The sequence below is a fragment of the Gorilla gorilla genome, chromosome 20 (genome assembly GCF_029281585.2).
Source record: "Gorilla gorilla gorilla isolate KB3781 chromosome 20, NHGRI_mGorGor1-v2.1_pri, whole genome shotgun sequence".
NCBI classification, from domain to species: Eukaryota; Metazoa; Chordata; class Mammalia; order Primates; family Hominidae; genus Gorilla; species Gorilla gorilla.
This window is the reverse complement of record NC_073244.2, coordinates 6002102-6138798: the sequence shown is the minus strand read 5'-3', so window position 1 is coordinate 6138798 and position 136697 is coordinate 6002102. Positions and strand designations below refer to the sequence as shown.

The 136697-nt window shown below is 52.2% G+C and overlaps 3 protein-coding genes and 1 long non-coding RNA gene across 14 annotated transcripts; all 4 read left to right on the top strand.

Moving 5' to 3' along the window:
• Positions 1–17431: 17431 nt before the first annotated feature.
• MIER2 (MIER family member 2) lies at positions 17432–56953 on the top strand. 8 transcript variants are annotated; one of them, XM_019016518.3, is made up of 14 exons: positions 17432–17509; positions 26162–26252; positions 27796–27938; positions 35986–36111; positions 36718–36841; positions 37376–37467; positions 38630–38699; positions 50157–50308; positions 50768–50849; positions 50930–51024; positions 53600–53703; positions 53860–53948; positions 54989–55406; positions 55814–56953. In XM_019016518.3, the coding sequence occupies exons 1-14, from the start codon at positions 17441–17443 to the stop codon at positions 55833–55835; spliced, it is 1677 nt and encodes a 558-aa protein (XP_018872063.2). In that variant the 5' UTR covers positions 17432–17440; the 3' UTR covers positions 55836–56953. The 8 variants fall into 8 exon arrangements, with proteins under 8 accessions (XP_018872063.2, XP_004059637.2, XP_063557965.1 ...); XM_004059589.4 differs by having other exon boundaries at positions 53600–53724; XM_063701895.1 differs by lacking the exon at positions 17432–17509 and adding an exon at positions 17791–18481.
• A 951-nt stretch (positions 56954–57904) lies between these two features.
• Positions 57905–63294, top strand: LOC129528777 (uncharacterized). The gene is given in 3 exon segments (XM_055370916.2): positions 57905–57954; positions 58144–58498; positions 58500–63294. Coding segments are annotated over 3 exon segments (1005 nt in total). The 3' UTR covers positions 59100–63294.
• A 4154-nt stretch (positions 63295–67448) lies between these two features.
• Positions 67449–78224, top strand: PLPP2 (phospholipid phosphatase 2). 4 transcript variants are annotated; one of them, XM_063701896.1, is made up of 7 exons: positions 67811–67883; positions 70098–70170; positions 71092–71243; positions 71511–71788; positions 76429–76486; positions 77022–77198; positions 77730–78224. In XM_063701896.1, the coding sequence occupies exons 2-7, from the start codon at positions 70098–70100 to the stop codon at positions 77877–77879; spliced, it is 888 nt and encodes a 295-aa protein (XP_063557966.1). In that variant the 5' UTR covers positions 67811–67883; the 3' UTR covers positions 77880–78224. The 4 variants fall into 4 exon arrangements, with proteins under 4 accessions (XP_030862229.1, XP_030862230.1, XP_063557966.1 ...); XM_055370975.2 differs by having other exon boundaries at positions 67829–67924; XM_031006369.2 differs by lacking the exon at positions 70098–70170 and having other exon boundaries at positions 67449–67924.
• Positions 78225–88681: 10457 nt separating this feature from the next.
• Positions 88682–102388, top strand: LOC129528486 (uncharacterized). The gene is made up of 2 exons (XR_008673704.2): positions 88682–91735; positions 100419–102388. It is a non-coding gene; the product is annotated as an uncharacterized lncRNA (long non-coding RNA).
• Positions 102389–136697: the final 34309 nt, after the last annotated feature.

Genomic DNA, 136697 nt, shown 5'->3' with positions numbered 1-136697 from the left:
AGGACACTGAGAAGCAGGTGGTGTGCAACCAGGGGGACCCCCGTCACCAGCACCTGATCATGCTGGCACCCTGATCTCAGACTTGCAGCCTCCAGGACTGTGGGAAATAACCTTCTATTGTTTCTAACACACCCGTCTATGGTACTTTGTTACAGCAGGGCAAATGGACAGAGACAGTTCCCATATTAGCATCTGGCCACTGCTGTAACAAACGCCCACAAACGGGGTGACTTAAAACACTACACATTTGGGCCGGGCGCGGTGGCTCACGCCTGTAATCCCAGCACTTTGGGAGGCTGAGGCGGGCGGATCACTGGAGGTCAGGAGTTCGAGACCTGGCCAACATGGCAAAACCCCATCTCTACTAAAAATGCAAAAATTAATTGGGTGTGGTGGCGCATGCATGTAATCCCAGCTACTCAGGAGGCTGAGACAGGAGACGCTCCTGAACCCGGGAGGTTGAGGCTGCAGTGAGCCGAGATCACGCCACTACACTCTAGCCTGGGCGACAGAGAGAGACTGTAAGACTCTGTCTCAAAAACAACAACAACAACAAAAAGCACATTTATTCTCTTATCCTTCCGGAGGCTGGAGTCCAAAGTCAATCTCACTTGGGCTAAAGTCCAAGTATCAGCAGGGCTGCTTCTTCCAGAGGCCCCAGGGGAGAGTCCCTTTCCCGCCTTTTCTGGCATCTGGAGGTGCTTGCATCCCTGGTGTGGGGTTGGGGGCTGAGGTCTTTCATCTTCAAATCCAGCAGCACAGCCTCTTCTCTCTGACTCTCACCCTCCTGCCTCCTCTCTTGAGGACACTGTAATGACCTTGGGCCACCTGGGTCATCAGGATAATCTCTCATCTCAGCATCCTTAATCCCATCCGCAAATCTCTTGTTATTTAAGGTGACCCATTCACAGGCCTGGGAACGTCCTTGGTCATTTAAGGTGACCCATTCACAGGCCTGGGAACGTCCTTGATCATTTAAGGTGACCCATTCACAGGACTGGGGACGGGGCTGGGAACGTTCCTGAGGTGCTATTCTGCCAACCACAGACAGTGGCGGCTTCCTTGGCACTCTCAGTTTCTCTGTAGCCTGGAAGTGGGTGACATGGCTGGATAGGAGAGATCTTCAGGAAGTACAGTGTCAGAACTGGGTGAAATAAAATGATCAGGGCTGACCGCGGTGGCTCACGCCTGTAGCCTCAGCATTTTGGGAGGCCAAGGTGTGGGAATCACCAGAGGTCAGGAGTACCAGACCAGCCTGGCCAACATGGCAAAACCCCATCTCTACTAAAAATATAAAAATTAGCCAGGCGTGGTGGTGGACACCTGTAGTCCCAGCTACTCGGGAGGCTGAGGCAGGATAATCACTTGAACCCGGGAGGCGGAGGTTGCAGTGAGCCAAGATCACACCACTGCACACCAGCCTAGGTGGCAGACCGAGACTTTGTCTCAAAATAAATAAATAAATAAATAGACTGTGGCGTTTCTGAAAGAAGCAGAGAGTACCCTGTTTCTCATGGGGTGGCATCACCATTTACCAATATAGGGAACATTGGAAGAGGAGCTTTCTTTTAAACATGAGAGTGGGTAATGAATTCTGGGATTGAAACTGTAGAGTTTCAAGGTGCTTGGATTTTTTTTGTTTTTTGAGACAGGGTCTCGCTTTGTTACCCAGGCTAGAGTGCAGTGGTGTGGTCTCAGCTCACTGCAGCCTCCGACTTCCAGTTCCAGTGATTATCCTGCTTCAGCCACCAGGGTAGCTGGGATTAGAGGCACGCACCACCATGTCTGGCTAATTTTTGTATTTTTAGTAGAGACGGGGTTTCACCATGTTGGCCAGGCTGGTCTCGAACTCCTGACCTCAGGTGATCTGGCCACCTCGGCCTCTCAAAGTGCTAGGATTACAGGCATGAGCCACCATGCCTGGCCGGTGCTTTGCTATTTCCAAGAGAAAATATACACGTACATCTGTACCTGCAACTACATCTGTGCCTGCACATACACCTCTGCCTATACTTACACCTGTGATTACACCTGCACCCAGTCCTACAATGCACCTACACCTGTGCCTGCACCTACACCTGTGCCTGCACCTACACTGTGCTACACCTACACCTGTGCCTGCACCTACACCTGTGCCTGCACCTACACCTGTGCTACACCTACACTGTGCTGCACCTACACTGTGCTACACCTACACCTGTGCCTGCACCTACACCTGTGCCTGCACCTACACCTGTGCTACACCTACACTGTGCTACACCTACACTGTGCTGCACCTACACTGTGCTGCACCTACACCAGTGCCTGCACCTACCCTGTGCCTGCACCTACCCTGTGCCTGCACCTACACCTGTGCCTACACCTACACCAGTGCCTGCACCTACACCTGTGCCTGCACCTACACCTGTGCCTGCACGTACACCTGTGCCTGCACGTACACCTGTGCCTGCACCTACACCTGTGCTACACCTACACTGTGCTACACCTACACCTGTGCCTGCACCTACACTGTGCCTGCACCTACACCTGTGCCTGCACCTACACTGTGCTACACCTACACTGTGCTACACCTACACCTGTGCCTGCACCTACACTGTGCTACACCTACACTGTGCTACACCTACACCTGTGCCTGCACCTACACTGTGCCTGCACCTACACCTGTGCCTGCACCTACACCTGTGCCTGCACCTACACTGTGCTACACCTACACTGTGCCTGCACCTGCCCTGTGCCTGCACCTACACCTGTGCTACACCTACACCTGTGCCTGCACTTACCCTGTGCCTGCACCTACACCTGTGCCTGCAACTACACTGTGCTACACCTACACCTGTGCCTGCACCTACACTGTGCCTGCACCTACACCTGTGCTACGCCTACACCTGTGCTACGCCTACACCTGTGCCTGCACCTACACCTGTGCCTGCACCTACACTGTGCCTGCACCTACACCTGTGCCTGCACCTACACTGTGCCTGCACCTACACCTGTGCTACGCCTACACCTGTGCTACGCCTACACCTGTGCCTGCACCTACACCTGTGCCTGCACCTACACTGTGCCTGCACCTACACCTGTGCCTGCACCTACACTGTGCCTGCACCTACACATGTGCCTGCACCTACACTGTGCTACACCTACACCTGTGCCTGCACCTACACCTGTGCCTGCACCTACACTGTGCTACACCTACACTGTGCTACACCTACACCTGTGCCTGCACCTACACTGTGCCTGCACCTACACCTGTGCCTGCACCTACACCTGTGCCTGCACCTACACTGTGCTACACCTACACTGTGCTACACCTACACCTGTGCCTGCACCTACACTGTGCTACAGCTACACTGTGCTACAGCTACACTGTGCTACACCTACACCTGTGCCTGCACCTACACTGTGCTACACCTACACCTGTGCCTGCACCTACACCTGTGCCTGCACCTACACTGTGCTACACCTACACTGTGCCTGCACCTGCCCTGTGCCTGCACCTACACCTGTGCTACACCTACACCTGTGCCTGCACCTACCCTGTGCCTGCACCTACACCTGTGCCTGCAACTACACTGTGCTACACCTACACCTGTGCCTGCACCTACACTGTGCCTGCACCTACACTTGTGCTACACCTACACCTGTGCTACACCTACACCTGTGCCTGCAGCTACACCTGTGCCTGCACCTACACTGTGCCTGCACCTACACCTGTGCCTGCACCTACACTGTGCCTGCACCTACACCTGTGCCTGCACCTACACTGTGCTACACCTACACCTGTGCCTGCACCTACACCTGTGCCTGCACCTACACCTGTGCCTGCACCTACACTGTGCTACACCTACACTGTGCTACACCTACACCTGTGCCTGCACCTACACTGTGCTACAGCTACACTGTGCTACACCTACACCTGTGCCTGCACCTACACTGTGCTACACCTACACCTGTGCCTGCACCTACACCTGTGCCTGCACCTACACTGTGCTACACCTACACTGTGCCTGCACCTGCCCTGTGCCTGCACCTACACCTGTGCTACACCTACACCTGTGCCTGCACCTACCCTGTGCCTGCACCTACACCTGTGCCTGCACCTACACTGTGCTACACCTACACCTGTGCCTGCACCTACACCTGTGCCTGCACCTACACCTGTGCTACACCTACACCTGTGCTACACCTACACCTGTGCCTGCACCTACACCTGTGCCTGCACCTACACTGTGCCTGCACCTACAGCTGTGCCTGCACCTACACCTGTGCCTGCACCTACACCTGTGCCTGCACCTACACTGTGCTACACCTACACCTGTGCCTGCACCTACACTGTGCCTGCACCTACACCTACACCTGTGCCTGCACCTACACTGTGCTACACCTACACCTGTGCCTGCACCTACACCTGTGCCTGCACCTACACTGTGCCTGCACCTACACCTGTGCCTGCACCTACACCTGTGCTACACCTACCTGTGCCTACATCTACACCTGTGCCTGCACCTACACCTACACCTGTGCCTGCACCTACACCTGTGCCTGCACCTACACTGTGCCTGCACCTACACCTGTGCCTGCACCTACACTGTGCTACACCTACACCTGTGCCTGCACCTACACCTGTGCCTGCACCTACACCTGTGCTACACCTACACCTGTGCCTGCACCTACACTGTGCCTGCACCTACACCTGTGCCTGCACCTACACCTGTAGCCTGCACCTACACCTGTGCCTGCACCTACACTGTGCCTGCACCTACACCTGTGCTACACCTACACTGTGCCTGCACCTACACTGTGCCTGCACCTACACCTGTGCCTGCACCTACCCTGTGCCTGCACCTACCCTGTGCCTGCACCTACACCTGTGCCTGCACCTACACCTGTGCCTGCACCTACACTGTGCCTGCACCTACACCTGTGCCTGCACCTACACCTGTACCTACACCTACACTGTGCCTACACCTACACTGTGCTACACCTACACCTGTGCCTGCACCTACACTGTGCCTGCACCTATACTGTGCCTGCACGTACACCTGTGCCTGCACCTACACTGTGCCTGCACCTACACCTACACTGTGCCTGCACCTACACCTGTGCTACACCTACACTGTGCTACACCTACACCTGCGCCTGCACCTACACTGTGCTACACCTACACCTGTGCCTGCACCTACCCTGTGCCTGCACCTACACCTGTGCCTGCACCTACACTGTGCCTACACCTACACTGTGCCTGCACCTACACCTGTGCCTGCACCTACCCTGTGCCTGCACCTACACCTGTGCCTGCACCTACACTGTGCTACACCTACAGTGTGCCTGCACCTACACCTGTGCCTGCACCTACCCTGTGCCTGCACCTACACCTGTGCCGGCACCTACACTGTGCCTGCATCTACACCTGTGCCTACACCTACACTGTGCTACACCTACACTGTGCTACACCTACAACTGTGCCTGCACCTACAACTGTGCCTGCACCTACACTGTGCTGCACCTACACCTGTGCCTACACCTACACTGTGCTACACCTACCTGTGCCTACACCTACACTGTGCTACACCTACACCTGTGCCTACACCTACACTGTGCTACACCTACACTGTGCTACACCTACACCTGTGCTACACCTACACCTGTGCCTACACCTACACTGTGCTACACCTACACCTGTGCCTGCACCTACACCTACACTGTGCTACACCTACACCTGTGCCTGCACCTACACGTGTGCCTACACCTACACCTGTGCCTGCACCTAAACCTGCACCTACACGATTTCTGCAACATTCTCTATTAGAGCCAAGGATAGGTGATGCCCACCAAAACCAGCGTGGTGCGGTGACTCACGCCTGTAATCCCAGCATGTTGGGAGGCCGAGTTGGGTGGATCATGAGGTCAGGAGTTCAAGACCAGCCTGGCCAACAAGGTGAAAACCCGTCTCTGCTAAAAATACAAAAAATTCACCAGGCATGGTGGCAGATGCCTGTAGTCCCAGCTACTCGGGAGGCTGAGGCAGGAGAATCACTTGAACCCGGGAGGCGGAGCTTGCGGCGAGCGGAGATTGCGCCACTGCACTCCAGCCTGGTGACAGAGCGAGACTCCGTCTCAAAAAAAATAATAAAAAATAAAATAAAAACAAAATAACCTGTATATTCTTTAAAACTCATCATTGCTGGGCTGGGCGTGGTGGCCCATACCTGTAATCCCAGCACATTGGGAGGCTGAGGTGGGCAGATTACTTGAGGTTAGGAGTTCAAGAACAGCCTGGGCAACATGGTGAAACCCCGTCTCTACTAAAAATACAAAACAAATTAGCTGAGCGTGGTGGCGGGCGCCTATAACCCCAACTACTCAGGAGGCTGAGGCACGAGAATCGCTTGAGCCTGGGAGGCAGAGGTTGCAGTGAGCCGAGATAGCACCCCTGCACTCCAACCTGGGTGATGGAGTGAGATTCTGTCTCAAAAATAAATAAATAAAAATAAAAATTAAAAATAAATCAAATTAAATTAAAGGGCTAGGCATAGTAGCTCACGCCTGTAATCCCAGCACTTTTGGGAGGCTGAGGTGGATGGATCACCTGAGGCCAGGAGTTCAAGACCAGCCTGGGCAACATGATAAAACCCCGTCTCTACTAAAAATACAAGAATTAGCCGGGCATGGTGGTGGGTGCCTGTAATCCCAGCTACTCGGGAGGCTGAGGCAGGAGAATCGCTTGAGCCCAGGAGGCAGAGGTTGCAGTGAGCCAAGATTGAGCCGTTGCACTCCAGCCTGGGTGACAGAGCGAGACTCCGTTTCAAAGAAAGAAAGAAAGAACTTTGTGTTGAATTTCATGGCTTTTTTTCAATAGACCAACTTGCTCCTGTTTTTTCACTATGGGCACTGCAGCTTCAAACGATGCTTCTATACTTTTGGCCTCTTTTTGACTTTTGGCAACAAAATTAGTCAGCTTTGTACTGGAAAACATTGCTTTGCTCCTGTTTAGGAAAAAAAACAAATAAATTAACCGAAGAATTAAATGTGTGCTCTCTCTCAATGGACAGATAGATAGATAGAGATATACAGAGACAGTGACAGCTGCTATGAAAAATGAGGCAGCCGGAATGTCCACCAATAGGGGAGCAAGTAAACACAGCGATGTAGTCCTGCAGGGGCATCACGATCCAAAAGAAGTTACGGGAATGAGAAATGGAGATGCCCACACCTACCTCTGAAGAAACGTGATGACATCTGTGACCTTGAACTGATAAGAAAACAAATTAATGATAAAGGGAAGGTTACTAAGGGTGTCAGAAATGCTGGGAAAGGGTGTCTATGGGCTCAGATCTCAGACAAAGCTGGTAGGGCAGTTTTCCAAAATACATCCATAGTCTGGGGGCAACACCAATAATTCTTTCTCAGAATATTAGGAGCAGGTGGCCAGGTGCAGTGTCTCACACGTGTAATCCCAGCACTTTGGGAAGCCGAGGCGGGCGGATCACCTGACGTCGGAGTTCGAGACCAGCCTGACCAACATGGAGAAACCCCATCTCTACTAAAAATACAAAATTAGCCGGGCGTGGTGGCGGGTGCCTGTAATCCCAGCTACTCGGGAGGCTGAGGCAGGAGAATCGCTTGAACCTGGGAGGCAGAGGTTGTGGTGAGCCGAGATCTTATTGCCCAATAAGAGTGAAACTCTGTCTCAAAATAATAATAATAATATTAGGAATAGGCTGGCAGTAGGAGTTTCTATAGATTCGGTTTGGCATGAAACTTCAGGAAGAAGGGAATGCAGGCCGAATGAGTAACTGCCATGTGAAATCATATTTGCAGGAGGAAGGAATCTTCCTGTAAACTGGGTGCTGGCGTGGGGTTGCCTTCTGAACAACCCTGCTGTGCCAGTCGTGCTGAGTCAGAGAACAACAAAGGCTAAAATAACTCACTGTCACCAGAAGGATTCCTACTAACAGGAGCAGAGTCCTGGCTTGATCATCATATAACCTCCTAATAAAGGCTGCTTTAGGGAGATCACCCTTATTCAAAGATGAGAAAGTAAAGGATGGGATTAAGGCCAGGCACGGTGGCTCATGCTTGTAATCTGAGCACTTTGGAAGGCCGAGGCGGGCAGATCACCTGAGGTCGGGAGTTCGAGATCAGCCTGACCAACATGGAGAAACCCCCATCTCTACAAAAATACAAAACATAGCCAGGCGTGGTGGCGCATGCCTGTAATCCCAGCTACTTGGGAGGCTAAGGCAGGAGAATTGCTTGAACCTGGGAGGCAGAGGTTGTGGTGAGCCGAGATCACATCATTGCACTCCAACCTGGGCAACAAGAGTGAAACTCCATCTCTCAAAAAAAGAAAGAAAAAAAAGAAAAGGATAGGATTGAAATAAAGATGTCACAGAGAAAATAAGTATTGTTTAAAAATCACCAAATACAGGCCAGGCACGGTGGCTCATGCCTGTAATCCCAGCAATTTGGGAGGCCGAGGTGGGCAGATCACTTGAAGTTAGGAATTCAAGACCAGCCTGGCCAACATGGTGAAACCCCATCTCTACTAAAAATACAGAAATTAGCCTGGCGAGTTGGCGGGTGCCTGTAATCCCAGCTACTTGGGAGGCTGAGGCAGGAGAATCGCTTGAACCTGAGAGGTGGAGGTTGCAGTGAGCCAAGATTGCGCCATTGCACTCCAGCCTGGGCGACAGAGTGAAACCCTCTCTCAAAAAAAAAAAAAAAAAATCACCAAATATTTAAATAAATTATCACAAAGCAGGAATACAGTTCATAGAAGATACAGAAAGGAAACAGAAGGAGATTAACATGAGGTTGCAGAATTTAGGAAAGAAATGGAAGAAAAAATGAAATTCTAAATTAGTTAAAATGAAGTCTAAATTGCCTTAAGAAGAACTGACATTGCAGAAGACATAATAGTAAAAGGACATGGAAAACAGGACTGACAAAAGCTAACACAATACATGAAAATAACAGATCATCATGAAGGGTCAGAGAGAAGATAATAGATTTGGAAGCTAGAAAAAGGCCATACTACATATATAAAAATGATATTCACGAAGAAGAGATACAAAATAACGGAATGCAGCAAATATTTAAATTTATAATTTAAGAAAACTTCCCAGAATTACAAGATTTTCATCTATACATTGGAATAACTCACCATGTCCCAAGAAAAATGATACTAAATGGCTTACACCTGAGTGCATCAAGATAATAAGACCAAGACACTTAAAAGGGAAAAGCCTCTCTCCAGACTTTATTTCAGCAACATTCATTGCTAGGAGTCAATAGAAAAATGTCTACAAAGTTCTGGAGGACTTAATTTTGAAGTAAGATGGTCTGGAGAAATAATTTTATACCCAGCCAAACTGTCATTAAAAAATAAAGACATTGGCCAGGTGTGGCGACTCATGCCTGTAATCCCAGCACTTTGGGAGGCCGAGGCGGGTGGATCACCTGAGGTCAGGAGTTTGAGACCAGCCTGGCCAAGATGGTGAAACCCCGTTTCTGCTAAAAATACAAAAATTATCCGGGCGTGGTGGCAGGCGCCTGTAATCCCAGCTACTCGGGAGGCTGAGGCAGGAGAATTGCTTGAACCCAGGAGGCGGATGTTGCAGTGAGCCAAGATTGCACCACTGCACTCCAGCCTGGGTGACAGAGTGAGACTCCATCTCAAAAAATAAATAAAATAAAGACATCAGACAAATGTCTTAGAGCATGCAAGAATTGAAGGAACTTCCTGAAGAAACTATTTCAGAATGACTTTCAGCCAACTGAGAGAAAATGGAGAAGCCACAGCAAGAGAACTGATGCTGAGAGCTGAGTCCATTCACCTTGAGGACTGGCATTAAATCAAATCTAAGAAGAGTGGCTACAAATGTAGATGTTATAAATCTTGAAACTAGAAAGGGTATGGTTAACAAAAAGTGAGGGGAGCAGAGATAATAGGAAGTGGTACAGTTATACACATTCCCCATCAAAAAAATTATTTTAAATGGATTATTCCAATAATAGAAATGTAAGTATATTTAAGAGCATAATGTTAAACAGGAAGAAAATCAATGTAATTAACTAGGATTCTGTTATTTAGGAGAGGGGGAATAGGGCAAAGCAGAAGTATCCTAATGTCATTTTTTTAAACACTAGAGTCAATAGATAGAAACAGTGTCAGCATCTAAAGCTGTGCTGTGCAGTCTTGTAGCCACTTGTGGTTCTTGGGCAAGTAAAATGTGGCTAATTTGAATTGTGATGTCCTATAAGTGTGAAACACACACCAGAGATTGAAAGCAGTATGGAAAACAGAGTGTAAATATCTCAATAATTTTATATTGATTACACATGGGAAAGATAATACTTTACAAATATTTGTATTAAATAACATATTACAATTAATTTTACTTGTGTCTTTTTACCTTTTTAATGTGGTTACTAGAAAATGTTACATTCTATCACATTTGTGTTAGACAGTGTTGGTCTGAAGGAATGGAATTAAGTAGATTATATGAATTTGTAATTATAAAGGTGATCACTAGAAGAAAAATACAAGCCATTTAAATTCTCAGAACAGGATGTAGTGGAGCTGTGGCACACCAGCCAGAAGATCCCCCCCAGAACTCAGCACTCGTCCTCCAGCCTCTGGAAGACAATACCTCTGGGAACTGTCCTTGCCTGAAGACAACTGGTCCCCGTGGTCACCTTCTCTCCCTCCCCAATGACTGGTCAATGCATGGGTACAAAGCCTTTGTCCCATGCCCCCGTAGGATACAGCTCTGAGGGGCCAGCCCAGCTCCACAGCCGAAGCCTCCACGGTAACTGTGCTGCAGATCCTTCTCTCTCTGCCCTGCTGCCTTCACTTCCCCACAGGTGCCGATCCCGTGGGCCCTCGCGTTAGAATTTCCTGCATACAAATCTCTACCTCAGCATTCACTTCCTGGAGAATCTGACCTGCAAAAGGAGTTTGAGAAAGTAGATTCTAAAGTTGGATTTCGGAGCCAGATCACCCACCAGCATGCTGGTGGTGAGGCACCCGTGCCTCGTGGACGGGAACGCCGTGTGACTCACTGTGTCTTAGGTTTACTCCTACGTTCGCGCATAAGGTTGAGATTTGTCCTGTGATCCTTTCTGAGTTTAGCCTATTTAAGTCTCTCGATAGGATAAATGCTTCATCTTTGTTTTTCATCATATTTGTTACACTTTCTATTTTGTTTTGCTTTCTTTTGTTTTATATTTATTTTTCCTTTTTAATATTATATATGTGTGTATATATGTGTGTGTATATACACGTTTGTGTGTGTATATATGTGTGTATATACATTTGTGTGTATATATGTGTGTGTATATATGTGTGTGTATATATGTGTGTATATATATTTGTGTGTATATATATTTGTGTGTGTATGTGTTTGTATGTCTATATTTGTGTATGTATATATATTTGTGTGTATATATATTTGTGTGTGTATATATGTGTGTGTATATATATTTGTGTGTTTATATGTGTGTGTATTTGTATGTCTGTATTTGTGTATGTATATATTTTTTGTGTGTATATATTTGTGTGTATGTGTTTATATATTTGTGTGTGTATATATGTGTGGGTATATATATTTATGTGTATGTTTATATATTTGTGTGTATATATGTGTGTATATATATTTGTGTGTGTATATATTTGTGTGTATTTATAATAATTTGTGTGTGTATATATATATTTGTGTGTATATATATTTGTGTGTGTATATGTGTGTGTATATATATTTATGTGTGTGTATATATGTGTGTGTATATATATTTGTGTATATATATTTCTGTGTGTATGTGTTTGTGTGTATGTCTATATTTGTGTATGTATATTTAGTTGTGTATGTGTATATGTGTGTATATATACTTGCGTGTATATATAGTTATATATGTGTATATGTGTGTATATATACTTGTGTGTATATATATTTGTGTGTGTATGTCTATATTTGTGTATGTATATATGTGTGTATATATTTGTGTGTGTATATATATTTGTGTGTATGTGTTTATATATTTGTGTGTGTATATATATTTGTGTGTGTGTATATATGTGTGTGTATATATATTTGTGTGTGTATATATTTGTGTGTATGTGTTTATATATTTGTGTGTTTGTATATATATTTGTGTGTGTGTATATATGTGTGTGTGTGTATATATATGTGTCTGTGTGTGTGTGTGTATATTTGTTATTCTTGTTGTTGTTGTTGTTTTTCGGTAGAGATGGGGTCTCATTATGTTGCCCACGCTGGTCTTGATCTCCTAGGCTCAAGCAATCCTCCCGCCTCAGTCTCCCAAAGTGCTGGGATTACATGTGTGAGCCGCCACACCCGGGCCTATTTTTTTTTCTATTCATTCTCTTTTATGGCCTCTTCTCTCTCATTATGTTACACTTTCAATTTGTATTGCTTCTTGCTATGGTTTGAATGACGGTGTCCCTCCAAAATTCATGTTGAAACTTAATCCCAAGTGCAATTGTATTAAAAGGCGGGACCTTTGGCAGGTGATTAAGACATCAGGGCTCTGCCCTCAGGAGTAGATTAGCACCCTTACAAAAGGGCTTAAGGTCGGCCGGGCGCGGTGGCTCACGCCTGTAATCCCAGCACTTTGGGAGGCTGAGGGAGGGGGGTGGATCACCTGAGGTCAGGAGGTCGAGATCAGCCTGGTTAACGTGGTGAAACCCCATCTCTACTAAAAATATAAAAACTAGCTTGGTGTCGTGGTGCATGTCTGTAAACCCAGCTACTTGGGAGGCTTAGGCAGGAGAATTGCTTGAACCTGGGAGGTGGAGGTTGCAGTGAGCCGAGATGACGCCATTGCACAACCTGGGTGACAAAGGCAAAACTCCATCTCAAAAAAAAAAAAAAAAAGGGCTCGAGGTCAAAGGGAGCACTCTCTGCCCATCCCCTCTGCCATGTGAGGGTTCAGTGTTCCTCCCTTTGGAGGATGCTGTACCAAGGCACCATCTTGGGAGCAGAGACCAGGCTCTCACCAGACACCAAAACTGCCGGCCCCTTGATCAAGGCTTTCCAGCCTCCAGAACTGTGATAAATAAATGTGTTTTTAAAATATATATATATAAACTACCTCATCCGTGGTGCTTTATTATAGCAGCACGAATAGACTAAGTTTTTTTTTTTTTTTTGAGACGGAGTCTCGCTCTGTCGCCCAGGCTGGAGTGCAGTGGCGCGATCTCGGCTCACTGCAAGCTCCGCTTCCCAGGTTCACGCCATTCTCCGGCCTCAGCCTCCCGAGTAGCTGGAACTACAGGCGTCCGCTACCACGCCCGGCTAATTTTTTGTATTTTTAGTAGAGATGGGGTTTCACCGGGTTGGCCAGGCTGGTCTTGATCTCTTGACCCTGTGATCCGCCTGCCTCGGCCTCCCAAAGTGCTGGGATTACAGGCGTGAGCCACCACGCCGGGCCTTGTTTGTTTTTTTAAACCTTTCAAAATGTGACTCATGTTTTGTGGCACGGGTTAGGTCTCCAGAAAATAGACTTCGAGACAAAGATTATGTGCAGGAATATTGTGGGGGTTACCCTTGGGGTCAACACCTGTCAGAGAGTGAAGGAAGCGGGGCTGGAGGGAGGGAGGAGCGAGCTGAGATGACCAAGCCTCCTCCAATCCTACAGGAGCTCTGCAGCCTCACGGTTGACCCCAGTTGGTCACAGGTGCCTGGGTCTTTATGGATCTGTACCAACCAGTCCCTGATGTGGGCCGCCCCTCAGAGGGATACTTGACCCTGAGCAGAGGGGGAAGTTAGTGCTTGTGTAGGGGAGGGTTTGATGATGCACCCAGCATCCACCACAGGCCACCCCATGCACTACTCACAGCTCCTCCGGTATCTTGTGAGGCCTCTTTTTCTAGGGAAAATTTGCAAGAACGACACTGCCTGGGTGAACTACAGCGCCCCCTGCCTCCCCACCTCGGGGCTGCAATGGATTCATCACCCCCAGCTCCACCACGCAGTCTCCACCTGCTCCAAGAGGTGTAGCGGTGCGGTGACCTGGACCCTCATCCCGGGACACCATGCCTCTGTCAAACTTGGGAGCTGCCCGGTGACCATGAAAACCAGGCAGAGAAGAAACAGGGAGCCTGGAGTGGAGGCACACGCAGGCGTATCTCCTCCAACGTGAGGTGTCCACTCAAACCACTGTGCCACGGCCAGGGCACCCTCTCCAGCCTCTCCCCTTAAGCTCCCTGCTCAAGATTCGCTGCTCTTTATTTTCTGAGTTTTACTTCATTTTATGCTCATGGAATAATTGCAAGAATGAGTATAGTAGAAACCCTCCGTACCGGCCGGGTGCTATGGCTCACGCCTGTAATCCCAGCACTTTGGGAGGCTGAGGTGGGTGGATTACGAGGTCAACAGATCGAGACCATCCTGGCCAACATGGTGAAACCCCATCTCTACTAAAAATACAAAAATTAGCCAGGTGCGGCACATGCCTGCAGTCCCAGCTACTCCGGAGGCTGAGCCAGGAGAATGGCGTGAACCCGGGAGGTGGAGCTTGCAGTGAGCCAAGATTGTGCCACTGCACTCCAGCCTGGGCAACAGAGCGAGACTCCATCTCAAAAAAAAAAAAAAAAAAAGATTTACACAGGTTTATCTTTTCTGGCATTAACTTTTTTGTTGTTGTCGCTGTGGTTTTTTTTTTTTTTTTTTGAGACGGAGTCTTGCTCTGTCGCCCAGGCTGGAATGCAATGGTGCCATCTCGGCTCACTGCAACCTCCACCTCCCGGGTTCAAGCGATTCTCTTGCCTCAGCCTCCCGAGTAGTTGGGACTACAGGTGTGCACCACCACGCCCGGCTAATTTTTTGTATTATTTTAATAGAGATCAGGTTTCACCATGCTAGCCAGGCTGATCTTGAGCTCCTGACCTTGTGATCTTCCTGCTTCGGCCTCCCAAAGTGCTGGGATTACAGGTGTGAGCCACAGCGCCTGGCCTGTTTTGTTTTGAGATGGAGTTTTGCTCTTGTCGCCCAGGCTGGAGTGTAGTGGCGCAATCTCAGCTCATTGCAACCTCCGCCTCCCGGGTTCAAGTGATCCTCCTGCCTCAGCCTCCTGAGCAGCTGGGATTACAGGCACCCGCCACCATGCCCCACTGTGGCATTAACATTTCTGAAGAATACAGTCCCTCTTTTGTTTAACAGAATATTCCTTATTTGGGTTTGTCTGAAATTTCCTCATATGTAGATATGGGTTGTGCATTGCTGGCTAGATTCAGTGATGCCGTGTCCTGCTTTGGGCACCACATCCAGGTGCACATGGTGTGCACCTGCCTTTTACCAGGGATGCTGTAAACCACCCAACAAGTGGCTTCATTTCTCCACTGCGACTAACAGTCTACGGAGACAGACTTTCAGACCTTAAAATATCCTTCAATCTTTTTTTTTTTTGAGACAGGTCTCACTCTGTTGCCCAGGCTGGGGTGCAGTGGCACAATCACTGCTCACCGCAGCCTCGACCTCCTGGGCTCAAGAGATCCTCCCACTTCGGCCTCCAGAGTAGCTGGGACTACAGGCACATTATCGTCATGCCCTCTAATGTTTAAAGTTTTGTTTTTTTTTTTTTTTTTGAAACAGTGTCTCACTCTGTTTCCCAGGCTGGAGTGCAGTGATCTTAGCTCACTGCAACCTCTGCCTTCCCAGGTTCAAGTGATTCTCTTGCCTTAGCCTCCACAGAATAGCTGGGATTATGGACACTCGCCACCACGCCCGGATAATTTTTGTATTTTTAGTAGAGACACGGTTTCACCATGTTGCCCAGGCTGGTCTCAAACTCCTGACCTCAAGTGATCCTCCTGCCTCTGCCTCCCCAAGTATTAGGATTACAGGTGTGAGTCACCGTTCCAGGCCACAATACCCTTCTCTTCACCCAAGTCCTCATTTGACATCTATGTGATGATTCTTGCCAAGCCCTCTCCTAAGAGTCTTCCCTGGTTGTGCCAGGCGGACTCAAGCCCTTGTCTTCGGGCCCCTCCACCTGTTACAGCACAGCACCTCACTCTCTTATCTGTTCATGCTTCTCCCTGCTTCACAGGACCTCTGGCTACCCAGCACCCAGTTGAGGACTGCATAAGATATGTGTTTAGTTCACTGAATGACTGAATGAATAATAACAAATGAATAATAAAGGAAGGAACCAACTGTTGCACAAATCAGTGAGGTCTCTTCAACACGAGGGCCAGAACCCTCAATCTCAATGATGTAAACCAAAAAAGGAGTGAGGGTAGACCCCTCCAGAGTGGTTCTTCTATCTCTTGGTTGGTGAATTCTCAGAGGACTGAGTAATGATTTTGCATCAGGAATCAAGGCTGATGCATGTCAAGTTCTCACTATTCATTGGCTGATCACTGGGAAACAGGAATGAGACTCATTCTCTTCTTCCTGGTCCCCAATTCCCTTCCTCCTGGTCCCCAATTCCCTTCTTCCTGGTCTCCAATTCCCTTCTTCCTGGTCTCAGTAGGAACCGCCCTCCACTCATTTGCGCAAGCCACACATCTGGAGGCCATCCTTCACTCTGTCCAGCTTCCCTCCATCAGCGAGTCTCGTGGTGTCCACCTTCTCAAGTCTCTCTGCACTCTGGTCCAGGCCCCACAGCTCCCACCTGGCCCCTGCCTCTTCACGCCCCACCCCTGCTTCCTATCCTCTTTCTGCATCGTGCGCCGCGAAGATTCACGGCACCTATCCGTCTCAAATTTAAGGTGTGGCGAGTCCTTGCCTTCCCATCCTCCACTCTAAACGCCCTGAAGACAGGCGTTAGGGCTGTCTCCTTCAAACCCTCAGGATCAGAACGTGCACGTGTTCCAGAAATGTTCAATCTGCGAAACGACGGACTGCAGAACCAAACGGCCCTGGGGTCAAGCCCACCTCCCTGCCTCCCGCCTTGGGCTCTCCGGCGCGGGGCCGCCGTTTCTAAAACCTCTCCGACTGGTGCGCGTTCGCAAGCTCCCCGATTGGTTCCTCCGCGCGCTAGTTTGCTCATCACGGGTGCGAAAGTGCAGAAAGTTCCAGAACCACGCAGCCCGGACACCAATTCTGGCTCTATCACTGACACTCTGGGTGGCCCGTCGCCCTGGGCCTCAGTTTCCTAGTCTGCAACGCGGGGTATTAACAGCGAGCAGCCGAGGGATTGGAGAGGTCACACGGGACCACGTGGTCCCCACGCAGGTGTGATTATCAGGAATTCGTATTTTTATGGAATGCAGTCTCCTCCGCCAAGGCCAAGGCCAAGGCCAGGGTCCAGCAGAGACGGCCGGGAAGACACCGCAAGCTCGCCAAAAGCCGCCGGCCACGCTCGGCTGCGCGCCCGCGCCCGCGCCCGCGCACCTACTACGCGCCCGGCCCGCTCTCCGCCCCCTCCAGGCTCCGCCCCTACCCCGCCCTCCAGGCTCCACAGCCAATGAATGCACGGCCCCTCATCCGGGGATCCCGGCGCGGCCACCGCCTCCCGCGCACACACGGCCATGGCGGAGGTGAGTGAGCGGGCCGGGGGAGCCGGCCCCCCGCCCCCGCGCGTCCGCGCCCCCCGCCGCCGTGGCTCGGCCTCGCCGTGGGCCCCAGGGACGGAGAGCCCCGCTCTGGAGCTCTGAGGCCGGCCGGGGCGCCTGGCCCGTCCGGGGCCGGAGGGGCGCGGGGCTCCGTCGGCGGCCGCCCCCGGCCCGGCCCGGCCCGGCCCCCCCCCAACTCCCCCGGCTGCCACATCGCGGGCTGCAGTGCGCATGCGCGGCGGCGCGGGGTGGGCGGGGGCCGGGGTGGGGGAGGGGAGGGACGCGGGGCGGGGCTGGTGTCCGGGGTCCGGTGGGCGCGCGGCTCCTTTCCAGGGTCCGGCTCCGGTTCCCGGCCCCGGCCCGGGCCCCGCGGCGCGCAGGCCTCCCCTCCCGCGCCTTTGCCAACTTTGCCGAGTGCTGGGGCCGCCAGGCGCCCCGCTCTCCCCATCGGGATCTCGGTGGACCCACCGCGCCTCCGCCGCCGGCGAGCCCCCCGGCGGGGCTGGGTCAGACCCCGGGCGGGATTTGAACTCCCGACGCGGACCCGCCTGGCGCAAACTGGGCGCAGGGTGGGTGGGTCTGCCGGGGCCTAGAGAGCGTCGGGGCTGATCTCAGCAGAGTTGGACCAGCCTCTCCCCGGCACGAAGTTACTTCTGAAGCCTCCTCCCTCGTCCAGGAAACAAGCCCGGGACCCTTTATCTGAAATGTTTGGGGCCAGCTATATTTTGGAATCCAGAATTTTTCCAATTTGAGGATCTGTGGGATTTTGGACTGTGATGTTTGATCAAACCCACCTAGGACTGTCTAGGATAAGACGGCAGATAGCTTCGTGTCAGGTCAAACCAGGAAGGAAGAAACTTTCGCTTTTGAAGTTTTTTTTGATTTTGGAGTGGTGGATGAGCCTGTGTGGACTTGCTTTCACCTTAGAGGGCCCTGGTGAAGATGGAAAGAGATAATGTAGGTGAAGGTGCGGCGGCTGCGAGGTGCTCAGTCAATGGGACTCAGTGCATGACTTCTGTGCGCAGAAGTTACGACAGGCGGGCAGACTCAAGAGCTGATCCTATCTCTGGGATAGAGCCCAAAGGAAAAGGTGCCCACCCAGCCAGGCACAGCCGCCTCGTGGGAAGCCGGGATTGGAACTGCGGCCTGGCCGTGGTGCCGCGTTGCGTGTTTATGTCTTGGGCGTTGTGGAAGGCAGGACTGGCCATTCTCTCCCCCTGGTGACGACCTCAGGGGCAATAACAGGCCCTGTGTTTATGCCAAAGACGGTGTAGGTGTCTCGATACTAGGCCAGACCACCGGCCAGTTCCTTCATCGAGAATTAGTTCTTCTTGAGACGTTTAGGGAGACTGAGTCCCCATGCAGATGGTGGCTGTCCTCCAGGGTCGGAGGCAGAAGCCGCGTCTCCCAGTGGCCCTGCAGCGACGTGGTGGTCGAATGAGTTGTGCTCCTGGAATCTGGGCAACACACGTGGCCTGACAGGTAGCTCTGTGTCTGGGATGGCACAAGTCAGACTCCCAAGCCAGCCTCCCCCAGAGCTGCCATGTGGCTGTTCTGCCCTGCCCTAGGCTGAGCTCCGTAAATGTGCACAGCAGCTTGTGGTCCGGCTGCTCCTGGTAACCCTGTTTTACACTTTGGGGTGGTGCCCTGTTGAGTGAATTTGATTTGATTTTCTAAGGAGGTCCCTCTCTGTCCTTGGCCTGAGGATCTGGGAGTGAATGGAGCAGACAGGGCCTCTCCTACAGGGATGCAGAGTCTGGTCAGAGAGAGACGTGGGTGGGTTAGGACCAACAAGTATGAGGTGCTGAGCGTGAGGAGCCATGGCAAGCTGTCTGACCACCGGACTTGTTCTGTGTGGTCTTGGGCAGGTTGCCCAGTGACTCAGAACTTCCTTTTCCTCATCTCTGAAATGGGAAGTTTAATGGTCACCTTTCAGAGCTGGGAGGTCTGATGAGGTCCTGCCACAACGGCTTGTACGTAGAAGTTGAATCTTGTGAAGTTGACGATATTCCACAGTTTTTAACCCGTAAAAGTGGCAATTTGTAACTTTATAGCACGTGATCAGTACTAGCTACTTTTATTCTGTATCAGTATCCCAGAATAATCATAAGCACCACAGTGGCAGACGGGAATGCTTCATACTTTTCTCAAGCATACTAGATTAATCTTTTAAAAACCTAAGAGCACCATCTTTTGCTCCTGCCTAAAACCCTCCATGGCTTTTCATGGTCCCTGGGATAAAATGCTCCTCCTTGCTGAGTCCCACAGCCCTGTGAGGTGGTCCCCACGGATCTGCCCCCTACTCTAGGGCCCTGGGCTCCTGTTTGCTGGTGCACTCTACCCATTTGGGGGCTGCCAACGATGGTTCCACCTCGACTCAGGCCCCCCAGGCCTTCCCTGACCCGCAGTTGCAGAGCCTGTGCGCCCTGTTTTCTCCTCTCGGTACCATACATGTCCACTTGTTTGTTATCTTTGTCCAAAACTAGCAACTCCATGTGGGTGGAGGCAGGTGGAACTTGTTTCTCAGGTTAACCACCACGCCACTGCCTTGCTGAGCCCAGAGTGGGCGCCCAGGGAACATTGGTCAGACGGAGGAGTGGGGTGCTGGGTAGTCCAGCAAGCGCCTGGCACTTGAGTTGGTGTGGGTGGGAGGAGGGTCAAGCATGGCTCTTAGGAGGAGGTTGTTTCAGTCACACTGGGGAGAGGGCTTGGGGCATGGGAGAGGTAGGTGCAGCCATCTTGGCGAATGGAACCTGCCACCCTGTCATTTTGGGTTAAGCTTTGAAGGGTGGCCCCTTGTGTTTTCTGGTGCACTCTATACCTGTGGGGGCTGCCCTGGGAGAAGGGCTGGTCTGTGCTTTGCACCCAGGCCTCTGGTGCAGTCTTTATGTTGAGTAGCTGGCTGCCGCTTCTACTGCCTGAAGACCCTGGTGGACGCCTGGGTCTGTGGCCTGTTGTCCTCTGGACCTTGTTTCTAGAATGCTGTTTACGCTTCCTTTGCTTTTTTTGTTGCCTGGAATACCGTTGGCCTGCTCCCCCTCTTTTTCCTGCTTCCACTTTGACAAAACAGAGGACTTTGTCTTTCCTGGGAGTGAACTCAGAGGGAAACATGCAGAGTGTTCTCAGTGAGTGAAGTAGAGTCCCTGGGAACCTGCTTTGAGAGTAGACTTGCACCTGGACACCAGGCAGGGGCAGCGGGAGGAAGAAGATCCATAAAGTCTGTATTCTGTGGTAAGTTCCAGGAACTCAGAGTCGCCTGGAAATGAACTTGGGGATCCCAGGCTGCTCAGGGCCTCCCTGTTGGCGGCCCTTTCTGCCGTTCCCAGCCGCTTCCCTCTTTGCCCCCCTCTGCCTTAGCTCTCCTGTTAAATGGCACGTCAAATAAGGGCCAGATCCTCCTCAGACCCTGCAGACCAGCTCTCCTGGGGCCATATGTTACTCCCTGTTACTCGGTGTAGATCTCAAGCCTGCGGGACTGTTGTCAACTTGCCGTCCAGACTGGGGCCTCATTTGATGTGGTCGCCTGCCATCCCCTTGTTAGTCAGGCTCCTGATTGCGGGAGTAGAAAGCCAGCCGCTGACTGAGGCAGGAACCGTTGCCCAGAGAGCCTGTCCTCGACCCCTACCCAGAGGGTCCTAGAGGGGGCTGAGGGTGATTTCAGAGGTCACTTAGGATGCTTTCCCTGTGGCTTCACACCGCGTGTGGCTGTGCAGAGTGGTTGTGGGCTGGTGGCCACCTGCTGTGTCCTGGAAAGAGGTGAGGCCATCTCTGTCGGACCCAGGCCAACCCCAGGGCAGGAGGCGTGAGATGCCCCTGCAGCTGCCATGCGCTCTGTGCTGCTTGCTTCCAGTCCCCGTGGCCCCTTCCCACTGGGGGCCCTGCTGGCTCTTCCTTCCCTCTGTCTTCTGTTTGCCCTCTGCCACCACGGAGCTAAACTTTCTGAAGCTGTATGGGTCCTGTCAGTCTCCACTTAGAGCTTGAGGTGCTCCTTGGTCCTTGGCAGCCTTGTTGCCAGGGTCACTCCAGGGCCAGTGGCTGCCCCAGCTCCCTTCCATGGCTTTGCTGTGCATTGCTGTACAGTTGGCCCTTGAACCTCACGGGTTTGAACTGCATGGGTCACTTATACATGGATTTCCTTCCATGTCTGCCACCCCGAGACGGGAAGACCAACCCCTCCTCCTCCTCCTCAGCCTACTCAACGTGAAGATGATGGGGACGGAGACCTTTAGGATGATCCACTTCTACTTAATGAATAGTAAATACACTTTCTCTTTCTTACAGTTTTCTTAATAACTTTTTCTGTAGTTTACTTTTTTTGTGAGAATACAGTACATAATACAATATATAAAATATGCGTTTATCAACTGTTGATGTTATCGGCAGTGCTCCCGACCAGCAGGAGGCTATTAATCAAGTTTCGGGGAGTCAGAAGTCATGCATGGGTTTTCACCTGTGTGGAGGGTTGGCACCCATAACCCCTGCGTTGTTCAAGGGTCAACTGTACTAGCCGTTGTGCTCCCCAGTAGTGTGATGGGCTGGAAAGGGTTTGCAAGCCGCTGGCCTGAGCTCCACTTTGTAACTGCACCACTTAACCTGCTGTGTGAGCTTGGGTAACTGACTCTATCTCTTTGAGCTTGTTTCCTTGTTTTTTTGTGAGGGGAATGATTATACCACCTGTGAGGTTTTTTCTTGAGGACCCGTGAAGAAGTATTGAAATTCTTACTGCACAAGTTTTTAAACTTCATTAAATATTTTAATCTCTTTTTGGCAGCAGCTTTACCGAGGTATAATTCATTTACCATGCAGTTCACCATTTTAATGTGTCCAGTTCAGTGGTTGTTAGTGTATTCACCCAGTTGTGCAGCCACCATCACAGTCAATTTTAAAACATTTTCATCACCCCAAAAGGAACCCCACACCCCTTAGTGGTCACTCCCCAAACCCCAGATCAACCCCCAGCCCCTTTCCACCAGGAATCCATTTTCTGTCTCTACGAATTTGCCTGCTCTAGACATTTGAGATTAAATGAGTCATACAACGCGTGGCCTTTTGTGTCTAGCTGTTTCAGGAGCATGAGTCTTTTGAGGTACATCCATGTGGTAGTGTGTCAGTGCGTCCTTCTTTGTCCCATTGCTAGTGCTTTGTTTTGTTTTTGTCAGCTGATGGGTATTAGGACCCTGACCTGGGTCACATGGTTAAATACTATTTAACTTTTGGAGGAATTGCTGGACTATTTTCCATAGTGGCTGCACTATTTTAACATTCCCACCAGCAGGGCACAGGAGAGTTCCAGTTTGTCCACGTTCTTGCCAACACTTGTTACTGTCTTTTTGAGCACAGTTTTTATTCTCTGATTAGGAAGTGGTATCGTAGTGTGGACTTTGCTTGCTTTTCCCTGATATTACATTGAGCATCTTTTCCTGTGCTTATTGGCCATTTGTCTGTCCTCTTTGGAGAAATGTCTGTTCAGATCCTTTGCCCATTTTTCAATGGGATTCTCTCTTCCTTATTGAGTTTTAAAAGTTCTTTATACTGAGAACAAGTTCCTTATCAGATAGATTATTTTTCAGATATTTTCTCCTATTCTCTCAGTTGTCCTTTCACTTTCTTGGTGGCGTCCTTTGAAGCACAAAAGTTTTTAATTTTGGTGAAGTTGTTTATCCATTTGGTTTTTTTTTTTTTTTTTGGTCACTTGTGATTTTGGTGTCTTATCTAAGAAACCATTGCCAAATCCAAGATCACAAACTTTTTTCCCACCACACTTTTAGATTCAATCAAAAGGTTACAAATATTTATCCATATATTTTCTCCAAAAAGTTGTATGGTTTTGGCTCTTATATTTAAGGCCTTTGATCCATTTTGAGGTAATTTTTGCATATGGTATGAGATAGGAGTCCAACTTCATTCTTTCGCACATGGATATTCAACTGTCCCAGTACCATTTGTTAAAGACTGTTCATTCCTTCATGGAACTGTTTTGATACCTTTGTTGAAATCCAATTGACTATGAATGTGTGAGTGTATTTCTGGATTCTCAGTTCTAGTTCGTTGATCTTTGTGCTGTCCTTATGGCAGTACCACACTGTTTTGATTGCTGTGGCTCTGTGGTGAATTTTGAAATCAGGAAGTATTGTTTCAAGATTGTTTGGGCTGTTCGGGGTACCTTGAGCTTCCATATGCTTTTTGAAATCGGCTCGTGGGTTTCTACAAAGAAGCCAACTGGGGTTCTGATAGAGATGGTGTTGAATTTGTCAATCAGTGGGAGGTGTTGCCGTCTTAATGTTGTCTTCTCAGCCATGAACGTGGGATGCCTTTTCATTCCCTTGGATCTTCCTTTCAACACTGCTTTGTTCACTCAGAGTACTGTACACATTTCACACTTCCCTTGATGCTATTGTAAATGGAATTGTTCTTTTTGTATTTGTTGCTTTTATATAGAAATAAAATTGATTTTTATGTATTGATTTTGTGTACTGCAACCTTGCTGAACTCACTGTAGTTTGAATAGTTTTTTAGATCATGTCACCAGCACAGAGATAGTTTTACTTCTTCCTTACCAATCTTTTTTTTTTTTTTTTTTTTTTTTTTGAGATGGAGTCTTGCTGTATCGCCAGGCTGGAGTGCAGTGGCACGATCTCGGCTCACTGCAACCTCTGCCTCCTGGGTTCAAGTGATCCTCCTGTCTCAGCCTCCCGAGTAACTGGGACTACAGGTGCCCGCCACCACACCCAGCTAATTTTTACATTTTTAGTAGAGACAGGGTTTCACCTTGTTGGCCAGGATGATCTCCATCTGTTGACCTCGTGATCTGCCCACCTCGGCCTCCCAAAGTGCTGGGATTACAGGCGTGAGCCACCGTGCCCAGCCTTTTTTTTTTTTTTTTTTGGTGAGATGGAGTCTTGCTCTGTTGCCCAGGCTGGAGTGCAGTGGCATGATCTCGGCTCACTGCAACCTCCACCCCCCTGGTTCAAGCAATTCTCCTGCCTCAGCCTCCTGAGTAGCTGGGATTACAGGCACATGCCACAATGCCTGGCTAATTTTTTTTGTATTTTTGGTAGAGACAGGGTTTCACCATGTTGGCCAGGCTAGTCTTGAACTCCTAACCTCAAGTGATCCGCCTGCCTGAGCCTCCCACAGTGCTGGGATTACAGGCGTGAGCCACCGTGCCCGGCTTCCTTACCGATCTTGATTCTTTTTATTTGATGCGTTTACGCTGACTACACCATCCGGCACTCCATTTAGCCTGAGAGGTGAGAGTACACGTTGTGGTGCTCATGGTGTGAAGGAGAAAGCAGCCTTTCCCCATTGAGGGCAATGATAAGTATGGGTTTTTCCAAGAAGGAAGCTCCCTTCTGTTCTGAGTTTGTTGGGTATTTTTCATTATGAAAGTATGTTGGATTTTGTTGGATTTGGTATGTTGAGATGATCCTGTGTTTTGTTTTTTTATTTTATTGATGTGATGTATTATATTAATTGACTTTTGGATATTAAATCGACCTTGCATCCCTGTGGTAAATCTTACTTGGTCATGGCTTATAATCATCTTTATGTGTTGCTGGATTCAGTTTGCTAGTATTTTGTTGAGGGTTTTGTGTTTATGTACACGAGAGATATCGTGACTTGCGGTAGCTCACACCCGTAATCACAGCACTTTGGGAGGCCGAGGCGGGTGGATCACTTGAGGTCGAGAGTTTGAGACCAGCCTGGGCAACATGGTGAAACCCTCATCTCTAGTAAAAATATAGAAATTAGCTGGGCATGGTGGTGTGCACCTGTAGTCCTACCTACTTGGGAGGCTAAGGCAGGAGAATCACTTGAACCTGCGCGGCAGAGGTTGCAGTGAGCCGAGATTGCGCCACTGCACTCCAGCCTGGGCGACAGAGCAAGGCTCTGTCTCAAAAAAAAAAAAAAAAAAAAAAAGAGATATTGAACATTGTGATAATGGTAACTTATAATGGTTTTGTTTGCCTTTTTATAAAAAAAAATTGAGGTAATTGACAAACCATAAAATATGCCCATTTTAAAGTTTATAATTCATTGATTTTTAGTGTATTCACGACCATGCAACCATCACCTCTATCTGATTCTAAAACATTCTGTCATCCCCGAAAGAAGCCCTGTCCCCGTTAGCAGTCACTCTCCCACTGTCTCTCTCCCTGGCTCCTGGCCCCCACGAGCACCCATTCTGTCTGTGGATTGGCCTGTTCTGGACGAACCCCCATTCTGTCTGTGGACTGGCCTGTTCTGGACGTTTGGTATCAATGGACCCTATGCTGTGGCCGTTGGTGTCTGGCTTCCCTCCCAGCGCATGCTGTTGTTGAGCTTCATCCAGGTTGCAGCATGGGTCAGGACTGTAGGCCTGTGTGTGGGCAGTTTTCAGTGTCACATGATGCATGTCCTGCCCTGGGCGAGAACGCCTCCACCCTGTGAGCGGTCCTTGGTGGGAGGCGGGGCGAGTGGCGGCCACACGCGTGTGCTGCTCCTAGTGCCCCCCAGCCCTCAGAGGCGGAGACAAAGCCCCTTCCCCGGTCACTGGGGACTGGGCTCTGACCAGCGCTTGCTCTTGGCTGCCACACTGTGATGTCCAGCAGCAGGTTTGGGGCCGGCCGAGCTAACCCTCCCTCTCTTCCTTCGCAGGCCTCCTCGCTGGGGAGGCAGAGTCCTCGCGTGGTCTCCTGCCTCGAGCACAGCCTGTGCCCAGGGGAGCCGGGCTTGCAGACAACAGCAGGTACCTTCCTCCCTCCTTCCCCTGCTCAGGTCCGCCAAGGCCTTTGTGGCTGTGAGAGACAGAATGCCTGCTGGGCCTGGCTGAGCTGTGGACCGGCACACTGGCCTCCAGAGTCCAGGGTGTCCCAGCTCCCACCCGTTCAGATGGAGCTGTGGGGCAGAGTGGTCAGGACTCCGTCTTCCTGTTCTTTAGCAGGGGCAGGGAGCCCAGGCGACCCAAGACCATCCTCAGAGCCCAGCACCCCCAGCAGAGGACCCGGGCACACGCCTGCACTGAGCTGAGGGCTGCCTCATCTTGCCAGGGTGTTGGGAAGGGGTGGCTTGCTGAGGGAGCCGGGGCTGAGAAGGTGGAGGGCGGCGAGACAGGCAGCACCCCGGGTTCCCTGCACCTCCCTGCGCTGCTGCTTGCCCAGTGGGCATCAAGGTCCCATGCCCGCCTGCCAGCCACCTGCGCTGGGCCCACGGGGAGGAGCTGACGCTGTAGGGCAGGGGTCTCTATGACTGTTCTTTCTTCCCCTGGCCGGGCTCCTTCTGCCAGGTGTAGGGCTGCGTCTCTTTCCGTATCAAACTAGTCACCACCTGAGTCCCCAGAGAAGGCGGTGCCATCCCTGTTTTCCCTCACGTGGCTCCTCCAAGGGTGCGGTGGTCACTGAGGGTCCGGGCGCACCCATTCAGCTCCAGGTCATTCCCTCACTCTAACGAGGTGCCTGCCACTGGAGATCCTCTGTGCCCTGCAGCTGCATGTTCTGTGCATGGGCTGTGTGTGGTGCACACCTGTGTGCCCAGCCATACAGGCTGTGTGGCTGCCCTAGAGGCCTCCTGCCCTGGACTCCCAGGCCCTCAGGCCCCCAGCCTTGGCCTACACTGCTCTCTGTCTGGATTGATTGAGCCCTAGCTATTTCCTTTGTTTGTTTAAAAATTTGACCAATTGGAGAGTAAACATGCAGAGGAATGGTGACACATCCCAGTTCTTTTGGGGAAACCCTGGATCTGATGACAGCCGCCAACTCTTGGGCCATGTACATCGCATGGCTTCTTTATGTGGCCCTGCAGACGGAGCTTAAGGGACTGGTGTTGTCGAGCCCCCGTTGGTTTGTCCCTGCATGCTCCTTGATGCTGTACTGACCTGTGCAGGTGAGGGTTCAGCGTCACCCCCGTTTCAGGAGTCATGGAGTCCGGCGTGAACCCAGCTCCACTGAGTCCTGCTGCTCCTTCTACCTTAACAAGATGGGTGTTGGTCTCCTTCTAGTCCACTTGCTCCCCAAATCCTCGCAGGCTTCTCTGTGTTCAGGAAGACAAGCAGTCTCTCAGAAAGAGACACACCCACCCCCCAAAAAAATCCTTGGAATTTGTATGTGCAGCTCACCAGCCGTGCTCCTGTGTGCATTAGTCGTGCGGTGTCCTGCTGGGTTCCCTCACGAGGCTGATCCTGGCAGCATGCAGAGGGCCTCATCCTTAGGGCTTCTCCAGGCGTCAGTAGTCTCGGCAGGATGGTTGGGACAGGCGAGGCAAGGTGCTCACCTGGGCTGCTGTCTTCTCCCCAGTGGTGTCCATGGGCTCTGGAGACCATCAGTTCAACCTCGCAGAGATCCTGTCACAGAACTACAGTGTTCGGGGGGAGTGCGAGGAGGCCTCGAGGTGCCCAGACAAGCCCAAGGAGGAGCTGGAGAAGGACTTCATCTCCCAGGTACTTGGCCGAGGCGATCCTGCCCCTGTGTTGGGTGGAGCCCTCCGGGGTAAGCCTCATGATTTTTGTGCAGCTCAGATTCCACATTGGTAAGTGCTAAATTGTACATCTTTTTGCAAAGTGCCAGATGCTGTCCTAGTAGCTGAAATTCAGTGGAGACCAGGTCTTTCATGGGGCTCTCTGAGCAGCACGGTGGTCAAGGATTAAGCCAGCTGCTCTCAGATCTTCTGGTCTCAGAACCTGCTTTGTACTCTTAAAAATTATTGAGAGTTTCGGGCTGGGTGCAGTGGCTCACGCTTGTAATCCCAGCACTTTGGGAGGCTGAGGCGGGTGGATCACTTGAGATCAGGAGTTCGAGACCAGCTTGGCCAACATGGTGAAACCCCATCTCTACTAAGAATACAAAATTGTTGGGCGTGGTGGCTCACGCCTGTAATCCCAGCACTTTGGGAGGCCGAGGCAGGCAGATCACGAGGTCAGGAGATCGAGACCATCCTGGCTAACACGGTGAAACCCTGTCTCTACTAAAAATACAAAAACAAAATTAGCCGGGCATAGTGGCGGGTGCCTGTAGTCCCAGCTACTCGAGAGGCTGAGGCGGGAGAATGACGTGAACCCGGGAGACGGAGCTTGCAGTGAGCTGAGATCGTGCCACTGCACTCCAGCCTGGGTGACACAGCGAGACTCCGTCTCCAAAAAAGAAGAAAAAGAATACAAAATTAGCCAGGCGTGGTGGTGCACGTCTATAGTCCCAGCTACTCGGGAGGCTGAGGCAGGAGAATCCCTTGAACCTGGGAGGTGGAGGTTGCGGTGAGCCGAGATCACGCCATTGCACTCCAGTCTGGGCGACAGAGCGAGACCCTGTCTCAAAAAAAAAAAAAAAAAAAAAATTACTGAGAGTTTCAAGGAGCTTTGTTAATGTGCTTTATCTATTGCTTTTTTATTACATGAAAAGTTAAAACTGACATGTAAATTGGCCAGATGCAGTGGCTCATGCCTATAATCCCAGCACTTTGGGAGACCGAGGTAGGCGGATCATGAGGTCAGGAGTTTGAGCCTAGCCTGGCCAACGTAGTGAAACCCTGTCTGTACTAAAAATACAAAAATTGTTGGGTGCAGTGGCTCACGCTTGTAATCCCAGCACTTTGGGAGGCTGAGGAAGGTGGATCACCTGAGGTCAGGAGTTCTAGATCAGGCTGGCCAACATGGTGAAACCCCGTCACTACTAAAAATACAAAAATTAGCTGGGCGTGGTGGCAGGCGCCTGTAATCCCAGCACTCAAAGGGCTGAGGCAGGAGAATCGCTTGAACCCAGGAGGCGGAGGTTGCAGTGAGCCGAGATCAGGCCATCGCACTCTAGCCTGGGGGACAGAGCAAGACTGTGTCTCAAAAAAACAAAAAAAATTGACATGTAAAAATACTTATTCGCTAACTCATTTTAAAATGAGCTGAGATCGTGCCACTGCAGTCCAGCCTGAGTGACACAGTGAGACTCCATCTCAAAAAAAAAAAAGAATACGAAAATTGCCAGGCGTGGTGGTGCACGTCTGTAGTCCCAGCTACTCGGGAGGCTGAATAAATCAGTTACATGTTAATATAAATATTTTTATGAAAATGAAAAAAAACTGTCCCAAAAGAAAAAAAATTAGAAGAATGAATTTTTAGTTTTCCATATCTCTTTGAATGTAGAAGCAAATATGAAAATCCAGCTTCTGTCTTTTTATTTTTTTGAGATGGAGTCTTGCTCTGTTTCCCAGGCTGGAGTGCAGTGGTGTGATCTTGGCTCACTGTATCCTCTGCCTCCTGGGCTCAAGCGATTCTCCTACCTCAGCCTCCCGAGTAGCTGGGACCACAGGTGCGTGCCACCACGCCCGGCAAATTTTTGTATTTTTAGCAGAGACGGGGTTTCATCATGTTGGACAGGCTGGTCTCAAACTCTTGACCTTGTGATCTGCCCACCTCGGCCTCCCAAAGTGCTGGATTACAGGCGTGAGCCACCACGCCTGGCCAAGCTTCTGTCTTTAAAACACTTATTTATTTTTTTGAGACTGGATCTCACTTTTGCCTAGGCTGGAGTGCAGTGGTGCAATCATAGTTTACTGCAGCCTCGAACTCCTGGGCTCAAGGGATGCTCCTGCCTCAGCCTCCTGAGTAACTGGGACTATAGTCGCACGCCACCACGCCTCACCAACTTTTTAATTTTATTTCTTTGTAGAGTTCTTGCTATGTTGCTAGGGTTGGTCTCAAACTGTTGGCCTCAAGCAATTTTTCTACCTAGGTCTCCCAAAGTGCTGGGAGTATAGGTGTGAGCCACTGTACCTGACCCAGTTTCTGTCTTTTTTTTTTCTTTTCTGGGGACAGAGTCTCGCTCTGTTGCCCAGACTGGAGTTCAGTGGTGCAATCTGGGCTCACTGGAACCTCTACCTCTTGGGTTCAAGTGATTCTCGTGCCTTAGCCTCCTGAGTAGCTGGGACTACAGGTGCCCACCACCATGCCTGGCTAACTTGTATTTTTAGTAGAGACGAGGTTTTACCATGTTGGCCAGGCTGGTCTCGAACTCCTGACCTCAAGTTGATCCTGCCACCTCGGCCTTCCAAAATGCTTGGATTACAGGCATGAGCCACGCCTGGCCAGTTTCTGTCTTTTAAGGGAGACATTAATCTGTTGTGATAGGCTCTTATGGTTGAAGTAAAAATACAGCCTCAGCCAGATCTGTGGTTGAAAAAGGTAGGAGTACTTCACAGCTTTTCAGATAACTGTGGGTATTCTTCTTTGATGCTACAGCGAAACCCGTCAAGTGATAGTTTTGTAGAGAGTAGTTGTGGAGTGGAATCTGAGACCGTATCAGTGAACCTCACAGGTCAAGAGGCAGAAAGGTCCATGATCAAGGTCCAGCAGAGTGGGTTCTGGTGCCGGCTCTCTTCTTGGCTTGCTGTGTCCTCACATGGTGGATAGAGAACAAGAGGGAGCCTTCTGGTGTTTTTCTTGAAAGGACACTAATCCTGTTGGATCAGGGCCCCACCCTCACGGCCTCCTTGAACCTTAATTACCTCTGTAAACGCCCCATCTCCAAATATAGTCATGTTGGGGGTTAGGGTTGACTCTAACAGTTAATATCACCACCAGCCTTATCATAAGTTTTTTTTTTTTTTTCTTTTTTTTGAGACAGAGTCTCGCTGTCGCCCAGGCTGGAGTGCAGTGGCTCGATCTTGGCTCACTGCAAGCTCCGCCTCCCAGGTTCATGCCATTCTCCTCCCTCAGCCTCCCGAGTAACTGTGACTACAGGCACCTGCCACCTCGCCTGGCTAGTTTTTTGTATTTTTTTAGTAGAGATGGGGTTTCATCATGTTCGCCAGGATGGTCTCGATCTCCTGACCTCGTGATCCGCCCGCCTCGGCCTTCCAAAGTGCTGGGATTACAGGCGTGAGCCACCGTGCCTGGCCTATAAGTTTTTTTTTTTTTTTTTTATTGATCATTCTTGGGTGTTTCTCGCAGAGGGGGATTTGGCAGGGTTACAGGACAATAGTGGAGGGAAGGTCAGCAGATAAACAAGTGAACAAAGTTCTCTGGTTTTCCTAGGCAGAGGACCCTGCGGCCTTCCGCAGTGTTTGTGTCCCTGGGTACTTGAGATTAGGGAGTGGTGATGGCTCTTAACGAGCATGCTGCCTTCAAGCATCTGTTTAACAAAGCACATCTTGCACCGCCCTTAATCCATTCAACCCTGAGTGGATGCAGCACATGTTTCAGAGAGCACAGGGTTGGGGGTAAGGTCACAGATCAACAGGATCCCAAGGCAGAAGAATTTTTCTTAGTACAGAACAAAATGAAAAGTCTCCCATGTCTACCTCTTTCTACACAGACACGGCAACCATCCGATTTCTCAATCTTTTCCCCACCTTTCCCCCCTTTCTATTCCACAAAACCGCCATTGTCATCATGGCCCGTTGTCAATGAGCTGTTGGGTACACCTCCCAGACGGGGTGGTGGCCGGGCAGAGGGGCTCCTCACTTCCCAGTAGGGGCGGCCGGGCAGAGGCGCCCCTCACCTCCCGGACAGGGCGGCTGGCCGGGCAGGGGGCTGACCCCCCCCACCTCCCTCCTGGACGGGGCGGCTGGCCAGGCAGAGGGGCTCCTCACTTCCCAGTAGGGGCGGCCGGGCAGAGGCGCCCCTCACCTCCCGGATGGGGCGGCTGGCCAGGCGGGGGGCTGACCCCCCCACCTCCCTCCCAGACGGGGCGGCTGGCCGGGCGGGGGGCTGACCCCCCACCTCCCTCCCAGATGGGGCGGCTGGCTGGGCGGTGGGCTGACCCCCCCACCTCCCTCCCGGACGGGGCGGCCGGCCGGGCAGAGGGGCTCCTCACTTCCCAGTAGGGGCGGCCGGGAAGAGGCGCCCCTCACCTCCCGGACGGGGCGGCTGGCCAGGCGGGGGGCTGACCCCCCCACCTCCCTCCCGGACGGGGGGCTGACCCCCCCACCTCCCGGACGGGGCGGCTGGCTGGGCGGGGGGCTGACCACCCCACCTCCCTCCCGGACGGGGCGGCTGGCCAGGCAGAGGGGCTCCTCACTTCCCAGTAGAGGCGGCCGGGCAGAGGCGCCCCTCACCTCCTGGACGGGGCGGCTGGCCGGGCGGGGGGCTAACCCCCCCACCTCCCTCCCGGACGGGGCGGCTGGCCGGGCAGAGGGGCTCCTCACTTCCCAGTAGGGGCGGCGGGGCAGAGGCGCCCCTCACCTCCCGGACGGGGCGGCTGGCCAGGCGGGGGGCTGACCCCCCCACCTCCCTCCCGGATGGGGCGGCTGGCCGGGCGGGGGGCTGACCCCCCCACCTCCCTCCCGGACGGGGCGGCTGGCCGGGTGGGGGGCTGACCCCCCCACCTCCCTCCCAGACGAGGTGGCTGCCGGGCGGAGACGCTCCTCACTTCCCAGACGGGGTGGCTGCTGGGCGGAGGGGCTCCTCACTTCTCGGACGGGGCGGCTGCCAGGCGGAGGGGCTCCTCACTTCTCAGAGGGGACGGTTGCCAGGCAGAGGGTCTCCTCACTTCTCAGACGGGGCGGCCAGGCAGAGACGCTCCTCACATCCCGGACGGGGCGGCAGGGCAGAGGTGCTCCCCACATCTCAGACGATGGGCGGCTGGGCAGAGACGCTCCTCACTTCCCAGATGTGATGGCAGCCGGGAAGAGGCGCTCCTGGCTTCCTAGATGGGATGGCGGCCGGGGAGAGACGCTCCTCACTTTCCAGACTGGGCAGCCAGGCAGAGGGGCTCCTCACATCCCAGACGATGGGCGGCCAGGCGGAGACGCTCCTCACTTCCCAGACGGGGGGGCGGCCGGGCAGAGGCTGCAATCTCGGCACTTTGGGAGGCCAAGGCAGGCGGCTGGGAGGTGGAGGTTGTAGCAAGCCGAGATCACGCCACTGCACTCCAGCATGGGCGCCATTGAGCACTGAGTGAACGAGACTCCGTCTGCAATCCCGGCACCTCGGGAGGCCGAGGCTGGCAGATCACTCGTGGTTAGGAGCTGGAGACCAGCCCGGCCAACACAGCGAAACCTCGTCTCCACCAAAAAAATATGAAAACCAGTCAGGCGTGGCGGCGCGCACCTGCAATCGCAGGACTCGGCAGGCTGAGGCAGGAGAATCAGGCAGGGAGGTTGCAGTGAGCTGAGATGGCAGCAGTACTGTCCAGCTTCGGCTCGGCATCAGAGGGAGAGGGAGACTGTGGGGAGGGGGAGAGGGAGAGGGAGAGGGAGAGGGAGAGCGAGAGCAAGTTTTTTAAATATTAGAAATTGGGCAAGTTCATTTTGTCAAATCCAAGTTTTTCAGAATCTTGAGTTTTACCATTGCAGCAGTTATGGTCAGCTGTTTCCTTTGATGTAACAGCCCCCCTGGCTTGCATACAAGGCAGCGCCTGCCAGGTGCCTGTCTGAGTGGCTATAGTTGGCCAGCATTCTTTCAGGTGAAACGACCAGGAACAGCCTCTTTGTCTCACCACTCGTTCCATGCATGTGGTTCCTTGAAGGAGCCACCTCACTTTGGTATGCAGCAGGTGCATTCTGCATGCTTCCCACGCCCTCACAGCACGTGGAAACATCTGCTCAGGGTGAGACTTAACAAAATGCTCACTTTGTCCAGCATCTTTTTTTTTTTTTTTTTTTTTTGAGACGGAGTATTGCTCTCATCACCCAGGCTGGAGTGCAGTAGCACGATCTTGGCTCACTGCAACCTCTGCCTCCTAGGTTCAAGCGATTCTCCCCGGGATTACAGGAACCCACCACCATCCCCAGCTAATTTTTGTATTTTAGTAGAGACAGGGTTTCTTCATGTTAGTTAGGCTGGTCTCAAACTCCTGATCTCGTGATCCGCCTGCCTCAGCCTCCCAAAGTGCTGGGATTACAGGCGTGAGCCGTCATGCCCGGCTGTCCAGCATCTTCTGAAGTGAAGCTGGGGTGTTTGCTTTTGGTCTGTGAGGAATGTGACAGCAGTGACTTGTGGGCAGGGATGCACTGGCTGCAGCTTCCACGGGCACTGGGCTCTTGCCAGCTGCCAATGCTGCACCTTCAGTGCAAGCCTCAATGAAGCCAAAAACGGAAATCACGGCTGAGTGCTCTTAGGAAAGGGTCTTCACCTTGGGCTACTCTGGAGAGGTTCAGGCAACCCAAGGGCCTCTGGACCACTGTGTCAACCTTCCCGCCTGCATAATCCTGAAGGTAATGGACATACAGAATCTGTTCTTTCCACGGGGTCCTGTGAGAGAACAAAAGGGGGACTCAGTGTAGATGTTCCACCTGGAGAAGGGCTGGGACTAGGCCGGGAGGTTTCTATGTGGACTTGAAGCCCCCAGGATGAGTCTGGGCAGGAGCTGGGGTGGAGGGGAGGCCAGTGCTAACATCTTGAGAGAATGAGAGGGAGTGTTCTGGAAGGTGGAAGCTGAAAGTGACCTACAGGGGTCAGGGTGGAGTCTGAGCAGACAGGACTAGCCTCTGTGGAATAGAGGCTCACACAAGGGAGGGCAGAAGGATTTGAAAGCAGCACTGGAGAGCATGACGTTGATAGTTCGCATCTCTTCCTTCCCAGGAATTACCTGCCTTATTTATACTTCTTGTCATATTACATTGGCTCAGAGCATCAAAACAGTGTTCGTTAATCACAGTGCTCTTGTTCCAGATCGTGATGGGGGCTGCTCTGGTTACTCATTTTTGACCGAGTGTGAATTGACAGCTTCTCCATTATATTGGTGAAACATCCATCTGTTTACATAGTTTTCTTCTTCTTTTTTATTTTTTATTTTGAGACAGATTCTCACTCTGCCACCCTGGCTGGAGTGCAGTGGTGTGATCTTGGCTCACTGCAACCTCCACCTCCCGAGTACAAGTGATTCTCGTGCTTCAGCCTCTCGAGTAGCTGAGACTACAGGCGGGTGCCACCAAGCACAGCTAATTTTTGTATTTTTAGTGGAGACGGGATTTCGCCATGTTGCCCAGGCTGGTCTCGAACTCCTGGCCTCAAGTGATCTGCCTGCTGTAGCCTTCCAAAATGCTGGGATTACAGGTGTGAACTACTGTGTCTGGCCTGTTTATGTAGTTTTCTGAGGGTTCTTTTTTTTTTTTTTTTTTTCAAATCAGGAATAGATGTCGGATTTTACCAAATGCCTTTTTCAGATAACTTTTTTCCCCTTTAATATATTGATGTTGAGTTACAATAGTAAATTGCCAGGTGTCACACCATCCTTGTATTCCTGTAATTCACCCTGTGTCACACCATCCTTGTATTCCTGTAATTTCACCCTGTGCAAGGAGGCATTGTGGGCAGGGTGGTGCCCTCTTCCCTGGCCGGTGACCCCTAGGCTCTGGTGCCTCTCTGAGGGATTGTGAAGGAGCTCTTGGATGAAGGACTGGGCCTGAGGTCTGGCTGGGGAGTGCTGCCATGTGGGGAGTTGCTATGGGTGTGACAGAGTGGCCCTGGTTGTGGCCAATGAGGCTTAGGCAAGAGGACAGGGACAGGAACCCCCAGAGCAGTCCCTCCTGATGGGGCCTTTTTCCCTTCCCCAACTCAGAGCAACGACATGCCCTTTGATGAGCTGCTTGCGCTCTATGGCTACGAGGCGTCAGACCCCATTTCAGACCGGGAGAGTGAGGGTGGTGACGTGGCCCCGAACCTCCCAGACATGACCCTGGACAAAGTAAGTGAGGGCCCTTCCTGGAACTGGCTCACAGCTGAAGGTGGGGGGGCCTGGCGCTGCCTCTCTGCAGAGGGGAGTGTTCAGTGAGAGGAGGCACAAAGGCCCCCAGAATAAGTAGAATGTACCTGTGACCACTACCCTGGGGTTGGAATGGCCATGGGCTTGGGGCTGGACCCTAGCCTTAACCCTGGGCCACATGTCATTCTGGCTTTGGTGGGTGGAGGGGCACATCGGGGCCTCCCCAGGACTGGTCTCTCTGCCATTCCGTACCCAGAGGTCATAGGTCAAGGCTTGGGTGTTGGGAGCAGGGGAGGGCTGCATTGTAGAAGGTTAAAACCAAATGGACAGTCAGAGAAAGAGCCATGCATTCTGGGCGTGTGCCCAGTGGCAGCTCTAACTGTCTCCAGCTCTGGTGGCTGGGTGTGGGCTCCCACGTGTCTCCGTCCCATCCCTGCTCGCCCCACACTGTGCACCCTCTGCAGAATGGGAATAGCAGCCCCATGTGAGCCTCAGGGCACTCCCAGTGTCTTTACTGTTGTTATCATTAGTGGTATTGCAAGATTGTTAAACTGTAAAATGTTCTTTACTTTTTTTTTTTTTTAAAAGGAACAAATAGCGAAGGATTTGCTTTCAGGGGAAGAAGAGGAAGAGACGCAGTCGTCTGCTGACGACCTCACCCCGTCCGTGACCTCCCACGAGGCCCCCGACCTCTTCCCTGACCGGAGTGGATGTAGGTGACTCTGTCCCCATACTCCACCGCAGCCAGGCCGCCTGCCAGGCAGTCGTGATGCTTGATGAAGGGTCCTTGGGCTGATGCAGGCCAAGAACTCATCACAGATGAGGGCGTCTGCCTGGCGGGAAGCGTCAGTAGCCCTGGGGGTGCTTTGTTCTCCCCCACGCTGGCCAGTGAGCCTGGACTCTCAGAGCGATTTGGTTTAAACAAGTAGGGAACATGTTGGTTCCCCTAGCAGATCCAGGGACAGCATCCCCAGAACCGGCCTCCTTCACAAGCCTCTGTGCTGGCTTTCCTGGGAACTGAGGGCTCGGGGCCCAGAGGTGCAGCAGCTGCATAGAAGGGAAGGCCTCTTTCTTCAAAGGTGCATCCCTGGTCCTGGGTCCTGTGCCCATCTGTGTACCCAATGTCTGGCCAGAGAGAGGGTTATGGCCTGGGGATCAGGTGGATGGAGAGTGGGAGTGGAGAGAAGGGGTTGTATAGGCTGCAGGCAGTGGAGACCCTGGGGGACCTGCCTCTGTTTTCCCAAAGCTCGTTTCCTGGCTGATGAAGACAGAGAGCCTGGCTCTTCTGCCTCCTCCGACACCGAGGAGGACTCTGTTCCTGCCAACAAATGTAAGAAGGTGCGTGGTTCTGCCATCTCCCCAACCTGGCATCGCGGCCGTGGTTCTGCTGTCTCCCCAACCTGGCATCCCGGCCGTGGTTCTGCCGTGTCCCCAACCTGGCATCCCAGCCGTGGCTCTGCTGTGTCCCCAACCTGGCATCCCGACCGTGGCTCTGCTGTCTCCCCAACCTGGCATCCCGGCCGTGGTTCTGCCATGTCCCCAACCTGGCATCCCAGCCATGGCTCTGCCGTGTCCCCAACCTGGCATCCCGGCCGTGGTTCTACCATCTCCCCAACCTGGCATCCCGACCGTGGCTCTACCATCTCCCCAACCTGGCATCCCAGCCGTGGCTCTACCATGTCCCCAACCTGGCATCTGGACTGTGGTTCTGCCGTCTCCCCAACCTGGCATTCCGGCCATGGCTCTGCTGTGTCCCCAACCTGGCATCCCGACCGTGGCTCTGCTGTCTCCCCAACCTGGCATCCCGGCCGTGGTTCTACCATCTCCCCAACCTGGCATCCCGACCGTGGCTCTACCATCTCCCCAACCTGGCATCCCAGCCGTGGCTCTACCATGTCCCCAACCTGGCATCTGGACTGTGGTTCTGCCGTCTCCCCAACCTGGCATTCCGGCCATGGCTCTGCTGTGTCCCCAACCTGGCATCTGGACTGTGGTTCTGCTGTGTCCCCAACCTGGCATCCCGGCCGTGGTTCTGCCGTGTCCCCAACCTGGCATCCCGCCCATGGCTCTGCGCTCTCCCTAACCTGGTATCTCGGCCTCAGTAACCGCAGCCGGGTCCTGCTGAGCCCTCTCCCTGGGTTTGTGCCCTTTCTCAGAGGAGGGACGTGCTGCTCAACCCCAGGGTGGGCTGGGACCGGCCACAGGTGCTTTGGACCGGAGCCTGGGCCCGTGCTGCTGACCCAGAGTGTTTGTCCTCTGACATCCTGTCTGGGCCTCTGCCAGGCCGGGCGTCAGGACACAGCCTCACCCCTCACACACCCAGGCCTCTGCCTCCCACCCTCAGACCCCAGAACTGGGCATCAGCAGGTAGACGGCACAGATGGGTCTGGGGTCTGGACAGTGGCCTCTCCACGTAAGCCTGCCACAGCACGCTGCAGCCAGCCTCCCACCCGGCCTAGATGCTCCTCAGTGTCCTGATTCCCAGGCCCTTGCTTTGCAGGAGATCATGGTGGGACCTCAGTTCCAAGCTGACCTCAGCAACCTACACTTGAACCGGCACTGTGAGAAGAGTAAGTAGGGCCTGGGGAGAGGAGGCGAAACCCACTTCTGCAGGGGAGTGGCCTGGCTGGACGTCAGATCCTTGGACAGTCTGGTCAGGTCCCCGCCCCGTGTCGCTCACTGGGGCAGCTGAGCCTGTGGCTGGAGGAGGTGGGAGGCTCTCATGGCTGTAGTGGGCCTGTTGCTACCTGCCCCTGCCCAGCTCTGTCCCTCCCTTGGGGTCTGCTCCGGTCAGCCTGTGCAGCCAGACCCTCAGCAGCCCGTCCTGCCCCTGACCCAGCCCTGCCCTGCCCTTGACTCCAGCCGCCTCCCCACAGCCTGGGCCGCTGCATTCGATGGCTCTGTGCCGGGTTAGACGGTTCTCCAGAGACCTGCCGGGTGCTGCGCTGCACCCCCGGCCTTGCTCCGCTCCTCTTCAGGGTGCTCCCTTTCCTGGGCTTGACCTTTGTCTCTTTCCCACTAGAGTTCAAAATCGACCCTCTCTTGCACCTTCGAGGCGTGGAGTCACGTGCCCATTGACTTGGGTCTCATTTGTCTTGCCCTGGAGCCCTCGCAGGCCCTGGGCCAGTGCTTCTAGCTCAGGAGCCTTCTCCAAGGTGATTCAGTGGCTGAGATGGGTGGTGGGAAGGGACAGGTGCAGCAGAAGTACTGAGTCCAGGGAGACAGGGACCCTCCATGAAGAGAAGTCGTCCTCCTGGGGCTGGTCGGAGGTGCCCCGTGTGAGAAGAGGACGGAGCCAGGAAGGTGCAGCCAAGCTGCTGGGACATCCAGAAGGCAGGGTCAGAGGGGACACATGGGACCCTCACCCAGAAACCCTGGCTTTGGAGTCTGTCATCAGGGCCCTTTCCCCAGCCTGACTCACCCCCCATGAGGGTGCCCTGTCTGGAGCAGCCAGGACTTCTTCGTCCCATGGGGTGCCAGCTGGCCCCTCCCACTCGGTATGACACCTGTGTCATTCGAGTCATCTGTGTGGTGTGTGTCCTGTGTATTGCATTGTGATGACGTCTGTGTCATTCGAGTCGTCTGTGTGGTTGTGTGTGTCTTTATTGCATTGTGATGACGTCTGTGTCCTTCGAGTCGTCTGCGTGGTTGTGTGTGTCTTGTGTATTGCATTGTGATGACGTCTGTGTCCTTCGAGTCGTCTGCGTGGTTGTGTGTGTCTTGTGTATTGCATTGTGATGATGTCTGTGTCATTCGAGTTGTCTGCGTGGTTGTGTGTGTCTTGTGTATTGCATTGTGATGACGCCTGTGTCATTCGAGTTGTCTGCGTGGTTGTGTGTGTCTTGTGTATTGCATTGTGATGACGCCTGTGTCATTCGAGTTGTCTGCGTGGTTGTGTGTGTCTTGTGTATTGCATTGTGATGACGTCTGTGTCATTTGAGTTGTCTGCGTGGTTGTGTGTGTCCTGTGTATTGCATTGTGATGACGTCTGTGTCATTTGAGTTGTCTGTGTGGTTGCTTGTGTCTTGTGTATTGCATTGTGGTCCTTGGTTTGGATGCCGTGGTTTTTGAGTCTTGGGTGTTCCATTGTGGTCCTTGGTTTGGATGCCATGGTTGTGTGTGTCTTGTGTATTGCATGGTGATGACGTCTGTCATTTGAGTCGTCTGCATGGTTGTGTGTGTCTTTATTGCATTGTGATGACGTCTGTGTCATTTGAGTCATCTGTGTGGTTGTGTGTGTCTATTGCATTGTGATGACGTCTGTGTCATGCGAGTCGTCTGCATGGTTGTGTGTGTCCTGTGTATTGCATTGTGATGATGTCTGTCCTTTGAGTCATCTGTGTGGTTGTGTGTATCTTACTGCATTGTGATGATGTCTGTGTCATTCGAGTCGTCTGCGTGGTTGTGTGTGTCTTGTGTATTGCATTGTGGTCCTTGGTTTGGATGCCGTGGTTGTGTGTGTCTTGTGTGTTGCATCGTGGTCCTTGGTTTGGATGCCACATTTACCCACCCTTTCTGCCATGGGCTGCGGTCATGGTTGGTTCAGCTGTGGGCTGTGAATGCCCTCGTGTGCGTCGTTAGTGGACATAGGCACTCGGCACTTGATGGACAGCGGGGAGTCGTGTGGGAGGTGTGTGCTTAGGGTGACGCATACTGCTTGAGTTTCTCACTTATGATTTGTGGGAGTTGCTCCACGTTCTCGGTGTTTGCCACTGAGGGTGAATTTGCCTGAATTTTAGCCCTCCTGGTGGATATGGACTCCTGTCCCATTGTGGTTTTAATTGGCATTTCCCTGGTGAGCACCTTTCGCAGGTGTACTGGCCATTTGGATATTCTCTCTCTGCGTGCTCCAAGCTTTCTCCCATTTTGTTGTCTTTCCCTTTCTGATTTGTAGTCATTCACATTTTGTGGAAACAAGTCTTTCTGGGCTTTGTGCACTGCTGCTGTTTTCTCCAGTTTGTGGTTTGCCCATTGACTCTCTCAGTGATGTCTTGAATTTTAATAAAGTCCAACTTATCAATCATTATTTGAATAATAATGTGTGTGTGTGTGTTCTACTTAAGGAGTGTTTGCTTACCTCAGGCTCTTGGAGATATTCTTCCATGTTTCTTTCTAGAAGATTTATTGTTTTTCCTTTCACATTTAAGGCTGTGATCCAACTTAGTTTACATTTTGGTGTATGGTGGCTGGGCGCGGTGGCTCACGCCTATAATCCCAGCACTTTGGGAGGCCGAGGCGGGCAGATCACGAGGTCAGGAGATCGAGACCATCCTGGCGAACATGGTGAAACTCCGTCTCTACTAAAAATACAAAAAATTAGCCCGGCGTGGTGTCGGGCGCCTGTAGTCCCAGCTACGCGGGAGGCCGAGGCAGGAGAATGGCGTGAACCCGGGAAGCGGAGCTTGCAGTGAGCCGAGATGGCGCCACTGCACTCCAGCCTGGGCGACAGAGCGAGACTCCGTCTCAAAAATAAAAAATAAAAATAAAAATAAAAACAACAAAAGTCCGTTGTCTCCCCCACCGAGCTGCAGTGATACCTTTGTGGTAAATCAGGCGCCTGTAAGGTGTGTCTTGTCTCACCCGGAGCCATTGCCACTGTCTCAGTTATTACAGGTTGCAAGGAAGTCTGAGGTGGTGCAAGTCTTCTAACTTTGTAAGTTTTCATTGCATATCTATGTAAGTTTTAAGATTAAAACTTACTTTTTTCAGCAACTGACAAGTTTTAATCTTTTTTTTTTTGAGATGGAGTCTTGCTCTGTTGCCCAGGCTGGAGTGCAGTGGCATAATCTCAGCTCACCGCAACCTCCGCCTCCTGGGTTCAAGCAGTTCTCCCACCTCAGCCTCCCAGGTAACTGGGAGTACAGGCACCCGCCACCACGCCTGGCTAATTTTTGTATTTTTAGCGGAGATGGGGTTTCACCATGTTGGCCAAGCTGATCTCGAACTCCCGACCTCAGGTGATCTGCCTGCCTCGGCCTCCCAAAGTGCCGGGATTACAGGTGTGAGCCACTGTGCCTGGCCCATAAATTGATTTTCAAACGTTAAATTAACTGTGCACGGTGGAATAAACGCGCTTCCTGGCCATGAAGTGTTCTCTCTTGTGTGTGTGTATCAGATGCACTCAGTCCTCATTATTTGTGGGTTCTGTGCTGGTGAATTGCCTACTTGGTAAAATTTATTTGAAACCCCAAATCAAAACTCGCAACACCTTTATGGTCAGGCGCCAGCAGATGTGTGTAGAGTGTCAGTGAAGGCGAGTTACCTGACGTGCAGTTCCAGCCGAGGTGGGACAAGCTGCTGCTCTGTCTTGGCTCTCAGATCTTTTACTGTGAGCACACGCCTTTCCTGCTGTGTACTGAATGCCGTTTTTCACATCCTTGTGCGTTGTGTCGGCTACTTGACGGATTAAAGTGGCCCCTAAATGTAGTGCCGATGTTCCGTCTGGTGTTCTTAGGTGGAAGAAGGCTATGACGTCCCTTTCAGAGAAAATTTGAGAAGCTCCACTCAGGCGCAAGCTCTGGGGCTGCTGGCCGTGAGTTCAGTGTTAGTGAATCCACAAGGCAGATCCAGTGAGACAGTGGCTCCCAACATTTTTTGGCACCAGGGACTGGTTTCGTGGAAGACAATTTTTCCACGGATGTTGGAGTAGGGGGCGTGGTTTCAGGAGGAAACCGTTCCACCTCAGATCACCAGGCATTAGATTCTCATAAGGAGTGTGCTGCCTGCCTCCCTGGTGTGTGCAGTTCACAGTGGGATTTGCGCTCCTATGAGGATCTAATGCCACCACTGATCTGACAGGTGGAGTCAGGCAGTGATGCTGGCTCTCCTGCCGCTCACCTCCTGCTGTGTGGCCAGCCGTGGCCTGGGGGATGGGAACCCCTGCAATAACACATTTTTTAAAATTTAAATTTTATTTATTTTTAATTTAAATTTTATTTACGTATCTGTTTTTTAAATTTAAATTTTATTTATTTGTCTATCTATCTATTTAGTTTTTTGGACAAAGTCTTGCTCTGTCGCTCAGGCTGGAGTGCCGTGGTGCAATCTTGGCTCACTGCAACCTCTGCTCCCGGGCTCAAGTGATTCTCGTGCTGCAGTCTCCCGAGTAGCTGGGACTACAGATGTGCGCCACTGCACGCCGGCTAATTTTTTTTTTTGTTTATTTTGTAGAGACCAGGCTTCATCTTGTTGCCCAGACTGGTCTCAAACTCCTGGCCTCAAGTGATTTGTCCGCCTCAGCCTCCCCAGAGTGCCGGGATTACACTCATGAGCCACTGCACCCGGCCTGCAGTAAGGCGTCTTTAAGTGGACACCTGAAACAAGTTTATGTATTGATTGCTTGATGAAAATGCTGTATATCCCCTGGTGCAGTGATTACATGCTCGCTGTGAGCACCTGGATTAATGAAAATCAACACATACGTATTTAACCCCTTCCCTCCTCGGTGTGATATGCTCACATTTATGATTTTTGCATGTATGTTCATGGAGGTACTGGCCTGTCCTTTTATTTTTGTTTGTCCGTGTCTGGTTTTGGTACCAGAGTTATGCTGCTTTCGTGAATGTGTTTGGAAGTGTGCCTTTTTCCTAACCTCTGGAGGAATTATTCTTTAAGATGTAAGAGGCCAGGAGTGGGGGCTCATGCCTTTAATCCCAGCACTTTGGGAGGGTGGGGTGGGCAGATCACGAGGTCAGGAGTTCGAGAACAGCCTGACCAACATGGTGAAACCCTGTCTCTACTAAAAATACAAAAATTAGCTGAGCGTGGTGGCACGCAACTGTAGTCCCAGCTACTAGAGAGGCTGAGGCAGGAGAATCACTTGAACCCGGGAGGCAGCAGTTGCAATGAGCCAAGATTTCGCCATTGCACTCCAGCCTGGGTGACAGAGCGAGACTCCATCTCAAAAACAAAAACAAAAAGTTTTATCAATTGTATTACTCTTTACAAAGGACTAACTTTAGACTTGTTCATGTCTCTGTGTTGCTGGATTTCTGTTTTTTACTTTTTTTTTTTTTTTTTTTGAGACGGAGTCTCACTCTGTCGCCCAGGCTGGAGTGCAGTGGCGCGATCTCGGCTCACTGCGAGCTCCGCCTCCTGGGTTCATGCCATTCTCCTGCCTCAGCCTCCCGAGTAGCTGGGACTACAGGCGCCTGCCACCACGCCTGGCTAATTTTTAGTATTTTTAGTAGAGACGGGGTTTCACCGTGTTAGCCAGGATGGTCTCGATCTCCTGACCTCGTGATCCACCCGCCTCGGCCTCCCAAAGTGCTGGGATTACAGGCGTGAGCCACCGCGCCCGGCCTGTTTTTTACTTTTTTTATGTGTGTGTGACAGGGTCTCGCTCTATTGCCAGGCTGGAGTTCAGTGGTGCAATGTTGACTCACTGGAAACTTCGCCTCCAAGGTTCAAACGATTCTCCTGCCGCAGCCTCCTGAGTAGCTGGGACTACAGGCGCCCGCCACCACGCCTAGCTAATTTTTGTATTGTTAGTAGAGATGGGGTTTCACCATGTTGGCCAGGCTGGTCTCAAACTCCTGACCTCAGGTGATCCACCCACCTTGGCCTCCCAGAGAGCTGGGATTACAGGCATGAACCAGCACCCAGCCTTTTTACTGATTTTTTTTTTTTTTTTTTTTTTGAGACAGAGTCTCACCTGTGGCCCAGGCTGGAGTGCAGTGGCGCGAACTCTGTTCACTGCAAGCTCCGCCTCCTGGGTTCACGCCATTCTCCTGCCTCAGCCTCCCAAGTAGCTGGGACTACAGGCGCCCACCACCACGCCCGGCTAGTTTTTTGTATTTTTTAGTAGAGACGGGGTTTCACTGTGGTAGCCAGGATGGTCTCGATCTCCTGACCTCATGATCTGCCCGCCTCGGCCTCCCAAAGTGTTGGGACTACAGGCGTGAGCCACCGCGCCCGGCCTCCTTTTACTGATTTTTAATTGAATTACACTGTGGTCAGAAAACATACTCTGTGATTTCAGTTCTTTGTAATTAGTTGCACCTCGCTTTATGACCATTATTTGATCTGTTTTGGTAAATGTTGTACATGTTTGAAAAGAGTGTGTTGTGCCGTTGTTGGGTGGAATTTTCCGTGTATTCCCTTGGATCCGTTGGATAATTGTTGTTCACATCATCTGTATTCTCACTTAATTTTTTTGGCTGCTTGTTCTATTTACTGAAAGGTTGTTAATGACCTCCTCTGATTGTGGATTGTCTATTTCCCCTTTTTAATTCTGTCCATTTTTACTTCACATTGCGGCTTTGTTATTAAGTGCATACACGTTAAGATTGCTTTGTCTTTGTGTTGAATTGTTTCTTTTACCATTGTGACATGTCTCTCTGTAGTAATACTTCTTACGGTAAATAAGTACTTAATCTGCCATCAGTGTGACCACGGCAGCTTTTTGTCGATTTGTTTAGTGTTTGCATGGTTTTTTCCCATTCTAGATTCCTATATTTGAGGTGTATTTTCTGTAAATGGCACATGTTTAGATCTTGTTTTTTGAGACGGAGTCTCTGGAGTGCAATGGCATAATATCCACTCACTGCAGCCTCTGCCTCCCGGGTTCAAGCAATTCTTCCCCCTCTGCCTCCCAAGTAGCTGCAATTACAGGCGTCCGCCACCATGCCCAGCTAAGTTTTGTATTTTTAGTAGAGATGGGGTTTCACCATGTTGGCCAGGCTGGTCTCAATCTCTAGACCTCAAGTGACCTGCCCACTTCGGCCTCCCAATGTGCTGGGATTATAGGTGTGAGCCACTGTGTCCGACCTAGATCTTATTTTTAATTGTCTGAGAAAACCATTGTCTTTTAATAGACTTTTTAGTCCATTTACATTTTTTAAATCACTTGTATGTCATGTAATTATAAAACAATTGTGTAATGCCACCGTCTTGCTCTTTGCTTTCTGTGTGTTCCATCTGTTTTTTGTTTGTTTGTTTTTATTTTTTTTTGAGACAGAGTCTCACTCTCTTCACCCAGGCTGGAGTGCAGTGATGCGATCTTACTTCACTGCAACCTCCACCTCCCGGGTTCAAGTAATTCTCCTACCTTAGCCTCCCAAGTAGCTGGGATTACAGGCATCTGCCACCATGCCTGGCTAATTTTGTATTTTTATTTTATTTATTTATTTATTTATTTATTTTTTCTGAGACAGTGTCTTGCTTTGTCACCCAGGTTGGAGTGCAGTGGCGCGATCTCAGCTCACTGCAAGCTCCGCCTCCCGGGTTCACGCCATTCTTCTGCTTCAGCCTCCTGAGTAGCTGGGACTACAGGCACCCGCCATGATGCCTGGCTAATGTTTTGTATTTTTAGTAGAGACGAGGTTTCACTGTGTTAGCCCGGATGGTCTCGATCTCCTGACCTCGTGATCCGCCTGCCTCAGCCTCCCAAAGTGCTGGGATTACAGGTGCCCGCCACCGCGCCCGGCCTAATTTTGTATTTTTAGTAGAGACGGGTTGTCTCCATGTTGGTCAGGATCGTCTCAATCTCCTGACCTCGTGATCCGCCCACCTCGGCCTCCCAAAGTGCTGGGATGACAGGCGTGAGCCACTGGACCTGGCCTGTTGTTTGTTTTTTTAATTTTTTTTATGTCTTCTTTTGGATTAATAGGTTTATTTTGTCCTTCTGTTTCAGCTTATAAGTTTTAGTTTTAGCACTTTAGAGGTTACAACATGAATTATTGACTTATCACAGTCTACATTTTTTTTGAGACAGAGTCTTGTTCTGTTGCCCAGGCTGGAGTACAGTGGTATGATCTCGGCTCACTGCAACCTCCGCCTCCTGGGCTCAAGCGATTCTCCTGCCTCAGCCTCCCAAGTAGCTGGGACTACAGGCACACGCCACCATCCCCAGCTAATTTTTGTATTTTTAGTAGGGATGAGGTTTCACTGTGTTGGCTATGCTGGTCTTGAACTCCTGACCTCCAGTGACCTCAGCCTCCCAAAGTGCTGACATTACAGGAGTGAGCCACCACACTGGGCCTCACAGCTTGAAATAAGTACATTCTAGTTCCCCTACAATGCAAGAAACAGTTTAACTCAATTTACCTGCCCCCCTGCCTTTTGTGCTATCATTAATTTTACATATCGGCCGGCTGCGGTGGCTCACGCCTATAATCCCAGCACTTTGGGAGGCCGAGGCGGGCAGATTGCCTGAGGTCAGGAATTTGAGACCAGCCTGGCCAACATGGTGAAACCCTGCGTCTACTAAAAATACAAAAATTAGCCAGGCGTGGTGGGCGCCTGTAGTCCCAGCTACTCGGGAGGCTGAGGCAGGAGAATCGCTTGAACCCCGGAGATGGAGGTTGCAGTGAGCCAAGATCGCACCACTGCCCTCCAGCCTGGGGGACAGAGCAAGACTCCATCTCCAAAAAAAAAAAAAAATCTACATATCACAAGATGATAACATTGTTGTTTTAAACAGTGAACATTCTTTGTATTTATCCTATCCACATATTTCCTCCAGCTTCCATTTGGAATCATTTCCTTCAGCCCGAAGAACTTCCTTTGTAATAGGCCTTGTGCTTTCTTTCAGCATTTTTTTGTCTGCAAAGCCTGGATTTTTGCTTTCATTCTTTAAAGCATATTTTCGTGGCATGTTTTTCCAGGTTTGCAGGGTGTTTTCTTTCAACACTTGAAAAGTTTCATTCCATTGCATTTTGGCTGTCGTCGTTTCTGTTGAGAAGTCAGAGGACGGTCTTACTCTTTCTTCTGAAATCATTGTGCCCTTTTCTCTCCTAAGATTTGTTTCCTTTCCTTTATTTATTTGTTTTTAACCAGTTTGACTCCATGTGCCTGTGCACACGTCTTTGTGTGTCCTTGTATTCGTCCTGAGTTTCCTGGCTCTGTGGGTTGGTATCAGTCGTCAGTTTTGAAGCATTCTTGGCTGTTATCTCTTCAGATTTTGTGCTGCCTCCTTCTTTGCTTTTTCTGTGACTCATTTACAGGTATCTTAGAGGTTGCCTCACTGTCTTGTACCTACCCTAAACGGTGTTCTTTCCTTTGACACTTTGGTTTTGGTCTTGTAAACATTGGTTTCCTTTTGATTCCACGAATTGTGTTTTGTGCTGTGTTCAGCCTGCTGGTAAAAAAGCTGTTCAGTGGGTCCATTCGGGTATTGTATTTTCCAATCCTGGAAGGTCCTTGAGATTCTTTTCTATAAATTTCAAGTCTCTGCTGAGACTCTCCGGCTTTTTGTCCATTTCCTTAACGTATTAATCCTAGTTAGATTGAAGTCTTCGTGTGCTGACTCTTAACACTGGCCGTGTGTAGACCTGGTTTGTTGTCTGATGTTTTCTTGTTTTGTTTGTTTGTTTGAGACGGAGTCTCACTCTTGTCACCCAGGCTGGAGTGCAGTGGCGCTATCTTGGCTCACTGCAACCTCCACCTCCTGGATTCAAGTGATTCTCCTCCCTCAGCCTCCCGAGTAGCGGAGATTACAGGCGCCCACCACCACGCCCGGCTAATTTTTGTATTTTTAGTAGAGCTGCGGTTTCACCATGTTTGCCAGGCTGGTCTCGAACTCCTGACCTCAGGTGACCCGCCCGCCTCAGCCTCCCAAAGTGCTGGGATGACAGGCGTGAGCCACCACACCTGGCCTTATTTTCTTGTTTTATTCTGAGACAGGGTCTTGCTCTATTTCCCAGGCTGGAGTGCAGTGGTGCAGTCATGGCTCATTGCAGCCTCGACCTCCTGGACTCAGTCCCACCTTAGCCTCAATCCCACCGTAGCTGGAACTACAGACGTGCCTGTACTACGTTTGAAATTTTTTGTAGAGATGGAGTGTGCAAGTCTCAAACTCTGGCCTCAACCGATCCTCCCACTTCAGCCTCCCTCCCAGAGTGCTGTGATTACAGGCATGAGCCCTCACATCCGGTTAATGTTTTTCCCTCGTGTTTTCCCACCCTTCACATGCTAGGCTGTATGTGGTGTTCTTTTTCTCCAGAGATGGTCTGCTGTTTTCTTGGAGACCGCCTCTGTCCAAGCAGGGCTCAGGTGTCGCCTGTGGAGATGGAGAAAGGTGGCTGTGGTGTCTGCCTGTTTTCCTCATGGCCATGAGGACCGGGAGAGGCCCCTGCTTGGTCGGGCACAGCACCAACCTGGGAGCTAGTTACCGCGTCAGCCCCCGGCAGTGGAGACTCCCGTGTGGAGCTGTTTTCCACATTCCTTCCCGTGCACTGATTTTGTTTTTTATTTGTTGGTTTGCTTTGTTTGGGATCCTGTGCCTCTTTCCTGGATAATGGAGAGGTGCTGGCACTTGAGCCTTGCCAGACCTGGCCCTGAGCTCTCCCCCTGCCTTGTCCCCAGTCGCGTCCCTCGCCACAGCTGGAGGCTGCGTCCCTCCCTTTGCCGAAAGCCAATTGCATCTGAGGTCGTGGACTTTTCCTCCCCTCTGTGAGCACATCTGCCATCCACACCAGCTACCGGGGGCAGGATGTCTCCCCAGCGGTGATGCACCTTCTGGCCGTGGCTCTTCAGCTCCCAGGGTTAGAGCGTGACAGTGCCTAGCTGTGGGGGCTCCCGCTTGTCCACGGGCCCAAGTCTCAGCTGCCTTTATCCAGAGTCGGGGGCCTCCTTGCTGCTCCCTCAGGCCTCTGCATTTCAGGTGCTCTTGTAGCTGTGCAGCCTGAAGCCAGCCTCACCTCGCTGGTCTCACTACTTAGAACCCCCTCTGCAGAGTCCTTGCTCAGAATTCCCCTGCCCCAGATCTAGGCTGTCCACAGCTTCCTCTGACCCCTTGGCTGGATCAGGCGCCCCTGCTGACTGCTCATGGCTCCCTGCACTTGGTCGTTGGGATACAGGCCTGTGTCTGGTGCCCAGAGCCTGCTCTGGACCCACTCGGTAGTTGAATTGAGCACAGCAGCACCAAGCCCAGGAGGAGCGCAGTGATGGCGGCCCAGGGCTTGGGAAAGGGAAGGCGGACAGTGCCTCCTCCCTTTCAGGGGCTGAGTTGGCTGCTTTGCTTGTCCTGGCGTGTGTGGGTGCAGATTGGGTTCCTGCAACCTGACCTTTGCCCTCTGCTTGTGCAGTCTACGAGAACGAAGACCAGCTGCTCTGGGACCCCAGCGTCCTCCCTGAGAGGGAGGTGGAGGAGTTCCTGTACAGGGCGGTGAAGCGGCGTTGGCACGAGATGGCCGGGCCTCAGCTCCCAGAGGGAGAAGCCGTGAAAGACAGTGAGCAGGTGGGGGCTGCCATGCCAGGGACAGAGGGGCTGAGGGCTGCCACGGCGTGGGCCAGAGCTCACACCCCAGTGCCTCCAGGGGCCAGGCAGGGCAGAGGGGAGGGCAGGGGTCAGGTGTGCAGGAGCCAGGGCACTGGAACAACTACTCAGGTCAGAAGGGGGCCAATTAAAACCACGTATCAGGGAGGAGGTGTAGACGCCTCCGGGTATCCTGCAAGGGGATGTAGACACCCCTGATGTCACTCCCTAGATAGAGGTGTAGGTGGCCCTGACATCGCCCAGGAGGGTGGTGTGGACGGCCCCTGATGCCACTCCCTGGATAGAGGTGTAGGTGGCCCTGACATCGCCCAGGAGGGTGGTGTGGACGGCCCCTGATGCCACTCCCTGGATGGTATAGACAGTTCTTGCTGTCGGCTCCTGGGCTGAGCCCATGGAAGAGCCAACATGTCCTCTCCCCAGGCACTGTACGAGTTGGTGAAATGCAACTTCAATGTGGAGGAGGCCCTGCGAAGGCTGCGGTTCAACGTGAAGGTGATCCGAGGTGAGCAGCGGCCTGGGCCTTCCTTCCGCTACGGCCCCACCCTGGGCACCACTGACCATTCTCCCCGGCCGTTTTTGCAGATGGGCTCTGTGCTTGGAGTGAAGAGGAGTGCAGGAACTTTGAGCACGGCTTCCGTGTGCATGGAAAGAACTTTCACCTGATCCAGGCCAACAAGGTGCGGACTCCACTGCCAGCCTCCACCGGGGGCTTCTCGATCTGGGGAGGGGCTCAGGGTCAGCAGGTGCACAGCACACGGCCGACTGGAGGCCTGAAGCCCCGTGTCCCGTGTCCGCCTCCTCACCGTGTGTCCATTGCTGTCTTCTGCATTTTCTGCTACTGACTGCTGTGGGCCCCTTTCCTGTCCCCACAAGAACAAGGCTCTGGTTTTGGGAAAGAATGTGGCAAAAGCTGAATTCTAGTAGTAGTTTCTGCCTCACATTCCACCCCGGGGCCCTGGGCACCTCATCTTCAAGTCTGTGTCCTCTGAGCAGAGCCTGCTGGCTCAGTGTCCAGCATTGGCCCCACAGCAGAACCCCTGACACCTGGAGACCAGGGGTCTCCTGGTTCCCTCCTCCAGGGACCCAGGTCCTTCTGCCACCCGGGACAAACCCTCATGACAGGCAGGTGCTGCCAAGTGCCGGGGCCTTCTGCCCTTCCTTAGACCTTCCCCACATCCTCTGTGGGTCTCTGCATGTCTGCAGCAGTGCCCTCTGCCCTGTGACTTCTTGAGTGGTAACTTCCAAGCCAGCCTCTTGGCAGTCAGACATCTCTGGCTGAAAACCTTCCCGTGGCTCTGACCAGTGGCTTCTCTGCCTCTGTCCACGCCCCGGTTGGGCACTGAGTCCCTTCAGGACCAGTGGGCTGTGGCCTTGTTGCCGAGCCTTGCTTCTGCCTCGTGTCCTGGGACCGTGCTCCATTTGGGGCCCGATGTCTTCCACTGAAGGGCTTGGGTGAGGAGGCACCTGCCCGGGGCTGGTTGTACGGCCCAGGACATTGCTCAGGTGACTGCGGTGCTGTGCGCAGGAGCTGTGGACTGTCCTTGTCAGACTCCAGCACCACGTGGTGTTTTGATTGGAGACAGCGGGGCGAGGTGTGGCTGGAGTGTGGTGTTCCCGGGCTACACTTGGAGCCCCTGTCAAGTTTCTGTAGCTCCGGGCCGTGTTTCTGGACTGCGGGCCGCGTTTCTACAGCTCCAGGCTGTGTTTCTGGACTCTGGGCCGTGTTTCTATGGACTCCGTGTTTCTGTAGCTCCGGGCCGTGTTTCTACAGCTCCGGGCCGTGTTTCTGGATTCCAGGCTGTGTTTCTATAGCTCCCGGCTGTGTTTCTATAGCTCTGGGCCGTGTTTCTGGAGCTTCGGGCCGTGTTTCTGGACTCGGGGCGTATTTCTATAGCTCCGGGCCATGTTTCTATAGCTCCCGGCCGTGTTTCTATAGCTCTGGGCCGTGTTTCTGGAGCTTCGGGCTGTGTTTCTGGACTCTGGGCTGTGTTTCTATAGCTCCGGGCTGTGTTTCTGGACTCTGGGCCGTTTCTACAGCTCCGGGCTGTGTTTCTATAGCTCCCGGCCGTGTTTCTATAGCTCCCAGCCATGTTTCTGTAGCTCTGGGCCGTGTTTCTGGAGCTTCAGGCTGTGTTTCTGGACTCTGGGCTGTGTTTCTATAGCTCTGGGCCGTGTTTTTGTAACTCCCGGCCGTGTTTCTGGAGCTCCGGGCAGGTCCTGGCCCAGCTGCGAGGGGCTGTGTGTAGCCAGCACACATTGGTCAGCCTGAGCTAGTGCGTATTTCACCCTGGACCTTCATAGAAGAGCTCCCTCGTGACGTGCGTTTGAGGTTTGCCCTGCAGAGAGGTTGTCTCGGTCTCACCTCCAGGCAGGACCCCACGTTGTTCTCGCAGCGGTGAGCACTGGGCATCCTCGTTCTGGGTGGCGGTGGGTTAGTTGGCCCAGAGCATGTCCAGGTGAGGGGGTCTTTTCCGCCATCACCAGCAGTGGCCACAGCCTCAAGCTCTCTGTGGGATGAGCATCCCGGGTGGAGATGTTGGAGGTGTTACCAGGTGTGCGCCCAGCTCTGTGCCAGGTGCCACGTGGAACGCACTTGCTGTGTGTCCCTTCTCGTCTCCCTGAAGCCTTATGTGCGTGTGTGTTTGGCCTTTATGTGCTACGTTGGGAATTTTGTCGGGTTCACAGAACCCATGTGTCCTTCCGTGGTGTCTTCTGTGCACTTGGGAAGCATTCGCTGGTCCCTGGAGGGATGTGTTCGGTGGGAAAGCAGGCGCCGCGGGCTTGTGCCTCTTCCTCCCGGGGAAGGGGCTCAGTCCAGGAGTCTGTGGACCCGGGGGTTGTCACTCCTACTCGACCCCGGGCCTGTGAGAAGCAGGCAGATGAGGTGGACGCAACTGGCCCGTGGCTCATGGTCTGGGATGGGGTGGGTGAGCAGTAGACAGAGGCCTGGAGGGTACGTTTGTCTGGCTGATGCTACAGAAGGGAAAGAGGGGTCTCAAGCCAGGAGCTGGAGGGCTCTGAGGGGGCTTGAAACAGGAGGCAGTGCCACAGTGCTCCAAGCCCCTGTTCCCTGTGGTGGGCATAGCCTGTGGGCCTGTTAGGGTCATGGGTCGGGGGTCGCAGTTATCTGAGAGTGGTGGGTGCTGTGCTCCTTCTGTGCTGTCCCGGGGTCCCAGGACGTCCTGGGATGGTGGTGCAGGTGCTGGGGCTGGGCAGCCGGGGACAGAGATGGCTCCTGACCCCTCCCCGCAGGTGCGCACACGGTCAGTGGGCGAGTGTGTCGAGTACTACTACCTGTGGAAGAAGTCGGAGCGCTACGACTACTTCGCCCAGCAGACGCGGCTGGGCCGGAGGAAGTACGTCCCGTCCGGAACCACGTGCGTGCAGCACTCCCCAGCAGTAACGACAGGCGGCCACCCCGCCGGGGGTGGGCACGTGGGCGCCTGGGCGGCACCTCTTGGGTGGGGGCGTCCGTCCTGTGTGCTGCCCCTCATGGTGCCCTCTCCCCACAGGGACGCAGACCAGGACCTGGATGGCAGCGACCCCGATGGCCCCGGCCGTCCGCGCCCGGAGCAGGACACCCTGACTGGGATGCGCACAGGTGAGGCTTGGGGAGTATCTCCTGCCCTGGGGGCAGCCACGGGTCTGGAGCCGTGAGTGAGGCCCGGTGGAGCCTCTCCTGCCTGGCGCCCTGTGCTGGGCCAGCCTCGCCAGGAGGAGTGGGCGTCTGGGTGGCGGAGGGCAGCCACGTGATGTGGATGCCGCTCTGTACACCTGGCTGGGAGAGGGGAGGATAGGGATTACGCTTACCCTCTGGGCTTGCTGGAGGGGTGCATGTGGCCCCACTGCTGGGGAGCCCCATATGGTGAGGTTGGGGTATTTACCAGGCCTCAGTCTCCGGGGAGGGCCTTCCTGCCCCAGAGTGGGGACTTAGCCCGTCACCAGGACACTCAGGAAGGACAGGGTGTCCGGAGCCATCGCCAGGATCTTGCACCTGAGGCCATGACGGAGCACAGCAGGGCCTCGGGTAGGGACCATGTCCGATGGTGGTGTCTGATGTGGTGTCCGATGGTGGAGACCCACACGGGGAGGGTGCAAACGAGGATCCTTTGCTTTCTGGCTCTGTGTTTAGATGGTTGAGTCTGGGAGGGTCCCCCATTTCCAGAGTCTGGTTGTTTCCATGGTTTGTTTGCCAAAGGGTGTCCACCTCGGCTACTTCCTAGAATTGTGGTGAGGCCCCTTGCGCTGCCTGTGGGAACAAAACTTCCAAAGACCCTGTATTAACCCTCGCAGTGCCCCCGGCATTGTTTACACCTAAGTCTGTGTATTCCACAGACCCTGTATTTACCCTCTGCAGTGCCCCCGGCATTGTTTACACCTATGTCTATGGTATTCTGCTCTTTTTAAAGATGTGGGTTGTGACCCACTGTTGGTCTGATGAACTAAAATCTGCTTCTAAAGCTGAGGCCCTTAACCTGGGGCTCGCGGATTTCAGTGTAACTGGTGTCTTTTGTATTTGTGTGGAGGCTTTTCTGGGGAGGGATCCACAGGCTTTGCTGGACCCAGCAAAGTTAGGCAGGAGCCTGCACAGGATCCGCGGCTGTGGGCAGGCCCCACCCTCTGTTGCATTCTCTTTCACAGATCCACTGAGCGTGGATGGCACGGCCGGTGGTCTCGATGAGCCCGGAGTGGCCTCTGATGGACTCCCGTCCTCGGAGCCAGGGCCGTGTTCCTTCCAGCAGCTGGATGAGTCCCCCGCTGTACCCCTGTCTCATCGGCCCCCAGCCCTGGCCGACCCAGCCTCATACCAGCCAGCTGTCACTGCTCCGGAGCCGGATGCCAGCCCAAGGCTGGCCGTGGACTTCGCCCTGCCCAAGGAGCTGCCCCTCATCTCCAGCCATGTGGACCTGAGCGGGGATCCGGAGGAGACTGTGGCCCCTGCACAGGTGGCTTTGTCGGTCACCGAGTTTGGACTCATCGGCATTGGGGACGTGAACCCCTTCCTGGCCGCCCACCCCACGTGCCCGGCCCCCGGGCTACACTCGGAGCCCCTGTCACAGTGAGTGCCACCCCATGCCCGGGGCCTCTGCAACACTCCAACCGAGGTCCCCCCAGACCCCAGGCTGAGCTGAGGAGAGTGGGAGGCATTTGCCCCAAGGACCCGAGGACAGTGTGGCTCCGTGAGCAGGCTCTCAGTGTGTCTTTAGGTTTATTCTTTACTGTATGTATTTTTTGACCGGAGAATACATTCATGTGGTCCACATTCTCCACAAATGGGGGCAGGTGCCAGGCTGTCCCACCCCTGCTCCAGCCACCAGCTCCCCTCAGGGCACCCCGGGCCCTGCTGCCATAGGCTGTGGGGGAGGCAAGGCTGGGAGTCTCGAGTCCAGCGCTCAGCACTGGGCTGTGCAGGCACGTGGGGCCGCACTGACACTCTCTGCGTCTCTCTTGGTCTCTCCCCTGCAGCTGTAACGTGATGACCTGCTGACTCCTGGCCGCGGGCGGCGTATGCGGCCCAGACTGGACTTAGCGCTGCCGCTGGGCCCGCCTCTGTCAGTCTTCCTGACCCCTTCCCCACCCCCTGGGCCTTGGGGTAGCACCTCCTTCTGCTTCAGAACACATCAGGACTGGGGTGAGGTGGCTGGGCCGTGAGCCCTTGCCCCTGTCCACACAGAATGGACCCATGGCCACACCCAGCGCCGTCAGCGCCCGGCACTGCCACCCGGGTCCGGGCCGCTGCCTGCACGTGGGATCCGTCGGGCAGCCGGGGACAGAAAAGACCCTGCCCTTGGGACGCAGGGCAGAGCCGGCCACCTAGTCCCTTCCAGCCAGCAGAGGCGAGGGAAGGCGTCACTGCCCCAGCGGGGAGACGGGCAGGACGCCCTGCCCCGCACCAGCAGCCTCCGCCGGGGCGCCCTCAGCTCCCTGCTTGGCTCTGTCTCTCCACACCCAGCAGGGCCGCGGGCTGCCCCAGCCCTGGGGGTCGTGGGCAGCTGCTACTCAGTGCCAACCCCGTGGGGCACAGAGCCATATACCTCGCTGTCCGGCCCCCACCCCAGCCTCGCCTTCCCACCCCATTGTCTCCACTTCAGGAAAAGCCGCACTTTACACCCCCACCTGCCTCTTCCCCCTCCATCCCTGCTCCCCGATCCTGAGCGGTTGGGGTGGGGTCCCTCAGCAACCCCAGGCGTGGGTTTGAGGAGACAGGTGATTTACATCCCCCTTTGCTGTCCTCCCCCGGTACCAAGGCAGGGAGCCTCCGGAGGAGCCGGCCTTGCTGGCCACGCAGGGGCCAGACTCCAGCCTGTTTCCCCAGCCCTGCAGGTCTTCCTTCTGTGGGAAGCTTCCTAGCAAGATGGCTTGGAGTCCTGGTCCCCCTCCTCCCCGGCCCCCTCGTTCGTTTCTGTTTCTGTTTACACGTTGGAGTGGGGTCCTCCGTGGGCGGCGGCGCGCCCTGCCCCGGGTGTCGTCCAGCCTCTTGTGCTCGAGCCCCTTTCCGAGTTGGACTCGACCATCCCTCACCCCACCAAGGACCACACTGTGAAGTGATAACTGCCTTGAACCCCCCTTTGCTGTTTTATTTATTAAACTTGATTTGAAGCCCGGGGTGCCTTGTGGTGGATCGGGTGGGGGCTGGGGTGGCAGGTGTCCTCGTCATCTCACTTGGGGGCCTGCATGTCTCTTGGAGGGTCCAGGATAAGTCGTGAGCAACACGGGCGAGGGGGTGCACTGGGGGCATGACATGGTGGGCTACGTATTGTTCACGTCAGTAAGGGAATTGTGGCCACGATGACGGGATGTGAGGAGGGCCCACGTCTGGGTAGAGGTGGTCGGGGCAGCCTCCTAGAAGTGATATTTAAGCTGAAACATGAAGGAGAATGGGCCTCCTTTGCTGAAAGTTTGCCGAGAGGCCTGGCAGGCGTGACAGCAGATGCAGAGGACAGAGGCCTGGGTCTCCAGGAGAAGCTGAGGGCACAGAGGGCAGAGGTTGGGCGGGGTGGGGACAGTAGGTCATGAGGCCAAGTTTTGTTCTTGGTGTGGAAGCCACTTGAGGTCTGCATTGTTTTTTTGTTTTGTTTTGCTTTTTTTTTTTAGACGGGGTCTCACACTGTCGCCAGGCTGGAGTGCAGTGGTGCGATCTCGGCTCACTGCAACCTCCGCCTCCTGAGTTCATGCGATTCTCCTGCTTCAGCCTTCCGAGTAGCTGGGATTACAGGCGCCCGCCACCATGCCCAGCTACTTTTTGTATTTTTTGTAGAGATGGGGTTTCCCCTTATTGGCCAGGATGGTCTCTATCTCTTGACCTTGGGTTCTCCCGCCTCGGCCTCCCAAAGTGCTGGGATTACAGGCATGAGACATCGCGCCCGGCTGAGGTCTGCATTGTTAATAGCGCCCTGCAGGGACGGTGCAGGCTGGTTGGGTTGCATATTGTCTACATCAGTGAGGGAAATGTGGGCATGCATGGTGATGGGATATGGGGAGGGCCGGCCCCCAGCTGGGAGGTGACTGTGGCTTGGCCTCAGGGACTATTGGTGAGGGACCAGGACCACTTGCATGATGGGTGTGGGAGAGTCAGGGGTCTTGCTGGTGAGCGCGTGCCAGGAGCTGTGAGAACCAGGGCCAGCCACTGGGCAACCTGGGTGTTTGGGGATGGGCGTAGAGCAGTTTTCATTGGAGCGCCGCTGCCTGCTGACCTTTTCTTCAGATGTGCAAGGTCTTCTGTCTTCCAGCTTGCCCTGCCTCCAGCAGGAAATCTTCAGTCCTCTCTTGGTTTTTTTCCTCCAACTGCTTTGAAGATTTTTCAGTACCACTGGTTTTGAGCAGTCTGATGAGGATGTGCTTTGGTGTATTGATGTATCTGATGAGGATGTGCTTTGGTGTATTGAGGTGTCTGATGAGGATGTGCTTTGGTGTACTGAGGTGTCTGATGAGGATGTGCTTTGGTGTATTGAGGTGTATGATGAGGATGTGCTTTGGTGTATTGAGGAGTCTGATGAGGATGTGCTTTGGTGTATTGAGGTGTCTGATGAGGATGTGCTTTGGTGTATTGAGGTGTCTGATGAGGATGTGCTTTGGTGTATTGAGGAGTCTGATGAGGATGTGCTTTGGTGTATTGATGTGTCTGATGAGGATGTGCTTTGGTGTATTGAGGTGTGATGAGGATGTGCTTTGGTGTATTGAGGTGTCTGATGAGGGTGTGCTTTGGTGTATTGATGAGGATGTGCTTTGGTGTATTGAGTCTGATGAGGATGTGCTTTGGTGTATTGAGGTGTCTGATGAGGATGTGCTTTAGTGTATTGAGGAGTCTGATGAGGGTGTGCTTTGGTGTATTGAGGTGTCTGATGAGGGTGTGCTTTGGTGTATTGATGAGGATGTGCTTTGGTGTATTGAGGTGTCTGATGAGGATGTGCTTTGGTGTATTGAGTCTGATGAGGATGTGCTTTGGTGTATTGAGGTGTCTGATGAGGATGTGCTTTGGTGTATTGAGGAGTCTGATGAGGATGTGCTTTGGTGTATTGATGAGGATGTGCTTTGGTCTATTGAGGTGTCTGATGAGGATGTGCTTTGGTGTATTGAGGTGTCTGATGAGGGTGTGCTTTGGTGTATTGATGAGGATGTGCTTTGGTGTATTGAGGTGTCTGATGAGGATGTGCTTTGGTGTATTGAGGTGTCTGATGAGGATGTGCTTTGGTGTATTGAGGTATCTGATGAGGATGTGCTTTGGTGTACACGTACAGTATGTAGCCTTTGAGGTTGGCTTCTTTCATATTCACCGAAGGCTTCGCCATGTCTTTTCGTGGCTTGATGGCTCATTTCTTTTTAGCGCTGGATGATACTCCATCCTGGGCGTGTGCTGCAGCTTGTTTATCTACGTACCTATTGAAGGACATCTTAGTAGCTTCCAAGCTTCGGCAGTTACGCGTAAAGACATCTTAGCAGCTTCCAAGCTTTGGCAGTTACACATAAAGACATCTTAGCAGCTTCCAAGCTTCAGCAGTTACTCATAAAGCTGCTGTAAACACCCATGTGCAGGTTTTTGTTTTGACACAACTTTTCAGCCCATTTGGATGAATAAAGAAACCTGATTGCCGGACCGTGTGATGAGACCGTGTTTAGTGAGAAGCTGCCGTTTCACTCCCACCAGCAATGAGTAAGAGCTCCTGAGGTCCATGTCCTCCACAATGTTTGGTGGTGTCAGTATTTTGTGTTTGGCCATTCGAATAGGTGTGTAGTGGGATCTTGTTTTCCATAGCCTTTGAAGATGTGTGCATTTTTGTACCTTTCTGGTGCTCTTAAGTTCTTCATTCAGACTCCGTGTTGCCAAGAGGGCTAATTTTCTTTGAGTCTGAAGTGCCGTATTTAATATATATTGTCTTGTAGATCCTCTGCAGTGACATTCTGCCTAGGCTTAGCTCTTACGTGGATCAAAAGGCCCTAATTCCTCCTCCTCTTTTGAAGTGCATTTTTACAGGATATACGGTTCTAAGTGGACTGTGTTTTTCTCTGGGCGTGTTAAGGTTGTTCTATTCATGCTGCTTTCTACTGTTCTGATGAGGAATTTTCTCATTCTTCTGTTTTCCTTACTGTGAAATCTCTTACCTCTGACTATATACATGATTTTCTTTTATTTTTGGACTTTGGCCGTTTGTGATGCACCTGGGTCTAGTTTTCTAAACTGAGCTACTTCGACCTGAGGGTGGGTGCATTTTAACAGATTTTGAAGTCTTGACTGTTATTTCTGCAGATATTTCTGTTTTCTTTTTCTTTCTTAGAGTTCCATTTCTGAAGGAGTAGTTCTCAAATTTTTCTGATGTCCCACTCTGTCTTTTGGGTCTTTGGTACATGTGCCCTGTCCTGGGTGCTGTCCCACAGTCTCTCCAGTCACTGGTGTCATGGCCCTGGGTGTCCCACAGTCTCTGCAGTCACTGGTGTCACGGCCTTGGGTGTCCCACAGTCTCTCCAGTCACTGGTGTCACGGCCCTGGGTGTCCCACAGTCTCTGCAGTCACTGGTGTCACGGCCTTGGGTGTCCCACAGTCTCTCCAGTCACTGGTGTCACGGCCCTGGGTGTCCCACAGTCTCTCCAGTCACTGGTGTCACAGCCCTGGGTGTCATCCCACAGTCTCTGCAGTCACTGGTGTCACGGCCCTGGGTGTCCCACAGTCTCTGCAGTCACTGGTGTCACAGCCCTGGGTGTCCCACAGTCTCTGCAGTCACTGGTGTCACGGCCCTGGGTGTCCCACAGTCTCTCCAGTCACTGGTGTCACAGCCCTGAGTGTCCCACAGTCTCTGCAGTCACTGGTGTCACGGCCCTGGGTGTCCCACAGTCTCTCCAGTCACTGGTGTCACGGCCCTGGGTGTCCCACAGTCTCTCCAGTCACTGGTGTCACGGCCCTGGGTGTTGTCCCATAGTCTCTGCAGTCACTGGTGTCACGGCCCTGGGTGTTGTCCCACAGTCTCTGCAGTCACTGGTGTCACAGCCCTGGGTGTCCCACAGTCTCTGCAGTCACTGGTGTCACGGCCCTGGGTGTTGTCCCACAGTCTCTGCAGTCACTGGTGTCACGGCCCTGGGTGCTGTCCCACAGTCTCTCCAGTCACTAATGTTACAACCCTGGGTGTTGCCTCACAGCTCTCTCTCTCTTATTTTTCTCTCTCTCTGTGCTTCTGTTTGAATAATTTCTTTCTTTCTTTTTTTTTTTGGAGACGGAGTCTTGCTCTGTCACCCAGGCTGGAGTGCAGTGGCATGATGTCGGCTCACTGCAACCTCCATCTCCTAGGTTGAAGTGATTCTCCTGTCCTCTGGGTTCAAGCGATTCTCCTGCCTCAGCCTTCCCAGTAGCTGGGATTATAGGTGTGCGCCACCACACCCGGCTAATTTTTGTTTTATTTTTAGTAGACACGGGGTTTCACCATATTGGCCAGGCTGGTCTTGAATTCCTGACCTCGTGAGCCGCCCGCCTCGGCCTCCCAAAGTACTGGGATTACAGGCATGAGCCAGTGTGCCCGGCCTCTGAATAATTTCTATCGACATGTCGTTGATGCTGCCAATCCTCTTTTCTGATATTCCAGATTTCTATTTAGTCTGTTTCACAAAATTTTTATTTCCCATATTGTATATTTTAATAGGTGCTCTTACGTGTTTTTAATTTTTCTGCTGAAATTCTCCATTTTCTCACCTTGCCCCCATCTTTTCTTCTGTAATCTTTAACCTTTTAATAATAGTTACTTTAAATCATTGTCATCCTATTCCTTTGCTTTTTTTTGAGACGAGGTCTCGCTCTATCGCCCAGGCTGGAGTGCAATGGTGTGATCTCCGCTCACAGCAACTGCCACTTCCCAGGTTCAAGTGATATTGTCCTGCCTCAGCCTCCCGAGTAGCTGAGATTACAGGCACCCACCACCGTGCCCGGCTAATTTTTGTATTTTTAGTAGAGACGGGGTTTCACCATGTTGGCCAGGATGGTCTTGAACTCCTGACCTCAGATGATCCACCCGCCTTGGCCTCCCAAAGTGCTGGGATTACAGGCGTGAGCCACTGCGCCCAGCCCTTTTTTTTCCTTTTTTTTTGAGACGGCGTCTCGCTTTGTTGCCCAGGCTGGAGTGCAGTGGTGTGATCTCAGTTCACTGCAACCCCTGCCTCCCAGGTTTAAGTGATTCTCCTGCCTCAGCCTCTGGAGTAGCTGGGATTACAGGCACACACCACCACGCCCCACACGCCGCCACGCCCGGCTAATTTTTGTATTCTTAGTAGAGACGGGCTTTCACCATGTTGGCCAGGCTGGTCTCAAACTCTTGACCTTGTGATCTGCCCTCCTCGGCCTCGCAAAGTGCTGGGATGACAGGCGTGAGCCACTGCGCCCAGCCTGAAAGTTATACTCTTAAGACCCAGTCCGGGGATGCCAGGGCCTTCAGAAACAGGAATCAGGAGTCACCATCCACATTATGATGTTTCGGTGCTTCTATTTCTCTGCTGCCCGAACTGACCTTCTTCTCAGGGGCAGTGCCCTTCGTGGCGACTGAGATGGCACCAGAAGCTCCAGGCACACAACCTTACATCTGTGCTTTCTGTGGGAAGCCTGTATCTTGCCCAACTGTTCTAATAAAACTCCTGGGTAAAATTTGTTCTTGGGTCTCGTGCCCATAACTGAATCAGGAACTGCCGAGCAGAAGGGGTTTCCTGGTTGGCCGGGCCAGGGTACCTTGTTCCCCTTCGGTAGCAGGGCAGGCCCCATGGAGAAGGAATAGTAAGAGGGAGGAGCACATGGGCAGGCCGGGCGCAGCCACCCAGAGGCATGAGCGTCCCATTTGTGTGGGGTGAGCACAAAGGTCAGGAGGGCAGTGCGGGAACAACTTCCCTCTTAGGCCAAGAAATCTGAAACTGGGAAGGCAGTGGGGAGCCTTAGTGTTTTTTTTAGCTGAAGTAGAGTCACGCTTTAGGGAGACTGGATTTGATTGGAATATCTAAGATAGGAGCTGGGAGAGACCCTGGGATGCCATTGTTGACTAATAGTGTTCTGTCCTTGTCCATGGGGTCTTGTGTTTCTGAGGGTGCCCTAGATGTGGGTAAGACAGTTAAGGAGCAGAGGGGATACTGTTTTGCCTCAGGAAGGGCTTGCCTGTCTCCTGTCAGCAGCTGGGTTGATGTGCTGGTCTCGAGGAGCTGGGCTGGCCTGCTCACCGCTTGTGTAGCATAGCTTTGCCTCTGGGTTAGCTGTGGGGTGGTGGAATCCTGCCCTTCCTGCAGCCCAGACCCAGGCAGGAGGACCTGGAGGGCCCGCTCTGCCTTGGGGCTCTTCCGGATTTGTCTGACACCAGGCTCCTGGGACTAATGAGGCCTCCACCAGACTTGGTCTTGACTAACCTCAGGGGAGCTCATACCTCTCTAGAACAAACTTACTGTCCTCAGCTTTTCGGCAGCCATAAATAAAAGTCATTTGTGTTAGTTTATTTAATGCTTTCCTTTTACAGTGAAGTGAAGGTCTTTGATGACCTCCTACCTGCTAACCAAATATGGAAATCTGTTCTGGACAGAGTCCATGGCCATGCCAGGAAGCAGGCCTTAGCCAGGGGCCTGCCTGGAGATCAGCCCTCCTGAGACAATTTCTGTGGGGGTGGAAGTGGGGGAGGGAGAAAGTTGCTCAGAACTGATGGTCCTGGACTGGCCACTGTCCGCAGAGCCTCAGCGTCCCAGGCCCAGGCTTTGTTGAAGATGTCCGGGCCCTGGACTGGCACTGTCTGGGTCCCCACTGACCTGACCCAGCTGTTTGTCTCTCCCTGGTGGTCCTTGTTTCCTCGGTTTGTAGTTCCTGGGTAGGTTGGCCAGATAAAATACAGGATGCCCAGTTAGGTTCGGATTACAGATAAACGAATGTGTAAGTATGTCCCATGCAGTATTTGGGACACATACTGAAAACTGATTTGTTGCTCTTCTGGGATTCAAATGTAACTGGGTGTCCTGTTTGTTTCACAGGTATCAGGACTCAGCTAGGGGGGCCTTGATGTTTATTTGCTCCATCTGTCAGCCCCATTGCTGGGCTGTTCTCAGCAGGATGTTGAGACCCTGGCGTGGAGCGCCTCCTCGGCGTGTCCAGCAGAGGGCGCCCGTGCCTCCCGAAGGCGTCGCGGAGCCCAGAGCGCAGCCCAGCCCCGTCCCCTGGTCCTGTGGCTTGAGGTCGGGGAGGGAGGGGTGGTGGTCGCTGCGGGGCAAATGTTTCCACTCACCCGGAGCCACGACCCACGGCCTGTGCAGGGAGAGTCGAAAACGCGGCCCCTGGTGAGCACTTGGGAAGGGAACTGGTTCCCCGCCCTGGTGGGCTGTCACCAGTCACATCAAGAGATGCAGGACGGCGGTGGCCTCACCAGAGGCATTACGAGTTCTCTGGAGCCCCTCCGCCACCACCGTCCTTGTTCTTCCTTGAGTCGGAACCAGGTCCTTGGGGTCTGTGGGTGCTCAGCAGCTTTGCAGACCTGCAAAGATTTGAGGTCTTCCAGGTGACTCTCCTTGCCTTCACCAGATGCTGGTTTGGGGGGCAGGGATAGAGCTTCCATGCATCAGGAAGGTTTGTGAATGGGGATTTAATCGAGTGTTTCGCAGGGTGGCCCCTGCCATCTCTGCCCCTCGTTTTGTACGAGAAGCAGGCGGAAACCAACTCTCCCTTTGAGAACGCACTGTTGCCCTCCACTGTTGCTTGTGTGTCTTGCCTTGCTGTGACCCAGGGAGAGCTCCCTGCAGCTGTCAGCTCCCTGGTGACCTCAGGCTCCGGGCATCCCAGTAAGCACGGCTTGCGCACCCACTGTGTGCCAGCTCCCACTTTCCTGGAGCTTGTGGGAGGAGACGGGGACAGTGAACGAACGCACAGACTGAGATGGTGGGAGGGGCTGTGCGTTACAGGTTGTCTGCACGAGGGGCTCTGGCAGGGGGGCCACATCCCGGGTTGTCTGCACGAGGGGCTCTGGCGACCGCGTCCAGCACTACTGCTGTGTGTTTTTCTTTGCTGTGACCCAGTGAAGACTTCCTCACAGACAGAGCACAGCAGACTCGCGGTGCTGAAACCCGGAGGGTTACCCTGTCCCTGACTGACTGTAAGGTTACACTAAATTAAGAGGCACTCCAAGGATTGCAAAGTCCGAGGGGAATTTTGAATTCATGGGTCCTGGATTGTGAATTTGAAGGCAGCAGTTTCCAACCCTTTTAAATCTTGACGCCAGGAAGAAGTACCTTCTACATCTTGACCCAGCAAACACATGATACCTACCCACACTGTATTTTGTTCAATTAACCCTCAAATGATGTTTCCTAATGTTTGGCCTTGGGTCAAGCATTTCACAAACTATTTAATCTTCTCTACAATCCCAGGTGGTAGCTGCTGTCTTGCCGCCTTTATGCAGACAGAGACTGAGGGATACCTTAGATGTCTCTCCAAACCATCCACCCCCTCAGCCTTCCCTGCCCACTGCCTGCACGTCAAACCCACTGACGGGCACCTGTTCGACTCCAAGAGCCCCGTGCCAGAAACCTGGGAGACAACTCCCGTTTTGACTTTGGGCAAGTTACTTCACCTCTCAAGTCCCAGAGAAGCACAGAAAGCAAGGGCAGGTATAGTGGCTGGCTGCACTTAGGTGGCACCTACTGTGTGCCAGGCTCCCTTCTGCCCACTTCACAGGTGTCTTAGTCTCCATAGAGTCCATTTGGAAACAGGCCCGGAGCCATCCAGGTTGCGATGAGGCACCAAGGTGGCAGAGCCAGTGCTGGGCAAGAGGCGGGAGCTGCAGCTGCTGAAGCCGTGAGCTTGCTTGCCTGCGAGTGGCGACCTGGCCCCCAGGGGTTGCTTGTCTCTAGGGGACCCAGCCTGGGGACATGTACCACCACCCGCTTCCAGCTCTGCTATTTGCAGGTGAAGGAGAAAGCCACTGAGGCCTGGCCTCCAGTTCTTCCTGTAAGGGAGGACCAGGCAGCTGGGGGCAGCAGCAGATCCAGCTATGAAAGCCGTGACAAGAAGTTCCTTGAAGTGTGGTGGACTGCAGTCAGCATATGTAGGAGACGACCCCAATCCTGACCCTAATCCTAATTCTTGCTTTCCCCACCAGATTTTAATCCTTATCCTGCCCAGGGATTTTAAGGGCTGACCGAAATCCTGACCCAAGGGGAAGGATGGAAGGGGGAACAGCCTGCAGCCTCACCTCCGCCCTCTATCCTCCCAGGTCTACCTCCACCCCTCTCCTGGGTCTCTCCCTCTTGGCTTGGCCCAATCCCACAGCCCCCACTGTCTTCCCCCTGCTCCCACTTTGGCAAGCCCCTCCAAGTGACCTCTCCCTTGCTTCCCAGCACACAGTAGGTGCTCAATGAAGAACCCTGCCTTTCCTTGACTCCAGTAGATGTTGCACCCTCTCCATCTTAGCAGAAAATGTGCGTTGGCTGTCAAGACTACACTGACAGCAGTGGTCACTCATTTGCAGACAGGTTGAAGTGTGGGGGAAAGCGCAGTAGTGACGCTGAACCCTACATTTATGTAGCACTGATGCTAGGCACCAGAACCCTCACAATCCTAATTCCGACGGGAGCTAGAGCCCCCCACCCCACCATGAGTGCAGCAAGGGAGCACCTCAACCCTGCCCTTGGAGAAGGGCCACAGGTCAGCTTGCACCGTCTTCCCACCCAGCACCACTCTGGGTGCCTTTGCTGTCTCCCAGGAGCCCCTTGCCCTTGGAGTTCCCTCATGATGCCCCCCCTGCCCCATGTGCAGGTGTCTGACCATCCAGGAAGCAGGGTCGAGGAGCTCCCAGTTGAAGTCCAGTTGCTGAGACGCACCCTGTTTTGGTGTTGCTGGGGCAGGGGGCTGATGGGGGTGCTGAACAGGTTTTAGAGGAGGTTCAGGGTGGCAGCGGATCTGGGGCCCAGCAGCCTTGTTTCTGATCCCAGGCCTGCCACTTCCCATTTAAGTGACTGTGAGTGGCAGAGGTCAAGGCTGGACTCCGGAAACGTGGGTCTGACACTCCTGAGGCCTCCCGGATGGTCCCAGCCGAAAGGACCCAGTGTGGGTCCCTTGGGCCTCGGTTTCCCTGGCTCAGGTGCCCTCAATCCCCAGGCACCCTCAGCTCAGGGCTGCCCACGACCTGGTGGGGGCACAGACCCCGGCGCCATTTCATGGGGTTCCCAGCTCCTGGCGCCCTCGTGCTCTTCCGTGAAACGGGACAGCAAGTGCGCTAATAGGAACGGTGCCTGGGCACAGGGGTGCGCCTGGACACCCTACGCCGTCGCAAGGTGGGTGCCGAGGAACTTGAGCTTCTAGCGTGCCAGGGATCGAAGGACGCGCCAGGATTTTGAGTATTAGGAGAAAAGAAACTCCTCTGAAATGAAGCCTCGTCGCCCCTTCCACTTTAAGGTGCCTCCTGCTTTCGGAGTTTCAAGGTGCACAGCGCGGCTGCCATTCCCTGAGGAGGGAAGTCGGGAACCGTCCTGCGGGGCCGGTCCCGCCGCTGCTCGTCTTCCTTCTCCACGTCCCCGCCCGGGGCTCCGCCGGCCCGACCCGCGGGGAACCTCCAGCCTCTGAGGACCTCACGCCGCTCGGAGACCCGCACAGCCCGGGTCGGGGCCGGGACTCCGGGCGGACGAGGTCCCCGTGGCGCCCGCACGCTCGCCCCACCCGCTCCTTTCGGCGCCGCGGGCAGGCGGGGGCAGAGTCCGCTCCCCTCCCCGCCCGCCGCTCCCCTCCCCGCCCGCCGCCGTCCCCCCTCCCCTCTCCTCCCCCCTCCTCCCCTCCCCTCCCCCCTCCTCCCTCCTCCCTTGGTGCCCTCCCCTCCCCCCTCCCCCCTCCCCGCCCCTCGCCTCCCCTCCTCTCCTCTCCCCTCGTGCCCTCCCCTACCCGCCCCTCCCCTCCTCCCCTCCTCGCCCCTCCCCTCCCCACTCCTCCCCTTCCCGCCCCTCCCCTCCTCTCCGCGCGGGGCGGGCTCCGCGCCACGTGACTCCGCGGCCGGGCCGGGACGCGACGGGACGCGCTGGGACCGGCGTCGGGGGTCGCGGGGACCATGCAGCGGAGGTGGGTCTTCGTGCTGCTCGACGTGCTGTGCTTACTGGTCGGTAAGAGCCGCGGGGACCCGGGTGTGGGGGGGACCCTCCCGGGACGGACACGCCCTCGGCTGCGCGCAAGTTTGCAGGGGAACGCGGAGGCTGCACGCCCTCGTCCCTCCGAGGACCCTGGAGGCGGGGACCTCGCGTGAGGACCAGACCTCCCTCCGCGCCCCGCACTGCGCGCGCCCTCCCAGGCCCGGGGGTCCCCGCGTCCCAGGCCCAGGGGGATGGGGGTCGCGAAAGGCCCGGGGAGCCGGGGCCAGCATCCCCCGCCCCGGCAGCAGGAAGTCTGTGCGGAGGGGCCGCGCGCGCGCCTCCCCTCCCGCCCCGCCTGGCCTGGGAGGTGATTCACGCGGGCGGCGGCCCGGGCGGGCCCGGGAGGTGGGGGCGGCCGCGGGTTACCCCGTCAAGGACGTCCGCCCCTCCGCCCCTGGGGTGGGCGCTCCCGGTGCGCGCGGAGAGGGCTGACCCTCGGTCCTGGCACCCAGTGCGTCGGCAGGATTCGAACCCGTGGACGTGCGGGGAGGTCCAGCCGCCCTCCTGGCTCGGGCGGGGGAGATACCGGAGATAAAGGCTGGGTCCCAGGCTTCGGGTGAACGGGGTGGCGGGGGGCCGGGAGGCCAGGAGAACCAAACCTGTCCGGCGGGTTTGCGGGCCACACTGGCAGAAGGGGCATCCCGAGGCCCCCCTCCCGCAGGGTCCCAGGAACAAAGGCCGAGTGTTTGCTCTGTGGCTGCATAGACAATGGCCCTGGAATTCTATCTCTGGGGGGTGCCCTCCTCCCCAACGTGTTTCCTGCTTCTCTGCCATCTCACAGCAGAGGCCAAGTCCTCTTACCTCCCGAAGGAGACCCTTTTTCAGGGTGGGCCAGGTGACAGCAAGAAGTCCCTGTGGGTGTCTGCCAGCCTTGGGTACCATTTCCTGAGCACCTGTGGTGTTATTTATTTAAACATTTAGGTGGCACTTTCTGTATGCCAGGAACTAAGCAACATGCAAATAACAAACATTTCCCTTACAACAGCCTGTGAGGGAGGTGCTGAGTCACCTGCCGGAGGTCACACAGCAGCGGGAGGTACAGCCGAGATGGGGTTGGCTGTTGCTGCTGTGTGCCAGGGGTGGTGGCCAGGCCGAGTGCACCTCCATGCTGGAAGCTTGCGCACACCACAGTTCAGTCAACACTGAGGTTGCAGATGCTGGCATGAGGGCAGTGTGAGGGCGGGAAGGCTCCCGGGGGCTAAATGAAGAGAAGGTGTCTGTTTTGGGGACCCCAGGGAGAGCTTTCTAGGCCGAGGGAAGCCCGGCGCCTGTCGTTATGGGGCTGCCTGAGTCTCTAGTTGGAGTTGCTGGGGCAGGGAGGTCGGACACGGAGGCTAACCTGTGTGAGCCTCCGCCCGACAAGAGCTGTGGGCAGGGGCTGCACTCCCTTCTCGGCATCTTGTAACCCTGACTTTCCACCCGGCCGGCAACTGCAGGAGCCTCCTCCAAGGCCCCTCCCTTCACAGCAGCTCCAGCCCCTCCTGTGTGGGAGCAGAAGGCAGGTTCTTACGTCCCGCCCTCTCCGCGGTCCTGCCCTGCCTCCAGGCCCTGGCGTTGCCCTTTTTTTTTTCTTGAGACGGAGTCTCGCCCTGTCGCCAGGCTGGAGTGCAGTGGTGCAACCTCGGCTCACTGCAACCTCCGCCTCCTGAGTTCAAACGATTCTCCTGCCTCAGCCTCCCGAGGAGCTGGGACACCGCCACACCCAGATAATTTTTGTATTTTTAGTAGAGATGGGGTTTCACCATGTTGGCCAGGATGGTCTCGATCTCCTGACCTCGTGATCCGCCCGCCTCGGCCTCCCAAAGTGCTGGGATTACAGGTGTGAGCCACCACGCCGGGCCTGCCCATTCTATTCTGCATTCCCTCACCTTTCTTGCTCTGTGAGGCAGACCTCTGTTTTCTTCACCAGATTATTTCCCCAGACTTAAGCCAGCATGGAAGGTGTACAGTGTCCTAGGGTCCTTGGAGTTAGCATGTCGGGAGGAGTGTGGGGCTCCCTGCCCCTCCGCTGACATTCAGAACTTAGAAAAGCCACACCCTTTTGTACCTGCCCTGCTGGGCCAAAGGATGCCCTGCCTTGGTTTGTCTCTGGGCTAGCCGACCCGGGCTTTTGTTGTGCACCTGCCCTCTGCCCCGTTCTCCGTAGATGACTCCTGCTTCCCTGGCCACCCTCAGCTCAGCAGGGCCCCAGGAGCCCCAGTGCCATGGCAGCACCTTCCGTAAGTGGCTCCTGAATGTGTCTTTGATCCCTGAGGCCAGGGCTGGGTCTGTCCTGGTCACCACGTGGCTGGTCGATGAAGGGGCAAGTGCGTGAGCGAAGGCGTCTCAGCTGTGCCCTTCCTTCGCTTCTTCCTGACTTCTCTGGCCTGCTCTTAGGTTAAAATAAGTCCTGCCTTATTTTAACCGATGTTTATTAAACATCTGCCCTGGCCAGGCCCTGAGGAGGCTCCAGGGACTCTGCCCTGAATACGGTAGGCCCTTCCTGGTGCCGGTGGGTGGATGGGGGGAAATCAATTCCAGTGTCCCACACGTGACTGCCTCATTCCACATGGGATTTGCATATGGAAGAGGGAAAAAGAGCAGATCTTTCCTTCTGTGAGAGGGACGCTGGCATGGACAGTCAGCAGGGGAGATGAGAGTGGAGGTTACTCAGAGCTACTTTGGGGCCCGGCACATAAATTACAGATACTTTGGGGCCTGGCACGTTGGCTCACACCTGTAATCTCAGCACTTTGGGAGGCTGATGCTGGAGGATCCCTGCAGCCCAGGAGTTTGTGACCAGCCTGGTCAACATGAGACCCCTGTCTCTACTTTTAAAAATTAAAAAATAAAAGATATTTTGGGCAGAGAGAAGTGGCTGTGCAAAGGTGGGTGTTTGCTGAGTTAGTTCGAGGAGCAGAAAGGAGGCTGCCAGGGTGTGAGGGGCAGAGCGCCTGAGGAGTTTGTGTTTGTCTGAGGGGGATGGGAAAGGGAGTGTTATTTGGGCTGTGAAAAAAGCTCTTCCTTGCTGTCTGGTGAGAGTAGAGGTGGGAGGCCTCCAGGCCAAGGCAGGTGTGTGGGGCCCCAAGGCAGGTGTGTGGGGCCCCAAGGCCCAGCTGGTGAGAGAACCTCACAGCTCCCAGGCTTTTCTTCCCCACCAGCCTCCCTGCCCTTCGCTATCCTGACGCTGGTGAACGCCCCGTACAAGCGAGGATTTTACTGCGGGGATGACTCCATCCGGTACCCCTACCGTCCAGATACCATCACCCACGGGCTCATGGCTGGGGTCACCACCACGGCCACCATCGTCCTTGTAAGGCAGGAGGGGCTCAGAGGGACTGGGTAGGGGGATGGGGTGGGGCACAGCTTTACCCTGGGGGCCTGATGGGGGGTGGCACAGCCCTGCCCTGGAGGTCTGTGTGGGGCCGGGGGACACAGCCTTGCCCTGAGTGGTGCCTGTGGGTAATAGGGCCCCCTTTAGAGTCCCCAGCTCTCCAGCAGCCTTGGGGAGGCCCGTGCGGAGGAGTGAGGGCCCCTAGGCCGACCGAGACCCCCAGTGGTTCCGCGGTTGCTCTTGCAGGTCTCGGCCGGGGAAGCCTACCTGGTGTACACAGACCGGCTCTATTCTCGCTCGGACTTCAACAACTACGTGGCTGCTGTATACAAGGTGCTGGGGACCTTCCTGTTTGGGGCTGCCGTGAGCCAGTCTCTGACAGACCTGGCCAAGTACATGATTGGGCGTCTGAGGCCCAACTTCCTAGCCGTCTGCGACCCCGACTGGAGCCGGGTCAACTGCTCGGTCTATGTGCAGCTGGAGAAGGTGTGCAGGGGAAACCCTGCTGATGTCACCGAGGCCAGGTGGGTGTGGACCAGCAGCCTTCACTCTTGTGGGGAATGGGAGCTGAAGAAGGCCCTGGAGCCAAATCACGAAGAGCCAGCAGGCAGCTGAGACTACAGGAGTGCGCCACCACGCCCGGCTAATTTTTGTATAAGTTAGTCCATTCTTGTATATACGTTTTTGAAGTTCATCCATGTTGTAACATTCTGTCAGTTTTTGCTTTAATTATTTTGGGGTTCTGTTGTTTAGTACATTTACCTTTGTAATTGTTATATATGTTTGAAAGATTGACCATTTCATCATCATAGAATGAGATATATGAGTTTTGTCTCAACAATTTTTGTCTTGATGTCTGTTTTGTCTGATATTAATATAGCTATTCTGGTTCTCTTTTTGTTATTGTTTGCATGGAATATTTTTTTTTTCCATTCTTGGACTTTCAACCTGTTTATGTCTCTGACTGTAAAGTAAGTGTCTTATACCTAGCATGAAATTGGGCCATGTTTCTTAATGTATTGTCCAATCTCTGATTTTTTTTGAGACAGAGGCTCACTCTGTCACCCAGGCTGGAGTGCAATGATCTGAGCTCACTGCAGCCTCGGACTCCCAGGCTCAAGCCATCTTCCCACCTGAGCCTCCCGAGTAACTAGGACTACAGGCACGTGCCACCACATCCAGCTACTGTTTATTTTTTTTTTTGGTAGAAACGGGGTTTTGCCATATTGCCCAGGCTGGTCTTGAACTCCTGAGCTCAAGTGATCCGCCCACTTTGGCCTCCTAAAGTGCTGGGATTACAGGTGTATGGCACCACATCCAGCCAGATCTCTGACTTTTTTTTTTTGTTTTTTTAATTATATATTAATCTTTTTATTGAATTAAGGCATTTAATGAAACTTTGACTTTTAATTGGAGTGTTTATTTATATTCAATGTAATTACTGATAAGGAAGGACCTCTGTCATTTTGTTGAGGTTTGCTTAGGTTATATCTTCTTTTTTCAGTTCCTCATTACTGTCTTTTTTTGTTTGTTTGTTTTGCTTTTAATTTTTTTTTTCTTTTAGAGATGGGGGTCTTGCTATCTTGCCCAGGACTTGAACTCCTGGGCTCAAACCATCCTCCCACCACCAAATCCGACTGGTTTTTAAATTTTTTTGTAGAAATAGGGTCTCACCATGTTGCCCAGGCTGGTCTCGAATGCCTGGGCTCAAGCAATCCTCTCGCCTCAGCCTCCCAAAGTGCTGGGATTAGAGGTGTGAGCCACCGAGCCCGTTCAGGGTAAATAATCTTTTTTTTTTTTCTTTTTTTTTTTTGAGACAGAGTCTGGGCCCAGGCTGGAGTGCAGTGGTGCAATCTTGGCTCACTGCAACCTCCACCTCCTGGGTTCAAGTGCTTCTCCTGCATCAGCCTCCCCAGTAGCTGGGATTACAGGTGTGCGCCACCACGCCCGGCTAATTTTTGTATTTTCATTTACTTTTATTAATTTTATTTTTTGAGACAGAATGTTATTCTGTCACCCAGGCTGGAGTGCAGTGTGCAGTGGTGTGATCTTGGCTCACTGCAACCTCTGCCTCCTGGGTTCAAGCGATTCTCCTACCTCAGATTCCTGAGTAGCTAGGACTACAGGCGTGCACCACCACGCCCGACTAACTTTTTGTATTTTTAGTAGAGATGGGGTTTCATCATGTTGGCCAGGCTGGTCTCGAACTCCTGATCTCAGGTGATCCACCCACCCTGGCCTCCCAAAGTGCTGGGATTACAGGCGTGAGCCACCATGCCCGGCCAGGCTGAATAATCTTTTTTTTTTTTCTTTTTTTCGGCCAGGCTGAATAATCTTTTTTTTTTCCTTTTCTTTTTTTTTTTTGAGAAAGAGTCTCACTGTGTCGCCCAGGCTGGAGTGTGGTGACGTGATCTCGTCTCACTACAGCCTCTGCCTCCTCGGTTTAAGCAATTCTCCTGCCTCAGCTTCCTGAGTAGCAGGCGTGAGCCACCACACCTGGCCCCAGCCGAATAATCTTTTTTTTTTTCTTTGAAACGAAGTCTCTCTCTTGTCCCCCAGGCTGGAGAGCAGTGGCACGATCTCGGCTCACTGTAACCTCTGCCTCCCGGGTTCAAGAGATTCTCTGCCTCAGCCTGCCGAGTAACTGGGATTACAAGTGTGTACCACTATGCCCAGCTAATTTTTTGTATTAAGTATAGACGGGGTTTCACCATGTTGGCTAGGCTGGCCTCGAACTCCTGACCTCAGGTGATCCACCCGCCTCGGCCTCCCAAAGTGCTGGGATTACAGGCTGAGCCACCGTGCCAGGCCAAATAATCTTAATTGACCTATTTTCTTTGTTTTTTTGAGTTGGAGTCTTGCTCTGTCGCCCAGGCTGGAGTGCAGTGGCATAATCTCAGCTCACTGCAACCTCTGCTTCCTGGGTTCAAGCAATTCTCCTGCCTCAGCCTCCCGAGTAGCTGGGATTACAGGCGTGTGCCTCTGCGCCCAGCTAATTTTTGTATTTTTAGTAGAGACGGGGTTTCGCCATGTTGGCCAGGCTGGTCTCGAACTCCTGACCTTTGTGATCTGCCCGTCTCTGCCTCCCAAAGTGCTGGGATGACAGGTGTGAGCCGCCGCGCCCGGCCAATTGACCTATTTTCAAGTTCATTGTCTTTTTTCTTCTGCTTCCTCAGACCTGCTATTGAGCCTCCCTCAAGTGATTTTTCATTTCAGATAACCAAATCTTTATTTGGTTCCTTTTTATAACTTCTTTCTCTTTATTGATATTCTCTGTTTGGTGAGACATTGTTCTCATATTTCTTTGGCTCTTTGAACATAGTATTTATTTATTTATTTTTACTTTTTTCTTTGAACATATTTTAAATGGCTAACTAGAAGTGTTTGTCTAGAACCCAGGCTTGGTGGCACACAACTGTTGTCACAGCTATTTGGGAGGCTGAGGCAGGAGGATCGCTGGAGCCCAGAAGTTCAAGTCAGGCCCTCTCTTAGAAAGTGTCTAGTAAGTCCAACATCTGGGTGTCCTGAGGGACAATTTCTATTATTACATTTTTTTCCCTGTGTATTGGCCACACCTGTGTTTTTCTACATGCCTTGTAATTTTTTTTTTTTTTGAGACAGAGTCTCACCCTGTTGCCAGGTTGGAGTGCAGTGGCGATCTCGGCTCACTGCAACCTCCACCTCCCAAGTTCAAGCAAATCTCCTGCCTCAGCCTCCCAAGTAGCTGGGACTACAGGCATGTGCCACCACACCCAGCTAATTTTTGTATTTTTGGTACAGACGGCGTTTCACCGTGTGGGCCAGGATGGTCTTGATCTCTTGACCTCGTGATCCGCCCGCCTCGGCCTCCCAAAGTCCTGGGATTACAGGAGTGGGCCACCGCACCCCCGGCCTGTTTTGCTTTGTTTTAAACTGGGTGTTTAGAATATTATAATGTAGCAACTCTGGAAATATGATCCTATGCCCTCTCCCGGGTTTGTTCTTGCTGTTTGTTGCAGTAGTTATTTGTTTAATGACTTTTCTGGTTGTAAAGTCTGTATTTTTTGTCACGTGTGGCCGTTTCTTCCTATTCTTTTAGCCCAGTGGTAAGTGATAGGACAGAGATTTCCTTAAACATCTGGAATCAAAAAAACCCATAAAACCCTCCCAGAGTTTGTAGAAGGGTCTGTGTGCATGTGGGGTCAGCCCTTCCGCGGTTAAACACATTTTCAACTCTGCCTTAGCTTTTGCTTCCTGTGTGTGCGGAGCCTGAAGGCGGCCAGACGTGAGAGCTTAGCTTCGGGCCCTCGCAGGCCTCTCCTGAGCTCCTGCCCAGCTCTGTCTGCGTTCCAGGCCCTCATCGCCCAGAGCATTTTATTCCCTGGCCTGTTTGGTTAGTCTGTTGTTTGCCTCATCTGCTGTCTGTGGCCCCAGGCAGCAGAGAATAATAAATTTGTTGTGAATGTTTCCTACAAATGTCCCCCAGGTAGCACCTCAGCACTGGGAGAATGTCCAGTCAGGTGAGATCAGGGCCAGCCCTTGAGCCATACTCCCGTCCACAGTTGCAAATAAAGTCTGTTCTTGGAATCCTCAGGCCACCACCAGTCTAGGCAGTGGGAGAGGGACCAGGATGAGTTAAAATGCCACAAGGCTGTTTGTTCTGAGATTCAGCTGGTTTATCTTGATAAGTCTTCTGGTGGCTGCAAGCTTTTGATTAGTTCCAAAAAAGTTGATTGTGACTTTTTTGCCATTTTTAAAAATTGCTTTTGAAGTTTCTTGCTCTGCTATTTTCTGTCTCTCTTGATGTCCTTCACCGAATCTTGAATTTATATAAAAATAAGTCTTCCCTCAGTTCCGCAGATGGGAGAAAATCCTGAAAAGAAACATGGTGAAAACGAAACTGTGGTGTTGCCTGCTTGCCAGACATGATTGTCTGCCCTGGGTTTTGGGTTCAGGCCTCAGAGTCTTCACGGATGAGGCATCTCATGCCACAGCCCCAGTCAAAGACTCTTATTCCATTATCAGATAACTGGAACAGAAAAAGGGAACAGTTTCTGCTACTGGGATTTGAGTGCATCTTACAGCAGCAGCCTCCGTGTCGAACCCTCCCTTCTGTGGGCAGGGCGGGGACAAGGGGGAGGTTGGAAGGCACTGAGTGAGCCACCTGCCCCTTCTCCTTCCTCAGGTTGTCTTTCTACTCGGGACACTCTTCCTTTGGGATGTACTGCATGGTGTTCTTGGCGGTGAGTCTGTTTCTCCCGGGCTTGCTTTTCGGGGGAACCATGGCTAAGTCCCTCCCTTCCCTGGACCTCAGTTTTTCCAGCTGTAAAATGGGTGGGTAGTGGTGGTGATGGGGGCTAACTGATTTGTTTATAAAAACGGGAGGCCCTGGGCTGACCAGTGTTTGCCTCCAGCCTCAGTGCTGCCATCTGTGCAGTGGGAGTGGGAGCGCCTGGCAGGTGCAAGGCTAACACGTCTGTGCAGTGGGAGTGGGAGCGCCTGGCAGGTGCACAGGCTAACACGTCTGTGCAGGGGGAGGGGGAGCATCTGGCAGGTGCACAGGCTAACATGTCTGTGCAGGGGGAGGGGGAGCGCCTGGCAGGTGCAAGGCTAACACGTCTGTGCAGGGGGAGGGGGAGCGCCTGGCAGGTGCACAGGCTAACACGTCTGTGCAGGGGGAGGGGGAGCGCCTGGCAGGTGCACAGGTTAACACGTCTGTGCAGGGGGAGGGGGCGCGCCTGGCAGGTGCAAGGCTAACACGTCCTCTCCCCACTCCAGCTGTATGTGCAGGCACGGCTCTGTTGGAAGTGGGCACGGCTGCTGCGACCCACAGTCCAGTTCTTCCTGGTGGCCTTTGCCCTCTACGTGGGCTACACCCGCGTGTCTGATTACAAACACCACTGGAGCGATGTCCTTGTTGGCCTCCTGCAGGGGGCACTGGTGGCTGCCCTCACTGTGAGCTTCTAACCCTGACTCTATCCCCTGTGTTGTCCAGAGGCCACTCCCCGGCCAACCCTAGTGCTGCCCTGGGTACCCTTGCCCCACTGAGTCCTTCCTTGGGCCTCCTCCCTGTCAGTCCTCCCTGGGACCCCTTCCCCCAACCCCAGTCCTTCCCTTTACCCCATCCTTCCCCCCAGTCCTCCCCTGGACCCCTTCCCCCAACCCCAGTCCTTACCTGGACCCTCTTCATTACCCCCAAAGTCCTCCCCTGCACCCCAGTGCACAGGACTCCTTTCCGTGCACCCCAGTCCTTCTCTGGACCCCTGGCCCTACTGCAGTTCTTCCCTGGGCCTGTCAGCTCCTCAGTGCTCCCCACTGGTCCTCCACTAAGAGCGCTCTCTTCCCACCCCAGGCACTACTCCTCTCATTTCCCACCTAGGCCTCTCGCTCCCACCTGGGACCCTGTTCCTCCCCCTCCTGCTCATGCCCATGTCCCTGGTACCTGGACAGCCCCCTGCCCATTCTCACCACTCTCCGCTCTACCAGGTCCGCTACATCTCAGACTTCTTCAAAGCCCGACCCCCACAGCACTGTCTGAAGGAGGAGGAGCTGGAACGGAAGCCCAGCCTGTCACTGACGTTGACCCTGGGCGAGGCTGACCACAACCACTACGGATACCCGCACTCCTCCTCCTGAGGCCGGACCCCGCCCAGGCAGGGAGCTGCTGTGAGTCCAGCTGAGGCCCACCCAGGTGGTCCCTCCGGCCCTGGTTAGGCACTGAGGGCTCTGGACGGGCTCCAGGAACCCTGGGCTGATGGGAGCAGTGAGCGGGTTCCGCTGCCCCCTGCCCTGCACTGGACCAGGGGTCTGGAGATGCCTGGGTAGCCCTCAGCATTTGGAGGGGAACCTGTTCCCGTTGGCCCCCAAATATTCCCTTCTTTTTATGGGGTTAAGGAAGGGACCGAGAGATCAGATAGTTGCTGTTTTGTAAAATGTAATGTATATGTGGTTTTTAGTAAAATAGGGCACCTGTTTGACAAACGGTCTCAGTGCCTCTGTTCCTTATGGCCGTTCTGGGACTGTGTTTCTCACATCCGAGGGCTCCCCTGCTGGGCTCAGCGCAGCTCAGCTATCAAGCAAACTCACCTGCTGTCATGGTAGAAGCCAGAAGCCAACTTTCTTGCGTTTCTTGCGTTTCTCCCTTGCGTTTCTCCCTTGCGTTTCTCCCAGCACAGTGCTGGGGTCAAGGGTCAGGTGGATCAGCACACACGAGGGTCATTTCACTGCTGAGAGAGGCCTAAACAAAAGGCTGCTGCAGGTTGAAGGACCCAGCCTCCCTCGGGGAGGCCCCTGCCCCACGTTCCTAGTAGAGGCTTCTGAACAGAGGCACTTGGGCTGAGAGCGCGGTGTGAGTGAGCACGTGGCTGGACGCCCCCAGGGCCTGAGTCCGGGTGGGGAGGGCAGTATCCCTGGGAGGTCCGCCGGGAGAGCCCGTTGTCAGGCCTGAAGGACCACACACAGGATTTTAGCCTGGAGCCGGCGCCTCAGCCCCCTTCTGAACCCCTCCACAGGTTTGTCCAGTCCCTGTGTCCTTTAGGCCCAAAGCTGGTCTCTCTGGCCCGAACCCCTCCCCTCTGTTCATGTCAACCCCTGTGCACCTGGGGGCCACACTTCTGAAACAGGGAATTCAGGGGCTGGTTGCCCTGAAGTGAATACGGAACATACAGAGCTTACTTTTTCAATGGAGAGTAAAAAGGGTAAATTTGTGTTTTTAAAGTGGGTAACTTAAGTATCTTATTCCCTGGCCCCTGCAGGGTGTTCCTATCAGGCCTGAGCCTACGGTGAGGGTAATGTAGCACTGGGCGGGGAGGGCGGGGGGCAAAGATGCAGCCTGGGAGCCCCAACCTAGGGGCCAAGATGGAGGAGACCTGCCCTTGGCGGATGGGAAGGAAGGTGACCCAGACACTGCAGAACTCTCGCTCAAACGTCAGGGACTTGGCTCCACGCAGGTGTCAGACAGGTTCCTGGCCAAGAAAGTCACACTGAAGCTTCCCAGGGCCAAGGAGCTCAGGTATCCCAGGACGCAGACTACCAGGATGTATCTGGGCTCAGAATGTGAGCCTCTGGCAGTGGATGGGGGAGAGGTTCCCAGCCAGACCCCGCGGACAGAGTCACTTGGATCAGGAGCAAATGGGAAAGACGCAGAGGCCCTGACACCAGCCAGCACCTCAGTCTCCTCCCAGGTGCAATGGCCTTGAAAGCCAGGACCGCAGTGAGGGATGAGGGCAAGTCTGTGGACGCAGCTACAGTGCACACGACTCGTGTGGTTTGCTGGGGGGCAGGTGGCCGTGTTGGGACGGCCAGTGAAGAGTGAGGAGCAGAGGAAGCTCGGGGTGAGGGAGATGACGCAGCTGAGTCCAGCCATTGGCCTTGACTGGGGGAGTCTCCGTGCTTCACAAAGACCACCGGCACCACAGCTGTGAGAGCAGAGAAGGAAAGAGCTGTGCTGACCACAGCCATCCCCAGAGGGTCCTCCAAAGCCAGAAGGGCCCAGCTTTGGTTTCGGAGCCAGTGGCCTCTCGCTGTTTCTGTGCTGCCCAGCTGGACCACGCATGCACTGGTCTGCATCTGATGAGAAAAGCCCAGACGCTGTGTGTCGGGCTCAGGAATTCTCACAGATTCCCAGCACCAGGAGAGCAGACACGCTGGAGCGTTTCTCTACCCACACGGAGCGATGGGGAAGCTCTCGTGCATAATTTTAGGTTTACACTGCCCACACCCTTATGGTTTTATGGAAAAAAATAGTATTTTCTCTCATTGTACAAGGAGGGTATTTTTTCCGTTGTTTCTCACAGGAAACTCAGATTCTTAGCCACGTGAATGTCATTTCCCATGGCAATGTCCTCCTGGCCCGGCATTTCTCCTACCTTCTGAGGCTAATTGGTTTTTGAAAAACTCCTGAGTATTTGATGAGAGGCAGAAATTTTTTTGAGCTTGTTAGCTACAATATGTTATTGTGGTTTTGTAGGAAATCATACGTACTTTTTTTTTTTTTTTTGAGACGGAGTCTCACTCTGTCGCCCAGGCCGGAGTGCAATGGCGCGATCTCGGCTCACTGCAAGCTCCGGCTCCCGGGTTCACGCCATTCTCCTGCTCAGCCTCCCGAGTAGCTGGAACTACAGGGGCCTGCCACCACGCCCGGCTAATTTTTGTATTTTTTTTTAGTAGAGACGGGGTTTCACCGTGTTAGCCAGGATGGTCTTGATCTCCTGACCTCGTGATCTGCCCGCCTCGGCCTCCCAAAGTGCTGGGAGTACAGGCGTGAGCCACCGCGCCCGGCCATGTACTTTGTTTTTTAGAGACAGGGTCTCATTCTGTTGCCCAGGCTGGAGAGCAGTGGTGCAGTTACTGCTCACTGCAGGCTCGACCTCCCAGGCTCAAGTGATCCTCCCGCCTCAGCCTCCTGAGCGGCTGGGACTACAGGGGCCCGCCACGACGCCCGGCTGATTTTTTTTTGTATTTTTTTTTAGTAGAGACGGGGTTTCACCGTGTTGGCCAGGATGGTCTCGATCTCCTGACCTCGTGATCTGCCCGCCTCGGCCTCCTGAGCAGCTGGGACTACAGGCGTGAGCCACCGCGCCCGGCTAATCTTTTTTGTATTTTTAGTAGAGACGGGGTTTCACCGTGTTGGCCAGGATGGTCTCGATCTCCTGACCTCGTGATCTGCCCGCCTCGGCCTCCTGAGCAGCTGGGACTACAGGCGTGAGCCACCGCGCCCGGCTAATCTTTTTTGTATTTTTAGTAGAGACGGGGTTTCACCGTGTTGGCCAGGATGGTCTCGATCTCCTGACCTCGTGATCCTCCCGCCTCAGCCTCCTGAGCAGCTGGGACTACAGGGGCCCGCCACCACGCCCGGCTGATTTTTTTTTGTATTTTTTTTTAGTAGAGACGGGGTTTCACCGTGTTGGCCAGGATGGTCTCGATCTCCTGACCTCGTGATCTGCCCGCCTCGGCCTCCTGAGCAGCTGGGATTACAGGCGTGAGCCACCGCGCCCGGCTGATTTTTTTTTGTATTTTTTTTTAGTAGAGACGGGGTTTCACCGTGTTGGCCAGGATGGTCTCGATCTCCTGACCTCGTGATCTGCCCGCCTCGGCCTCCTGAGCAGCTGGGACTACAGGCGTGAGCCACCGCGCCCGGCTAATCTTTTTTGTATTTTTAGTAGAGACGGGGTTTCACCGTGTTGGCCAGGATGGTCTCGATCTCCTGACCTCGTGATCCGCCCGCCTCGGCCTCCTGAGCAGCTGGGACTACAGGCGTGAGCCACCACGCCCGGCTGATTTTTTTTTGTATTTTTTTTTAGTAGAGACGGGGTTTCACCGTGTTGGCCAGGATGGTCTCGATCTCCTGACCTCGTGATCTGCCCGCCTCGGCCTCCTGAGCAGCTGGGATTACAGGCGTGAGCCACCACCGCACCCACTTGGCGTGCTTACTTTTCTTATAGGTGCAAACTGAAGTATTTAGGAGTGAAATTTTGTGATGTCTGCAACTTACAATATTTCATAACACAAAAACATGAATCAAACATGGCAAAATATTAGTGGCTGTTAAGTCTATGTGCTGTGTATGTGGGGATCACTATGCTACTCTTTGAAAAATTTTATCTTAAGTCAAAAAAGGAAAACTCTGCCTGAGAAAATTGTCCTAAGTTCAAAATGTCATTACCTTTACTTTTAGTGGGACAATATTTATTTATTATTTATTTATTTATTTATTTATTTATTTTTGAGAAGGAGTCTCGCTCTATTGCCCAGGCTGGAGTGCAGTGGCACGATCTTGGCTCACTGCAACCTCCGCCTTCCGGGTTCGCGCCGTTCTCCTGCCTCAGCCTCCTGAGTAGCTGGGATTACAGGCACCTGCCACTGTGCCCGACTAATTTTTGTATTTTTAGTAGAGACGGAGTTTCACCCTGTTGGCCAGGCTGGTCCCGAACTCCTGACCTCGGGTGATCCACCCGCCTCGGCCTCCCAAGGTGCTGGGACTGTAGACGTGAGCCACTGTGCCCGGCCACATTATTTAAACTTTTAACGTTAGTTATTAGGACCTGATGCAAGAAGGCAGTGTTTCCTTGACTTCACACGGCAGTGGTGTGGCCTGCGGCCTTCTGGACCGCGTTGGTGATGGGGATTTGGGGGTCTGTGAGCCCCCAGGGTTGGTCTGGGTGTTTCCCCAGAGGCTTGTTGAGCCCCAAGCCTGAATGTCTGCCCCCCGTGCTCTCAGCTGCTGACCACCTCCTACGACGGGAAGAGACGGGAAGAGGTACGTTGTCTGCAATGTAGAGAATCTTTGTTCTTCCGTCTCCCGCCGCGTATTTTCAGGAGCTGCACAGCTCCCAGGTCTCACCCTTCGCCTGTTGACTTCCCATTTCTGAGACGTAACGAGCTGCGGCATTTTGTTAGCCTTGTTTTGAACAGTTGTGATTTGTTGGATCTAAGCCTAGTTTTGTTTGTTTTTACTTTGAGTTGCTGTTTTATAAGCAAGCAGCCTAGTTTAGACATTTTAATGGCATTACAAGGACAGGAAATCTCCAGGAAGAATGAACAGACCAGGCAAGGCATGTGGTGAGGGCATGCACAGCAGATGGAAGCTTAGGTTATTTGGAATTATTAGGTTCCAGCAATGGAATTTATGAGTGAATTAGCCCAGTGAATGAATAGATGATGACTGAGTAAAGAAGACTTACCTGTGATTCCATGGCCCTCGCCTGGGGTCAGGGCAGGGTGGGTGTGGACGGGAGGGTGTCGCTGCAGGTGCTTACCTGTCTGGCTGGAAGCCTCCCCCCCTACATGTGGACAAGCAACACAGCTTCCCTGCAGGGGTTTCCTGAGTCCAGGGCCACACCACAGGCTGCACCTCAGGGAATCCACAACACAACATGAGAGATTTTTGTCATAACTTTGAGCAATAGGTACAGCAGTTGAGATATCTAATAGAAAAGGTAATAGTATGCTTTTAGAGAGGTGTGGGTGTTCTTTTTTGAGACAGGGTCTGGCTCTGTCACCCAGGCAGGACTGCAGTGGTGCAATCACTGCTCACTGCAGCCTTGACCTCCCAGGCTCAAGCGATCCCCCCGCCTCAGACTCCCGAGTAGCGGGAAGTATAGATGTACGCCACCACGCCCGGCTAATTTTTATATTTTTTTTGATAGAGACTGGGGTTCTGCCATGTTGCCCAGGCTGCTCTCGAAATCCTGGTCTCAAGCAATCCTCCTGCCAGCTTCCCAGAGTGCTGGAATTACAAGCGTGAGCCACTGTACCTGGCCAGTAGTACAGTTTTTCTAAAGACAAAATGATTTTCAAATTATGAATGGATGGAACAGTAGCTAAATGAAATTAAACTCCATGTTAGGAAAGAAACGTCACATGCCAATGCTTACTGAGAGGCAGATGGCACAACTGATCTTCGAAGGCTCATGTGGAATTGATACTACATTGCTAAATTCTCCAGCCCTATTTCAGATTAAAAGACTTACATTTTGTAATCAATCAATTAATTAATTGATAAAACATCGTAGTCCACATCCTGACCTGATCTATTATAAACATTTGAAAGCACCTTCCTCTAGACGTTGGACAATGAGTTGAAACTCCTAGACAGTTATGCAGGTGGTTTATGGTATCTGTGGACATTGAAACGCAGGGAGGGCGTGACTTCTTATGTCAGAGCTTAACCGTTAAAGCCACCCCGTGAATCCAGTGGCTCCCTGTTGCCTTCTGCTCTGTGGTCAATTCTGGACCCCATGGAGACTGAGACACAAACTGCCACCTTCAGAAACTTTGGTACCCCCGAAAAGTCCTCACAGTTCAGAATGTCGCGTCCTGCCAGGTGTTTTCTTCCCTTGGAGGAGACGTGCCCCCGGCGTATCGTTAGCCTGGCTGCCGCTCAGGTGGGAGAGCAGCAGAGAGAGATGCATTGCCACGTAATGGAACATGAATTCCAACAATGAAACAACCATGGTGAAAAACACATTTGGAATATTTTAGCTGCTGGCTCTGTGGAAAATCAACTCTAAAAAGACAAGTATTTATATTGAGGAAGACAGAATTCTGTGACTATGATATAAGATAATATGTGAGACACTTGGCAAACTTTTACACATCAAAATGCTCATACATATGTATGTCAATGTTAATGGAAATGCCAGCCACACTTTGGATCTTGAGATCAGGAGGCCCTCATGGCACCCTGTGAATGTGAGAACTTAGCTTCAATCCCAGCTACTGCAGACGGGGCTGGGTCACCTGCGTGGTCACAGCCTCTGCGCCTCATGTTCTTTGTCTGAATTACAGAGGCAGAGGTAATCTTCCCAAAGCGGTCCAGGCTTCAGTGAGATGAGTTATGCAGATCTATCAGCAGAATGACTTGGACAGGGAGAGGTTCCATAACTGTCTTCTTTCCAGAGTCACTCAGAGCGATTGTGAGTGAGACTGGAAAGTAGCCCACTGGGAAAGGAGGCTGGGCTAGCCCCGAGTGCCCATGTGCAGGGAGGAGGTGACCTGGAGCCCTGTCCTCCATTGGAGCAAACGTCTCACATCTACTAGTTGAAATGGAGGCCTTGATCCACAAGGAGACACATGCAGATGCACCTTTAACCCCAGAGAAGGACACCAGTGCCTGTCACCCGGGCTCTTGTAGGCCTTGTAAGGATGATATAGTTGCAATCAGTAAGGCCAATAAATTACAGATTCTGAGGACAAGAGACAGCATTGGAGCTGGGGTCATCCAGAAGAGTTACCTGTGGGAATAGATGCGGCCCCCAGATCCCAGATCTATTCTCATGAGAAGCGTTTCATGGAAGGGGCTGGCCATGGCATGCCTGGGATAGTCACAGGGTTTACTGACTAGAAACTGTTGGAACAAGAAATTCCACATCTCTAAAGTGAAAAAGCAAATGTCCCATGGAGAGTGTCCAGAAAGAGATCTTGGCCAGGCGCGGTGGCTTACACCAGTAATCAGAACATTTTGGAAGGCCAGGGCGGGTGGATCACCTGAGGTCAGGAGTTCAAGACCAGCCTGGCCAACATAGTGAAAGTCTGTCTCTACTAAAAATGCAAAAATTAGCAGGGCATTGTGGTGGGTGCCCGTAATTCCAGCTACTCAGGAAGCTGAGGCAGGAGAATCGCTAGAACCCGGGAGACAGAGGTTGCAGTGAGCCGAGATCACGCCACTGCACTCCAGCCTGGAGCGAGGCTCCATCTCAAAAAAAAAAAAAAAAAAAAAAAAAAAAGCAGGAAGTCTTCCTAGGTGTGGTGGCTCATGCCTGTAAACCCAGCGCTTTGGGAGGCTGAGGCAGGAGGATCGCTTGAGCCCAGGAGTTTGGGGCTGCAGTGAGCTACAGTGGGTACCACTGCACTCCAGCCTGGGTGACACAGTGAGACTCTGTCTCAAAAAAAATAAAAAAAGAAGTCTTTCCAATGGATGTGAAATCAGCAGTGTCCCCTCTGGAGTTTGAAGTTTGCCATACCGATTGACTCTTACTTCCAGAAAATATTTCTCTATAGCATGAAATACTGTTTGACAGCATTTTACGCACAGTAGAACTTCTTTCAAAATTGGAGTCTATCCTGTCAAATCCTGCTGCTGCTTATCAGCTAAGTTTATGTAATATTCTTTTTTTTTTTTTTTTTTTTTGAGACAGGGTCTTGCTCTGCTGCCCATGCTGGAGTGCAGTGGCGTGATCATAGCTCACTGCAGCCTTGACCTCCCTGGCTCAAGCTCTCCTCCTGCCTCAGGCTCTCAAGTAGCTGGGGCTACCTGTGCAAACCACCACACCCAGCTAATCTGTAAAAAAATTTTCTGTAGAGACAGGGTCTTCCTATGTTGCCCAGGCTGGTTTTGAACTCCTGGGCTCAAGCGATCCTCCTGCCTCGGCATCCCAAAGTGCCAAGATTACAGGTGTGAGCCACTGCGCCCGGCCAGGTTATGTAATAATGTAAATCCTTTGTTGTTATTTCAACAATGTTCACAGCTTCTTCACCAGGAGAATATTTCGTCTCAAGAAACTACTTTGCTAATCCATGAGAAGCACATCCTCATCCGTTCAGTTTTATCATGAGATTGTAGCAATGTACTCACATCTTCAGCTTCCACTTCTAATTCTCTTGCTATTTCTGTTCAGTTTTATCATGAGATTGTAGCAATGTACTCACATCTTCAGCTTCCACTTCTAATTCTCTTGCTATTTCTGTTCAGTTTTATCATGAGATTGTAGCAATGTACTCACATCTTCAGCTTCCACTTCTAATTCTCTTGCTATTTTCACTACTACTGTGGCTCCTCCCTTCTCTGAAGTCTTGAATCCCCCAAAGTCATTTGTGAGGGTTGGAGTCCAGTCCTTTTAAACTCCTGTTAATGTTGAGATTCTTGACCTCCTCACATGAATTAATCATAAATGTTCTTAGTGGCATCTGGAAGGTGCATCCCTTTCAGAAGGTTTTCAATTTGCTTTGCCCAGATCCATCGGGGGAATCATTATCTGTAGCAGCTGTAGCCTTACAATATGTATTTCTTGGCCAGGTGTGGTGGCTTATGCCTGGAATCTCAACACTTTGGGAGGCAGAAGCGGGTGGATCACCTGAGGTCAGGAGTTTGCGACCAGTCTGGCCATGGTCTCACCATGGTCTGGACATGGTGAAATCCTGTCTCTACTAAAAATACAAAAACTAGCCAGGCATGGTGGTGGGTGCCTGTAGTCCCAGCTACTCGTGAGGCTGAAATAGGAGAGAATCACTTGAACCTAGGAGGCGGAGGTTGCAGTGAGCCGAGATCATGCCACTGCACTCCAGCCTGGGCAACAACAGACTGAGCAATAGGCCTCAACAGTCAGATTAAAATATTCCATAAACTAGACATTAAACAGATGTGCTGTCACCTAGACTTGTTGTTCTATTTATAGAGCACAGACACAGTAGATTTTGCATCATTCTTAAGGGCTCTGGGTCAGAATGGTAAATGAGCATTGGCTGTAAGTCACATTAACCCCTAAGAACAGAGTCAACCTGTTCTCTAAAGCTTCGAAGCCAGGCATTGACTTCTCTTCCCCGGCTATGAAAGTCCTAGTAAGAAGGCTATTTTGTCTATGTTGAAAATATGTTGTTTAGGCCAGGCGTGGTGGCTCATGCCTGTACTCTCAGCACTTTTGGAGGGCGAGGTGGGTGGATCACAAGGTCAGGAGTTGGAGACCAGCCTGACCAATATGGTGAAACCCCATCTCTACTAAAAATACAAAAATTAGCCGGGTGTGGTGGCGCGTGCCTGTAATCCCAGCTACTCAGGAGGCTGAGGCAGGAGAATTGCTTGAACTCGGGAGGCGGAGGTTGCAGTGAGCTGAGATTGCGCCACTGCACTCCAGCCTGGGCAACAGAGCGACACTCCATCTCAAAGAAAAAAAGAAAAGAAAATACGTTGTTTAGTGTAGCCACTTTCATCAACTGTCTTAGCTGGATCTGGATAGCTTGCCTGCAATTTCTACATCAGCGCTTGCTGCTTGTCTTTTTTTTTTTTGAGACGGAGTCTCACTCTGTCGTCCAGGCTGGAGTGCAGTGGCGCCATCTCGGCTCACTGCACACCCGGCACAGGGCCATGCTTGAGCAGGGAGTTAACGCCACTTCCTTAATGGCTGAGTGTCCACTACAATTATTTGGGATTTTTCTGCATAGGAGACTTCTCTCACCCACTTTTGTTTACCTCTGTAATCATTGACTTATGCCAGTGTGGACACCTGGAGAGTTATTTCAAGTTTTGGTTACAATTCAGTACTACAGGATTTTGTTGCTTTATTCATTCCCATTTGTGTCATTGGGAGCTCTTGTTGGCTCTGGTTTTTCTTTGTCATAATCTGTGTGTGTGTGTGCTTGTGTGTATGTGTATGTGTGTGTGTGTGTGGGGTGAGAGTGTGTGTTCTGAGCAGTTCCTTACTTTTTGATACTTCAGGATCATCCAGGCTCATGTTTTTACTGCCTTAGTTTTAGTGAAGCCATTTCTTCAAAGAGCCCTGGTTCCTTTCATTGTAGAATCGCATGAGAAACTATATTTAGGAGCTGAATGCACTCATTGCCCTTGTGGCCTCAATGCCTTTAGGTCTTACAGCTGACGTGCCAGGAAACACCTGTGTGTTTCCAACGTATGTGGACCGCCTGATTATCGAGATTTCTATGTGGAGCTGTCGGTGTCTGGATTAGGCTAAGTATGAGTTGATGCTGATGTTGCCCCTCTGGTTTATTATCACATGGATCATTGTAGCCTCCCTTTGCTAATCTGTAACCTCCCACCTCAGCAGTGAGAGACCTGCTTCCCACCATCTGCCACTTACATGAGTCACTGCTCCATTCCAGGTGGAGATACAATGGTTCAATAATTGTTTTTGTTTTGTTTTTCTTTTGAGACGGAGTATCACTCTGTCACCAGGCTTGAGTGCAGTGGCGCGATCTCGGCTCACTGCAACCTCCGCCTCCCGGGTTCAAGTGATTCTCCTGCCTCAGCCTTCCAAGTAGCTGGGATTACAGGAACGCGTCACCACGCTCAGCTAATTTTTGTATTTTTAGTAGAGACAGGGTTTCACCATGTTGGTCAGGATTGTCTCGATCTCTTGACCTCGTGATCCACCCGCCTTGGCCTCCCAAAGTGCTGGGATTATAGGTGTGAGCCACCGTGCCTGGCCCCCAGATTCCACTAAATTCTAAAGAGACCTTTCAGGTCAGTACGTTTTGCCCTGCAGGGATTTTGTTTTAATCTTTTGTGATACAGTTAGATTCTTGGTCACATTCTGTGTTCCATCCAGGGATATTCCCACATATTAAATAATGTAATTCCACTTGCATACATTATGATTTACTCTGGGCTTTAAAATTCTATCACTTTTCACAAGTGGACAGGGACAGGTATCCACAGTTAAAGTATCACATGGAGTACTTCAAATCCCCACCGCCATGAACCCCGTGTCACCACTGATCAGTTTGCTATCTCTGTTGTTTTGCCTTTCCAGCATGTCTATAAGTGGGGACATACAGCCTCTGCATCCTGGCTCTCTCATGAAGCAGTGTGCCTGTGAGGTCCATCCAGGTAGCATGGGTGGATAGGTCATGACTTTCTTTCTCTCTCATAAAGCAGTGTGCCTGTGAGGTCCATCCAGGTGGCACGGGTGGATAGGTCATGCCTTTCTTTTGCTGAATAGCATTCCATTGCACCGCGTACTTCAGTTTGGTTATGCATTCAGCTACTGAAGAATGTCATGATTCCTTTAATTTTTGGCTATTATGAATGGTGCTTCTATACATGTGTGTGCTGGTTTTTACTTGGACATAATTTTTCAAGGCAGTTGTCTAAATACCTAAGAAGGAGACTGTTGGATCAGATGGTGAGACTTGTTTAGTTTTTGGAAAAACTGCTGAAGTGACTGTACCCTTATGCCTTCCCCCAGCAATGAATGAGACCTCCTATTGCAATTGCTACTGTTCTTTAGATTTTAGCCATTTTAATAGATGTACAGTACTATCTCATTTAATCTGCTTTTCCCTCATGACAAGTTTGTTGAGTATTAATTAATTTGGATGCTTATTTGGTATCTGTGCATCTTCTTTGCTGAGGTGTCTTTTCAGATCTTCACATATTTTCAATTGGGTTGTTCATCTAATTCTTTTTGAGTTTTAGAGGTTTTTTTTAAAAAAATATTTTGCAGACAAGTCCTTTTTCGGACGTGTTTCCCAAATATTTTCTTTTTTTTTCTTGAGACAGGGTCTTACTCCATCACCCAGGCTGGAGTGCAGTGGTGCGATCTCAGCTCACTGCAACCTCTGCCTCCTGGGTTCAAGCAATTCTCCTGCCTCAGCCTCCCGACTAACTGAGATTACAGGCGTGTGCCACCACATCCAGCTAATTTTTTTTGTTTTGTTTTGTATTTTTAGTAGAGACGGGGTTTCACCATGTTGGCCAGGCTAGTCTCGAACTCCTGACCTCAAATGATCCACCCACTTTGGCCTCCCAAAGTGCTGCGATTATGGGTATGAGCCACCTTGCCCAGCTGTTTCCCAAATATTTTCTATCAATCAGTCTGTGAATTGCTTTTTTGTTCTCTTAACCAGAGCAGCCATTTTAAATTTTAATAAAGTCCCCGTTACTGCTTTGGTTTCTTTCGTGGGTTGGCTTTTGGTATTGCATCTAGAAACTCATCACCCAAACCAAGGCCATGTAGATATTTTTCTCGGCTTTCTTCTATAACTTTCACAACTTTGCACTTGAAAATTTAAGTCTATGGACTATTTTGAGTGAATTTTTGGATAAAATACAAGGTTTTTGTCTCCATTCATTTCTTTCCCCTATGGTTTGCAATTGTTCTGTTGTCTTTTGTGGAACAGACTTCTCTTTCTCCACTGAGTTGCCTTTGTCCCTTCGACAAAGTCAGTTGGCTTGAGTCTGTTTGGGGGCTCTCTGTTCTGTCCCACTTATCTATGTGTCTAACCGCTTCACCACTGCCACGCTCTCTTCATTACTGTGGCTTTAGGGTGAGTGTTCAGATCCAGATGTGTGAGGTCTTTAACTTTGTTCTCCTTCAGTCTTATTTCATCCATTCTGGGTTTAGGAACAGTTTGTCGATATCTTTGCCTGGAATTTAACGGGGATTTGGCTGAATCTATAGATCAATTTGGAAAGAATTGTCACCTTCACAATAATGAGTGCACTTCTCCTAAATAAGGAACATCTCTGCATTTACTTATACCTCTTTTGGTTTCTCTCAACTGTGATTCATGGTTTTCCGAATGCATGTTTGCACACCTTTTGTTACGCTGATACTTAATGGATTCAGCTTTAGGGGTGCTATTGTAAATGGTAGTTTAATATTTCTAGTTCCAATTATTTCCATCCATTATTGGCGATATGAAGAAACTCAACTGACTTTTGCCTACTGGACATCTTTTTTAGTTTTTATTTTATTTATTTTTTTGAGACGGAGTTTCACTCTTGTTGCCCAGGCTGGAGTGCAATGGTGCAGCTCACCGAAACCTCCGCCTCCTGGGTTCAAGCGATTCTCCTGCCTCAGACTCCCGAGTAGCAGGAATTACAGGCACGCGCCACCACGCCCAGCTAATTTTTGTATTTTTAGTAGAGACAGGGTTTCTGCACGTTGGTCAGGCTGGTCTCAAACTCTCGACCTCAGGTGATCCGCCCGCCTCGGCCTCCCAAAGTGCTGGGTTTACACGCGTGAGCCACCGCGCCCGGGCCATCTTTTTTAGTTTTTAAAATCTCCATCCGTTCCGATCAAGGCACGGGATGGTGGCCTCGATTTCAGTTGACATTTCCGAAATCACGGCCCGCTGATTTTCAGAGATTCCCCAGGACTGCCGCGAGGGGGCGCCCGGCTCCCGCCCAACCTGGAGCACGCGCGGGAACCGCGGCGGATCCGCACTCGTCGCCCCGGGGCGTCCACCGGGAAGACGGAGCCACGTTCTCTTCAGGACCCGCCCGGGAGCGGCCGCGGTTCGGGACACCCGGTCACCAGGTGAGAGGAGGAGGAACAGGCGTCCTGTCCGCGGCCGCGAGTGCTGGGGAGGGAGCGCTGCCGTGGGCCTTACTTCCCTGTCACGGTCTACGCGGCGTGTTGTAACACGGAGTCCCTTCAGCGGGGCGGGAACTGCGCGTCCCGACAGCGCAGCGCGGCCTCCGGATCTGCGCTCGTTCCTGGGGAGAGATCCTGGCTCCGAGAGAGGAGCAACGCGAGCGGCGCCATCGGGACGGCGCGGGTGCTGGCTGGGGACCGGCCGGCGCTGCGGAGTCACCAGCGCTTTCATTCGTGTTGTAATAGCTCATTTGTCCACAGCACTGAAGTAGTTGAATCAGTGTGGAAATATTTAGCAATAGGCATATTCTAACTAGAAACGTAAAGTTTAAATGCATTGTTTGTACCTCCCCACACGAAATAACATGTACCAAATCCTAATACAGACGTTATGTGCAGATTTAGTTTGAGCATTTGGGGAGGGGATATGATGGCTGCGACCCTTTCCTACACCTGCCAGAGCTGTTCACTGTTACATCCCTGTCCAGGACGTTCTTATGCCAGCATTGTATGTTTCCAACCTAATAATTCCCTAAGCTGGACTGTCTCCATTATTCTTTCCTTTCAACAAAGGCAAAACAGCTTTTTTCCATTGTTCTGACAGTATATTTAACGTGAGCATACTTTATGAGATGATACATTTGTTCATGATGGGCTACTCCTGTTATACAATCAAATATATTTTGCTTCTGACACTCTCAATTGTATTTCAAGTCCAGCGTATTTTCCTAGGAGCATTAATCATTCATTGTGTATTTTATTACATAAATAAAGCATGGGTCCTCTTTTATCATTAACTTCATGACTAGCTATATTGACATTATAATTACTTACAAGTTCAACTAAATTTGGAAACATTTCAGAGTTTGGGCTTCCAATAATTATTTGTGATCCTCTAACAGGTAAATTATTTTTTCCTGTAAATCCTAGCAACATCTAAAATCACTCAGAATATCCTGCCATTTTTGTTTCTCTAGTTTCATCACTTTCTGCAAAGTATCATTGAGGAAATTGACTTTGAATATTCTTAAACTCTTCTGTTTTAGAAAATATCACAATGAAACATTAAATTATCATGGTTACAAATTCTATTCACTTTCTATCTTTGAATACTTTTCCCCCAGTGGCCAATATTGCATTCTGTTGTATTATTGCTAAAAAGCATGCATGGAAAACAAAGACAGGGATATTTTCGAGAAAGTGATCCAGTCACGATGAATCGATTTGCCATTGAAACATTTTTTTTTTAAATCTTGGGTACTAAGGAACTTTTTTAAACATTCTTTTGACAGTGTTCAACACTGAATTGAAATAGAGTCTCTAAAATGAATTTTTTTCCTGGTTGTCTAAAAGGCAACCGACCACCTTTTTAGAGAGTGAACCCAAGACACAGCCACAGTACCAGAAAAAATTATGTGAAGTAAGTTTATACATCTATGTTATTACTTTAACATAAAACATGTAGAGGCATTTATTTGGAATTAGATATTAACCTGTATGCTTTAATTTTTGTGTCATAAATGCTCTTATTAAAAGACAGGAATAGTTAACAGGGTAAATTACTAGTAATTACTAGTACAAATAATTAAGCAGGTGTTTGAAAAAATACAACACTTTTAAATTAAGTTTTATTTTAGAGTTGTTTTAGATTTATACAGAAATAGCAAAGAAAACACAGATTTCCCATGTAGCTTCAACCCAGTTTCCTCTCTTATTAACATCTTCTATCAGTATGTCTCACGTCATTTGTCACAGTGAATGAACAAATGTTGATATGCTATTATTAACTGAAGCCCATATTTTATTTGTATTTCCTCATGTTAGAAATGCTTGTTCCCCGGTGCCGTAAAGAAATAGCACTTGAACATAAATTTAATTTCTTCAGCAAGGCCGTTTTTTTACTTTCTGCATAAAGGGTACACTGGCCAGCAGTTTTGCCACGAGAGTATCCAGAACAAAGGAGACAGGGTCATTTATAACCTGACGCGTCCACCCTACTGCTGTGTCCGGTTTCCATTGGCTGGAACGGGACCTCACATTCTGTATTTGTTCTGATCTTCTAGCAACTTATAAATTTTTAAAAGAGGCAAAGGCAGAGGATAACAAAGGAAGGAAGAAGTAACTTGCGGAGTGCTGTGAAAGGTAAAAACACCTTCAAATAAGGAAGAGGAAGAGGCTATAACCTAATGCTTGCTTGGACCAGTATAAGCATGTCAGGCAAATATTTAGGCTAAATTGTGGGCGCTAAGAACATACAGTACATTGATTTCTTTATTACGGACAGCAGATATTTAAGAATGTTAGCACAGATCTTTGAATAATTTTTACATCTAAGAGAAGTTACTATTTATTCCTAATTAGATGGGGAGGAAAGCGTTTGAAGAGGAACCTCAACTTTACTGTTTACACTTCGTTCTATCTTTCCCTACTCCAGGGTCGCACCCGGGATCCCACGTAACGTTAGTTGTCACAACTCCTTAGGCTCTTCTTGGCTGTCACGGTTTCTCAGACTTTCCTTCTTCCAATGACCTTGACGGTGTTAAGGAGGACTGGTCAGGCGTTTTGTAGAATGTCTCCCATTGCTATTTACCTGGTGCTTTTCTGATAAGTTGACTGGGGTTATGGGTTTGGGGAAGCAGATCACAGAGGTGAAGTGCTATTCTTGTCACTTCATGGTGTCAAGGTGAATTATCACCATTGGTATTAACTGTGATCACCTGGCTGAACTAGTGTTTGTCCAGTTTCTCTACTGTGAAGTTACTTGTCCATATTGTATGTATTCTTCTGGAGGAAGTCACTATGCACAGCCCCCGTTTAAGGAGTGGGATGTTAGCTCCACCTCTTTGATGGCTGAGTGTCTATATCAATTATTTGGAATTCTTTTGTAAAGGAGAATTCTATTCAACTTTAGTTGCTTATGCACTTATTTGTATAAATGTGGACACATAGACAGTTACTTTAAGCTTTGGTTATTCAATACTGCAGTATTTTGTTGCTCAGTTTGTTTCTGCTTTGGCCATTGGGAGCTCTTTCCATTGGTTCTTTTTTTCCTTTTGACATAATTTCATATTTTTTGAGTACTTTCTTTTGTTCTGGTATATTAATTATCCTGGCTCATATATTTACTGTCCCAGTCCCTGTACTGGCCATTTCTTCAGAGAGCCCTCATTGCTTTTATTAGAAAATGCTATTAAAAATTTATGTTGGCCGGGCATGGCGGCTCCCACCTGTAATCCCAGCACTTTGGGAGGCCAAGGCAGGTGCATTACCTGAGGTCAGGAGTTCAACACAAGCCTGGCCAACATGGTCAAACCCTGTCTCTAGTAAAAATACAAAAACTAGCCATGTGTGGTGGCGGGTGCCTTGTAATCCCAGCTACTTGGGAGGCTGAGTCAAGAGAATCACTTGAACCTGGGAGGCATAGGTTGCAGTGTGCCAAGATCACACCATTGCACTCCAGCTTGGGCAACAAGACCGAAACTCTGTCTCAAAAAAAAAAAAATGTTATGTCTGGCTGGGTATGGTAGCTCACACCTGTGCTCTTGGCACTTTGCGAGGCTAAGATGGGAGAATCCCTTGAGTCTAGGAGTTTGAGACCAACCTGGGCACCACAGGGAGACCCCATGTCTACAAACAATTTAAAAAATTAGCCAGGCATGGTGGTGCATGCCTATGGTCCCAACCTTGAGAGGCTGAAGTGGGAGGATTGCTTGAGCCCAGGAGGTCGAGGCTGCGGTGAGCCATGATTGCACCACTGCACTCCAGCCTGGGTGACAGAGCAAGACCCTGTCAAAAAATAATAAGAAGAAGAAGAAGAAAAGAAAAAAAAAGTTCATTCCATCTGGCTTATGATTCTGGTGGCAGGAACATCCAAGATTGGGCAGCTGCATCTGGTGGGGCTTTATGGTGCCTCAACACATGGTGGAAAGCAGAAGGGGAGCCAGTGTGCACCTGAGATCACATGGCGAGGGAGAAAGCAAGAGAGGAGCCAGTGTGCACCTGAGACCACATGGTGAGGGCAGAAAGCAAGAGAGAGGAGCCAGTGTGCACCTGAGATCACATGGCGAGGGAGAAAGCAAGAGAGAGGAGCCAGTGTGCACCTGAGATCACATGGCGAGGGAGAAAGCAAGAGAGAGGAGCCAGTGTGCACCTGAGACCACATGGCGAGGGAGAAAGCAAGAGAGGAACCAAGGAAGCCAGACTCTTTTTAACAGCCTGCTCTTGGCTGGGCGTGGTGGCTCACGCCTGTAATCCCAGCACTTTGGAAGGCCTAGGTGGGCAGATCACCTGAGGTCAGAAGTTTGAGACCAGCCTGGCCAACATAGCGGAACCCCATTTCTACTAAAAATACAAAAATTAACTGGGCACTATGGCACATGCCTGTAATCCCAGCTATTCAGGAGGTTGAGGCAGCAGAATTGCTTGAACCTGGGAGGCAGAGGTTGCAGTGAGCTGAGATTACGCCACTGCACTCCAGCTTGGGCGACAGAGCGAGACTCCGTCTCAAAAAAAATAATGATACTAACAAGGTCAGGAGTTCGAGACCAGCCTGGCCAAAATGGTGAAACACCATCACTACTAAAAATACAAAAAGCTGGGCGTGGTGGCGTGTGCTTGTAGTCCCAACTACCCAGGAGGCTGAGGCAGGAGAATCGCTTGAACCTGGTAGGTGCAGGTTGCAGTGAGCTGAGATCGTGCCACTGTCCTCCAGCCTGGGTGACAGAGTGAGACTCTGTCTCAAAAAAAAAAAATAATAATAATAAGAAAAATGTAAAAATAAAATGTTAGCCACAAATTAGGCATAAATACTAGGATGGTTAATTTTAGCTGTCCCCTTGACAGGATTAAGGGATACTCACATAGCTGGTAAAGCACTATTTCTGGGTGTGTTTTTATGGGTGCATTTGTGAAGGTGTTTCTGGAAGTCCCTTCAGAAGAACCTCTGTTGATTTAGTCATCCTTCTGTTCCTGGTACTGAGAGGGAGACTCTGTTAAAATGGGGATTTCCTTGGTAGATGTAAATTTCCCTTATAAAAGGTTAACTTCTACTCTGTTTCTGTGTCTGCATTTTCTGAAAATGAGTTGAAAATAATCCTTATGCCAAAGAGCAATTTTTTATAGTCTCTAGAGTCATATTTTAGGGTGGCATATTCTGGTCTTCTACACCATCTTTCATAATGGCTGTACCATTAACCATTCCACTAGCAGTGAACGAGACTTCCTGGTTTTCCTCCAGCAATTCATTTGTCCTTTGAAGGGGGCCTGCCCCTCCACACCTGTGGGTATTTCTCGTCGGGGGGACGAGAGACTGAGAAAAGAAATAAGACACACAGACAAAGTATAGAGAAAGAACAGTGGGCCCAGGGGACTGGCACACTCAGCATGCGAGGACCTGCACCGGCCCTAAATCCATTAAACCTTGATTCAATACAGCACATGTTTCTGTGAGCACAGGGTTGGGACTAAAGTTACTTTGTTCCAGGGTTGAAGACCTTCAAATTAACTGACAATAGATATATTAGTAGGAGAGACAATACTTGGCTTCTTATTCCACAAGTATCATTGTGGGACAAAATTCATCAGATGGCAGGATCCAGTTTACAAAGAGGTAAAAATAGCCCAAAAACAAGAAACAAGACTAGAATCCGATAATCCACAATAGCTATAGTTTTCCTTTAAAAAAAGTTTTTTGAGACAGGGTGGACCCTGCTGGCTCTGTTGCCCAGGCTGGGGTGCAAAGGTGCAATCTCAGCTCACTGCAACCTCTACCTCCTGGGTGCCAGTGATCCTCCCTCCTCAACTTCCTGATTAGCTGGGACTACAGGCACATGCCATCATGCCCATCTCATTTTTGTATTTTTGGTAGAGATGGGGTTTCACCATGTTGACCAGGCTGGTCTTGAACTCCTGGCCTCCCGAAGTGCTGGAATTATAGGCATGTGCCACCATGCCCGGCTAAGTTATAGTATTCCATTGAAACATAAAATTCCTCTCTGTAGTAACCATCATTTTTGATCATAATCAAAGTAAGACTATTCTTGTTTTAAAAATAAGTCTAGTTTTGTTAGATTTTGCTTGATTATTTACGTAAGTGCAGCAAGAACAGGAGATGACCACATAGGTGCTTTCAAGTTTCTTTGCTGGAGGTTTTCATACAGAATCTCAGAGTTGACTTTTAAAGGCCTTATTCAGGCTAAAACCCAAGCCAAGAACATACTATCAAATTTCGGCTGCAGTCCTTATAGCTTTGTGTGAATTCCTCTTTTCTTGAAGTCCCCAAAATATCCCTAAATTCCTGGGCCTACCAGGAAATGACCTTCTTTACTAACCTGTAAGGCTGTGAACCCTGTAATCTAGGTATCAGGCTGGCTTTTCTCAGAGTGCTGTTGGGAATGAAGTTTTTGGTGTTCCGAAAAAAAAAAAAAAAGAATTAACGTGGGAACAAATGATCTCTTAGCGAGGCGAGCTTTACTTTCTGCATAAAGGGTGCTACTCAATAGCTGTCCAGCCACAAGAGCACACCAAACAAAGGAGACAGAGTTACTTATAACCTGATGTGTCTACCCTAGTGCTGTGTCCAGTTTCCATTGGCTGAAATAGGACCTCACATTTTACACTTTACCCGATTGGCTATTAGTTGAACACTTTCTTAATTAGGTAAGGGGAACAGAACAAAGAAAGAAGAGGAAGTTGCCCAGGGATAGTTAAGGAAGCATTTCCAAATAAGGAATGGCATGCACTATGGGCTGGGGCTTGTCTAGTTCTGTCCAGGCATGCTGGAGCAAGCTAGGACAACTGATTTGGAATATACACACACACACACGCACACACACACACACACACGTATATATAAAAATAGTGGATAGCAATCTTATAGTAAGAAATTGTGACTTTTTATAATCTTTGAAGAACTTTCCCATTTCTCACAGTGCTTTGTAAGCATTGTCTCCATAAAAGTCAACCTTACTTCCTTAAAATTGCTGGTCGTAACTGATCTTAGGTACATTTCCTATATATGATATTCCTGTAAAAACCTTGATAATATAACCAAAATTTCCAATTATGTCCTGTTATAAGGTTCTTATTGGACTTTTGATAACAACTATATCATCATGAAAATAAGAGTATTCAGTAAGAATTTCAAAATTCTGGAGAAATCAGGCAGAGAAAAAAGATAAATGCCTAATTTCTGTTTATAAAAGTATAATCTACTAAATTGTTGTAAGTTACAGTTAGATTAAGAGAAAGAGATTTCTTAAATCCAGAAACTAGAACATTAAAGAACCAGCAATGCTCCAAAAAGCTATAAAATTATAGTCAATTTTCATCAGCTCATTCAGTGCCATGTAATCAATTCCAGTCTTGCTGGATCTTGGGTTAGCAGTGTCATGAACCCATCAGTTTCTCAACCAGACTTCTGGAGACCTTCACTGAGTCAAGTGTATGGTCTTAAAGTTATTTAAGCAATATCATCAGAAGCCTATAACCAGAGTACCTGTCATAGTCTTTTCTGTGAGTCTCAGAGGGAGTCCTGTGTTGGAGATGAGCATTCTGACCTGTAGCTGATTGCAGGAGCTTTCAGAAAAGCATCAGGGGGAAATAATATCTAAATGACAAAGAGTGTGAAATGGCTATGATGAAAGATCTGATGAGAGTTCATTATACCACAACTGACAAGGGTGTTCGATTTTCTCTGTGGCCTCCCAAAGTGCTGGGACTACAGGCGCCTGCCACCACAGCCAGCTAATTTTTTGTATTTTTAGTGGAGATGGAGATTCACCGGGTTAGCCAGGATGGTCTGGATCTCCTGACCTTGTGATCCATCCTCCTCAGCCTCCCAAAGTGCTGGGATTACAGGTGTAAGCCACTGCACCCAGCACAATATTTAAAATAATAATTGGAATTATGACTCATTACTCTATACTGGCACATAGCACGGATAAGGAGGACATTAACAAATTTCCAGGAATTTTATATCATTTCTGAAAACATAACATTTTACCCATACAAATATAACACAGGGAAGGTTAGGTATCTCTTTTTATTTGTATCTTATGTATGGTTTTCCTTATAAAAAATACATCCTACTTTACTTGCGAAACATGCCCTACTTTTCTTGCATGCTTTGCATGGGGTTGTTTCTAGTTATTCCATTATTTCTAGTAGTTCTATTTACATATACTGATTATAATTTTAATACTTAGTAATCTTTTATTTTCCAGAGAAAACTAGGAAGTAGTCAGTTATAAACTGTCATATATTAGCATTCTATAGCAGGTTAAAAAATGTATGAATATACCATCTCCCAACATCTAGAGGGATGTGTTTCCTCATAATACAATTTCTCAATGTGGCAGAAAAAAACATGTTTATTAACGGGCCAAAATATCTTTAGTGTTTCTGTAAAAATAGGAAGCCAAAAGTATATAAACTTGAATTATTTATGTTCAGTAATTAATGTTTTAGTATTGTATCTTATTTATAAATGGTCTAGATATTTAATGCAAATCTTTTACTTAGCTTAAGTTTAAGGTTAAAAATTAGCAAAAGTACTTTGGAAACTACTATTAGGCAGATTTACCGTAAACAAATTATTTTTGAAATAATGTTTTTCGCTTTTCACAAGATGGCACCGAAAGCGAAGGAAGCTCCTGCTCCTCCTAAAGCCGAAGCCAAAGTGAAGGCTTTAAAGTCCAAGAAGGCAGTGTTGAAGGTGTCCACAGCCACACGCAAAAAAGAAGATCTGCATGTCACTCACCTTCAGGTGGCCCAAGACACTGCGACTCCGGAGGCAGCCCAAATATCCTCGGAAGAGCACCCCCAGGAGAAACAAGCTTGACCACTATGCTATCAAGTTTCCACTGACCACTGAGTTGGCTGGAAGAAGATACAAGAAAACAACATGCTTGTGTTCTTTGTGGATGTTAAAGCCAACAAGCACCATATCAAACAGGCCGTGAAGAAGCTCTATGACAGTGATGTGGCCAAGGTCACCACCCTGATTTGTCCTGATAAAGAGAAGAAGGCATATGTTCGACTGGCTCCTGATTATGAAGCTTTGGATGTTGCAACAAAATTGGGATCATCTAAACTGACCCCAGCTGGCTAACTCTAAATATATGTGTATCTTTTCACCATAAAAAATAATGTTTTTCATAAGAATGACAACTTAATTAGAACCAAATCTATAGGCTTTAAGATTTTACATTTCTGTAAGTATAATATTAGCTTATTTGACTAGAACTCAAGCAGAATGGGAATTTATGTTTGTTTTATATTCAATAGTGATAACTTTGAAGACATAGTTGTTTTATTACACCAAAAATATTATATTAATCTCATTTAACTAAGTTTTATCCAAATCATGTTAACTTAAAAAACATTTGATCAGTTACTATATTTCTAGGAGTTTGGTGAATATTTATTTATAAATGGTTATTTTTTTCCAAGCCAAGTTAGAATAGAGCACTTTTAGAGGATTTTATAAATGAATTTTGCAGTGGTATCCGGAGTTAAGAAAATATCACATGTACATAACATACATTAATAGATATACAAACACAAATAGAGATTTCATAGCTTTCATCCTGAAATTTCAGCCATGAATCAGGCATAAATATTCTGATGGTTAATTTTAGACATCTACTTGACTGGATTAAGAGACACACATAGCTGGTCAAACACGATTTCAGCCATGAATCAGGCATAAATATTCCGATGGTTAATTCTAGACATCTACTGGACTGGATTAAGGGACACACACAGCTGGTCAAACACAATTTCTGGGCATATCTGTGAGGGTGTTTCTGGAAGACACTGAGATAACCCTGACCTAGTGTGGATGGGCACTGATAGGGTTTGGCTGTGTCCCCACCCAGATCTCATCTTGAATTGTAGTTCCTATAATCCCTACATGTCATGGGAGGGACCCGGTGGGAGGTGATTGAATCATGGTGGTGGTTACTGCCATGCTGTTCCCATGACAGTGAGTGAGTTCTCATGATCTGATGGTTTTATAAGGGGCTGTTCCCCTTTGGCGCAGCACTTCTCCTTGTTGCTGCCATGTGAAGAAGGACATCTTTGCTTCCCCTCTGCCATGATTGTGAGGCCCCTGCAGCCACGTGGAACTGTCAACCCATTAAACCTCTTTGTTCTTTATAAATTGCTCAGACTCACGTATTTCTTCATCGCTGTATAAAAATGGATGAATACAGGCACCATCCAATTGGTTGAGAGCCAAGATAAACAAGGAAGAGGAAAGGTGAATTATCTCCTTCTGAAATGGAAACATCCTTCTTCTCCTGCCCTTGACATCAGAACTTCAGGGTCTCAGAGCTTTGGCCTCAGAATCAGAGTTACACCATTGGCTTCCCTGATTCTGAGTCCTTTATATCTGGAGTGAGCCACGCTGCCAACTTTCCTGGTTCTCCAACTTGGAGACAGGCTATTGTGTAACTTCTCAGCCTCCATAATTATGTGAACCAATTCCCCTAATGAGTCTTCTCTCATCTATCTATCTACATATATCCTATTGATTCTGCCTTTCTGGAGAACCCTGACTAATGTTATTACAATAATACAAAATTCACTAGTTTATATAGAAGACTTGGTTTTTGTCTTTGCCCCATTTTATATTTGTATTATAACTGTGTATCTGGAAAATGGAACAAGTTTTTATCTTCTTCATATGAGGGCCAAAGCTTTTTTCTCACCAATATTTTTGGAGATTTTTAAGATTTTCTTTTGTTTGGACATACAATCTTATGGAGGCTGAGAAATAAAATTTTTTCTATTTTATTTTTCAGCCCCAGGTGTTTGCTTTTGCAGATTCTTGAGCACATTGAGAGCATGGAGAGCTCTCAGGAGACAAATAGCAAGACCCTTATGTCTACAAAAAAAAAAAAAAAAAAATTAGATGGCATGCTTGCACGTACCTGTAGTCCCAGCTACCCAGGAGGCTGAAGTGGGAGGATTGCTTGAGTCCACAAGTTTGAGGCTGCAATGAGCCAGCCATGATCGCACCACTGCACTCCAGCCTGGGCGACAGAGTGAGACCCTGTCTCTCTCTCTCTCTCTCTTTCTCACACACACACACACACACACACACATTAAATTTGTTGGATTATATATTTAGGGGGTTGAGCACTTTTGGTTATAAAGTATTTATGATTGTGGGAACAAGTTAATAAAGACACGAAACTTATTTAAATGTCCCAGAACTTTAAGAACAAAAAGCATTCTTAGTTTAAAAATAAGTTTTACTTTAAAGGTAATAGTACACACATAAATTGTTGTTAAAATCGACAGTAACAAAGAGAAGTAACAATACTAATAGCCTGTCACAAACTGATTCTTAATAACCTATACAAACAAACATTAAGCCCGGGTGCCGGGTGGCTCATGCCTGTTATCCCAGCACTTTGGGAAGCCGAGGCAGGCAGATCACTTGAGGCCAGGAGTTCCAGACCAGCCTGACCAACATGGTGAAGCCCAGTCTCTACCAAAAATACAAAAAATTAGCCGGGCATATTGGCACGCACCTGTAATCCCAGCTACTTGGGAGGCTGAGGCAGGAGAATCCTTGAACCCAGGAAGCAGAGGTCGCAGTGAGCCGAGATCATGCCATTGTGACAGGAGAGGAACTCTGTCTCAAAAAAAAGTTATACGTTTACAACAGGTGCATTCCTCCTCTTGCTTTCTGAAGACGCCCTGCTATGTAGCTGAGTAGTCGCTAATAAACTATCTTAACTTCACTATACTCTGTGACTTGCCAAAAGGTCTTTCCCATGTGAAATCCAAAAACCTGTTCTTGGTGTCTAGGACAAGACCCATTTTATAATGACAAAACTATACAAATTCTAGAGGAAAACACGGAAAGAAAGCTATGTGACCTTGGGTTTGGCCATGAGTTTTAACACGACACTATCAGAGGCATCTGAACCCCTCCTCTATATGAACTCCAGGGTGGTTTATGTTCCACTGGCTAAGAGAAAGTTTTCTTCAAAAATGTGACATGATTTGAGGTCAAACATTAATATCAAGTAAACTCAAAAGATTGAGAAGCTAGCATTAGTTCTGGGAAAACCAGAAGTGTGCCTTTTTTGGAAATAATCATTGGTAGCACAAACTTAAGAATCTCCAAAGGAAATAAAAATGAGTTATTAACTTACAGTTTTCACCAACTAAGATATAAATGAAGCTAATGAAATCCGGAAATACAATTTCACTGTTTTCAATGTTCATTAAAAAAAAAAAAATCCTTATCAAATAGCCCCAGCAAGTCACCAATTAAGTCTTTACTACTTAAAAGCAAAATCCACCTATGTCCTGAACACTATCCACTTTACAAGCCTCATTATATGTACTGGAGACAAAATTCAGAAATAAATAAATATATATGTACATATATACAAATATATTTCAAATTAAAAAATACTTTTAGAGAGTGGTATGTATTACATTTAGAAATTAATAACGAAGTAAATTATGGGATGTCATCCACGCCTGTCCCAAAGGTACCGAATTTATAAATCATCTCAGGTGCGGAGCAGGACAGGTTGAAAATAGGAATGACATGAACCCGCGCGGAACAGCTGCCGGCGCGGTGTCCAGGGCAGCACCCCGCCCGGTCCCGGCCCCTCCAGCCCTGGGCCCGACCCCTACCCGCCTCTGCCTCGACGCGAACGCGGAGCCCGAGCGCGCGTCACGCCGTGTGGGGCCGAAGAGGCTGCCACCCAGAGGCGGAGTGCGGGCTCGCGAGGGTCCCCACCCCACTCTCGCTCCCGCCAGCACCTACCGACTCGCGTCCCCGCCGCGCGCCGACTCGGAAGCAGCACCGCCCCCCGCACAGGAGCCTCACGCGCCTCTTACCTAACAGGAAGTTGGGTGGAAGCAGCGCGGACCCACGTCGCACCGAACGCACTCCAACGGAACCCGACGCAGACACGCGCTTTCAACCGGCGGAGACAACGGCAGGGCCAGAAACGCGAGCAGCGGGCGCGGGAGGTCAGTAAGCTCCCCGCCCCGGCCCCGGCCCCCCGGACCCCCGGCCCCGGCCCGGCCCCCCGGCCAGAAACGCGCGCAGCGGGCGCGGGAGGTCAGTAAGCTCCCCGCCCCGGCCCCGGCCCCCCGGCCCCGGCCCCGGCCCCCCGGCCCCCCCGGCCCCGGCCCCGGCCCCCCGGCCCCCCCGGCCCCGGCCCCCCGGCCCCCCGGCCCCGGCCCCGGCCCGGCCCCCCGGCCAGAAACGCGCGCAGCGGGGGCGGGAGGTCAGTAAGCTCCCCGCCCCGGCCCCGGCCCCCCGGCCCCCCGGCCCCCCGGCCAGAAACGCGCGCAGCGGGCGCGGGAGGTCAGTAAGCTTCCCGCCCCGGCCCCGGCCCCCCGGCCCCCCGGCCCCGGCCCCCCGGCCCCCCGGCCCCGGCCCGGCCCCCCGGCCAGAAACGCGCGCAGCGGGCGCGGGAGGTCAGTAAGCTCCCCGCCCCGGCCCCGGCCCCCCGGCCTCCCGGCCAGAAACGCGCGCAGCGGGCGCGGGAGGTCAGTAAGCTCCCCGCCCCGGCCCCCCGGCCAGAAACGCGCGCAGCGGGCGCGGGAGATCAGTAAGCTCCCCGCCCCGGCCCCGGCCCCCCGGCCCCCCGGCCCCGGCCCGGCCCCCCGGCCAGAAACGCGCGCAGCGGGCGCGGGAGGTCAGTAAGCTCCCCGCCCCGGCCCCGGCCCCCCGGCCCCGGCCCCGGCCCCCCGGCCCCCCCGGCCCCGGCCCCGGCCCCCCGGCCCCCCCGGCCCCGGCCCCCCGGCCCCCCGGCCCCGGCCCCGGCCCGGCCCCCCGGCCAGAAACGCGCGCAGCGGGGGCGGGAGGTCAGTAAGCTCCCCGCCCCGGCCCCGGCCCCCCGGCCCCCCGGCCAGAAACGCGCGCAGCGGGCGCGGGAGGTCAGTAAGCTTCCCGCCCCGGCCCCGGCCCCCCGGCCCCCCGGCCCCGGCCCCCCGGCCCCCCGGCCCCGGCCCGGCCCCCCGGCCAGAAACGCGCGCAGCGGGCGCGGGAGGTCAGTAAGCTCCCCGCCCCGGCCCCGGCCCCCCGGCCTCCCGGCCAGAAACGCGCGCAGCGGGCGCGGGAGGTCAGTAAGCTCCCCGCCCCGGCCCCCCGGCCAGAAACGCGCGCAGCGGGCGCGGGAGATCAGTAAGCTCCCCGCCCCGGCCCCGGCCCCCCGGCCCCCCGGCCCCGGCCCGGCCCCCCGGCCAGAAACGCGCGCAGCGGGCGCGGGAGGTCAGTAAGCTCCCCGCCCCGGCCCCGCCTCCCGGCCCCGGGACCCCGGCCCCCCGGCCCCGGCCCGGCCCCCCGGCCAGAAACGCGCGCAGCGGGCGCGGGAGGTCAGTAAGCTCCCCGCCCCGGCCCCCCGGCCAGAAACGCGCGCAGCGGGCGCGGGAGGTCAGTAAGCTCCCCGCCCCGGCCCCCCGGCCAGAAACGCGCGCAGCGGGCGCGGGAGGTCAGTAAGCTCCCCGCCCCGGCCCCGGCCCCCCGGCCCCCCGGCCAGAAACGCGCGCAGCGGGCGCGGGAGGTCAGTAAGCTCCCCGCCCCGGCCCCGGCCCCCCGGCCCCCCGGCCCCGGCCCCCCGGCCCCCCGGCCCCGGCCCGGCCCCCCGGCCAGAAACGCGCGCAGCGGCCGCGGGAGGTCAGTAAGCTCCCCGCCCCGGCCCCGGCCCGGGACCCCGGCACCCCGGCCCCGGCCCCCCCCCCCCGCCTTTTTCTCTGCCTCCCCTCCCTGCACGTACGGGCCGCGCCCCTCGCGCGACGTGTTTCGTTGACCGGGAAACGGGTTCTCCGGAGCCAAGGTCCGCTCGGGTGAGTGCCGTCCGCTTTTTGTGGCCAAACCCAGCCACGCAGTCCCCTTCCTGCGGCATCCTCCACACCCGGGGCCTGCTGGTCTCCGCGGATGTCACAGGCTCGGCAACCGCCCTCCTGTCGGCGGGGAGTCCCGCGACGCCCGGAAATGCTCCGGAGCCTGTCGCTCAACTGCCAGATCTGCGTCTGTGTCCGGTTCCGTCGCTGAGGTCGCCCCTGTCCGGCCCTTCCACCCTAGTTCTCTTCACCGTCCGCCCATCCTGTCGCGCGCCGCGTCAGGTCCCCATTCGGCATGTGGCTTGTCTTCCATCGTCCCCACCCTCGCCCCTCTTGGCCCCTCAGGGCAGCCCTGGGATTCGGCAGACGCCAGTCCTCCCTGAGATGCTTCCCCATCCTTCCCTCCGCCAGGCCCTACGTCTCCGCAAACCCCACGCTTCGGGGTGACCGCCTCAGACAGGACCCTGAGCCCGAGACTGGGGTAGGGGACCTGCCCGATCCTGTAACAACCCTCGTGCTTCTGCACAGTCGCCTCCCACTAGCGGTGAGTGTTGGGTGTTTACCTTCCCGGTGTCCCACTGAGAAGTGGGCTCTTCCTTGGCGGGGGCGTCTTCATTGCCTCGCTGTGGATGTCGAGGTGGGGCAGGAGAGTGAGGAGAAAACGGAGAGGAGGGAGGTAGAGCCAACGAGCGAGAAAAGGGGAGGGAAGTTTAGATGGGAAGTGGATGGGTCTGAGGAATTTGAACAAACACTGACAATGAAGGAGAGTGACCTGAGCAAGTAGTAGTGGGGTAAATGGAAATAGACAAAATGGGAATCAGCAGAGATATGGAGGACAGAATACAGTGAGGAGGCCTTGACCGTCAGTAGCAGAGAGGGCAACAGAAGCCTAATTCCCAAATTCCTTAGATGGTTTTCTGATTTCCAAATTAGTTTCCCTTTTAAATTTATTGTGTCAGGTTCAGCTTATGAGGCCTCAATACTTTTCAGTCTTAATTGTATATTGAAAAAACTTTTTGTTTACTAAATACTTTTTACATTAATTCAGTGTGCACTTCGTAAGGATATTGATGATTTGAGTTAGTTTAGTATTCAACAGCTTCCTCTATTCCTTTATATGATTTCTGTATTTAATGGCTGTGGCATAAAGTTTCCAACTAAGTGTAAGTATCAAGTTTTCTTTGTGCTGTTTTCTGCAAATATTGAAGGATGACCTGGATTGTCCTAGAACTTTGTTCCAACAGATTACATGTGTTCATAATGAATACATTGCTCAAGGATATTTCCAAAGCTCACCTTTTATGTTTTTCAGTTCCAATAATTACATCTTTTTAAGGTTTATATTTTTTGATGACTTAGTGTGATGTTCTGGAGAAGACAAATGCTTTTAATCAATATGATTGAAACCGTGAAAGACAAATCGCTGTTACTTAAGAGTGTGACATATGATCTGAAATCTTTAGGGGGCAGGGATGTTAAGGGAAAACTGCTGCTATCGTTATCAAGGTCATGCCATTCCTGTGAAGCTGGTGCTGGTTACTCCCTACTGGCTTCTGTTCACCTTTCCACCGGCCCCAAGACACACACATACTGACACAAGGCAGTGGATAGGGAAAGAGCAAGACTTTATAAAGTAAGCACAGAACAAAGGCATCTTTCTAATGAGGAGGAGGTGTTGGTTCTGGGAAGGAAGCTTGGGATTTGGGTATTCAGGATCCAGAAGTGAGAGAGCCTGGGAAGTTCAGGAACCAGAGAAAGAAAAAGACTTGCCCATTCTCACCCATGACCCTGTGCTCAGCAGGTACTAGAAGAGACTTCAGGCTCCGTGACTAAAAGGCGTCAGACCAGTTGATATACCCACAGCTGCCATGTAAGTATGTGTGTGGACTTCACTAGGGAAGAACGGTGTTATGAAAGAAGGGGCAGAAAAACTCACCTGTTGGTCTCCATGTAGACGTTTATTGTCCTGAATTCCTGGAGGTTCAGTGAAAAGCAGAAGATTGTCTTTTACACATGTTGAGTTATGCCCCCATATATGTGGTTGTGGTAAAGAAAGAGGGTGTGTTGATGAGAGGTCCTGAAATGCATTTTCCTAATACTCAGCAGGGGCTTCTCAAGAAGGATCTTCCCTAAGAAAGAAGCTCAGAGAACAAAAATGGAAAAGGATTAGATATGGCACTTTCACTGGAAAAAGTCATGTTATTCATTGATTGTTTTGTCATCTCCCTCCTTAAGTGTTGTTTTTAGGATGTGGTAATCTCTGACCCTGCCTAACACATTTCCCAACTCACCCATAGCCTTCCCTTAACGTCCTCCCATCTTCACACTATCACACTGTGACCCAGTGAATTCGAACTTGTGAAGTTCCATTCGGGGGATCATATGGGAAGGGCTTCACACTCAGACATAGATTATAGATGGGAAGTGGGCCACATGGTGTCAGTGAGGCAAGTATGGATCGTTTAGGGACAATGCACTGTCAGATCTTTGTTGACCATGATTAGAGAAACTGTGCATATTAGTAGTGAATTAATGTCAGGAATACCTGACAAATCCTGGAAAAGAAGACTGATGAGAGGAAATGTGTTCTGCCCAACTGTATAATGCATTTGAAGCTTAAAACAATGAATCAGTATTGATCTGGTCACAAAATATTAATGATTTGAATTAAAAAGAAAAGTTTAGAAAATGATAGCTTTGACAAATTAAGGTAGCATTTCATCCACACGATGGAGTGTGTTTTATTCAGTAATTGATTTAAAAATGGAATCAACCTAAGTGTCTAACAGGAGGGAGTTTTATAAATTGTTCACAGAGCATCTGTTCCAAGGAGACCTTGATGTTCATAGATTTGTAAAGAATGCTGCTTACTAGCACACTGACTCCTCTGCAAATGTCTGAGGGTTCGTCCACTTGGGGCAAGTTGGGGGTTTGATCGCAGAGTAAATAAATGGTGCATTTTATAATGTAATATATTCTAGCAAGATGCAGCCCACAAACTGTATAGATACTCTTATGTACCACGTAAAGTTCATCTACTACTTTAACCAGAACTTGATACTGTATGTATGTTTTTTTTTAGATTTGGATAAAATGACAACTCATTGTTATTTCCAGTTCACAAAGTAATTGTGAGGCTGAATAAATTTTATTATTTTATAGACATATATGTAAAATGAATTTTTCTATGAAACTCATTTTTGATGTATATTAGATACTATTTTATATTCTGTAGTTTAATTATATGTACGCACACACAAACACACACTTCGGTGTCTTATTATGTTTCTGCAGTGAAACCAAAATCCTTCCTTCACGCCCTTTGATTTTATGTTTTCCTCAGGAAGGCAGGAGCTATGGTATATGATAAAATATTATGTTTTATTCAGTCCACTTATGAAATTGTTTAATATTGTTATAAATATTTATATAACTTATTTTAAATTTCCAAATAACATAGGTCACATGAAATTTGACAACTTTTTTTCTTCTCACAACTATTTTGACTGTATACTCACCAAAAATCAAAATTTAGACAAAATTGACTTTTAGACTAATTCTCATTTTTTACATGTAAAAGACGACATGGGACTTTTAAGTCTAGGTTGTCCTGAGTCTACAGTCACTGAGGTTTTATGTCACTATGTCCTCCATTCAAATAATATGATTTTCGGGCTTTATTCATGTCATTTTTATATCCTCATTAAGATTTAAAATTTATTTACATGGGTCTACAAATTTATTTCAAATCGTAGTCATAATATTTGGCTGTTGTAAATAGACACTGATTTTGTGTGTTTGCTTTTTTTAAGGACTAATGTTGCTGGACAGGCAGGTATTAGAGACAGGGTGGATCTGCTGGCCAGGCAGGTAGTGTAGACAGGGTGGATCTGGTGGGGAGGCAGGTACTGTAGACAGGGTGGATGTGCTGGGGAGGCAGGTAGTGTAGATAGCGTGGATCTACTGGCCAGGCAGGTAGTGTAGACAGGCTGGATCTGCTGGGGAGGCAGGTACTGTAGACAGGGTGGATCTGCTGGGCAGGCAGGTAGTGTAGACAGGGTGGACCTGCTGGACAAGCAGGCAGTGTAGACAGGGTGGATCTGCCAGCCAGGCAGGTAGTGTAGATACCGTGGATCTACTGGCCAGGCCGGTATTGTAGACAGGGTGGATCTGCTGGGCAGGCAGGTAGTGTAGACAGGATGGATCTGCTGGACAGGCAGGTAGTGTAGATAGCGTGGATCTGCTGGACAGGCAGGTATTAGAGACAGGGTGGATCTGCTGGACAGGCAGGCAGCGTAGATAGGGTGGACATGCTGGACAGGCAGCTAGTGTAGACAGGGTGGATCTGCTGGACAAGCAGGTAGTGTAGACAGGGCGGATCTTCTGGGCAGGCAGGTAGTGTAGACAGGGTGGATCTGCGGGCCAGGCAGGTAGTACAGACAGGGTGGATCTGCTGCCCAGGCAGGTAGTATAGACAGGGTGGATCTGCTGGCCAGGGAGGTAGTGTAGATAGCGTGGATCTACTGGCAAGGCAGGTAGTGTAGACAGGGTGAATCTGCTGGCCAGGCAGGTAGTGTAGACAGGGTGGATCTGCTGGGAAGGCAGGTACTGTAGACAGGGTGGATATGCTGGACAGGCAGGTAGTACAGACAGGGTAGATCTGCTGGACAGGCAGGTAGTGTAGATAGCGTGGATCTACTGGCCAGGTAGGTAGTGTAGACAGGGTGGATCTGCTGGGCAGGCAGGTAGTTTAGACAGGGTGGACCTGCTGGACAAGCAGGCAGTGTAGACAGGGTGGATCTGCCGGCCAGGCAGGTAGTGTAGATACTGTGGATCTACTGGCCAGGCCGGTAGTGTAGACAGGGTGGATCTGCTGGGCAGGCAGGTAGTGTAGACAGGATGGATCTGCTGGACAGGCAGGTATTAGAGACAGGGTGGATCTGCTGGACAGGCAGGCAGCGTAGATAGGGTGGACATGCTGGACAGGCAGCTAGTGTAGACAGGGTGGATCTGCTGGACAAGCAGGTAGTGTAGACAGGGTGGATCTTCTGCGCAGGCAGGTAGTGTAGACAGGGTGGATCTGCTCGCCAGGCAGGTAGTACAGACAGGGTGGATCTGCTGCCCAGGCAGGTAGTATAGACAGGGTGGATCTGCTGGCCAGGGAGGTAGTGTGGATAGCGTGGATCTACTGGCAAGGCAGGTAGTGTAGACAGGGTGGATCTGCTGGCCAGGCAGGTAGTGTAGACAGGGTGGATCTGCTGGGCAGGCAGGTACTGTAGACAGGGTGGATCTGCTGGATCGGCAGGTAGTACAGACAGGGTGGACCTGCTGGACAAGCAGGTAGTGTAGACAGGGTGGATCTGCTGTCCACGCTGGTAGTGTAGATAGCGTGGATCTACTGGCCAGGCAGGTAGTGTAGACACGGTGGATCTGCTGGGCAGGCAAGTAGTGTAGACAGAGTGGACCTCCTGAACAAGAACGTAGTGTAGACAGGGTGGATCTGCTGGCCAGGCAGGAAGTGTAGATAGCGTGGATCTACGGGCCAGGCAGGTAGTGTAGACAGGGTGGATCTGCTGGGGAGTCAGGTACTGTAGACAGGGTGGATCTGCTGGGTAGGCAGGTAGTGTAGACAGGGTGGACCTGCTGGACAAGCAGGTAGTGTAGACAGGGTGGATCTGCTGGCGAGGCAGGTAGTGTAGATTGCGTGGATCTGCTGGACAGGCAGGTAGTGTAGACAGGGCGGATCTGCTGGCCAGGCAGGTAGTGTAGACAGGGTGGATCTGCTGGCCAGGCAGGTAGTATAGACAGGGTGGATCTGCTGGCCAGGGAGGTAGTATAGACAGGGTGGATCTATTGGACCGGCAGGTAGTATAGACAGGGTGGATCTGCTGGCCAGGCAGGTAGTGTAGACAGGGTGGATCTGCTGGGGAGGCAGGTAGTGTAGACAGGATGGATCTGCTGGGAGGCAGGTACTGTAGACAGGTAGGATCTGCGGGGCAGGCAAGTAGTGTAGACAGGGTGGACTTACTGGAAAAGCAGGTAGTGTAGACAGGGTGGATCTGCTGGTCAGGCAGGTAGTATAGACAGGTTGAATCAGCTGGCCAGGGAGGTAGTATACACAGGGTGGATCTGCCAGAGAGGCAGGTAGTATAGACAGGGTGTATCTGCTGGCCAGGCAGGTAGTGTAGATAGCGTGGAGCTAATGGCCAGGCAGGTAGTATAGACAGGGTGGATCTGCTGGGAAGGCAGGTAGTGTATACAGGGTGGACCTGCTGGAGAAGCAGGTAGTGATGACAGGGTGGATCTCCTGGTCAGGCAGGTGGTGTAGATAGCGTGGATCTACTGGACAGGCAGGTTGTGTAGACAGGGTGGATCTGCTGGGCAGGGTGGTAGTGTAGACAGGGTGGACCTGCTGGATAGGCAGGTAGTATAGACAGGGTGGATCTGCTCAACAGGCAGGTAGTATAGACACGGTGGACCTGCTGGACAAGCAGGTAGTGTAGACGGGGTGGATCTGCTTTCCAGGCAGGCAGTGTAGATACCGTGGATCTACTGTCCAGGCAGGTAGTGTAGACAGCGTGGATCTGCTGAGCAAGCAGGTAGTGTAGACGGGGTGGACTTGCTGGATAGGCAGGTAGTTTAGGCAGGGTGGATCTGCTGGAAAGGCAGTTAGTATAGACAGGGTGGATGTGCTGGACAGGCAGGGAGTGTAGATAGCGTGGATCTACTCGCCAGGCAGGGAGTGTAGACAGGGTGGATATGCTGGGCAGGCAGGTAGTGTAGACAGGTTGGACCTGCTGGACAAGCAAGTAGTGTAGACAGGGTGGATCTGCTGGCCAGGTAGGTAGTGTAGATAGCATGGATCTATTGGCCTGGCAGGTAGTATGGACAGGGTGGATCTGCTGGACAAGCAGGTAGCGTAGATAGGGTGGACATGCTGGACAGGCAGCTAGTGTAGACAGGGTGGATCTGCTGGAGAAGCAGGTAGTGTAGACAGGGTGGATCTTCTGGGCAGGCAGGTAGTGTAGACAGGGTGGATCTGCTGGCCAGGCAGGTTGTACAGAGAGGGTGGATGTGCTGGCCAGGCAGTTAGTATAGATAGGGCAGATCTGCTGGACAGGAAGGTAGTGTAGACACAGAGGAACTGCAGGACAGGCAAGTAGTATAGACAGGGCGGGTCTCCTGAACAGGCAGGTAGTGGAGATAGCGTGGAACTACTGGCCAGGCAGGTAGTGTAGACAGGGTGGATCTGCTGGGTAGGCAGGTAGTGTAGACTGGGTGGATCTGCTGGCCAGGCAGGCAGTGTAGATAGCATGGATCTACTGTCCGGGCAGGTAGCGTAGACAGCGTGGATATGCTGGGCAAGCAGGTAGTGTAGAGAGAGTGTACTTGCTGGATAGGCAGGTAGTATAGACAGGGTGGATCTGCTCAAAAGGTAGGTAGTATAGACAGGGAGGATCTGCTGGACAGGCAGGGAGTGTAGATAGCGTGGATCTACTGGCCAGGCAGGTAGTGTAGACAGGGTGGATATGCTGGGCAGGCAGGTAGTGTAGACAGGTTGGACCTGCTGGACAAGCAAGTAATGTAGAGAGGGTGGATCTGCTGGCCAGGAAGGTAGTGTAGATAGTGTCGATCTATTGACCTGGCAGCTAGTATAGACAGGGTGGATCTGCTGGGCAGGCAGGTAGTGTAGACAGGGTGGATCTGCTGTACAAGCAGGTAGTGTAGACATGTCGGGTCTGCTGGGCAGGCAGGTAGTATAGACAGGGTGGATCTGCTGCAGAGGCACGTAGTATAGACAGGGCGGGTCCGCTGGACAGGCAGGTAGTGGAGATAGCGTGGAACTACTGGCCAGGCAGGTAGTGTAGACAGGGTGGATCTGCTGGGCAGGCAGGTAGTGTAGATAGCGTGGATCTACTGGCCAGGTAGGTAGTGTAGACAGGGAGGATCTTCTGGGCAGGCAGGTAGTTTAGACAGGGTGGACCTGCTGGAGAAGCAGGTAGTGTAGACAGGGTGGATCTGCTGTCCACGCTGGTAGTGTAGATAGTGTGGATCTACTGGCCAGGCAGGTAGTGTAGACACGGTGGATATGCTGGGCAGGCAGGTAGTGTAGACAGGGAGGACCTCCTGGACAAGAAGGTAGTGTAGACAGGGTGGATCTTCTGGACAGGCAGGTAATTTAGACAGGGTGGATCTGCTGGCCAGGAAGGTCGTGTAGATAGCGTGGATCTGCTGGCCAGGCAGATAGTGTAGACATGGTGGATCTGCTGGGGAGTCACGTACTGTAGACACAGTGGATTTGCTGGGTAGGCAGGTAGTGTAGACAGGGTGGACCTGCTGGACAAGCAGGTAGTGCTGACAGGGTGGATCTGCTGGCTACGCAGGTAGTGTAGATTGCGTGGATGGGCTGGACAGGCAGGTAGTGTAGACAGGGCAGATCTGCTGGCCAGGCAGGTAGTGTAGACAGGGTGGATCTGCTGGCCCGGCAGGTAGTATAGACATGATGGATCTGCTGGCCAGGGAGGCAGTGTAGACAGGGTGGATCTATTGGACAGGCAGGTAGTATACACAGGGTCGATCTGCTGGCCAGGCAGGTAGTGTAGACAGGGTGGATCTGCTGGGGAGGCAGGTAGTGTAGACAGGGTGGATCTGCTGGGAGGCAGGTACTGTAGACAAGTAGGATCCGCGGGGCAGGCAGGTAGTGTAGACAGGGTGGACTTGCTGTATAAGCAGGTAGTGTAAACAGGGTGGATCTGCTGGCCAGGCAGGTAGTGTAGAAAGGGTGGATCTGCTGGCCAGGCAGCTAGTGTAGACAGGGTGGATCTGCTGGCCAGGCAGGTAGTATAGACAGGGTGGATCTGCTGGACAGGCACGTAGTGTATAGAGGGTGGACCTGCTGGACAAGCAGGTAGTGTAGACAGGGTGGATCTGCTGGTGAGGCACGTAGTGTAGATAGTATAGATCTGCTGGCCAGGCAGGTAGTATAGACAGGGTGGATCTGCTGGGCAGGCAGGTAGTGTAGATAGGGTAGAGCTGCTGGACAGGCAGTTAGTATAGACAGGACGGATCTGCTGGACAGGCAGGTAGTGTGGACATGGCGGATGTGCTGGCCAGGCAAGTAGTACAGAAAGGGCGGATCTGCTGGGCAGGCAGGTAGTGTAGACAGGGTGGTTCTGCTGGAAAGGCAGGTAGTGTAGACAGGGTGGACCTGCTTGAAAGGCAGGTACTGTACACAGGGTGGATCTGCTGGATAGGCAGGTAGTGAAGACAGGGTGGATCTGCTGGCCAGGCAGGTAGTACAGACAGGGTGGATCTGCTGGCCAGGCAGGTAGTATAGACAGGGTGGATCTGCTGTATATGAAGGTAGTGTAGACAGGGTGGATCTGCTGGCCAGGCAGGTAGTGTAGATAGCGTGGATCTACTGGCCAGGCAGGTAGTGTAGACTGGGTGGATCTGCTGGGGAGGCATGTACTGTAGACAGGGTGGATCTGCGGGGCAGGCAGGTAGTGTAGACAGGGAGGACCTGTTGAACAGGCAGATAGTGTAGACAGGGTGGATCTGCTGGCCAGGCACCGAGTGTAGATAGCGTGGATCTGCTGGCCAGGCAGGTAGTGTAGATAGCGTGTATCTACTGGCCAGGCAGGTAGTGGAGACAGGGTGGATCTGCTGGCCAGGGAGGTAGTATAGACAGGGTGGATCTATTGGACCGGCAGGTAGTATAGACAGGGTGGATCTGCTGGCCAGGCAGGTAGTGTAGACGGGGTGGATCTGCTGGCAGGCACGTAGTGTAGACAGGGTGGATCTGCTGGACAAGCAGGTAGTGTAGACAGGGTGTATCTGCTGCCCAGGCAGGTAGTGTAGATAGCGTGGATCTAATGGCCAGGCAGGTAGTGTAGACAGGGTGGATCTGCTGGGCGAGCAGGTAGTGTAGACAGGGTGGACCTGCTGGACAGGCAGGTAGTATAGACAGGGTGGATCTGCTCGAAAGGCAGGTAGTATAGACAGGGTGAATCTGCTGGACAGGCAGGGAGTGTAGATAGCCTGGATCTAATGGCCAGGCATGTAGTGTAGACAGGGTGGATCTGCAGGGTAGGCAGGTAGTGTAGACAGGGTAGACCTGCTGGACAAGCAAGTAGTGTAGACAAGGCGGATCTGCTGCCCAGGCAGGTAGTGTAGATAGGCTGGATCTACTGTACAGGGAGGTAGTATAGACAGGGTGGATCTGTTGGGTAGGCAGGTAGTGTAGACAGGGTGGATCTACTGGACAAGCAGGTAGTGTAGACAGGGCAGATCTGCTGGGCTGGCAGTTAGCGTAGACAGGGCCGACCTGCTGAGCAGGCAGGTAGTGTAAACAGGTTGGTCTGCTGGACAGGCAGGTAGTATAGACAGGGTGGATCTGCTGGTCCGGCAGGTAGTATAGACAGGGTGGATCAGCTGGCCAGGGAGGTAGTATAGACAGGGTGGATCTGCTGGACAGGCAGATAGTATAGACAGGGTGTATTTGTTGGCCACGAAGGTAGTGTAGATAGCGTGGAGATAATGGCCAGGCAGGTAGTGTAGACAGGGTGGATCTGCTGGGCAGGCAGGTAGTGTAGACAGGGTGGATCTGCTGGCTAGGCAGGTAGTATACCCAGGACCAATCTGCTGGACAGGCAGGTAGTGTAGACAGTGTGGACCTGCTGTATAGGCAGGTAGTATAGAAAGGGTGCATCTGCTCGACAGGCAGGTAGTATAGACAGGGTGGATCTGCTGGCCAGGCAGGTAGTATAGACCGCGTGGATCCGCTGGACAGGCAGGTAGTGTAGATAGCGTGGATCTACTGGCCAGGCAGGTAGTGTAGACAGGGTAGACCTGCTTGACAGGCAGGTAGTGTAGACAGGGTGGATCTGCTGGGCAGGCAGGTAGTGTAGATAGGTTGGATCTGCTGGCCAGGTAGGTAGTATAGACAGGGTGGATCTTCTGGACAGGCAGGTAGTATAGACAGGGTGGATCTGCTGGACTGGCAGGTAGTGTAGACAGAGTGGATGTGTTGCACAGGCACGTAGTATAGACAGGGCGTGTCTGCTGGTCAGACAGGTAGTGGAGATAGCGTGGAACTACTGGCCAGGCAGGTAGTATAGACAGGGTGGATCTGCTGGTAAGGCAGGTATTGTGTACAGGGTGGACCTCCTGGAGAAGCAGGTTGTGATGACATGGTGGATCTGCTGGCCTGGCAGGTAGTGTATATAGCGTGGATCGACTGGCCAGGCAGGGTGTGTAGACAGGGTGGATCTGCTGGGCAGTGTGGTAGTGTCGACAGGGTGGACCTGCTGTATAGGCAGGTAGTATAGACAGGGTGGATCTGCTGGACAGGCAGGTAGTATAGATAGGGTGCACCTGCTGGACAGGCAGGTAGTGTAGACAGGGTGGACCTGCTGGACAGGCAGGTAGTGTAAACAGGGTGGATCTGCTGGCAAGGCAGGTAGTGTAGATAGCGTGGATCTACTGGCCAGGCAGGTAGTGTAGACAGGGTGGATCTACTGGCCAGGCAGATAGTGTAGACAGGGGGGATCTGCTGGACAGGCAGGTAGTATAGACAGGGTGGATGTGCTGGAGAGGCAGGTAGCATAGACAGGGTGGATCTGCTGTATAGGCAGGTAGTATAGACAACGTGGAGCCGCTGGACAGGCAGGTAGTGTAGATAGCGTGGATCTACTGGCCAGGCAGGTAGTGTAGACAGGGTGGACCTGCTGAGCAGGCTGGTAGTGTAGACAGGGTGGATCTCCTGGCCAGGCAGGTAGTGTAGATAGCATGGATCTGCTGGCCAGGCAGGTAGTGTAGACAGGGTGGATCTGCTGGGCAGGCAGGTAGTGTAGACAGGGTGGACCTGCTGGACAGGCAGGTAGTGTAGACAGGGTGGATCTGCTGGCCAGGCCCGTAGTGTAGATAGCGTGGATGTACTGGCCAGGCAGGTAGTGTAGACAGGGTAGATCTGCTGGATAGGCAGGTAGTGTAGACAAGGGGGATCTGCTGGACAGGCAGGTATTAGAGACAGGGTGGTTCTGCTGGACAGGCAGGTAGCGTAGATAGGGTGGACATGCTGGACAGGCAGCTAGTGTACACAGGGTGGATCTGCTGGCCAAGCAGGTAGTGTAGACAGGGTGGATCTGCAAGGCAGGCAGGTAGTGTAGACAGGGTATTCCTGCTGCACAAGCAAGTAGTGTAGACAGGGCGGATCTTCTGGCCAGGCAGGTAGTGTAGATAGCGTGGATCTACTGTCCAGGGAGATAGTATAGACAGGGTGGATCTGCTGGGCAGGCAGGTAGTGTAGACAGGGTGGATCTACTGGAGAAGCAGGTAGTGTAGACAGGGCGGATCTGCTGGGCAGGCAGGTAGTGTAGACAGGGCGGACCTGCTGGGCAGCCAGGTAGTGTGGACAGGTTGGTCTGCTGGACAGGCAGGTAGTATAGACACGGTGGATCTGCTGGCCAGGCACGTAGTATAGACAGGGTGGATCAGCTGGCCAGGGAGGTAGTATAGACAGGGTGGATCTGTTGGACAGGCAGATAGTATAGACAGGGTGTATTTGTTGGCTAGGAAGGTAGTGTAGATAGCGTGGAGATAATGGCCAGGGAGGTAGTGTAGACAGGGTGGATCTGCTGGCCAGGCAGGTAGTGTAGATAGCATGGATCTACTGGACAGGCAGGTAGTGTAGACTGGGTGGATCTGCTGGGCAGGCAGGTAGTGTAGACAGGGTGGATCTGCTCGCCAGGCAGGTAGTGTAGATAGCGTGGATCTACTGGGCTGGTAGGTAGTGTAGAAAGGGTGGATCTGCTGGACAGGCAGGTAGTGTAGACAGGGCGGATGTGCTGGCCAGTCAGGTAGTATAGATTGGGCAGATCTGCTGGACAGGCAGGCAGTGTAGACAGGGCGGATCTGCTGGGCAATGTGGTAGTGTAGACAGGGTGGACCTGCTGTATAGGCAGGTAGTATAGACAGGGTGGATCTGCTGGTAAGGCAGGTATTGTGTACAGGGTGGACCTCCTGGAGAAGCAGGTTGTGATGACATGGTGGATCTGCTGGCCTGGCAGGTAGTGTATATAGCGTGGATCGACTGGCCAGGCAGGGTGTGTAGACAGGGTGGATCTGCTGGGCAATGTGGTAGTGTCGACAGGGTGGACCTGCTGTATAGGCAGGTAGTATAGACAGGGTGGATCTGCTGGACAGGCAGGTAGTATAGATAGGGTGCACCTGCTGGACAGGCAGGTAGTGTAGACAGGGTGGACCTGCTGGACAGGCAGGTAGTGTAAACAGGGTGGATCTGCTGGCAAGGCAGGTAGTGTAGATAGCGTGGATCTACTGGCCAGGCAGGTAGTGTAGACAGGGTCGATCTGCTGGACAAGCAGGTAGTATAGACAGGGTGGATCTGCTGGACAGGGAGGTAGTGGAGATAGCGTGGATCTACTGGCCAGGCAGGTAGTGTAGACAGGGTCGATCTGCTGGACAAGCAGGTAGTATAGACAGGTTGGATCTGCTGAACATGAAGGTAGTGTAGATAGCGTGGGTCTACTGGCCAGTCAGGTAGTGTAGACAGGGTGGATCTGCTTTGCAGGCAGGTAGTGTAGACAGGGTGGACCTGCTGGATAAGCAGGTAGTGTAGAGAGGGTGGATCTGCTGGCCAGGCAGGCAGTGTAGATAGCGTGGATGTACTGGCCAGTCAGGTAGTATAGACAGGGTGGACCTGCTGGACAAGCAGGTAGTGTAGACAGGGTGGTCTGCTGGGCAGGCAGGTAGTGTAGACAGGGTGGATCTACTGGCCAGGTAGGTAGTGTAGACGGGGGATCTGCTGGATAGTCAGGTAGTATAGACAGGGTGGATGTGCTGTAGAGGCAGGTAGCATAGACAGGGCAGATCTGCTGGACAGGCAAGTAGTGTAGACAGGGCGGGTCTCGTGGACAGGCAGGTAGCGGAGATGGCGTCGAACTACTTCCCGGGCAGGTAGTGTAGACAGGGTGGATCTGCTGGGAAGGCAGGTAGTGTATACAGGGTGGACCTGCTGGAGAAGCAGGTAGTGTAGAGAGGGTGGATCTCCTGGGCAGGCAGGTAGTGTAGACAGCGTGGACCTGCTGGACAAGCAAGTAGTGTAGACAGTGCGGACCTGCTCGCCAGGCATGTAGTGTAGATTGCATGGATCTACTGGCCAGGCAGGTAGTATAGACAGTGTGGATCTGCTGAGCAGGCAGGTAGTGTAGACAGGGTGTATCTGCTGGACGAGCAGGTTGTGTATGCAGGGCGGATGTGCTGTGTAGGCAGGTAGTATAGACAGGGCGGATCTGCTGGGCAGGCAGGTAGTGTAGACAGGGTGGTCTGCTGGACAGGCAGGTAGCATAGACACGGTGGATCTGCTGGCCAGGCAGGTAGTATAGACAGATTGGGTCAGCTGGCCAGTGAGGTAGTATAGACAGGGTGGATCTGCTGGAGAGGTAGGTAGTATAGACAGGGTGTATATCCTGGCCAGGCAGGTAGTGTAGATAGCGTGGAGCTAATGGCCAGGCAGGTAGTGTAGACATGGTGGATCTGCACGCCAGGCAGGTAGTGTAGATAGCGTGGATCTACTGGGCAAGCAGGTAGTGTAGAAAGGGTGGATCTGCTGGGCAGGCAGGTAGTGTAGACAGGGCGGATGTGCTGGCCAGTCAGGTAGTGTAGACAGGGTGGACCTGCTGGACAGGCTGGTAGTGTAGACAGGGTGGACCTGCTTGAAAGGCAGGTAGTGTAGACAAGGTGGATCTGCTGGACAGGCAGGTAGTGTAGACAGGGTGGATCTGCAGGACAGGCAGGTAGTGTAGACATGGCGGAACTGCTGGACAGGCAGGTAGTGTAGACAGGGCGGATCTGCTGGCCAGGGAGGTAGTATAGACAGGGCGGATCTGCTGGACAGGCAGGTAGTGTGTAGAGGGTGGACCTGCTGGACAAGTAGGTAGTGTAGACAGGGTGGATCTGCTGGCCAGGCACGTAGTGTAGATAGCGTGTATCTACTGGCCAGGCAGGTAGTATAGACAGGGTGGATCTGCTGGGCAGGCATGTAGTGTAGACAGGGTGGATCTGCTGGACAGGCAGGTAGTATAGACAGGGTGGATCTGCTGGACAGGCAGGTAGTGTAGAGAGGGCGGATCTGCTGGACAGGCAGGTAGTGTAGACAGGGCGGATGTGCTGGCCAGGCAGGTAGTATAGAAATGGCGGATCTGCTGGACAGGCAGGTAGTGTAGACAGGGCGGATCTGCGGGACAGGCAGGTAGTGTAGACAGGGCGGACCTGCTGGACAGGCAGGTAGTGTAGACAGGGTGGACCTGCTTTAAAGGCAGGTACTGTAGACAGGGTGGATCTGCTGGACAGGCAGGTAGTGTAGACAGGGTGGACCTGCTGGCCAGGCAGGTAGTATAGACAGCGTAGATCCGCTGGACAGGGAGGTAGTGTAGATAGCGTGGATCTACTGGCCAGGCAGATAATGTAGACAGGGTGGATCTGCTGGGCAGGCAGGTAGTGTAGACAGGGTGGACCTGCTGTATAGGCAGGTAGTATAGACAGCGTGGAGCCGCTGGACAGGCAGGTAGTGTAGATAGCGTGGATCTGCTGGCCAGGCAGATAGTGTAGACAGGGTGGATCTGCTGGGCAGGCAGGTAGTGTAGATAGGGTGGATCTACTGGCCAGGCAGATAGTGTAGACAGGGGGGATCTGCTGGACAGGCAGGTAGTATAGACAGGGTGGATGTGCTGGAGAGGCAGGTAGCATAGACAGGGTGGATCTGCTGTATAGGCAGGTAGTATAGACAACGTGGAGCCGCTGGACAGGCAGGTAGTGTAGATAGCGTGGATCTACTGGCCAGGCAGGTAGTGTAGACAGGGTGGACCTGCTGAGCAGGCTGGTAGTGTAGACAGGGTGGATCTCCTGGCCAGGCAGGTAGTGTAGATAGCATGGATCTGCTGGCCAGGCAGGTAGTGTAGACAGGGTGGATCTGCTGGGCAGGCAGGTAGTGTAGACAGGGTGGACCTGCTGGACAGGCAGGTAGTGTAGACAGGGTGGATCTGCTGGCCAGGCCCGTAGTGTAGATAGCGTGGATGTACTGGCCAGGCAGGTAGTGTAGACAGGGTAGATCTGCTGGATAGGCAGGTAGTGTAGACAAGGGGGATCTGCTGGACAGGCAGGTATTAGAGACAGGGTGGTTCTGCTGGACAGGCAGGTAGCGTAGATAGGGTGGACATGCTGGACAGGCAGCTAGTGTACACAGGGTGGATCTGCTGGCCAAGCAGGTAGTGTAGACAGGGTGGATCTGCAAGGCAGGCAGGTAGTGTAGACAGGGTATTCCTGCTGCACAAGCAAGTAGTGTAGACAGGGCGGATCTTCTGGCCAGGCAGGTAGTGTAGATAGCGTGGATCTACTGTCCAGGGAGATAGTATAGACAGGGTGGATCTGCTGGGCAGGCAGGTAGTGTAGACAGGGTGGATCTACTGGAGAAGCAGGTAGTGTAGACAGGGCGGATCTGCTGGGCAGGCAGGTAGTGTAGACAGGGCGGACCTGCTGGGCAGCCAGGTAGTGTGGACAGGTTGGTCTGCTGGACAGGCAGGTAGTATAGACACGGTGGATCTGCTGGCCAGGCACGTAGTATAGACAGGGTGGATCAGCTGGCCAGGGAGGTAGTATAGACAGGGTGGATCTGTTGGACAGGCAGATAGTATAGACAGGGTGTATTTGTTGGCTAGGAAGGTAGTGTAGATAGCATGGAGATAATGGCCAGGGAGGTAGTGTAGACAGGGTGGATCTGCTGGCCAGGCAGGTAGTGTAGATAGCATGGATCTACTGGACAGGCAGGTAGTGTAGACTGGGTGGATCTGCTGGGCAGGCAGGTAGTGTAGACAGGGTGGATCTGCTCGCCAGGCAGGTAGTGTAGATAGCGTGGATCTACTGGGCTGGTAGGTAGTGTAGAAAGGGTGGATCTGCTGGACAGGCAGGTCGTGTAGACAGGGCGGATGTGCTGGCCAGTCAGGTAGTATAGATTGGGCAGATCTGCTGGACAGGCAGGCAGTGTAGACAGGGCGGATCTGCTGGACAGGCAGGTAGTGTAGACAGGGTGGATCTGCAAGGCAGGCAGGTAGTGTAGACAGGGTATTCCTTCTGCACAAGCAAGTAGTGTAGACAGGGCGGATCTGCTGGCCAGGCAGGTAGTGTAGATAGCGTGGATCTACTGTCCAGGGAGATAGTATAGACAGGGTGGATCTGCTGGGCAGGCAGGTAGTGTAGACAGGGTGGATCTACTGGAGAAGCAGGTAGTGTAGACAGGGCGGATCTGCTGGGCAGGCAGGTAGTGTAGACAGGGCGGACCTGCTGGGCAGCCAGGTAGTGTGGACAGGTTGGTCTGCTGGACAGGCAGGTAGTATAGACACGGTGGATCTGCTGGCCAGGCACGTAGTATAGACAGGGTGGATCAGCTGGCCAGGGAGGTAGTATAGACAGGGTGGATCTGTTGGACAGGCAGATAGTATAGACAGGGTGTATTTGTTGGCTAGGAAGGTAGTGTAGATAGCGTGGAGATAATGGCCAGGGAGGTAGTGTAGACAGGGTGGATCTGCTGGCCAGGCAGGTAGTGTAGATAGCATGGATCTACTGGACACGCAGGTAGTGTAGACTGGGTGGATCTGCTGGGCAGGCAGGTAGTGTAGACAGGGTGGATCTGCTCGCCAGGCAGGTAGTGTAGATAGCGTGGATCTACTGGGCTGGTAGGTAGTGTAGAAAGGGTGGATCTGCTGGACAGGCAGGTAGTGTAGACAGGGCGGATGTGCTGGCCAGTCAGGTAGTATAGATTGGGCAGATCTGCTGGACAGGCAGGCAGTGTAGACAGGGCGGATCTGCTGGACAGGCAGGTGGTGTAGACAGGGTGGACCTGCTGGACAGGCAGGTAGTGTAGACAGGGTGGACCTGCGTGAAAGGCATGTAGTGTAGACAGGGTAGACCTGCTTGAAAGGGAGGTAGTGTAGACAGGGTGGATCTGCTGGACAGGCAGGTAGTGTAGACAGGGTAGATCTGCTGGATAGGCAGGTAGTGTAGACAAGGGGGATCTGCTGGACAGGCAGGTATTAGAGACAGGGTGGTTCTGCTGGACAGGCAGGTAGCGTAGATAGGGTGGACATGCTGGACAGGCAGCTAGTGTAGACAGGGTGGATCTGCTGGGCAGGCAGGTAGTGTAGATAGGTTGGATCTGCTGGCCAGGTAGGTAGTATAGACAGGGTGGATCTTCTGGACAGGCAGGTAGTATAGACAGGGTGGATCTGCTGGACTGGCAGGTAGTGTAGACAGAGTGGATCTGTTGCACAGGCACGTAGTATAGACAGGGCGTGTCTGCTGGTCAGACAGGTAGTGGAGATAGCGTGGAACTACTGGCCAGGCAGGTAGTATAGACAGGGTGGATCTGCTGGTAAGGCAGGTATTGTGTACAGGGTGGACCTCCTGGAGAAGCAGGTTGTGATGACATGGTGGATCTGCTGGCCTGGCAGGTAGTGTATATAGCGTGGATCGACTGGCCAGGCAGGGTGTGTAGACAGGGTGGATCTGCTGGGCAATGTGGTAGTGTCGACAGGGTGGACCTGCTGTATAGGCAGGTAGTATAGACAGGGTGGATCTGCTGGACAGGCAGGTAGTATAGATAGGGTGCACCTGCTGGACTGGCAGGTAGTGTAGACAGGGTGGACCTGCTGGACAGGCAGGTAGTGTAAACAGGGTGGATCTGCTGGCAAGGCAGGTAGTGTAGATAGCGTGGATCTACTGGCCAGGCAGGTAGTGTAGACAGGGTCGATCTGCTGGACAAGCAGGTAGTATAGACAGGGTGGATCTGCTGGACAGGGAGGTAGTGGAGATAGCGTGGATCTACTGGCCAGGCAGGTAGTGTAGACAGGGTCGATCTGCTGGACAAGCAGGTAGTATAGACAGGTTGGATCTGCTGAACATGAAGGTAGTGTAGATAGCGTGGGTCTACTGGCCAGTCAGGTAGTGTAGACAGGGTGGATCTGCTTTGCAGGCAGGTAGTGTAGACAGGGTGGACCTGCTGGATAAGCAGGTAGTGTAGAGAGGGTGGATCTGCTGGCCAGGCAGGCAGTGTAGATAGCGTGGATGTACTGGCCAGTCAGGTAGTATAGACAGGGTGGACCTGCTGGACAAGCAGGTAGTGTAGACAGGGTGGTCTGCTGGGCAGGCAGGTAGTGTAGACAGGGTGGATCTACTGGCCAGGTAGGTAGTGTAGACGGGGGATCTGCTGGATAGTCAGGTAGTATAGACAGGGTGGATGTGCTGTAGAGGCAGGTAGCATAGACAGGGCGGATCTGCTGGACAGGCAAGTAGTGTAGACAGGGCGGGTCTCGTGGACAGGCAGGTAGCGGAGATGGCGTCGAACTACTTCCCGGGCAGGTAGTGTAGACAGGGTGGATCTGCTGGGAAGGCAGGTAGTGTATACAGGGTGGACCTGCTGGAGAAGCAGGTAGTGTAGAGAGGGTGGATCTCCTGGGCAGGCAGGTAGTGTAGACAGCGTGGACCTGCTGGACAAGCAAGTAGTGTAGACAGTGCGGACCTGCTCGCCAGGCATGTAGTGTAGATTGCATGGATCTACTGGCCAGGCAGGTAGTATAGACAGTGTGGATCTGCTGAGCAGGCAGGTAGTGTAGACAGGGTGTATCTGCTGGACGAGCAGGTTGTGTATGCAGGGCGGATGTGCTGTGTAGGCAGGTAGTATAGACAGGGCGGATCTGCTGGGCAGGCAGGTAGTGTAGACAGGGTGGTCTGCTGGACAGGCAGGTAGCATAGACACGGTGGATCTGCTGGCCAGGCAGGTAGTATAGACAGATTGGGTCAGCTGGCCAGTGAGGTAGTATAGACAGGGTGGATCTGCTGGAGAGGTAGGTAGTATAGACAGGGTGTATATCCTGGCCAGGCAGGTAGTGTAGATAGCGTGGAGCTAATGGCCAGGCAGGTAGTGTAGACATGGTGGATCTGCACGCCAGGCAGGTAGTGTAGATAGCGTGGATCTACTGGGCAAGCAGGTAGTGTAGAAAGGGTGGATCTGCTGGGCAGGCAGGTAGTGTAGACAGGGCGGATGTGCTGGCCAGTCAGGTAGTGTAGACAGGGTGGACCTGCTGGACAGGCTGGTAGTGTAGACAGGGTGGACCTGCTTGAAAGGCAGGTAGTGTAGACAAGGTGGATCTGCTGGACAGGCAGGTAGTGTAGACAGGGTGGATCTGCAGGACAGGCAGGTAGTGTAGACATGGCGGAACTGCTGGACAGGCAGGTAGTGTAGACAGGGCGGATCTGCTGGCCAGGGAGGTAGTATAGACAGGGCGGATCTGCTGGACAGGCAGGTAGTGTGTAGAGGGTGGACCTGCTGGACAAGTAGGTAGTGTAGACAGGGTGGATCTGCTGGCCAGGCACGTAGTGTAGATAGCGTGTATCTACTGGCCAGGCAGGTAGTATAGACAGGGTGGATCTGCTGGGCAGGCATGTAGTGTAGACAGGGTGGATCTGCTGGACAGGCAGGTAGTATAGACAGGGTGGATCTGCTGGACAGGCAGGTAGTGTAGAGAGGGCGGATCTGCTGGACAGGCAGGTAGTGTAGACAGGGCGGATGTGCTGGCCAGGCAGGTAGTATAGAAATGGCGGATCTGCTGGACAGGCAGGTAGTGTAGACAGGGCGGATCTGCGGGACAGGCAGGTAGTGTAGACAGGGCGGACCTGCTGGACAGGCAGGTAGTGTAGACAGGGTGGACCTGCTTTAAAGGCAGGTACTGTAGACAGGGTGGATCTGCTGGACAGGCAGGTAGTGTAGACAGGGTGGACCTGCTGGCCAGGCAGGTAGTATAGACAGCGTAGATCCGCTGGACAGGGAGGTAGTGTAGATAGCGTGGATCTACTGGCCAGGCAGATAATGTAGACAGGGTGGATCTGCTGGGCAGGCAGGTAGTGTAGACAGGGTGGACCTGCTGTATAGGCAGGTAGTATAGACAGCGTGGAGCCGCTGGACAGGCAGGTAGTATAGATAGCGTGGATCTGCTGGCCAGGCAGATAGTGTAGACAGGGTGGATCTGCTGGGCAGGCAGGTAGTGTAGATAGGGTGGATCTACTGGCCAGGCAGATAGTGTAGACAGGGGGGATCTGCTGGACAGGCAGGTAGTATAGACAGGGTGGATGTGCTGGAGAGGCAGGTAGCATAGACAGGGTGGATCTGCTGTATAGGCAGGTAGTATAGACAACGTGGAGCCGCTGGGCAGGCAGGTAGTGTAGATAGCGTGGATCTACTGGCCAGGCAGGTAGTGTAGACAGGGTGGACCTGCTGAGCAGGCTGGTAGTGTAGACAGGGTGGATCTCCTGGCCAGGCAGGTAGTGTAGATAGCATGGATCTGCTGGCCAGGCAGGTAGTGTAGACAGGGTGGATCTGCTGGGCAGGCAGGTAGTGTAGACAGGGTGGACCTGCTGGACAGGCAGGTAGTGTAGACAGGGTGGATCTGCTGGCCAGGCCCGTAGTGTAGATAGCGTGGATGTACTGGCCAGGCAGGTAGTGTAGACAGGGTAGATCTGCTGGATAGGCAGGTAGTGTAGACAAGGGGGATCTGCTGGACAGGCAGGTATTAGAGACAGGGTGGTTCTGCTGGACAGGCAGGTAGCGTAGATAGGGTGGACATGCTGGACAGGCAGCTAGTGTACACAGGGTGGATCTGCTGGCCAAGCAGGTAGTGTAGACAGGGTGGATCTGCAAGGCAGGCAGGTAGTGTAGACAGGGTATTCCTGCTGCACAAGCAAGTAGTGTAGACAGGGCGGATCTTCTGGCCAGGCAGGTAGTGTAGATAGCGTGGATCTACTGTCCAGGGAGATAGTATAGACAGGGTGGATCTGCTGGGCAGGCAGGTAGTGTAGACAGGGTGGATCTACTGGAGAAGCAGGTAGTGTAGACAGGGCGGATCTGCTGGGCAGGCAGGTAGTGTAGACAGGGCGGACCTGCTGGGCAGCCAGGTAGTGTGGACAGGTTGGTCTGCTGGACAGGCAGGTAGTATAGACACGGTGGATCTGCTGGCCAGGCACGTAGTATAGACAGGGTGGATCAGCTGGCCAGGGAGGTAGTATAGACAGGGTGGATCTGTTGGACAGGCAGATAGTATAGACAGGGTGTATTTGTTGGCTAGGAAGGTAGTGTAGATAGCGTGGAGATAATGGCCAGGGAGGTAGTGTAGACAGGGTGGATCTGCTGGCCAGGCAGGTAGTGTAGATAGCATGGATCTACTGGACAGGCAGGTAGTGTAGACTGGGTGGATCTGCTGGGCAGGCAGGTAGTGTAGACAGGGTGGATCTGCTCGCCAGGCAGGTAGTGTAGATAGCGTGGATCTACTGGGCTGGTAGGTAGTGTAGAAAGGGTGGATCTGCTGGACAGGCAGGTAGTGTAGACAGGGCGGATGTGCTGGCCAGTCAGGTAGTATAGATTGGGCAGATCTGCTGGACAGGCAGGCAGTGTAGACAGGGCGGATCTGCTGGACAGGCAGGTAGTGTAGACAGGGTGGACCTGCTGGACAGGCAGGTAGTGTAGACAGGGTGGACCTGCGTGAAAGGCATGTAGTGTAGACAGGGTAGACCTGCTTGACAGGGAGGTAGTGTAGACAGGGTGGATCTGCTGGACAGGCAGGTAGTGTAGACAGGGTAGATCTGCTGGATAGGCAGGTAGTGTAGACAAGGGGGATCTGCTGGACAGGCAGGTATTAGAGACAGGGTGGTTCTGCTGGACAGGCAGGTAGCGTAGATAGGGTGGACATGCTGGACAGGCAGCTAGTGTAGACAGGGTGGATCTGCTGGCCAAGCAGGTAGTGTAGACAGGGCGGATCTTCTGGGCAGGCAGGTAGTATAGACAGGGTAGATCTGCTGGCCAGGTAGGGACTGTAGACAGGGTGAATATGCATGGACAGTCAGGTAGTACAGACAGGGTAGATCTGCTGGTCAGGCAAGTAGTGTAGATAGCGTGGATCTACTGGCCAGGTAGGTAGTGTAGACAGGGTGGATCTGCAGGGTAGGCAAGTAGTTTAGACAGGGTGGACCTGCTGGACAGGAAAGTAGTATATACAGGTGTGTCTGCTGGTCAGGCAGGTAGTGGAGATAGCGTGGAACTACTGGTCAGGCAGGTAGTATCGACAGGGTGGATCTGCTGGGAAGGCAAGTAGTGTATACAGGGTGGACCTGCTGGAGAAGCGGGTAGTGATGACAGGGTGGATCTCCTGGCTAGGCAGGTAGTGTAGATAGCGTGGATCTACTGGCCTGGCCGGTAGTGTAGACAGGGTGGATCTTCTGGGCAAGCAGGTAGTGTAGGCAGGGTGGACCTGCTGGATAGGCAGGTAGTATAGACAGGGTGGATCGGCTCGAAAGGCAGGTAGTATAGACAGGGTGCCTCTGCTGGACAGGAAGGGAGTGTAGACAGCGTGGATCTACTGGCCAGGCAGGTAGTATAGACAGGGTGGATCTGCTGGGCAGGCAGGTAGTGTAGACAAGATGGACCTGCTGGGCAAGCAAGTAGTGTAGACAGTGTGGATCTGCTGGACAGGCAGGTAGTGTAGATAGTGTGGATCTACTGGCCAGGTAGGGAGTATAGACAGGACGTCTCCGCTGGGCAGGCAGGTAGTGTAGACAGGTTCGACCTGCTTGACAGGCAGGTATTATAGACGGGGTGAATCTGCTCGATAGGCAGATAGTATAGACTGGTTGGATCTGCTGGACAGGAATGTAGCTTAGATAGCATGGGTCTACTGGCCAGTCAGGTAGTGTTGACAGGGCGGATCTGCTTTGCAGGCAGGTAGTGTAGACAGGGTGGACCTGCTGGACAAGCAGGTAGTTTAGACAGGGTGGATCTGCTGGCCAGGCAGGCAGTGTAGATAGCGTGGATCTACTGTCCAGACAGGTAGTATAGACAGGGTGGACCTGCTGGACAAGCAGGTCGTGTAGACAGGGTGGATCTGCTGGGCAGGCAGGCAGTGTAGATAGCGTGGATCTACTGGCCACGCAGGTAGTATAGACCGGGTGGATCTACTGGCCAGGCAGATAGTGTAGACGGGGGATCTGCTGGACAGGCAGGTAGTGTAGACAGAGTGGATCTGCTGGACAGGCAAGTAGTATAGACCGGGCGGGTCTGCTGGACAGGCTGGTAGGGGAGATAGCGTGGAACTACTGACCAGGCAGGTAGTGTAGACAGGGTGGATCTGCTGGGAAGGCAGGTAGTGTATACAGGGTGGACCTGCTGGACAAGCAGGTAGTGTAGAGAGGGTGGATCTGCTGGGCAGGCAGGTAGTGTAGACAGGGTGGACCTGCTGGACAATCAAGTAGTGTAGAGAGTTGGATCTGCTGGCCAGGCAGGTAGTGTAGATTGCGTGGATCTACTGGCTAGGCAAGTAGTATAGACAGTGTGGATCTGCTGAGCAGGCAGGTAGTGTAGACAGGGTGGATCTGCAGGACAGGCAGGTAGTGTAGACAGGGTGGATCTGCAGGACAGGCAGGTAGTGTAGACAGGGTGGATCTGCAGGACAGGCAGGTAGTGTAGACAGTGCGGAACTGCTGGACAGGCAGGTAGTGTAGACAGGGTGGTCTGCTGGACAGTCAGGTAGCATAGACGCGGTGGATCTGCTGGCCAGGCAGGTAGTATAGACAGGTTGGATCAGCTGGCCAGGGAGGTAGTATAGACAGGGTGGATCTGCCGGACAGGCTGGTAGTATAGACACGGTGTATCTGTTGGCCTGGCAGGTAGTGTAGATAGCTTGGAGTTAATGGCCAGGCAGGTAGTGTAGACATGGTGGATGTGCTGGGCAGGCAGGTAGTGTAGATAGCGTGGATCTCCTGGGCAGGCAGGTAGTGTAGACGGTGGATCTGCTGGACAGGCAGGTAGTATAGACAGGGTGGATCTCCTGGACAGGCAGGGAGTGGAGATAGCGTGGATCTACTGGCCAGGCAGGTAGTACAGACAGGGTGCTTCTGCTGGGCAGGCAGGTAGTGTAGGCAGGGTGGATCTGCTTGGCAGACAGGTAGTGTAGAGAAGGTGTATCTGCTAGCCAGGCAGGTAGTATAGACAGGGCGGATGTGCTGGGTAGGCAGGTAGTGTAGATAGGGTGGACCTGTTGGGCAAGCAGGTTGTGTTGACAGGGTGGATCTGCTGGCCAGGCAGGTAGTGTAGATAGCATGGATCTGATGGTCAGGCAGGTAGTGTAGACAGGGTGGATCTGCTGAGCAGGCAGGTAGTGTAGACAGGGTAGATCTGCTGGATAGGCAGGTAGTGTAGACAAGGGGGATCTGCTGGACAGGCAGGTATTAGAGACAGGGTGGATCTGCTGGCCAAGTAGGTAGTGTAGACAGGGCGGATCTTCTGGGCAGGCAGGTAGTGTAGACAGTGTAGATCTGCTGGGCAGGTGGGCACTGTAGACAGGGTGGATATGCTGGACAGGCAGGTAGTACAGACAGGGTAGATCTGCTGGTCTGGCAGGTAGTGTAGATAGCGTGGATCTACTGGCCAGGTAGGTAGTGTAGACAGGGTGGATCTGCAGGGCAGGCAGGTAGTTTAGACACGGTAGACCTGCTGGACAGGCAAGTAGTATATGCAGGGCGTGTCTGCTGATCAGGCAGGTAGGGTAGATAGCGTTGAACTACTGGCCAGGCAGGTAGTATCGACAGGGTTGATCTGCTGGGAAGGAAGTAGTGTATACAGGGTGGACCTGCTGGAGAAGCGGGTAGTGATGACAGGGTGGATCTCCTGGCCAGGCAGGTAGTGTAGATAGCGTGGATCTACTGGCAGTCAGGTTGTGTAGACAGGGTGGATCATCTGGGCAAGCAGGTAGTGTAAACAGGGTGGACCTGCTGGATAGGCAGGTAGTATAGACAGGGTTGATCGGCTTGAAAGGCAGGTAGTATAGACAAAGTGGATCTGCTGGATAGGCAGACAGTGTAGACAGGGTGGATCTGTTCAACAGGCAGGTAGTATAGACAGGGTGGATCTGCTGGAGAGGCAGGTAGTGTAGATAGGGTGCACCTGCTGCACAGGCAGGTAGTTTAGACAGGGTGGACCTGCTGGACAAGCAGGTAGTGTAGACAGGGTGGATCTGCTTGCAAGGCAGGTAGTGTATATAGCGTGGATCTACTGGCCCGGCAGGTAGTGTAGACAGGGTCGATCTGCTGGACAGGAAGGTAGTATAGACAGGGTGGATCTGCTGGTACCCTGCCCAGAGGCATGAGCCCCTGCCACACACTGGCTCCTCCCACGCTGAGAGAGGTCAGCGTGAGCCCTTGCCTCACACCGGCCCCTCCCACACTGACAGAGGTCCATGGGAGCCCCTTGCCTCACACCGGCCCCTCCCACGCTGAGAGAGGTCGGCGTGACCCCCTGCCTCAACAGGCCACCGTGAGGGAGGAGCAGGGGCGCACGCAGGCTGCTGGGAGGCAGGCAGGGACTTGGGCCTGGGAGGTCGCGGTGGGGCGAGAGCTGGGCCTGGAGACACCCCTGGGAGGCAACAGCGGGGCCTGCAGACGCTCGCCTCCAGCCCGAGCTGGGACTGTTCAGGTACTGGGAGGCGGGATGTGGGTCTGAAGAGCTTGGTTGCAGAAACTTCGGGGTCTACAAATGCAGGCGGGAGCTGAGCCAAAAAAGCTTGTTTGCTGGGAGGCGGGAGATGCAGCCAGGAGAAACAGCTGTGCCTGCAGAGGCCGCCATGCGGGAGGCGGAGGCCGGGCCTCCTCAAATCGGCCTCTCCAGACCCACTTGCAGCCTCCCGGCATCCTCTCCGGGCCCAGCTCTTCCTCCCGGCTGCGTCTCCAGGCCTGACTCTGGCCTCCCAACAACGTCTTTGGACTCAGCTCCTGCCCAGCTCCCAGCAGGCCCAAGTCGTCGTCAAGTCGGCCTGGAATTGGGCCCGGAAGAGCAGCAAGTCGGCCTCCCCGGGCCCAGCTCCGTCCTCTCGGCGGCCTCTCCAGGTGCAAAACTTCCTCGAGTCAGCCTCTCCAGGCCCCGCTCCTCCTGCCTCCCAGTGGCCTCTTTCAGCCCAGACCAGCTCATGGCTCTTGGCGGCCTTCCCAGGCCCCGCTTTTGACTTTTGGTGGCCTCTTCAGGCCCAGAACTTGACCTCCAGTGGGCCTTTGCAGGCCCGGCCTCCTGCCTCTCGAAGGCCTGCACGGGCCCGGACTCACAGCGGACTCACAGCGGACTCTCCATGCCCAGCTAGCTCTCGCCTCATTGCGGCCTCCCGAGTCCAAAGCTCCTGCCTCTCGGCCGCTTCGGCAGGCCCAGCTCCCGCCTGCCAGTGGCCTCTTTAGGCCCAGCTCATTCCTCACAACGGCCTTCCCAGGCCCCGTTTTTCCCTTCTGGCAGCCTCTTGGCCTCTAATTTGTTTATCTTTTGTGTATAAATCCCAAAATATTGAATTTTGGAATATTTCCACCATTATGTAAATATTTTGGTAGGTGATTTATTTGGAGTGAGTTTCTGCACCAAGCCCGAATTTTTTTATTTTATTTCCCTTATTATTTGGTGTTAAACAGGTTTAATGACGGTCATGGCAACTTTTTGGCACAATGGAAAATATCGCCCATGATCAACGTGTTCTGTTCTGGGGAAGGGGGCAAAGGCAGGGTGAATCACTTTCTGAAAAAATATAGCTCAAGTTGGGAGTGCAGAGGGAATGGGGAGAAAACCCTCCCGCTGCCTGTGTCGAAGTGCAGGAGCCCCCACCCCCATACTCACCTGAGTCCAGCCCCTCTGGGGAAAGAAGGGGTGCATGAACTCCCCCTAGTCCACAGGCACCTCCCTGTGGCCCAAGGCCCTCTTCACACTCCATCTTGTAGCCCCAACAGGAGCTATTTTCCGAAAAGTGAAAAGCTCTGAAGGTCCCACAATTCATGGTATGTACAGGGGCTCGGAGGAGGGAAACTGCCCAGCTTTCCCCTGGCGCAGCTGCAGGGGTAGGGGGTATAGATAAGAGGAGCAGGCGTTGGCCAGGCGTGGTGGCTCACGCCTGTAATCCCAGCACTTTGGGAGGTGGAGGCAGGCGGATCACGATGTCAGGAGATCGAAATCAGCCTGGCCAAGATGATGAAGCCCCGTCTGTACTAAAAATACAAAAATTAGCCGGACGTGGTAGCGTGCACCTGTAATCCTAGCTACCCGGAAGGCTGAGGCAGGAGAATGGCGTGAACCCGTCAGGAAGAGGTTGCAGTGAGCCAAGATCGCACCACTGCACTCCAGCCTGGGCGACAGAGCAAGACTCCGTCTCAAAAAAAAAAAAAAAAAAAAAAAAAAAGAGGCAGGCCTTATTCCATCCCAAACTGAAAGGATTTGGGACCCTGATGACTGAGGAGCCTGGTAGCTCCAGGTCACCCACGCTTTCAGGCCTCTTGCCCCAGAAGGTGGCAGGATCCATTGGGAGGAAACAGGTCACCTTGGAAGGCGTCCGTGGGTCCCCATCCCCAGGGGTAGGGGCCATAGGGGGCCCGCTCTGCTGCCTTGACCATACTCCTGGGCTTTGAAGGCTCCTGGGCCCAGTAAGAAGGAGGTGGGTGCCAAGGTTGAGGAGGAAGCATCCGAGTATGTGTAGGAGGAGGACAGGGTGGGACCATAGACTTTGCCAAAAGCTGCAGGTGGATCGGGGGACCGTGGGGGCTCAGGATCCAGCAAGGGGCGGCAGGAGTAAAGGAGGAAGGAATGACAGGTGCAAATACCTTCCCACCAAAGCCCTTGTTGCCCTCTGGCTCCTCCCCAGAGTTGTCCCCACCCTCAGTCGGTCACCCACTCCTTGAACTTGAGATCAGTGTCAGTGGTGCTAAAGCCATCATCAGCAATGACATCATCACCCCCTCCTCCTCATGGATGACCGTGTGCTCCTCATCACTCGCTATGTCCTCACTGGCCATGTGCTGGGAATGAGCAGCTCAGGTGGACAGCAGCAGGGCTGCCCACTGGTCACCTCCCTCACCAGGGGCTGCAAAGTGGCCTGGAGCTCCATACTGAGTAGAAGGCTTTGGGCCAGAGTATGATGCAGTGCCAGACACCACCTGTGTCAGTTCCTGTAGTGCCTGACGGTCTATTTCCCTGCTGTCCAGGCTGTGTACCCCCCTGTGGGAGAAGGCTTGGGCCAGGCTGAGCCAGGTTCCCTGACTGTGCAGTTAACGCAATTATCACAGGGTCCTGCGGGGACATTCATCCTCAGCTTACGAAGATGACCGGATTAAGAGATTAAAGACAGGCATAGGAAATCACAAGGATATTGATTGGGGAAGTGATAAGTGTCCATGAAATCTTCAGAATTTATGTTCAGAGATTGCAGTAAAGACAGGCCTAAGAAATTATAGAAGTATTAATTTGGGGAACTAATAAATGTCCATGAAATCTTCACAATTTATGTTCTTCTGCCGTGGCTTCAGCCAGTCCCTCCGTTTGGGGTCCCTGACTTCCCGCAACACGTTTCTCTCCACTCACAGACTTCTGACCAAATGTGTGTGCGGAGTTTCTACACCAGTTCTCCAACTCTCTGGATACCAACTGCGTATCCCACGATTGCATTCTGACACTACCTAGAGTTAGCACAGACCCCACAGGTTAGGGGCTCAGCCCCACAAGACCACCCTCACTTCAGATGCCAGTTGCAAGTCCTAGGTTGTCACCTGTATTTGGACCAACCAGTTAGAAATCAGGGTTTCCCATGACCCTCTTCTTGAGTTTAATTATTTACTAGAACAACTCACAGAACTTAGAAAAACAGGGTTTTTTTCTTTTCTTTTTAAGAGACAGGGCCTCGCTCTGTTGTCCAAGCTGGTGTGCAGTGGTGCAATCATAGCTCATTGAAGCCTCAACCTCCAGGGCTCAAGTGATTCTCCTGCTTCAGCCTCTCAAGTAGCTGGAATTACAGGGTTCCCACCACCACATTTGGCTAATGTCTTTTATTTTTTGTATAGATGGGGTCTTCTTATGTTGTTGGTTAGGGTTATGGTTAGGGTTAGGGTTAGGGTCAGGGTCAGGGTTAGGGTGTTAGGGTTAGGGTCAGGGTCAGGGTCTGGGTCAGGGTCA

Coding starts and splice junctions, on each gene's coding strand:
- MIER2 (XM_004059589.4), top strand. CDS start 17,441: ATGCACGGCCCCTCATCCGGGGATCCCGGCGCGGCCACCGCCTCCCGC. Junction 51,025..53,599: donor ACCTGATCCAGGCCAACAAG/GTGCGGACTCCA, acceptor CCCTCCCCGCAG/GTGCGCACACGGTCAGTGGG. Junction 53,725..53,859: donor TACGTCCCGTCCGGAACCAC/GTGCGTGCAGCA, acceptor CTCTCCCCACAG/GGACGCAGACCAGGACCTGG.
- PLPP2 (XM_063701896.1), top strand. CDS start 70,098: ATGACTCCTGCTTCCCTGGCCACCCTCAGCTCAGCAGGGCCCCAGGAG. Junction 71,244..71,510: donor CCACGGCCACCATCGTCCTT/GTAAGGCAGGAG, acceptor TTGCTCTTGCAG/GTCTCGGCCGGGGAAGCCTA. Junction 71,789..76,428: donor GCTGATGTCACCGAGGCCAG/GTGGGTGTGGAC, acceptor CTCCTTCCTCAG/GTTGTCTTTCTACTCGGGAC.